Source organism: Talpa europaea, assembly GCF_964194135.1.
Source record: "Talpa europaea genome assembly, chromosome: 11".
Classification (NCBI taxonomy): Eukaryota; Metazoa; Chordata; class Mammalia; order Eulipotyphla; family Talpidae; genus Talpa; species Talpa europaea.
Window position 1 is genome coordinate 100,064,104 of NC_140078.1, and position 115,201 is coordinate 100,179,304.

At 57.2% G+C, this 115,201-nt stretch overlaps 1 protein-coding gene across 8 annotated transcripts; it reads left to right on the forward strand.

Moving 5' to 3' along the window:
- Positions 1–21,165: 21,165 nt before the first annotated feature.
- Positions 21,166–109,306, forward strand: ATP2B2 (ATPase plasma membrane Ca2+ transporting 2; the record flags this gene model as incomplete). Of its 8 annotated transcripts, XM_084247929.1 has the most annotated exons (24): positions 21,166–21,364; positions 44,171–44,368; positions 46,193–46,450; positions 46,945–47,070; positions 56,627–56,752; positions 58,371–58,403; positions 59,477–59,536; positions 64,432–64,473; positions 65,223–65,381; positions 68,523–68,737; positions 72,829–73,071; positions 84,027–84,268; positions 85,130–85,364; positions 90,879–91,058; positions 91,238–91,325; positions 93,115–93,221; positions 93,642–93,833; positions 95,946–96,159; positions 97,374–97,585; positions 97,712–97,819; positions 99,296–99,478; positions 102,573–102,748; positions 106,334–106,388; positions 108,995–109,306. In XM_084247929.1, 24 exons carry the CDS (start codon positions 21,166–21,168, stop codon positions 109,304–109,306), a joined length of 3,963 nt encoding a protein of 1,320 aa, XP_084104055.1. The 8 variants fall into 8 exon arrangements, with proteins under 8 accessions (XP_084104055.1, XP_084104056.1, XP_084104057.1 ...); XM_084247930.1 differs by lacking the exons at positions 102,573–102,748; positions 106,334–106,388 and having other exon boundaries at positions 44,144–44,368; XM_084247931.1 differs by lacking the exons at positions 102,573–102,748; positions 106,334–106,388.
- Between the last annotated feature and the right edge of the window lie 5,895 nt (positions 109,307–115,201).

The following is a 115,201-nucleotide window of genomic DNA, read 5'->3' on the forward strand; positions in this document are numbered from 1 at the left end:
GGTTTGCCTTTGCATTTTGCTGAGAACAAAGCACCAGAGTTCCTCCTCCACCATGTTGGTTTGGAGGGGTCTTGGTTTCTTCTGAATCCCCAGCCATGGGCTGGTGGGAAGCCTTGTGATGAGAGGTGACTTTGCAGTGGCCTGGCCTTGCTGAGGGTCTCCCGGCACACCTTGGAAAGTGGTGTAGGTCTTAGGCTCAAACCTCATTCTCTAACCATCCCCAGGCAGCTTGGTGTCCAGGCTCCATGCCGTGGTGTTGTTTCTACACAACTTTCATCGGAAAGCAGAGAGCAGGCAGGGTCCTCCTAGACAGTGATTCTGTCAAAGGGATCAGGGGCTCTTTTGAGAAGCTGATCAAAACCCCAGAAAACCTCACTTTATGCAAAGGTTTACAAAGAATCTCAGCTGGTTCACTGACATCCCTTCTGCAACCCCCACCCCCATGGACCTCTGCAAAACACAGCATGATCTGGTACTCCCTGTAGTGAGTCAAGATCACCCCCAGTGCCTTCCTGCCTCACCCTAGTTATCTTCTGGTGGAGATGTGATTGTGCCCATTTTACAGATGGGAAAGCTGAGGCTCAGTGGATTGACCCACGCTCTCTTCCTGGTGCCAAAGGGTGCAACTGCCTATGAGCTGGGAATTCCCAGGCTTGCCTCGTCCAAGTGGGATGAGGGAGTACAGTCAGTGCTGGGGTGGGCAGCTTTTGTCTAAATCATCTTGGCAGAGGAGACCAGGTACCCTGACTCCCGCCTGTGCCCTTGACCCGAAGCATGGGCTCCTCACCAACTCTGTGCTCAGTGAACAGCAACTTGCTCCTCAAACCCCCGCCCCCTGCCTGGACAGAGAAGCTTCTGTGGGCGCCTGCTGGTGATGGCATAACACAGACAGAATAAAAGTGTGGGTGCAGGAGCTTTAAAATGACCCCCACCAGGCCCCGTCGCTTGCTCCCAGCGCCCCTGTCCGTCTCCTCCGTGGCAGCCTCTCCCGTGGCGAGCTGGACAGGAGGGGGCACCTGATCCCTCTTTTCCCTGCTTTTGTCCTTTCTGTCTTCACTTCCCTCTGCGTGACAAATGCTCAGCGAGGCTCCTTCATTCTCTTCCCTCTGTTAACCTCCCCTCCTCGGTCGCGTCTGTCCTGAGCGGTGTCCAGGCTCACGCTGGAGAGGTGATGCCCTCATTCTGGGCTCACCCAGCTCCAGTGGGACTTGGCAGTCTGGCAGCTGACATGGGATGGGCGCCAGGTGTGAGAGTTCACCGTGGGTCAGGGGCGGGGAGGGGGGCGCTGGGCCCAGCACACTGCTGGCCCAGGGCTCCCCACCACCATGGCAAGGAGCTCCCACGAGAACTGCAATATGTGGTGTGTCCAGAAAGCTGTAGAAAGAGGCAGGGGTTGTCACATCTGCCCAGGAGGTTAGAGGAAGCGTCACAGGCCTCTGCTCCTTTAGGAAGTAAGAGCTAGAAGTAGCCTTTGCCCACAGGAAGTCAATCCAGGCAGGGAGAAGCGCCCGGAAGAAGCCCAGAGGTGTGGGATCTCCCAAGGTGTTCATCACAATGGGTAGGAAGGATCTGGAGCACCTGGGACAGGAGAAGTAGGCAGAACCTGCGTGTCAAGCTAGGTCTGTTGAACCTTGTTCTGAGGGCGCTAGGGAGCCACTGAGGACTTTGCAACAGGAAAGTGATATAATCAGGTCCTCCTGCCCGGTGTGTGTCTCCTCCACTCGACCTCTAAATACTGGGGCTCACCTCGGAGCCGCTCCCTTCTCTCACTTCGCCCGGGATGAGCTCACCCGGTCCCCTGGCTTTAAATACCCGTCTCTATTTAAGCTGCTGATTCCCATATTTATATCTTCAGCCGGAGCCTCTCTTCTGCGCTCCCAATTCGTTATCCAACTGGCCAGTTGGCATCTCTACTTGGATGTCTCACTAGCATCTCAAAGTTAACAAGTCCAAAAGAGGATTCTAGATCATGCCCACCCCCCAACCCGTTCCTTCCAGGACTTTCTATCCCAGCAACTGGCACCACCAGCCATCCACCCTCTTGCTGAAGGCAGAGCCTTTCTCAGCCAGGCTCCTCCTCCTCCCTCTCCCCAGCTCACCCTCCTGCCCACGGCTCTTCAACGCCACTGCCACCCCGTCCCCACCCGCCTGCATGACACAGGCACCGCCTCATGCCCCTGCTGTCCGGCTCATCCCGACAGCCCGTCTCCAGTGGATGGCGGATCTGTAAGACAACTTTGTATAAATCTGCCACCTAAAACTGTTCAGAGGCATCTAGAATAAAATCCAAATTCCTCACCATGGTTTCAAGGCCTTGCAGAAGGAGACGCTCATCTTCCTCCTTCACAAGCCTTTGCTCCGCTGTCCCCTCTGGATTATGGAAAACCCTCCGGGCCCCTTCCCACCTGCAGCCTGTGCCCGTAAGCTTCCCTCTGTCCGGAACAACCTGGCCCAGCTCTGTGCGCTGGAGAAAGCAGGTCCCCTGCAAGTTGGTACAAAGCCTTCAACTTGTCAGAGCACCTTTTACCATGTCTTCCCCTGCAGGAGCAAGGGCAATGTGCCTGGCACACAGTAGGTGCACACTGAATAACTGGTGCATGGACACAGCAGCGAACAGCATAAGGGGGCCCTCGAAACAGGAGAGAGGGGAGAGAGATGGTGGAAGGACAATGGAAGGGCCACTGGAGGGAAAGACGAGCACCAGGTGAGATGTTTAGATTCATCTCGGAAGCACTGGGGAGCCGCCTGGGGAGCCGCCGCCGGTTCTGGAGCAAAGCAGGGAAGCAGAAGTGGTGGCTCCAGCAGGGGCGCCTGTCCACCTGCGAGCGGGTCTGAAATCAGACTGCTGGGATCAGACCATGGCTCAACCACTTGCCACCCACGGATCACGGGCAAAACACTTAGCCCCTCTGAGCCTCAGTTTCCTCTTTGTGGCTCGGGCCTGCCGTGATGCCGCGGGGGCGGCGGAGACGTTGGGTGAGACGGTGCATGCCCAGCGAGGGGCCTCGGGCTGCTCGGTGGCCATGAGGGACACTGCCTGATAAGTCCGTGTGTCACACATGACACTTGGCGCCAGGGAGCCAGTCCCCCCCTGGGGGGCATGGAAAGTCCTGGAGGCCCATGCCAGGCCTGCGAGCAGGGAGCCGCGTCTGGGAGGGTCAGGGAAGGCCTCGCAGGAGCAGTGACATTGGATTTCAGGGAGACGGTTTCCTTGAGAGAATATTTTGAGTCAGCAGCCACTGGCCCATGAACAGGGAGGAGGGGGTGTGTTCTGGCTGTTCAGCTCCCAAAATAACCCGGATCTGAGGGCGGACAGCCCCGCAAGCCTCGGAGCGGCTGCCATGCCTTCCCTGGCCGGGTTCCGGCGACCTTGGCGCAGTCCTTGCCCTGCCCTGCGCCTCCAGGTGGCAAGAGCGCTGCAGGAGGGATGCCCTACGAGAGCGCCGGCCCCGGCCCAGCGCTGGGCGGTCAGTGTGGGCACCAGGGTGGCCCAGGCCTCGCCAATCCACCCTCGTGCCCCTGAGCTGCCCCGAGACCGTATCCGAACCAGGCTTCTGGGTCAGCAGCATGACGGACGGCTCCGGCGCCCCAGCTGCCCGGAGCCTGCCCTTGTCCGGGCTCCTCCTCTGGTCTCTGTGTCTGACCCTGGCCCTCTGCTCCTCTGGCTCTTTGCTGCGCTCTCCCTCCCCCCACCCCCTCTGTTCCCCTCCTTGCTCCCCTCTGCCCATCCCTCCTCCCTCTCCCTCTGGGTCTCACTCTATCTCCTTTGAAGTCTGCCTGTTTCTCCCTCCTCCCTTCCCTCCCACCCCAGCCTCTCAAGTTCCTTTCTGCCTCACGGCTTCTCTTTCTCCCCTTTCTCCTTCCCCGAACCCCTGCCTCAGCAGGCACGCGGGTGCACACACACACACACACACACACTCACACTCACACTCACACTCTAGGCATGGGCTCCACCTCCTTCGGCCTCCCACACTGGCCTAGCCTGGCCTAGAACAGGGATGAGGCAGGGTAGGCCAGAGGGGCAGATGTTGAGGTCAGCGGAGGCTGTTGGGGGGTGTTCCCTTCCCCCCCTTCCTCCCCCCTCCCTCAGAGCTGGGCCCCCGGAGGAGGCGCCCCAGCTGCTCCCTCCCCCTGCAGCTCCTGGGCTTCCCAACTCAGGCTGCGGGTGGGGCCTTTGGGTCCATCCAGCAGTGTTATTGTGCAGCTGTGCCCAGCCCGGCCCACAGAGCGGCCGCCATCCCAGGCCCCGGGGCCCGTCCTCAGCCATCCCTCTGCGGCAAGGCCTGCCCCTCCCCTGTGCCACCAGTGTGTCCCAGGTCAGTAGCCACTGTGCTGTCACCATGGCAACCTGCATGTCAGTCCAGCCCAGGCTCAGGTTGCGGGAGGTGGGGATGTGGGTGACTGAGAGACCCAGTGGCCTGAAATCAAAGGTCAGCGCTCTATGCGATGGCCTGCGGCGCTCTTGGAGACTGGGGAGTAGGGTCCTGTCCTCCAGAAATCTCACCTGCCGGGGGCCAGTGGAGACAAGGCCCCAACATCAGGAGGCCTGGCAGAGGGACGCAGCTCCCACTGTCCAGGCCTGGGCAGTGACCTCAGAACAGTGGGCCAGGCCCACGCCTGGAAGCCAGAGAGATGTGGGCTCACATCCTGCACCCCACCTTCTGCCTCGGGCTCCTGGGCCCCCACTTTCTCTCTGAGCTCACACCCTTCAGGGGGAGGCAGACGGAGCCTCCACTCCTCCCCACTGGGGTGGTTGAGCGACCGAGGACGATCACCTGCAGGCAGGAGAGTCTCTCAGCTGGACTCTTGTTCACCCTGGGGGCAGTGCAGGGTCGGAGTGCAGACTTCAGAGACACAGGAACCTGGGCCCGTCTGACCTCTGTCACTTGCCAAGGAAGCTCTCGAGTAGGTTGCACAATCTCTCCCCCTCTATAAAATGGGCATGGAAATAACCACACCTCACTGTGTCGTGGTGAGGATGAGCTGGGCCGGGGTCAGGAAGCACTGGCACAGCGTGGGCACAGGGCTGGTGCCCTGCGGTGGCAGCTGCTCCTGCGTGGCCACTCCAGTGCCCAGCAGAGGTGCCCCTTCTTCATCACTAACTCACCAGTCACCTCAGACACCCTCTTCCCTCAACCTCAGCCTCCCCATCTGACCACAGACTTGTGGGGTCCTGCCCAGGCCAGAGATGTGTGCATACCAGGCAGCCCCTGGGGGGCTGGGCCCCCCATCATCATGTACCGACACCCTCACCAGTCCCCGCCTTGGCTCCGAAATCTGAGCTGTGTGGTCGCCTAGCAACCCAGGCGTGAGCCCGGGAGGCTTGGGTGTCAGGGTGTCCTGCCGCAGCCCCTCCCCGAAGGCCGTGGCTGAGTGGCCAGGGGCAAGAGGACTGAGTCTGGGACCCTGGTCCTCACCAGCCCGGGAGGGGCCTCCACAGCTTTCACCTCCCACACCCGGCCACAGCTCAGCCCACTTTCCCAGCACGAAGGGGCCACTGGCCTGGGATATTTCTGTAGTTGGGACGCCTGGTCGGGCACACGGGGAGAGAAATTGGAGCCCTTTGCGCTGCTAACTGATATGGGGGCTGTCACTGTCACCCTCTTCCTGGGTGACAGGCTTGCCCGCAGGCTTGGGCTCTGCCCAGCACTGCTCCCCACAGGCCCACCACCACCTCCTGGAGCTCCCGGGCTGCTTCGCCGGCCTGCAAGTCGCAATTCCCACCAGCCCGGTAACTAGCTGCCCTCCTGCGCCCTCTCTGCCCGTGTCAGTCACTCACCCAGCGAGCGTCTTACTGAGTGTCCTTCCCAGCCCTGTCGCGTTCTGCCTGAATGACCTCGGCCAGTTACTTGACCTCTCTTTGCCTCACTTCTCTTGTCTGCAAAGTGGGGATAACAAGATCACCTGCCTTCTGTGTTGTGATGGGTCAGCTGGACCATGGTGGATCCAGTGAGATGACGTCTAGAAAGTGCTGAGCGCCGAGCTCGGGGTGTAGAAGAGGCCGCTAAGTGTTAGCTGGTCACGGCTGGTTTTATTAAAGTGTTATGCTGTGCAGGCGTGTGCCCGGCGGGAGGGGGCAAGGCAGGGGTTTTGAGCACCCGATCATGCCAGGCTTCTCTCTGTCCTCGTTGCCCCCTTCTGCATTGCATCTCCCCGTGTCGCAGACCCACAGCAAAAGTTTACCCTGAAAAGAAACGACTGTTTCCCCTGAAATCCTCTGCTGCCCAGGACTGCAAGCTGAGACATCAGCATTAAATATCCTGTAAGATTCCGAGTCTTCCTTAGACTCTGTTACGGCTGCGTTGTCCACAGAGTGACCGAAAGGGACAGAAATCTCTCCATTTTCCCTCTGTCCTATGTCTGGGGTGGGGGTGGGGCAGGCTGGACTGGGCCAGCAGCCAGAGGGGAGTGGCGGGCGGGGACTGGGCACATGCAGGGACCCACGAGTCGCATGTCCTTGCATCTTGCACCCCAGGTGCCTTCTCGCCTGCCCTCGCCCCAGCACCGCGTCCAGGCGGCCTGTGTCAAGCACATAGCTCGTCCTCTTGGAACCTCAGGCCCCTCCTCTTTAAAGACTGTGCCCAGCTCCCTCTGCCCCGGGCCGCAGGCGAGACACAGGAGGTCTGCCGAAGACCCCCTTCTGGCAACAGTCCTTGTTAAGAGGTGGCCGCTGTCTGCTGTCCGGGAGTGGCTGGGTTGGTGGCCTCGCTCCTGCTGGGCAGCCACCAGCCCTCTGGCCCCGGGGCTGGTTCTCACAGCAGGTGATGCGGCCAGGCTCCCGGCTCCAGGATTTCACCCTTGACTTCTTCCCAACACAGGAAGGGGCTGCCATCTGCTTCCCGCCCCTCACACCCTGCCTGCCAGGTCGGTCAAAGCCCCCACCTCGCACCTGTCAGCAGCAGAGGGGAGGAGAGTCCCCCTGGGAGCTTCCTTAGTGGATGCTAAGGCTGGTGACAGCCTGGGGGCCCCTCGTGGCCCCGAGCCTACTTGGACACTGGGTGCTGTTCCTCCACCCTAGGGAGGGGAAGCAGGGAAGCCCTGGCTTTCTTCGTCCCCCACCCCCATTAAAAAAACCCCACTTCACTCCACTGGTGTCCCCCACAGCAGCTCCCTTTGTGCCAGCTCCGTCTGGGGCTAGGTTGCTTGCCAAGGCCAGGAACATAGCCTTGGGATGCAGACCTGATGTGACCTTTACCAGTTCCCCCCCTTCTGAACCTCAGTTTCCTCACGTGCAAAATGAAGAAAGTGGGGGCTGTGCCAGGTATGAGTGAGATGCAGCCTGGGGAAGCTGGACGCTGCAGTCTCTGGGGGACTCAGAGACCAGGCCCCTGAGTCTTTCTAGCCTGGAAATAACCAGTGGTTCTTTGAGAACTGGAGGCCGAAGATTCCATTTTGTTGTTGCCATCACGCAGTCCAGGATGAAGCTGATACGAAGCTCCCTAAGAGCCCCCATCATCTGATAGCACGGTTTGGGGGTTCGGCGATGGAAGGCTGTCCCATAGAGGGCCCTAGAGACAGTAAGAAGTCACCTGCTGCAGGTTGGCCTCCTGTTGGGGAGCCTTCACAGGTGCTCCCTCTCACGCCAAACCCTCCTCCCAAGCTGGGAAACAGAGTTTCAAGGTAGATACTCTTTGCCCCAACCCCTGACTTCCTCACACCTCCACACAGCCACACATGTGCTCCCCCTGCCCTGACATGCAGACTTGTGTGTACACGTGTGCCTGCTTGCACAGCCATGCACGCGTCCTGCCCTGGCACACGCACATGTCTGCACACACGTGGGTGTGAACTTCCAGTGGAGCAGAGGGGTCAGCATATTCTCAGGGAGTTAGAAAACAATCAAACTGTTCAGCAAGAAGAAAGTTTCAGCTCAGCCTAGAAAACATTGTAACCACCAGCGTGGACATAGATTACTGAGCAAGGAGGGGGTGAGCCCCCCGTCAAGGGAGGCATGAAAGCAGAAGCAGGTTGTACACAGGCACTGGGAAGGGGCATGGGCATCTGAAGTCCCTGCTGGTGTCTGGATTCAAGTGAACTTGGGGAGTCAGAGCCTCCCCTGGCCTTTGGCAAATGCTGTGCCCATTTGGTGGTTTCTGCTCTGGGGAAGCACTTGCTGGGGTCCCCTCGCAATTCGGCACAGGCTGCGGTCAGGGGCCAGCTCGGTGCAGTCCTGATGTCATCCGCATCAACCACAAGAGATGCAGACCCCGAGCCCACAGACCTGGCACCCATTCATGCCAGGCCTGAACTTGGAGCCGGAGAGAGGGGTGGCAGTGTGGCTCTGCAATCCCTGGTAACAAGGTGTCATGAGAGCTCTGATGAGGCCTTGCAAAGCTGGGGGTCTTCAGGACCCAGAGGGAGGGAGGCAGGGGCCTGGAGGAATATCCCTTAACTTGGAATTGTGTACGACTGGCACCCACATTCTACCTGAAACCCCAAACCTGAACTCCCCAGGATTAAGCCGCACTGAAAGGAGGCCCAAGAGGCTGTGTGGCATGAGTCCTGGAACTGGGACATCAGTCCCTCATCCCCATGGACCCCTGTCCCCCTCATCTTCAGGGAAACACACCCCACACAACCAGCCGGGACCCTGGAGAGAAAGGAAGAGCAGAAGTAACTGGAGAAGAGCAGGAGAAAGGAGATGGGGGTACTGAGGCCATGCCTCATGGGAAAGAGGGGAGCAGACGGAGCCCTAACCCCCCGCTGCTGCAGCACCTCACCAGCAGCCCAGGAAGGGGGAAGGGGAGAGGAGCCGCAGACTGTGAAAGCAGAAGGGAGCAGAACGTTTGGGGCTATTTGGGGGCGCATTGGATATGGATATCTTCAGGGTCCAAGGATTGGGGTCTCCTGGGGCCTTGGACGCCCTTTGGGTTCTGAGCCCCTTAACTTCCTGGGAGGACTTGAACCTCTTTGAGAAGCTTCAGGTGTCAGACCACAGAGCTGAGACAGGCTGGATCGTAGCAGGAAATGGAGTGGGGGTATCTTCAGGGGGTCATCGAGGCCCCCCAGAATTAGAGACAGGACTGGAACTCAGGTGCCAAAGGGTCAAGACAGCTCAGCTCCCTGGAGCGCCAGAATTGAGGGGTAGTTCAGAAGGGTGAGCGCTCTGGGGGCCTTCGGCCAGCACCTGCCTGTGACCCCGCTTCTACCTCTGGGCCTCGATGGCCATGTCTAGAGATCACCGTCACCCAGATGGGGTGTGTCTCCCCGCCTGGCTAGGGGCCGAGCCCTGTGCCTGCTCAGATGCCCCTTGTCCTCCCAGCCGCCCTGCGAGGGGGTGGGGATCTCCTCGGAGACCTGCAAAGAGCTGAAAAGGAGGTGCAGGGACTGAGCCAGGGCGCTGCCCTCATGGCCCCTGGGCGTTCAGTGGCAGGCAAGTGAGGGGTCTGAACCCCAGACGTGGGGGTCCTGACCCTACTAAGTTTGAGTCCGATGAAAAGTGCTTTAAGACTCTCTCCAGGGAAGAAGCTTCCGGTTGTGGGAGGAGATTCCCAAGGGGAGATGGTGCTCGGGGTGCAGACCACACGCGGGGAGTGGGGAGGGCATGCCGGGGAGGGATCCTGGCCCTGGCCCAGGGTGGAAGCGGGGCTCCTGGGGACACAAAGCAGGGGGGAGAGAGGAGCAGGCGGTACACCCCCCGTGCGGCCTTGCTTGCTTCATTCGGGGCCTCGGCGCAGGCTGTGGCTCTGCACAGCTCCGGCAAGGCTGGGGTCCCCTCGGCCCGCGTCCCCCGGGAGGCTGCATTCGCATCTGTCCCTGTGCAGATGGCTGGTGAGCGGAGCTAGCAGCCCCCACCCCCACCCACACCCCCTTCTGTCGCCGGGACTCGGCTGCCGGGGAGCGTGGTGCGGCATTATTTTTAGAAGTGGCACCATCTGTTCAAGGTGCCGGGCGTTTTCTGCTCGTCTCCGCAGTGGCCGGGGCAGCCGTGCCAAGTCGGGGGGAGAGCCGCAGGGCCGGCCGGCCGGGGCGGTCACTGAGCCGCATGCCGGCCTGCTGGACGGGGAGCCAGGGAGGTTCTGCAGGCGCACAGGGCTCTGGGATCTGGGGTCCGAGACTGCCCGTCGGGTGCCTCTCTGGCGTGGCCAGCACGGAGGACCAGCGGGGCGGGGGGCCTCCCCTGCTCCCAGCTCCCCGCCTGTCCCTGCTCCGAGCCTGGACTTTCCTCCTGACTGATTCTGAGTGTCCTGCCCTGACCTCCAGCTTTGAGTGGAGAGTGGAGAAGAGGCAGGCGGATGAGAGATGCTTCTGGCCAGACCACAAGCGTTTGTGGAAGCTGACACAGGGGGAGCAGGAGGTCCAGGATTGACCTGTGCGGTCCAGAGGTGCTGGGATATCTTCCCACTGGACCCCAGCTTCAGCGTATCCAGTGCCTGACCCACTGACGTGTGGGCTTCTGAGCGGCCGCGGGGGGAGTTAGGCTGGTGATTGCAGGCAGGGCCTCTGACAGCAGATTGCCTGGATCCAGATCCGACAGTTCTGTGACCCTGGGCCGCCTCCTTACCCTGGCCAAGGCGCCACCTGTTCCTCTGTGAAACGGGCCGCCAGGAGCAGCCAACGCAGCCCTCGTCGGGTTCAGGTGCAGATTTACTGTTCTGATGCCTGCGAGGCTGCAGCGCGCCTTTAGCATCAGCTCTTCCTGCCATCTGGCCGACCAGCACAGGCTGCACCCTGAGATTCTTGGCCCCCAGTGTCCTTCCAAACTCAGTTGGGGGGCCAGCAGGGACAGAGGCCTGTCCTGTGAGGGGGCTCAGAAGGTTCCCCTTTCAGGGCATCCACAGCCTCAGGGGAGACCTGAACTGGCGGAACCCACCCGAGACTGAAGGTGGGGGTTGAAGCTCGAGGAATGCGGCGCTCACCGTGGGCTGGCAGTGGGGAGAAGGTTGACATTCGGAGCAGGGGAATTAAAGAGAACTTGGCATCGGGGCTGGGCCTTGGAGAGGGAGGTATTGGTTAATGGAAAAGTGGGTGTAGACAATCTCAGATAGAGGGAACAGCGCATGCAAGGGAGGCAAGGCAGGAGCGTGCGTTAGTGTTTCAGAAAATGCAAGGAGTTCGCTTGCTCCTGGAGCCCGGGGAGGCTGGCCCGACGGGGGTCAGGCAGAATCCTGGACGCCTTGGGCACGAGTGTCTTTTTAAAGGAAGGCACTGGGGAGCTGGCTGGGGTTCGTCACCTAGAGGGGGGCATGCTCAAATCTGAGAGGCAGCGTGACGTGGTGGTTTCAGTAAGACGGGTGGCACTTCTCTCGGCTCCTTCACTGTATCCTCTTGGCCCTGGTGTTATTTCGCCCGCTGAGCTGGGTTTCCTCACCTGTAAAATAGGTATGATAACGCTGGCCCGCGGGGCTGCTGTCGGATAAGGTGTACTCAGAGCCGAACATACCCTGACACATGGAAGCCGCTAGACTGGGAGTTGGAGTCACCCTCAGCATCTCTGGGGACAGTGAGGAAGGGGTGGTGAGGGCCAGTGGAGACTAGGAACAGAAGAGTCTGAGCTAAGGTCAGGAAGCTGGTCAGGAGCCTGCTTCTCAGGTCTGGGCAGCTGATGGCCATGAAGGAGAAAACAGTCTAGGATGACCCTGTATTCCTACTCTGGGGGCAGGGAGGGTGCCTTAGATGCCGTAGGGGGCACAGGGGTCATGGAAAGATGCGGAAATTTGGGGCTGTTTAAGAGCCTGAAGGGCCTTCAGAGGGGATATCTGGAAGTCACAAGGAAGGTTAGCTCAAGACCTTGCAAGCAAGAGCTGGGTGCAATAGTCATTTTGGAAACCACCATATCAGAATGAAAGTTGATGCTGGGTGGGTGGCACTGCCCAGAGGAAAGGCAAGGCATTGAGAAGATCAAGGGCAGGATCATAGGCAAAGTATACCATTGACCCAAACAGAGAAGCCATGAAGACACCAGGGCAGATATGATCAGAGAGGCCATCGGAGAGTGGAACAAAGAGTGGGGGGCCATGAACTGTGTGCCGGAGCTGGAAGACCGTAAAGGCCCGGGAGTCAGCCAGTAGCAGTTAATCCCAGAAGCAAACGAGGGCCTGGCCTAGCAGGAAGAGCACAGACAGGGAACTGGAGGTGACTTTAAACCAGAGGCTGGGCCACCATGGCAGGACAGGATTCTAAAACCCAGATCCAGGGGAGCACTGGTTACAGAAGGGGTAACGCCAAAAGAGGGCGTGCCCCGAAACTCTGGGACCCTGGTCCCACTTGTTTAAAATTCCCAGCCCCCACCACCAGAGACCTCTCTGCAGGTTAGGGGCTGGGGTCTCATTTCAGCCGGCCCCAGTGGGGCCAACATGGTGGCCATCCGGGAACGGCACTTGGGCAGCCCTGCTCCAGGGTCCCCACACTGAAGCCAGAGCAGCTTTGCCAGGAGAAGAATGGGAGCACGGAGGCAGGCAGTTCCTGCTCACAGCTCCTCCCCTGGCCTTCTGGCCTTTTGATTTACCCCCTCAAGTCTGAAACCATGGTGGTGCTTGACACTGCCTCTGGCGTCCCCCAGGCCAATAACCTGGGCTAGGAGGAAGGAAGGCAGCAGGTCATAAACACCAAACCAGGGGCAGTTCTGTGTGAGCCGAGCAGACTGGCCAAAGTGTTGAGAAAGAGTCTAAATAAAAGACACCGCCCTCCCCAGCCCCCACACACACACACACGAGTTCCTGCCAGGGCCTGCACTATTCCGACTCCCTTCCACTTTTGAATCCAGCAGTCCTGCTCTTCTGCTTCCCCCTCCTCATATAGTTCTACTACCTGCCTTCTGCATTCTCAGACCACAAAGAATGACTGTCCCTCAAGCCTCAGATTCCTGCTTCTCTGGTCTGGGGCCCAAAGACCCACTCAGTTATTCAAAAGAAATCTCCCAACTTACACTCATTCCCTGGCACCTTGGTGAATGAATCTCCCTCCCCCACTCCATGGAGGAAGGAATTTAATAAACTCATTCAGACAGAGATGCCGCCATTTAAGGCGGGGGGTGGGGGGTGTGAGTCCCAACAGGACCCAAAGAAAAAGGAACCACGCATGATGAAAAAGAATGGATGGCCGATATGGGCTTTCTGGCATCCGTGACAGGCGGTGCTGATGGGCCGAGGTGGGTCCTCTGTCTGCACACAAGTGTGACCCAGTGTGACCTTTTCCTTGGTGTCACCTTGTTGGCTCAGGCCTGCTCACTAGGCATCCCATTGCCTGAGAACCCAACTTGGAGCATCAGCACCAGGATCTGAGGTCAGCTCCCCATGCCTGCTCACACCGCCAGTGGAAAAGGTGGTGTTTTCTGCACCCCCTCCACTCCCAGCTCCTCAGGAAGTTCCTAGCCCAGAACTCCACTCATCAGCACTGCTGTCCTGGAAAGCTCCTGGGGAGCTGATGACCCTCTGCTCTCCATCAGCACCGGCGTGTGTGGACAGCTCCTCGGCGTGTATCAGCACCGATGTGTGTGGACAGCTCCTCAGCACATTGTCCTTCAAACCCACGCCACACCCTCAGTCAGCACCGAGGCCTTGGGGACAGCTCCCAGAGGAGCGTTTCCTTTGCTCTCCCCGGGGGCTGTCAGCACCAGGACCACGTGGACAGCGCTCCCTCCCAGCCTCTGCTGGTTAGCCTGCGGGAGAGGGGCCTGTGGTTATCAGGTTGCTTGACCTCAGCCATCCAATCCCTCCCCTGCACCGACCTTCATCCACCTGTCAGCACTTCATCCCCAAGAGACAGCTCCCTGGGCCCCAGCTTGCGGTGGTCAGAGGTGAAGCCTGGGAATTCACCACCCAGACAATAACGTGTTGTGTGTGACCAGGGCAGAACCCTGTGCCTCCCTATACAAACCTGAGAAAAGGTCTAGAGAGAGGGATGTGTGGGGGGAGAGGGAGGGAGAGCTGGCTCTGCCACTCCCAACCAAAGACCTCATGCCAGTCCCTGAACTCTGCTTTCTCCTTTGTGAAATAGGGGTGCTGGCGGCACCTGTGTGGTAGGATTGCTGTGCAGGGTTAAATGAGATAGCAAACATGAGGATGGTGCTTAGCACATTTGCTGTCCTTACTTTGGGCTTCTGCTTGCAATCTGTGGGAAAAGAGCAGGGAGCGGGAGAGAAGGAGCCCACCCCGATGGCATGAGGGGGGCATTGTCACTATTACCTGAGGCCAGTTGGGATCTACTCTCTAATATTGGAGAAGAACAGGGGTCCATGATGGGAGCTGATGCTGGTAGGCAGAGGGCTGGATCTACCCTCCCTCGAGCCAGGCAGGAGGGTGAGAAGCTACATGAGAAGCCCTGGGTCTCTAACAGCCCACCCCCTGGCCCTGCTTCTGCCATCTGTGCCTTCAAAGCTGATGCTTGACTGTTTCTGCAAGATTTTTTTTTTTTTTTTAGATTTTCCTTTTCTGGTTAACAGGATAGGAGTTTTCTAAAAATAGCACTAAACTTGCTTCTGAGGTATTCATTTTCAATTCTCTTCCTCTCCCCTCATTCTTTCTTCTTGACTGTGAGAATTCAAAGCTGAGATTGTCATCGTCAGCTTTGATGCACACGTGCACACACACACCCGCAGAGCCCACACACTCAGAGCAGGTGTGGGCACAGTGCTCCCAGCTAGCTCACACGCACAGACACTCATGCACATGTACTCTAGCGGACCTGCCTGGCAAATCGTGTCCTTCGGGGTCACCCACACCTGCTAACATATCACAAAGACACACACCCACAGTCACTTACCTGCCCCCCAACACTGGCTTTTTCTCATTCCTCCTGGCTCAGGTGTAACCCCAAACTGTGATGTCTGGCCACATGACACACCTACACTGATCTGGGCCTCCTGCGGGGGTGGGGGGTAGGGGTGGCACTTGCACCCTGCCCCTGACTACTGGCTGCGTTCACCCTGAGTTTCTCCGGGTCAGCACCAAGGAGGAGGCCCCCTTCGAGGACAAAGAGACCTTCAGAAAGGCCAGAATTTGCATTCTGGAAGAAAGAAAAATATCCCATCCCTTCAGGAAAAGTTGGTTGGGCCCCGAGCAGAGAGGAGAGAAGCTATACGCTGTATTCAACAAGCTGGGACCCTCCCAGCCTTCCCTGTGGTGCCAGGACCTGTGCATATAGAGCCCTTTGGGTTAAAGAAAGCCATGTGGGGATAGTGTGGTTGAGCAGGCAAGTCAGGCAGGGAGTGAGCAGAACCAGCATCCTAAGAACAGGCACCCCTGGACAAGTTCTTCCCCTAGGTCAGGAACCAGGCCCAGCTCTCTCTGTTAGTCCTCAAAAAACCCCGGAGATGGCTATACAGTTGGCACCGTATGGGAGGAGGAGACTGAGGCGCAGGGAGGGAGGGGCTGAGGGCCCAGCCACGAAACTACACGTGACAGCACCAGGTTTCCCAGCGGGGTCTCCTAGTGGGCCTGGTCCCCACACCTGCCATTGGTGCAGAGGAATAGGTATCTTTAAAAATACATGTTAAGGTGGCATTTAAATTCAGCACATCTTAAAACAGAAGGATTCAGCATCTGAAAGTTATTTTTAGCACATTATTCATTTGCAATTGTCCCAGCCACCATCCTTCAGTTAGGATTTGAAAAGCTGTTGGTTTGGGGTTTGGGTGTGTGTGTGTGTGTGTTTTAATCCTTCCTTCGAAAGATAGATTCCTTCTATGTTAAATCAACTCCAAAAAAAATCCCAAAGCACATGGCCCCTTCCTCTGCCGACGTCCCTCCAGGCAAGGACTTTTTATTAAGGTGCCCCTAACCTATTCTTGAGTCAGTGAAATGTAACAATACAGTCATTTAAATGCTAATAAGATGAAACCAAAATGCACAAATTCAATATTGCCAGAATGTTCTCCTGGATTCTGAAGGACCTGACTCCTCAGAGCCTGAAGGGACCCCGAGAACACTAGTCCAAGCTCTTCACCTACCATGTGGGGAAACTGAGGCCCAAGGAGGACAGGGACTTGGCCAGACCACACTTGAAAAACGGGGATGTGGCCTCACTTGGCCATGCCACCCCTGGTGAGGGGCTCGTCTCTGGACCTGGGACTGACCCTGTGTCCTGCCAGGACCTGCATCTCCCTTTGCTCCAGCTGCGATGCAGACACCAAAGCCTGGAGCCCGAAGCCCCAGAAAGTCACTGCCTGCGTGGCTCTGGGGGCTTAAAGTCCATGGTCACAGTGCTGGCTCGCAGAGTTTCTTCTTGTGTGCACTTGCGTGGCCAAGATCAGCTCTCCGTGTCTCTTTTGATGAGAACACGAACCCCATGCATGCGGGCTTCTCCCTCACGACCTCCCAAAGACCTGCCTCCGTGTACATTGGGCATCTGGGCTCCAACATAGAGCGGAAGGAGCACACGTTCCAAATGTGTCCATTACCTAGAAAGGGGTAACCTGGCTGCAAATGAGGTTCACCACACCCACGAATGAGCGGGAGGTAGGAGAGGTGAGAGAGGGGCATCTGCTTCCAGCCAGAGGCCTCCCTGGGAGCCCACACATAGGGCTTTCAGCGGGTCCTCATGGCAGCCTGCGAGCCTGATGAGGCTGCTTTGCACATGAGGCCCAGAAAGATCAGGTGACTTCTCCAAGGTCACGTGGCTCCTTTAATCCCATCCGGTCAGAGAGTGGTGGCTCACATGTTCAGGCAAGGATGTCAGCGTCCCAGAGGCTGTAGCGGAGGGGTTGGCTTCAGCCCCACACCGTACCTCCTTCTGATGAAGAGAAACCGAGGAGTTGGGCAGGGGTGCATCTCAAAGATAAAAGTGTGACCACTGGTGCGGATAGCTCTCATGACCCCAGCAGAGAGATGGAGCCAGGTGGGGTGGGAATCACAGCCCATCTTACAGGTCAGAGAACCTCCCAGGAAGATGGCCCGAGGGCTTCCAGGGGTTGTTCCTTCACCAAGCATCTACTGAGCGCATTCTTGATGCCAGGCACCCTACTGGGTACCAAACAGGCATGGCTGCTGCCCACGCAGAGCTCTCAGCTCCTGGGGAAGGGAGAGAGCTAAGCAGGCCCAAGCAGTGAAGTGCAACATGCAGGTTGACATGGAAAGTTCCAGGAGTCAGAGCAGTTAGAGTCCTGGGTGGTGAGGAAAGCTTCCAGGGAAAGGATGCTGAAGCCGAGTGGGACAGGCCACTGTTAGGGAGCAAAGGCCCTGTTAGCAGGTGCCCTGCTGCAGCTGTGAGGCAGCTTTGGGGGATCCAGCCACCTGATGGCTCCTGTATGCACCGCCCGCTACAGACTGTCTGCTGTGCGGGCATTTGTGTGGCATTCATTTTACAAGCGCTTCTGCAGTCGGCAAACCCCACAATCAGATCGAGTCCCACAGTGAGCTCTGCAACTTCGAAGGAAAGGCCAAGATGCCCAGATCAGGGGTGAAGTCAGGCACATGTGTGAGATGAACCATGGGGGGCAAGCGAGGGGGACTGGAGTGAGCTGCGTGAGAACAAGTAGCTGCAGTGCAGACCTCAAAGCAGCCTAAGATCAGTCACCCACGGGGCAAAGTTCTGATTTTGTAATGGATTTTGTGATCCCAGAGTCTCACCCTCCACACCTGCTTGCACGGTCCCCTCCTGCACCCTCTACCACGTCCCCCTGATATTTACTGGCACATGGTCATATATGTCCGTTTCTTTCATGTCCATCTTTTGGCTTAAATCCTGCTTGCCCTGAAGCAGGGGGAATCTCCTACTCACAGTTGAGAGGGCGAAATCTTCCCGGATGCCCTGGGCCAGCTTGGATTTTCCCGCTCTGAGCACCCACCACACCTGTCCAGGCCCGTCACGTTACAGAAGCTGTTTATTTATCTAGCTGCCTCTCTTCTCCCATGTCTGTCCCTGGAAGGCAAGAGCCATGTCTGGGTTTTTCAGTGCCTGGCACGCAATAGGTGTCCGAAATACAATCATACCAGCACTGATGGGCAGAGGATGAGTAGATGGAGAGGTGGGTGGGCGCTTAAGATCGTTATTTGTCGTCCACAGCCGTCGTTAAAATCGCCAGCAGCCCATTAATTCATGCCCGCTGTTGTCGTCACAAATATAATTACTGCGAACAATTACCAGGGCTGGCGCTGTCAGAGATATAATTATCGGTGCCTGTGAGCCACCCGCAGGTAGCAGGGGGGCGGAAAGAAAATAGCACCTTGGGTTTCCAAAGTCCCTTGCGGTTTGCTAAGCACTTTCATTCACTCACGACACTTCATTTAAGCGTCGTAAGAACCCCATGAGGGAGTTCGCTGCGGAGGAAGCAAAGGGCCCTGATTGAGACTCGAGAGTTCAAATCCCAGCTCTGCCACGCGCCAGCTGGATGGCCCTGGGGGTTCCTGTGCCTTTCTGGGCCTCCGTTTCCTCGTATTTTCTATGAAGATAGTGAGAGTCCCCAGCTTGCACAGCGGTCGTGTGGAGTGGAAGGGATCACCACCATTACGTGAAATCGTAACACCGATGTGGTGCTCTCCCTTCCTTCCCGCCTCTTTTTGAAGATCATGAAACTAATTTTAATTAAGATGATGAAACTTATTTTAATTTTCCTCCCATTCAGCTGGGAGGTGGAGGTCTTGGGCTGAGAAACGGGCCTCTCGTGCCCCTGCTGTTAACGCTACAGCATCTGTCCGCAGGCGTCCTGGGGCCCTGCCTCACCTACTCCTCCCAGGGGCTCATCGCCGGGGTCAAAGGGCATGGGTGCTGGAGGGGGTGCAAGCTGGGACAGTCGGGGGCATGTGCATTCCTGCAGGACTGGGGTGCGGGAGCTTTTGTGCCCTCTGCCCTTCATTTCCGGGGAGTCCCCCATTACTTTTAGAGCATTTTTATGATCCTGGCTTTCTTTGGTGTCTTGGGACTGTGCTTGGGCGTTGCGTTCATTTTAGCTTCTACCCCATAAGACCTGTTGCTCCCAGTGTGAAAATAAGCTTCCCTCTGGCAGCCCTCCTGGAAGGAGGTTTCTCCTGAGACTCCAGCACCTCTGCCCCATGGCTCGGAAGCCCCAGGCGCCAGACAGAGGCACACTAGATCTGAATATGGTTTATCATTCAACCCCAGTACGTCGGGAGGTAGCAGGGAGCAAGGGACGATGATAGTCAACTTACAGATGAGGAAACCAAGCCTCAGAAGGGGCAAGGGACTGGCCCTGGACCCCACAGCAGGATTCTGGATACTCATATTTGAACCCGGATGTCTCTGATCCCACATACTCTGTTTCTAACCGTCATCGCCAGACACCGTCCACCCACCAGCCTCAGCTTGCGAGAAAGGAGGGAGCGCCCCCTAGGGGAAGGGGAGAGAGCACCAGCTGGGGGTCAGGCGACCGGGCCCCCCTCATCAGGCCGTTCTGCTCTTGCTGTCTGGCCCGGAACACTTTTCTTACCCCCTCTGAGCTTCCGCTTCCCCATTGGAAAATGAAATTATAAAATATCTCCAGCTTTAAAATTCTGTGTCAGGGCCTCCCCTGGTGGCGCAGCGGTTGAGCGCTGGGCTGCGAAGCTGCCCACAGCCTCTGCATCACCAGTTCAATCCCCGGTCACCAGCAAGGGTCCCACATGGCGCGCAGACCCCTCCTGCTGCCTGCTGCTCCCCTCAGCAGTGTGCTTCGGTCCTTCTGCCTGCTCCGCTCTACCCTCTGGCTCTGGTGAATCCTCTCGCCCTCCCGCGCTTCTGACTGTACCCAGTGCTTGTATACATAAATAAATCAATCTTTTAAAAAATAAATAAATACAATAAAATTCTGTGCCAGAGGAAAGTCTCGTCGAGGGGAGAGAGGACGAGCGGAGGGAGTTGGAGCTGGGTGGGCGCCTCCATCTCTCTCACCTTCTTCCCACCGCGCCCCCGTGCTGCCCCGGCCTAGGACGGCCAGCTGGCCACGCGCTGGGTGGGGCTGCTCCCCGCGCCAGGCCCAGCTGAGCTCAGCAGGGGCCTTTGTCACCCAACGCTTGCCGGGGCCTGGGCCACTGGTGTTGGGTGTCCGGGCGGATTGGGTTCTCTGCTGGCAGCCTTGCAGCCAAGCACTCCGGGGAGGGTGGCCGGGCGACAGGAGTGCCTGCGCTCCCCTCTCCTCCCGGGCTCCCCAGAGGGACACGGCGGTGCTCCGGGTTCTGGATGGTGGGGTCCCCCAGGTGAGCGCTCCATGGGCCTGAGCTCAGATGAGGCGCTGGGCTGTGGGTTACGTTTTATGAATATGCATGAGCGGTGGCTCTGCCCAGGCTGAGGGTCTTGACTGACGGTGGGGGTCGCAGTCGCGGCCACGAGCTGCTTCCTCCCCTCCCCATGCCCATGAGACCCCGCGAGGAGAGAACAGGGTGTGTCTGCAGCTGTGGGAGCGAGAGTGGGGGGTCTGTGCTGGGGCCTGGGCACTCCATGCCCAGGTGGTGCGGGCGCAGCCGTGTGAGCACACGAGAAGACAGTGAGAGGCCTGTGTGTGCGGGCCTGTGGGCACAGGTGTATCTGAGAGGAGGTGTGGCTGCGTGTGACCACATGCAAGGCGGCAGGGTGCCTGCCAGCGTGTGTGAAGTGGGGCCTGCGTCTGTGTGGGTGTGGGGGCGGCCTAAAAGCCGGTGGGCCGGGTGTTTCGGGGCCTCGCGGGTGTGTCTGAGGGTGTGTCTGAGGGTGTGTGCACACCAGCGTGTGTTGTGGAGTCAGCGTGTTCCATGCACAGTGGCCAGCTAGGGGCTGTGCTGTACGGGGAGGGTGCGCCAGGCCGTCTTGGGGCGCAAGGGGGATGCTGTCCCACCAGGCGGGCGCTGGCGCTTTCGGAGTTACCGCATGTGCTGGAGTGTCTGGGGTGGGCAAGAAAACACCCGTGTCAGGGCATGTGGGTGCTGTTTGGGTGACCGGCTGGGACTTCCTTAGTGTGTGGCTTCCAGGGTCTGACCTTGTCACCACCCTTTCCTTGCCCCGCAGGAACCACCACCCCGACCATGTAGATGCCAGCTCTGGGGAGCAGCATGGGCCCCACTGAATGGAGACTCCTGGGTCTGCAGCCCTGAGCCCCTCCAGCCCCTGGACCTCGCCCCGTGCCCGGGGACACCCCTTCGAGCTTGCTGCTGCTGTCGCCAGCCTGCCACGACCTCCCCCTCCCCCTAGGACCCGGCGTCGGCCTCCAGGAGCCCCAGCCACGCTGTGAGGCTGTGCCACCGCCCCCGGAGCCATCACCCGGCAGCTTCTCATCCAGCATTGCCCCTCGGGCCGCGCAGAGCGGGGACTGTGGCAGACATGGGTGACATGACCAACAGCGACTTTTACTCCAAAAACCAAAGAAACGAGTCGAGCCATGGGGGTGAGTTCGGGTGCACGATGGAGGAGCTGCGCTCCCTCATGGAGCTGCGGGGCACCGAGGCTGTGGTCAAGATCAAGGAGACCTACGGGGACACTGAAGCCATCTGCCGGCGCCTCAAAACCTCCCCAGTGGAAGGTAGGTGGGGAGATGAGAACCTGGGGCCGGGGGGCCGTCTGGGTTGACTCTGGGGCAACCAGTGCATGGACTGACATGCCGGGATGGCCAGTGTGGTGCTTTCTAGAGGGTCAGCCTTCTAGGCTAGGCCAGGGAAGAGGCCTCTGTTCCTCCCTTCCCTCGTGGGTTGGGGGCTGATTGAAGCCACTTGCAGAGAGAATCACAGGGACAGAGCTGGGCCAAGGCTGTGCTCTGGAAACCAGCTATGAAAAATCTACCCAAGCGGGCAGCTCTCCACCACCAAGGTGGGCTCATCATCCCACGGTACAGATGCCCAGTCTCTGAGGCAGGCCAGAGAGGGCTAGTGGGCCGGAAGAGAACCACACCCGGCTGGCCTGCAGCCAGATACAGGCTTCCCACCCCGTCCGCAGTGATTGGACTCCAGGGTCCAGTCACCCAGCCTGCCCTCCCTTCCCCGGGCCCAGGAGCCCCGGGCGCCCCTGCCTCTGTGCTGGCACATGAACCCCACATGGGCCCATGCAGCTGATTCCCACTTCCCAGCTCTGCCCCTGGGCTGCACCGTGTCTGTCTGTCTGTCTATCCGTCCCACACCTAGAGTCTGCTGGGGAGCCCCTGGGGCGTGAGGCGGCCTGGGCAGCAGGAAGGGAGGCCGACACAGGACATGCAGACGCTGCTGCGTGTCTTGCCCTGGGGCCACCTTGTAACCACCCCGATGCGGAGACATGGGATCTCTGTGAAGAGGTTGCCAGCCACCTGGGGGTTCCTTTGGAAGACCCCAAGCCAGGTCATCCACCCCGAGACAGAGAGGAGAAAAGCCAGCCCATATAGCTTCCTGGCCCAGTGACTTGCCCCAGCCATGAGGGAGAAAACCCCAAAGGTGAGGGCGTGAGCTTCCATCCCGTGCTCCCCATCCTGCAGCTCTGGGCAAGGGGACTACTCTGAGCCCCAGTTCCTACCTCTGGAGACCGAGTCCCACGTGTAACCTCACAGAGTCTATGGAGGCCTGAGCATACAGTCGGCGCTCAATAAGGGCAGCCATTATTATTCTAAGGAGGATGGATGGACACCCTTCCTCCAGGTGGGGCCCAAGGCCTGGGAGGCCGCAGCAGCTGAACTCTTATCCCATGTAACACACAAGAAATGGGGGCCCCACGCACCCCCCAGATCCAATCCCAGAGCCCAGGCGCCCCGGCCCTCGCCTGTGTGCATCTCCTGCGGAGGCTGCTGTGGACCCAGCTGCTCGGCAGGGACCACCCATTTGTCTTGGGGGCGCTGCACCCACACTGCATGCGCCCAGGCTCTGGGTGTCTGTCCCTCTTCCACTGGGGTCTCCTCTGCCCGGTCAGGGGAGAAACTCACTTTCCAGGTGCTGCTTTCTCTGGTGCTGAGTCCAGGCAGGTGTTCAGAAACACCTTTTTTTTTTTTTTAAGATTTATTTTTTATACAAGAACCGGGGTACAGGCCAGATGCACGGGCGGGTGAAAGGAATCACCAGAGACGGTGAGGAACAGAACAGGCAGACTGACGAAATCCACTGCTGAGGGGAGCAGCGGGCGAGACAGGAGAGGTCTGCTGTGCCATGGGGGATTCTCCCCGGCTGGCCGGGATCGAACCCGCGCTGCAGAGGCTGAAGACAGCTTCACAGTGTGGCGCTCAACCCGCTGCACCACCAGGGAGGCCACAGAAACACCTTTTCGTTCTCAGCGTGGGTTGGTCTGGTCTGTGCAGGGAGGCAGAGTCTAGAGGAAGGACCCTTTCTTCACTGTGTGAGTCCAACTCGGAGCCTGAGATGGCCTGAGGGGTGCTGGGGGCTCCTGGGCCCCACCCTCGTGGTCCACATGGCCCACCTCACCGGCCTGCAAGGAAGCAGGCCTTCGGAGTGCGACCAGGAGAGCCTCTTGGGTCAGAGCTTGCTAAGTATCTCTGGGTCCCAGACCCTGTGAAGGTCTCAGTGGAAGCTGTGGCCTCCCTCCCCACAAACAGCGGCAAAGGGCAGGTAACAGATGTTGCTCATGTTTTCCAGGGGACTCCCAGAGTCCCTGGATGCAGGGCTGTGGACCTCCGTTAAGAAGTGCGCCCTCCACTCCGCCTGACCTGGGAGCCGAGGCTCTGAGCTGCAGCGCCGCGTGGTACAGGCAGCGGCTCGGGGCGGCCCCTGCACACTGCCAGAGGAAGGGAATCCTGTCCTGCTTTCTACATCCGGCGCGCAGCTGGTGCCTGGGACAGAGGAGGGTGAGAACTGCCCGATGAAACCCTGAGACGTGGCTGCTGTGTCCTCAGCCCATGGGGAGAATCGCTGAGCAGCCAGAACAGCAGATAATTGAGACTCCAGGGTTCCAAGGAGAGGTGAGGCGGGTGGAAGGGAAGGTCAGGGAAGGTTGCCTGAAAGAGGACGTATCTGAACTTAGCAATGGAGAAAAGAGAGCTTGGCACATGGCAACTTTTCTCAGATACTCCATGGAGTACCGGTGCGCTGCAGGAGTGAGGCGTGCCGTGGAAACTAAGGGAGACTCGGTTTACTCATCTCTCAAATGGAAAGAACCTTCACAGCTCTGCCTCTTGCTCTGCACCTGTCAGCTGTGCGCGCTGCGGGCCTTTTGTCTGAGCTCTCCTGGCTTTGGTTTCCTAATTTTTCATGAGGATCGAGTGAGACTGTTCCTGAGGAAGTGCCCGGGGGAGGGGCAGGGCCCCCAGGAAAGGAGCATCTATTGGGGTGCAGGCGAGCCACAGGTCCCAGACCTGGGGGAGCTAGCTTCTAACCCCAGTTCTGCCATCCACCAGCCGTGCCACCCTGGGCAAGCTGCTCAGCCTGCTGCGGTGTCCTCGTGTGTGAAGTAGGATAATAGCACCACTAGCCCCGAGGTGGGGGTCAGGGCACCGGGAGGTGGAACAGCACCTGGCTCATTGTTAGGGTCCAGCCCGAAACTGACCTCCATCTCCCCATCTGCATCTGGGTCGTGGACCGGGAATAAGATCAGCCCAAGGGCCCAGCACGTCCATGCCCGTGAATGTCAGCTCCTCTTGCTCTCAATTTGATTATCACCGCACCGGAAGCAGCAGTCGGGCCCCGGAAAGGGTGGAAGCTGACCTCCAGAAGGCTGGCACGTCCGTCCATAGTGCAGGGCTCCTTACCGGGCTGTTCTGCATCCTCATCACATGCCCCAGGAAGAGGTGCTGTTAGCCCATGTCACAGGCGGGGGCCTGAGGCTCGGGGCCAGCTTCAGTGTCCACACGGAGAAGGCAGCACAGCTCCGTCAGACACTGTGCGGGCGGTGCCCACAGCCGGGCCCTGGAAGGTTTCCCACAGCCGCTCCCCATCGGTGGGAGCCCGCGGCCTTCAGCCCCGCCCCCGCCTTGGAGCCCAGGGCTGGGGCTGTGTGGGCTCCAGACAGCACTCGGGCTGGCCAGCGACACCCGCCTCCCCGCCCCGGTCTGCTGACGTGAGCGGGAGCTGCCCCTGAGTCACACTACAGGAAGGCGCTCCAGGCCACGCATAAATTAGCCTTCCCAGCCACATTCAGCTAATTTTAGGCAAAAAGATCTCAGCAAGGGATAGAGAGGGTTTGTAGCCAGAGACATCAGGCCCCTACCCTGACGTCCTGCCCCAGGCACCACCTGCTGCTGAGGGCTGTGATGGCTCCTCTGTGCGGACAGCCTGGGGGTGCCCCGGACTCCTAAGAGGCCAGGGCAGGCCCTGCCCCCCATCTGAACAGCTTTCCTTTCCTCTTTCCCGTGGTCCTGGTCGGTGGCTCGCCGCCTCCTGCCCTCCTCTGCTCTCGTCCCACGCCACCCCCCAGCTGGACAGAAGCGCCCCCAAATACCCGGGTTCAAGTCCTGACTCCTCCAGGGACACTGGGAGAATTGAGGGGTAACCTCGCTGAGCCTCTGTGGCCTCACCCGTGAAATGGGGGGTACAGAACTGACGTCACGGAGTGGCGTGAGCACTAAATCAGATGATGCGCAGGAAGGTAACACACGGCATGTGGCAGATCCTCGACACCCACAAAGCGGTGTTCCCAGCCACTGTTCTAGCCAAATACTTCTTTGGAGAAACAACACACAGGACCCCAGCCTTTGAAAGGAGCAGGCAATAAAGTCAGAGTGAATGTCCTGTCAGGGGGCTGCCCTCTGCCAGGGCGAGGTGACTGAGAGAAGAGAGGCGCTGGGCTGACCCGTGGGGCCCTGGGGACAGAAACTGTCGCATCCGCTGTGTCCCCGGGCCGGTGCACTGCCAGGAGCTCTAAAACCACTGGCAGAAAGGAGGGGAGGGAGCAAGAAGAGCTGGGGTGACCTGAGCGCCTTGCAGTTGGGGTGGAAGGCTGCAGCCTGGGGCCAGGACACAGGATACCCCGCGTCACCCCTGGAGCAAGTGGCTTCAGTTCTGCAAGCCTAAGTGGCACCACCGGAGCTACTGGGCGCCCCCGGTCCTCATCCTGCACTCCCCGACACCCGCACCCCAGGCTCCGGGGGCAGCTCGGCAGTCCTGCTGGGCACCCCCTGATGTATGTTCCATGCTGGTTGCCAGAGAGGGACAAAGAAGCCAGACGGGGCAGCACAGGGTGGGGTGGGAACCGGATACTTCGGAGTGTTGTGAAACGGAACCTCCGGTTAATTTTGCATGAACCCTACTCCTGCCGCCCAAGCAGAGCGGCGAGAGGGGCTGTGGGAGATGGGGGGGGGGGGCAGCCTGCAGACGTGGCGCTGTGTCGTGTGCATGTGATGTTGAACCAGAACGCCCCCCGGGCCTGGAGGGCCCCATCACCCACAGAGCGCCCCCACCTGGGCCCAGGGTGGGTGTGAAGGCAGAAAGGGTTGCGGGGAGGGTCTTCTGTTTGTCACTGTGACTTGTGCTTTGTTGCCTCAAGGATCTCTGGGACCCTGAGGGGTCAGTAGGGAAACTGAGGTAGCCGCAGGCTTAGCAGTGTCTGAGACAGAATGAAGCTGTGTCGGCTCAGACCCAGGGCCAGTGGGAACTTGCTGCCCGGCCAGAGGTGAGCAACACCTGTGTCAGGTCTTTATGTGAAGTGGCCGTGCTTCATTTTAAGACCCACACCCGTCAGGTGTGAGGCTGAGAGAAGACAAGTGCATCCAAGTGTTCTGGAGGCCAGGGAAGCGCCGCGGCCATCTCGATACGTGCGGGGCAGAGGGGGCGGCGAGGGCTGGGCGGTGTCCCGGCCTGGCCTCTGCCCCTGAGCAGGTTCCTGACCTTGGCAGGACACCTAGACGCATGACCTCGTGCATCCGATCCGCAAAATGGGGGCTGTGCTCTTGCTCTCTGTGTGGGCCCAGAGAGCTCTGGCGTTTTCCACGGAAGAGTCATCAGTATCTGGCGTTCACTGTTTCTAGCCACTGGGAGTCTGTGGACAGAAACCCATCTCAAGCTTAGGAAAAAGGGATTTTCTCACACGTGCAGCTGACATGTCCAGGACTGGGCTGGCCTCAGGCCTGAGCCCAGGGCCTCCAGTGCTGCAGGGGGCTCTGTCTGTCCCTCTCCTGACCTTTCTCCTCTGCTGTCTCTGCTTGGGCTTCGTCCTCAGGCAAGCCCTCACCACAGGGCTATGGGCTAGCACCCTCCTGTTCCTGCCCCCGCCCCCAGGCGCCAAAGGTACCTCTTTCTTTCCTGAACTCTCCCTGCAGCTGGGGCTGGGCCAGGCTGATTGGTCAGTGCCCTCAGACCAGATAGAGATTGGGGGGAGAGGGGGTGCACTTGCTTGTGGTCCTCCTGCACGGAAGGCCCCCTGGGTGCTGGGAGGCCGGGAGGAAGAGCAGGCTTGCCCCTGCCCTGGGGAGTGTTTGTCTGACAGGGGGGGAAAGCGCAACACTGAGAAGGCCGCTGAGGCGTGAGGCAGGCTGGGGAGCACTAGCTGTGGCGTGACCACCCCCAGCGCTGTGGACAGTCACACGGGCCGCTGGGTATAAGCAACACCCGTCGGGGGCAGTAGGCCGAGTGTCCCAGCCACAAAGAGGCCAGCTGGGTGTCGTGGGGCATGTCCTAGCTCTGCTGCCTGCACAACTGTGGGGGGAACCTTGGATCAGTCGCTAGACCCCCCCATGCCTTGGTGTCCCCACCTGTGCCAGGGGGTAATAGCAGCGCCTCTTCCATAAGGTTCTCTGAGGATCAAAGGAATTTGTCAAATGGAGAAAATCGCTTAGTGCCTGGCCCGTGTCAGCCTCAGCTGTCACTGCTGTCATCATCCCCGTCCTCGGCATCATCCCCACGCCAGGTACTCTACGTGTGACTTTAAGGGACTAGTTGCGTTTAAATTAGGGGAGAAGAGAAAGGCATCTGACCCGGGCAGATCAGCGGGTTGGAGCAGCACGAGTCTATGGGTAAAAAAACATGTTGGCCCATATTCGATTTGCACCTCCCCACCCACCCACCAGCAGGGAAACAAATCCTTTCGAAGCTCGGCTTTCTGTGAAGCCTGCTGAATCTCGCGTGGATGTCAGAGCACCACCCGCGTGGCTTCTGAGTCATCAATAAAGTGAACCCACTGTTGATTGAGACAAGCCGCCCATGCTCTCGGTCGGGGCCACGGGGCCTGTGCCTTGCCAGCACTTCTGGAGGCCAGGGGCGGGGTGGGGGGGGGCGGCCAGGAGATGCAGAACAGAAAGGCCTGAGCGGCCGCTGGCCCACAACAGCTGTGTGCATCCCAGCAGGCGAGGACTCCGGTTCCCACGAGTGACATGTGTGGGCTGGCAGCTTTGTACAGTCAGGCGCCCAGAGGGGGCTGGAGACTATGAAGGGGGGACATTTATAGGTGGGGGTCACTCTAGGCCGACCCGCTATGCAAAAACGCCTGTCCCGCAGCTGCCCAGTGGCTGGCTTACTGTGTGCAGACTTAAGGCCGAGCCTTCCCGACGGACGATGTCCCATGATCACAGCCGCCCCGAATGGGAAGTAGAGGCTGGAGAGAAAGAGGGACCTGATTCTTACTAAGAAGCGCCCCGGCTTTTCAGAGCACGCATGCAGTGAACACTAGTGCCGACGGTGCGCTCAGGAAAGAGAAGGTGTGAGAACGGACCCCGAGTCCCAGCGCCAGCACTGAGGCCCTGGAGTCAGTCATTCCCTGCCTCCGGGTCTCAGTTTCCCCATCGTAAAAGGCCCAATAATACCCACCTCCCAGAGCCGGCGGCCCAGGCGGCCAGTGACTGTCCCGCTGCCCCTGCTTCTGTCATGCCGGCCGGAGAGGTAGACTGATGCATGCATTTGTTGAACACATATGTACTGTGCACCTACTGTGTGCCGGCCTGGGCCATGATGCTCTTCTGGGGAGACACCGGTGCCCCTCGGGAGGTGTTTGTGTGAGGTGCTGCACCTGGCACAGTGAGGAGGCTGAGATGAGGCCCTTCCCAGACATACCCTCTTGGCCCAAGGAGCCTGGGTGAGGGATGGGGTGTCAAGAAGGAGGTAACTCTGGGGCACAGAGGCAGACAGGAACCAGTGAAAAAGCAGGGAGCTGGGGGCAGGGCTTCAGTCCAGCCAGAGGGGTGGAAGAAGGACCCCCTTCCTGCCCCTCTTCCCCCTCAGCTCCCAGAGGTGTGAAGCTGGGTTGCACCCAGGCCTGAAGATGCTCCCCACCAGCAGTCAAGCAGGCTCTGGCATATGCGGTGAGCTTCCAGCAGCCCGGGCCTCTCTGAGGCTTCAGGGCATCGCCCGGGCTCACCCTCACAAACCCCTGAAACAGGAAGAGTTCACAGGCCCAGCTTACAGGCGAGGACACGGAAACTCGAGGCGGCACCTCAGCTGGCCTCTCGGGCTGGACCCCACCTGTGTCACAGACACCCTGGACTGGAAGGCGCAGGAGGGGACTGGGCTGACTTTGGTCCTCTGTGGCTTTTGGAGGCCCTCTCCAAGCCCCCCAGCCATGAAGAGGGTCTGGCCACCGTGAGGTCCCTGGAGGCTCAGACAATTCCATCGGCAGACTCTGCGCCAGCACCCCTTAGCGGCGCAAGCATCACACTGGCCAAAGGGTGGGCACTCACAGCCAGACCCCAAAGCCCTCTGACCTCACATCCTCAGGGTGTGGCCCAGGTCCCCCAGCCCTCCCCCTCCAGAGCCCTTGGTCCTGCACCCCATACCCCAGCCTGACAGTCCTTCTAACAGCTGTGGAGCCCGAACCACAGGGACTTCTGGACGCCCACGGGTGGTCTCTGGAGCAGCGTGCTCGCTCCTGGAAGCCCCGGGCCCGGGTCGCAGTTTCTGATTACTTCCCTCCCTGAACCTCAGCGCCTCTTCCGTCAGGCGGGCCGAGGGCTGAGAGATGTTGCTCAGTAGCCGCAGACTGAGTGTTCGGGCAACCTCAACCTGCTAGCCAGCCAGGGCCCCCCAAAGGCGGAGTTCAGCTGGAGAGCTGACGCGGCCTCTCCTGCAGGCCCGCCTGTCACACGAGAGGGCCCGACCGGGCAGGTGAGTTATTTATACAGGTTCCCCTCACCCCACAACGATTATCTTACTCCTGGCGCAATCCAGGCCTCTGCTGTGGTTTCAGTTATTTATAGTCAGTGGAAATTAGCGGCCCAGCCGAAGGTTCCCGAGTACCCACCTGCCAGCGTCAGCGCCACCCCCATGGGAGACCCCTGGAAATTTCCATGATCCCAGCAAAAGATCCCAGGGACCATTGCTGAGCAGAGAAGACCCTTCTCTTCCTGTGGGATAACTTTGGACAAGATGTCACGGAGCTGAAAGGCAGAAGTAGCCCTTCCAGTTAGAGGGTCTGGGAGGGCTGCATGGAGGAGGGGGTATTAGAGCAAGGGCTAAAGGCTTTGCATTGGGGAAGAAAAACATGTGGACAAAGGGCACAAAGGCCAAGAAGAAGGGTGTATAAAGGGAGGAGCTGGACATTCTGCTGGGGCTTGGGGAGGAAGCAACTTCCAAGAGCTTTACTTGCATCATTGCCTCATTCAATCCTCCAAACAATCCTACGTGGGGACAGAGGCACAGAGAAGTTAAATCACTGGCCCACAGCCACACAGCTCATGAGTGGGCATCTGGGGTTCAAGCTCAGGCAGGGACTCCAGATCCCTCCCTAGGAACCACTGTGAAGAGCCCTGAATATTGAGCCTAAAAATTTGGGCTTAAATGAAGAGGCAGTAGGGAGCTCTGAAGGTTCTCGAGCAGAGTGTGGTTGAAATAACTGGTCTGGCAGGTGACATCCAGGTGACGAAGGTGCTGATGGAGCCGTCCTGTCTCTGCCAACAGCCCCAAACCTGGATGGGGGTCCACCAGAGGGGGCAGAGATCTGGACCTGTGTTGTTCGCTGCTGCGTTCCAGCACCTACAGCTTGTCTGTCTCTGCGACCAGATTTCCTCTCTGTGAAGACACCGGTCACGTGGGGTGAGGGCCCACCCTGGCCACCTCATCTTCCCTCAACAGTGACTCACGTCTGCAATGGCTCCCAACCCAAATAGGGTCACATTCTGAGCCACTGGGGCTGAGACGTGTGGATTGGCAGGGATGTAATTCAACCAGAATGTTTTCACTTGAGACAATCATTTCTGTGCTCGAGCCACAATTTCTGTCCTACAAAGTGGGGGCCTAAGTGGGGGTAGACAAGGACTGTGGGTAGGGCAGGCGGGCTGGGTCCTGTGAGGACAAGGAGGTCTCCAGGAGTCTAGCACACAGCGGGGCGTAGGAAGTAGGACTGCACCTGGAAAGTGCCCCTAACCTAGGTCTATGCCACTTACTAGCTGTGCGCGCAAGCAAATGACTCTACCTCTCAGAAGCTGTTCTCTCACCTGTGAAGCAGCACTTACTCCTGGGCCTTGCGAGGAATGAATGAGCTTGTTGAAGCAGGAAGGCACAGCATGCCTGGGGCAGGCAGCCACTGGGACTGGAGACCGCCGTTATTATCATTACTATCATCATCAACATCAACATGTTATAAGCTTGTGACACTGAGGCCCAGAGAGGACAAGATCTTTCCCAAGCACACACAAACATCTGGCACAAAATCAAATAAATACTTGCGACTCCCAGCCACAGTCCCAGCTTTTTAAACCTTGTCCCTGTGTGATTTTTAAGAAAAAGTAATTCCTGAGTGCCCAACATCTGGAGAGCAATTAAACCCCTTTCTACTTTTCCATGTGCCGAATGGTGGTTGCAGAGACTAGGAAGCCTTGTGCATGAGGTCTGTGTAAGAATGGGGTGTGAGAACAGCAGGGCTTAGCATTGCACGTCGCAACAACTCTGGGGAAACAGACCAGAGGAAAGTGGCTGGAAAGGAAACATCCAGAGATGCATGCCGGGGTTGTGGGGGGAGATGGGGCAAAGGTTTTTCTCTCGGTCTCTTTCTGCATTGGTGGGATGTGCTTCTCACAGGCTATTGCCGGCAGCTATCTTGATGCTCTGTGGGCAGAATGGGAGGGGTTTCCCTATGTGAGAGCAAAATCTAGAAAAAATTGTCACAAAGATCAATGGCAGGACTGATAGAACAGATGTCCCTTGGGGAATTTGTGGTGGGGACATCGGCTTTGTTTGGGGTAGTGGTAGCCTCAGGATTCCAGGCAGTGCTTTGCTGGTAAGTGTTGGACACCCAGCTTGGTGTTGGGAGGGGTCCTTGTTTGTTGTGTGTGCCAATACCCGTAGTGTAAATACTCCCACTGTCACCAATGTGATGGCAAGAAACAGAGCTGGGAAGGGCTGCCCAGGAGCACACCATTTTATAGGGTTTCTACCATGCAGATACAATGGTCTGTCCAAGCGAGAGCATAAGTTATACGGGGCCTCCCTGGTGGCGCAGGCGGTTGAGCGCTGCACTGTGAAGCTGTCCACAGACTCTGCAGCGCGGGTTCAATCCCAGCCGGCTGGCGAGAATCCCACATGGTAAAGCAGACCCCTCCTGACTCGCCTGCTGATCCCCTCAGCGGTTTATTTCGGGTAACTGTTCTGTTCCCCGCTCTGTCTCTGGTGAATCCTCTCACCCTCCCGCGCATCTGGCCTGTACCCTACTTCTTGTGTAAAAATAAATAAATCTTTAAAAAAAAAAAAAGCATAAGTTATAGTGAAATGTAGAAAAATAATTAGGAATCAGTGCATGTGGCCTGTCTGCTGCCTTTTAAAATATAATTTATATGAACTATAAGTTTAGATCATTTAATTCCAACAATGACCATATTTAACAATCAGCTTGCAAAAATACCTGAAAATTTAATAGTCAGCTCTCACAAAGCTGGTCCCGGCACAGCACAGGATCCAAGCCCAGAGAGAGACCTGGCATGGCCATGTGCCTATCCTGAGGCCAGGAAAGGGGGCCATCCTGATTGGAAGCCCCCAAGACTCCCACCAGTGGGGGAGACCTCATCTCCCCAAAGGAAAAAAGAATGTGACTTGAGAACCAAACCCAACACCTGCTTTTATTTTTCTTTTTGATCATTTGATCTTGTGTACTTTTTTCTCCCATGATATCATTTTTATTTCTTTTGTGAAAAATCATCATTGCTTGAAGTCTCTAAAAAGAATTCAGGGTTAAATCCTGAGAATAGTGGACCAAAGGACCCAGCCAAGGGAGACACAGGGGTGCAGAGCAACTGCCCCCACCCCATCCCACCCTGAGCCAGCCCCCCACCTCCTCCAGGAAGGGAAGTAAGGGGACTGAACCTCCTGCTGTACTGCCTGAGAACTGCGCCCCCACAGATTCTACTAAGAGGACACAGACACCCCAACAGAAGGGTTTTCTAGGGCAGACTCTTCTCAACACAAGAGGGCGAGTGAGGATCCTTAGAGGTCTAGGGTGGCCCCAGTATGAGGCAATTACCCCTGAAAGTTTAACCAAAATTGTAAGCACAGTGGGCGTCCGGGGTCTGTAGAGTCCATGATTTACTGGGAGCCTCAGTGCCCCTCCAGGAAGGTGCTAGGTCTCTTGTGGCCACATATACCTGGCCGAAGGCCACAGATGGCCAAGGTGAAGAACAAGACATAAAGCTCCTCTGGTTACCCCTGGGAGTCATTTGGTGGCTGGCAGAAGGTTTGGCCTAGGACAGGCCAGGAGGTAGGAGTTAAAAGGAACAAGGGAAGGAGCCGTCCTGTCCTCCTGCCACAGCCACATCAGTGACCACCTCATACCAAGGTGCCACTATCAGCCCCTTTTACAGATGAGGAAACTGAGGCACAGAAGGGTTGACTTGCCCAAGTGACTTATCTGTCAAGAAAAACCTGGGCCCAAATGAGGCCACATCTCCTACTCTTAACTGCCTATCAAAGGGATGATGGAGTGTCCCCAGGAGTCCATGCTCCCCCACAGAGCAGCCCTGTGACCCTGACCCAAAGGCCTGGGAGTTTTCAGTTGCTCCAAAATACATGAGCGCTCAGGCCCAAGTATGAGAGCTCGGGGCCAGGGCAAGGGGTAGGCGGACACCTGATCTGCCACCTGATCGGCCAAGAACTTGATCCTGATTTCCGGGTCTCACTCGTCTTCCTCCTCTGGCCAGCGACGTTCTCAAGCACCCCCGGGCCAGGCCTCACAGCTGTAAAAGATGAGCCTGGAATCCCAGCCAAGGGGCTGGAGGCCGCCAGCCCTGCAGCCTCTTGGCCCGGCCTGAACATGAGTGTTAACCCAGGGGCCAGCGTTAGGCGTCTGCTCACTCGTGTGTGACCGCAGGTGAATCGTTTTCCCTCCCTGAGCTTCAGTTTCTTCATCTGAAGAGTGAGTTTAGATTATGCCTCCCTACAGGGCTATCAGGAAAATTAAATGAACACAACATATGTCTAAGCTCTTCCCTTTTCCATTCTCTCCTCCCTAAGCTGTTCTCCACACAGTGGCCCATGTGAACAGAAATCGGAGTCAAAGCCCAATGACTTCTGCTGTTCTCCTCACGGTGGCCTGCAGGTCTGGCATGATCCAGCCGGCACCCTATTCAGGAGCCTCAAAGACAGGCTGCCAGGCCCTCAAGTGATCACAGTCCCCAGTCTACAAACCCAAAGCTTTCGTTAAAACTACAGAGCCCGCCCCTCCTTTAGTCCCCTTCAGGATTCAGAGTAAATGAAAATCAACAATAATGTAATGATAATGTTGCAACGTGAGAGATGCTGCCCTGTACTAACTACTAATGTATGAATTTTGACACACTCTGGCTGAGGATTCCTGCATCATTTATTAATTCATGCATCTTTACAAAAGCATTTATTGAAGACCTACTTGGTGCCATTTGCTGTCATAGGTGCTAGGGGTACAACAGTGAACAGAGCCTCACAGAACTTACAGAAACAAATAAATGAAGAAGAAATATTAGATGGATAAGAGTTTTGAGGGTGACAAGGAAGGGGGTAACATCAAGGAGGACTTCCCTGTGGTGGTGACATTTACTGAGCCTCAGCTGATATACCAGACGCCTTAGAATTACTTTCCAAGTAACTGAGGGTGAGTTGTGGTGGGGTCCCAGTTCTTTGGGGTTTTCAGCTTCCCTATGTCTATTCCCTGGGTTTTGCCAGACCCTCTAACCTTTGTGCTTAGACCCTGGCTTCCCAGGAGATGAGAATTTCTGGTTTCCCATATTAGCAAAAGAAACTGAGGTTTCTTCTGCCAGGGTCCCACAGTGAGTGAGTTGTGGAGTTGGGACTTGTCTTAGGACAACCTGTGCTCCGCCCCCACCTCTTCCTGGCCAGGGTGTGTTTGGAGAAGTCAAGTGTCAGAAAAAGAGCTGCCCCCCCCCCACTTCTGTTAGAACCTGGAGCTGTCAGCTGACAAAGAACCAAGAAACCACTGGTGTTCAGTGAGAACAGTGTCACAGTACTGGAGGAAAAGGCAGATGGGACCAAACCTGGGCAGGCCCGTTGCGAAGCAAACCCAGAACTCCCTGCAGAGGGAGACTGTCAAGCACCAAAAGTAGCTTTGTAAATTATCACATTGACTCAGCTCCTAAAGGCCAAAGGGGCTCGCTTCCACTGCGAGCGCAGGTGCAACACACCTGGTGGAGGCAGGCACGGCCCAGCCTTGGGGTTTACGCTTCCTGAGGGCAGAGGCAGCTTCGTTGCCTCTGAGACCCCAGCCCCGGGCGGCGATTTTAAGCAAATGAAAACATGAGTGCTGGTGGTGTGTGCGTGTGTGCAGTGCTGAGGGCCCCCAGGCACTACCACCACCACCCCTACTGCCACCCACAGCCCAGGTCAGCTTGGGGACAAGGAGACTTCAGAGGCATTGACGAAAGCCACCAGCAGCTTCTCCCCTCTCCTTGTACACACCCTGGTTGCTTCTGCCTTGCCTCCGTCTCCCCCATGCAAAGGTGTATCCCTTCCACCCCCACCTAGAGGTTGAGTCTTGGGAAGGGCCTGCACAGTAGGGCTGGGATCTGACAATGAGGATGCCTCAAGGACGCCCGCGCTGGAGCCTGGCTGCCAGCATCCTCTTGAAGTCCTAGGAGACCCAATTACTCAGACGGGAGAGAGTGAGCACCAGAGTTGGGAATGATCCGTGTGTGGCTGTGGAAGTTAATGTGAGGCCAGGCTGCAAAGCTGTCCCTCTGATGTTCTGGCGACAGGCTCCCAGGATGGGTAGCTATTTGATCTGGAACTTCAGGCTTTTCTGTCACCCCCACACACACACCCAAAGGCTTCCCTAAATTGTCCTAACAATTACCATCTCGGGGAGCCAGCCGTGCCTCAGGCCTTGCCGCAGAAATGATGAACATGCAGCCACAGTGTGGGGGGAGCTGTCGCTGGGGCCGGAGTGGGTGCCAACTCTAAGGTTTAACTCTGAGCTCTGGAGGAAAGAGGCATCTCGTTCCAATATCGTCCCATTTTACAGATGAGAAAACTGAGGCATAGTGCACCCGAGGTCACAGGGGTGACCTCCCAGGCCAGTCCAGTCTGCTTGGCCTGACCGCCTGTGCTTTCAGTGGACTCCAGATGCCCCCAGACCTAGATGTTGCTCCTTTGCTCTGTTTCCTGTATTGAAATTTTAGACATTCTTGGGAAGTGTCCTCTGTCCTGAAATTTTGTCCCTGAAAATGCCAGGGATAATGGTTTCCTGTTAAGGGTGTTTTTCAATTAGTGGGTGTTTTTATCTTTCGCTATAAACATCTGAAAAAGAATCGTCTTCAGTAGACACTTGACTTCTGGGTCAAGCAGTTTATCTACTGGAATAGATGAGCATGTCGCCCATCCCCCTTTGCAGAGACGCTGAAAGTGAAAGGAAGGGAAAAAAGGTTGATGATCACCTACTAAGCGCCAGGCACAGGGACGGCTCTTTCCTCTGTGAGTCAAGAGGTGGAGCTAACAGGAGGGGGACCCCTGAGGAGCCATTGCAGGAATAGTCAGGTGAGAGATGGGGGAAGCCCAAATTCAGGTGTTGACCTCAGGAATGAAGAAGGCCAAACCCACAAAATCCCAGAGAGACTGGTCAGTATTGTGTGAAAGAGGAATAGATTTGAAGGAAATGCTGAGGTTGGCCTCAGATTTCCTGAGTTGGAGACATAGACAAAACAACCAAGTGAGGCTTCCTTTGGGCCCCATAGAATTTTGGCCCAGGGATAGAGAGAGCGAGAAGACAGAGTAAGAGACACAGCCTGTGTCTGCAAGGCAAGTCCCTACTTCCTGAACCCACATCTGTGGCAGACATCACTAATCAATCCCCATGGTCAGAATCCTCCAGGTAGCCCCAACTAATCAATCACAGTTGACTTGCAAGAAAGAGCTTGTTTGTTGCCCTGTCCTAAGGGCAGTAGGCAGTGTCTTCTGCTGGATCACTCACCGAAAGCCAGAATAACAGAGGAAAGGGGGCAATGAAGAAGTGGAGAGGGGAGCAGTAAGGCCTTGAAGCTAAGGTAAAGGTGTCAGTCCCTGAAGTGCAGGTCAGAACCTTGAACTTTGTCTTGGTAAACTTCTTTTTTTTTTTTTTTTTTTCAAGAAAGACTACAGGCTTCAGAGGTTCAAGTCTTAAATACTTTATTTATGAGTTTTTAAAAAACCCTTTTTCTAAGCAAAATCATGCAGCTATTGTTATTCATTCCAGTTAGTGAAAAACCATTCATCCTATGAATAATAATATTCCAAGGATACAGTTTCATAACTTTCTTAATAACCTGTTTACAGCTAATTTCAGTGTTATTTGGTGAAGACCTGAAGGAGTGTGCTTTTCTCCTTCTGTGGAATATTCGGTCTCCTAATTATCGAGGCCACACTTGTTTGTTGAGCACCTATTATGTGCTGGGCTCTGATCCATGTAACAGGACGGTCTTGACCAGCCTTATCATGGAGCTCACGATCTGGCAAAATAGGGCAGGAGCTGGCCTGAGATCCAGCTATGGTTTCACTGCAGGCAGGGCCTGGCTGGCTTTCTTATTCCCTAGAATGGAAGCTTTACGACCAGAGAAAGAAAGAGAACAGCCAGAGTCCCTTTCCAGTTATCAAAACGGCGTCACAGCCTGCCTTCCAGCATCTCTGCTGTCAGCCCTGCAGGAGGAGGCATGTCTGGTGAGCAGAGTACCTGGTCACTTGTCACCAAGGGGCTGATGCCCTCGGGCATCACTGGACCCAACTGCTAGCACCAAGTACAAACATCTTCTCCAGTCTGAGGAAGCAGAACTTCAGAAACAATCGCCAGAGGAAGCCCTCACTCTCCCGACACAGCAGATTTCTAAATCACACTCAGAGAGCCTGTGGCTGCATCGAAACTTTAAGGATTTTGCCACAAATTGGTGGATGGACATGGGCTGACAGTCGCCGCTGCAGCTGGACTCTGGGTCTGACCTCACAGCAGTCCTCACGGCAACTTGAGCAGCCAGAGCCTTGGCCACTCCAGCCTCTTGACTAGCCCTGGGCTGCTGTGCACAGCGCCACCCCGGGCCCCAGCGAGAAAGGAGGAGCTGGCTTCCTGCTGAATGGGGACCCAGCACCCTACAAATGCAATGCAAGGGATGCACCCTTCTCTTCTGCTTGGGCAGCACCAGATGAAGACGCCGCCAGATTACGGGAGAGGCACACGGTGTTGAAAAGACAAAAGAATACCCCAGCGTGTGTGGCCAAGCGGCAGCATGGCTGACAGCTGCATGGGGCAGAGTCATGGGTGTCCCCAAGAAAACTTCGTGCACGCCAGTGTCATAGCAACAGGAGCCTGGGGTCTGAAACCTCCACACCCCGATTCTCCTCCTGACTGTGCCACTGACAGGCTCCTGAGCTCAAGCAAGTCACTTCACCTCCCTGAGCCCCAGTTTCTTCTTCTGCAGAGTGTAGACACAGATACTGGTCTTACATAGTTGAAGTCTTCTATCTGGTGAATTTAGGGAATATTGCTCAAATGCCAAGCACTGCATGCCCTGGGTTGCCACATATAACCCTCTCAGGATCTGTAGGATCACCCCATTTTATAACCCAAAAGGCCCAGAGAAGGCAAGTGACTTGCCTCAGGTCATACAGCTGGAAAGTAATACAGCTGGATGCTGTGACCACACGGTTCAAAATCCAGTGGATCAAGATTAAGTGCATCTCCCACATGCTCCCAAGACTTTGAGAGACTGTGTTCCATGATAAGGCCTCCGAGTGGGTGTAGAAAATCCAGGGTGTGTGGGAACAGACATGATTGCTTGCCAGTGTCTATCAGTCCTTGATGGAGTGCTGGGGTGGGTGGGTGTGTGCCTATTGGGGGGCAGCAGGGAGTCATTACAGTTTATTAAATGAAACAATCAATCAGCGAAGCCCAACACTGAAGTCGTTCAGCACAGCTCAAGCCAGCTTCTCCGGGTTCTCTTCTAGCTCTGCCACTTCCTACTGATGTCAAAGAGGACCCCAACTGTGCCTCCCACAGGAACCCCTTTAGGGGTTAAATTAATGCATACTGGTAGAAGTTGGTGATGTTAGGATTGAACATTATAGCACCGGCCCCAAATGCTGTCACATGTCCCCTGCCCCCCAGCCTCCTGTTCACAAGACAGCTCACGGTGAATGTGTACTACCAGCCAGCCACAACCAAGGTGCAAGATGAAACGACACAGGCCCTGCCTTTCAGAAGCTCTGTTAAGTGTTTGAAAGAGTGGGTTCGAATGCCTTGTACTATTGATAACTGGTTGTGGGAGGAGGCCATGGACAGGAGCCATCTAGCAGAGGGGCCTGGTCAGAGGTGGTTCCCCAAGAAGGCAACATGAACTGGCCCAGAAGGATGAGAACCAGAGGGTGTCAAGGCACAGGAAGGCAGAGAGAAAAGCCATGTCTCCATGAGAGTTCTGCCCCAAAGGGCCTCATCAGCAGGGTACCCTGGTGTTCCATGTGTAGCGCTAAGTTAGATGCAGAGATCCAGGCAGTAGATCAGCACATGCAAAGGCCCTGAGGCAGGCAAGCACTTGTGTTGAAGCTATGGGAAAAAGGCTGGTATTGCTGGAACATGGGGTAGTGAGGAGGGGGGTGAGACTCCAAAAGAAAGCAGGAGCCACATCATATAGGTCCTTCCAAATCTGGGCAAGTAGTGTAAATTGTCTTTGTGTGCAGTGGAAACACTGGAGCATTTTAAGCAAAAGATAGTAACATAGTGCACTTTACACTTTTAAAACATCCCCTGGCTGATGGGTAAGAAATAGGGAGGGCAGGTTCAGCAAGGATTGTGGCCTAGACTAGAGTGGTGGTGAAGGAGAGTGGTCGGATCCCAGAGAAGCGTTTCTTTGGTGTAGGAGGTTTGCTGGGAGGTGGGGTGGGAGGGGTGGGCAGGAGGGGATGCTGAGGAGCAGTGAAGGAAGGACTAGAAGGAAAAGAGGATGGGGGTTGTGCACGAGCACCTACTGTGTGTCTGCAGTGTCACACTTGCTACCCCAAATGTGGCTCTGGGTACCACTGTCCATGCAACAGAGGGGGTGCAGTGTCTCAACAGCACATAGGTAGGACGTAACGATGCCAAGACTTTTAAGCCGGGAATATTTGTTGCAAGTCCACTCCATTCACAGGTTACATGAAAACAGAGCTTTATTTTCTTACAACACTACCTTTGTAAGGATATGTTGATTTCCCCTTCCTTTGATATATTGATTTCCCCCTTTCAACTTTGAATTATTCAAACAAAACATGAATACATTTCTCCTAGTTAAAAACTAAAATATTTCAAAGTCAGCATTCCCTTGATCACTGTAACCAATCATAGCACTCTCTCCCCTCCCAGAGGGTCTACCTTCGTGAGTTTGGAGTGCATCCTTACAGACCTTTCGCTACACGCTGACATATACGTATGTGCCCATAGAAAATATAAACTATTGTTTGGTTGAGTTTTCTGTTTTATATAAATGCAACCAAACCATACAGACTGCTCTGTAACTTGCTCTTTTCACTCAACAGTTTGTCTTGGAGAGCCTTCTATCTTCATACATATAAATGGACTTCTCTCTCTCTCTCTCTCTCTCTCTCTCTCTCTCTCTCTCTCTCTCTCTCTCTCTCTTTGTAGCTGCTGCATAATAGTTTATGGACTGCAAGTACCACAGTTTACTTAGCCCACTCGCTTTCCAAAGACAGAAATGCATTTTTCTATAAATGTAGCTTTTGAAGGGCTTATGGATATTTTTTCTTTCAAAATATGAGACTTTTATTTATGTTAATGGAGGAACCCACACTGCAGTGACAACACAAATATTTAGCAACACCCAGCCTGGTGACTAAGTTTTTCCCATTTTCCTTCAGGTGCTTGGCATCCCTGGGAGCTAACTCTTGTCCATTGCCAAGTCTCTGTTTATAGCTAAAGGCTGTCTTGAGAGCAACCAGGCAATGGTGGAACCTTTGGCTTGGATTTCAGTGCCAAGTCCTGAAGCAGGCAGCTCCAGGTGTGGAAAGAATACAGCTATGGAGCCTCAAAGATCTGGATTCAATTCTCAGCTTTAGCTGTATGACCCTGGGCATGTCACATTACTTCTCTGAACCTCAGTTTGTCCATGCATAAAATGGCTCTTATAATCCCCATCTTTGAGAACAACCAGGAGTGATGATCACACAAGAGCACACCTGTGCACATTTAGCCCCCTCTGTCTGTAGCCCCAGAGAAGTGGGGGGATGGAGCGGGATCTAGTCCTAGCCGAAGGGGTCACTCAAGGTCACAGAACAAGAAGACAGGAATATGCTGCTGCTTTCTGGTGATGCGGTGGGGATGGCATTGGGCTCAAAGGGAGGAGAGGAATTTCCTACAGACTCGGCTTCGCCTGTATGTCAGACAAGGCCCATACTTGCCCCTCCTTTCCCCTTCACCCCAGCGGGCAGAGCAGACGGTCCCTGTCCCAATTTGTGGACCAGAAAATTGAGGCTTAGAGACGGGCACCGCTGGCCTGAAATCTCAGTAAGTGACCAAATTAACACTGGAGCTCAGCTTCCCGGGCTTCCAGAAGCCATCCCTGGAGGCTTGCAGCTCTGCAGAGCGCCCCCTTCTGGAGGCCCCTGTCTGCTCTCCATTTTTCCAAGGAGATGAGATAAAGGCTTCTCAGAGGTTTCCTCAGGACAAACTAAATCAAATCTCTTAAATGAAGTTGAAATGGCCACAGATTTTGTGTGTGCAGCAAGTGTGCCGCTCACTGAGGGTTTGGACAAGACGAGTGTGCGCTCCCCTGGTCAGAGGGCCTGGGCCAGGCCTCGGAGTCCAGCCTCTGCCCTGCGGCAAGGTCAGCCTGTGCCAGGCCATTCATTCCCGTCCCGGGCCGCGGTTTGCCACCTGTTGGGTGGAGAGAGGAGGCTGGCAGCGGCAGATTTAACAAAGAAAAGTACAAGCCACCCAGTAAATTTGAATTTCAGATTCACAACAAATAATCACTTTTATATTAGAATGTCCTAACTATTACATCATCTATAACTTAACCAAAAAAAAAAAAAATTTATCTGAAATTCAGATTGAACCGGAGGTCCTGTATTTTCTGGGGCAGCCCTATCGAGGGCCCCCAACACCACTGGAACACTCCCCCCAAGTCTTTGGCACAGATAAGTGATATTTACACAGCTTGGAGATGAGACCCTAGTCCCCACCTTTCAACCAGATCCCCATCTACAGTCCCAGATAGAAATCCTGGAGCCACGAACTGGGAGGTGGTATGGGCCTAGGAATTCTGCGGTTGAGATGGAGTGGGACAAGGAACTCAGCTGCCTTGGAGAGAAGACAACTGGTGGGTTTCATTCAGAGGAGGAATCTGTGTGCACAGGTGGGTTCAGGTGGCTCGCGGGACGGCGGCTGGGGTGCTCACTAGCAGGTGGCCCGTGCCACACCATGTCCACGTGTGTGCACACCAACCAGTGGACACCACGGTTACAGGGAACTAACCAGCATGCGGCCACGCACATCCCCACAGGCAGTCGGTGCGGCATCCACACTGCGAGTAGCATCTTCGAGGGCCAGTGAGTGGCCAGACACCAGGTCTGTGCGTGAGCACAAGAACAAGGAACCTCCATGTCGTCACCTGTACTCCCCAAAGACCCTGGATCCCCACAAAACCCCACCTGGGGCCTTGACACATCAGGACCCGCACCCCACCCGCCAGCCGCCGATATCGTGAGGTGCTGCAAACTGCAGTCCGGGACACGTGGAGCAATAGAGAGTCTGTTCTGAGCTTGCATGAATCCAGACAGACCCACCCTGGCTGCCCTCACCTGGCACCACTCTTACCGCACAGGTGCTATCCAGCCAGTGTTGTTACATGGCTTGTATAGGTGGCAGGTGGCCGCCCAGGTGTGCAGGGCCTCTGGGTGGCCTCAGCACCCACATCCCAGGTCTGGTCCCAGCGGGGCAGGGGGCAGTGGGGTGCTCCGGAGGGCCTACTGTGTGCTGGGATGAGCAGCCTCCCTCTAGGAGAGGCTGAACCTCTTCTGGAAGAGAGTGGCTGCAAGGGGCAGGTGGCTGCTGGCGTTGGCCTAGGGCAGGCGAGGCAGGCAGTGGATATATCCATGAGTGAAGGACCCTGGTGACAAGCACTGGCATGGAAGGGCAGAACAGATTGTTCTTACTGAGTAAACCCAGGAGGGCTTTCAGGAGGGCGTAGTCAAGTTCCAGCTGGGCCAGGCTGTCCCCACCCACTGTGTGACTTGGAGCCCAGCTCCAGGCAGGTGTATTGGGCCTGTGGGTGAGGCTGAGGCAGGGGCTCCCTGCTGTCCTGCCTCCTCCCCTGGGGGTCTCATGAATCAGAGCCTGCCTCCCCATACCCAGAGGCGGGCTGGCCACACACTCACCCAGGCGCCACCCCAGAGTGTGTGACTGTGTGGGCCCATGGGCATACAATCCTACCCTCTCTCACTGCCCCTGGCCCCCTCTGAGCCAGGCCTGACCACCCCCCGCACCCGGAACTTGTCCTGCTGGCCCACTGGCAGCCAGCTCCTTGGGCGACCTCCATGTGGGCACTGCTCTGGCACATAGTAGGTGCTCCAGGTGCCCTTGCAGACACTCACCACCACCCACGTGGGTCAGTGCCATGGCCATCCCCTGGCAGAGGGAACCTGAGCTCGGAGCCCACACAGGATTCAAATCCAGGCAGAGGCTCCAGATCTGAGAGGAGGGTGGGTGAGTGGAGCTGCAGAACAGGGGTGGGTGTGCAGCGGGTGAGGGTGCGTTCACCGTGGACTGGGTGCTGAAGCCCGAGGGGACGGTCCTCTCCCAGTCCTGGGGCCAGCTCCCATGTCAAGGCGCTGCTAACCAAGAGCCTTGACTTAGTTACAGCAGCACAGACCATTTTCCCAAATACAGTCACAAGCACAGGTTCCAGGGACAGGACGTGGCCATCCCTTGGAGTCCACTGTTCACGTCGCTGCACTGTCTCTGGCCTTCCGGAGGGGAGCGTTGGTTGCTGGGCTTCGGCCTTCGCCCCGCGGCCGCCCCGCCGCCACCGGGGAAGCGCCCAGGCCCGCAGGCCAACCGCTGTGCTCTCCATCCCCAGGTTTGCCGGGCACCGCTCCAGACCTGGAAAAGAGAAAGCAGATTTTTGGTCAAAACTTTATACCTCCAAAGAAGCCAAAAACCTTCCTGCAGCTGGTGTGGGAGGCGCTGCAGGACGTGACGCTGATCATCCTGGAAATTGCGGCCATCATCTCCCTCGGGCTCTCCTTCTACCACCCGCCCGGCGAGAGCAACGAAGGTAAGACGGGGCCTGGGGCCTGCCGCCCGCACTGCAGCCACGCGGGCCGCGGAGGGTGCCCGGGACAGGAAGCCGAGGCTCCGAGCTCACCCTCAGCCCGTGAGCCGCTGAGCCGGACCCAGGCGCAGAGCCCCCAGCCCGGTTCTCCCACGTGTGACATTCAGGGCGGAGCCAACATTTAGTGAGCACTTACTGAGCGCCAACAGCGTGTGCAGCTCCGAGCTGAGGACGCTTCCTCCTCACCGCCCAGTCGGGAAGGGGCCGGACTGTGCCCATTTTGAAGACCAGCAGAGAAGGCGTCAACTGGCTCCAGGGCACTGAGTGGTTCGGGACCTGCTGCCTCGTGGCTGGGTCCCGCCTGGCACTCAGGCGTCTTCAGACACCCCACCCCGCGCCAGGACCAAGAAGTCCAAACCCCCATCCCAAAGGCCTGGGAACAAGGTCCGTTTCACCTCCTTCCCAAGTGGGGGGTCCATCCCTCTCCTCTCTCCCCCTCGCCCCCCCAGCTCACTCTACCACCTGACCCACACCCCTACGTTCTGGCCACCCAAAGACTTGGTGACCACCTGACAGCGCTCAGAGGGAGGTAGAAGCCGGGGGCTTGGACTGGCAGAGAGAAGGCCGGTCACTTGGGGCCCAGGGGCTCCGTGCTGTCCAGTCAGTGAAGGCAGCAGCCAGGTGGAGTCGGGACGGGGTACCATCCCCACTCCGCGCGTGCCCCGGGCTTCCGGAAGCCGCCCAAGAAGAGCTGCTCGTGGAGAAAGAGAGGACCAGTGGCTAACGTGTACCCCTCCCCACCCCATAAGCCAGGCCGGTACTAGGGCTCATGACGTCCCACTTCTCAGCTGTCTACACTGACACTTACCCGGGTCGTGCGGCAGAGCAGGGCTTTGAAGCAAAATATTTTCAGTTACAGAGCCCAGAGGTTTCCACTGCCCCGGGCTGTCTCTGTTGTCCCAGATGCCCCTGTGTGTCCTAAATGATGGGGGCAGGGTGTGGGGGGCATTCATGAAGGACAGAACAGGGAAGAACAACCTTCCCCTATGAGGTAGGGGCAAGGGAATAACGAGAGTTCCGCGAAGAGACGCAGCGGGTCTCCGTGTCTCAATCTCTCCCTGAATTCCGAAAGAATGCGCTTCCATGTACCGGGTCTCTGTGGCAGGCTTCACCTGTGTTTCCCAGTCCTTGAGCTTCCTGCGGGTGTCATGCTCGGTGGTAGAAGGAACCCTAGTTCCCGTCCTCCTGTTGCACATGGCTCTGCCATCCAGCGGGCTCCCTGTGCGGCACGGAACTGTATACACTGACGAGCACCGGAGGCTGGACCGGAAGCTGTGGCTCTGATGGGCGCTTACTGTGTGCTCATGGCACAGGGTGCTCCACCTAAAGGCTCTCCTGGTCGTGCCAGCACCTAGGAGGGAGCACCTGTCATTTCCCCATTTCACAGATGGGGAGACTGAGGCACGGTATTAGGCCGCTAATTCACAGGCACATAGCAGTTAAGGCGCACAGCTGGGATTCGAGCCCCAGGCCGGTCCATGTCAGTTGTCATTAGCATCGTTGCTATCACCATCACCGCAAAGGCTGGTGCCATTGAACAGGTTAAAAATGCTAGAAAAGTCTGAACTTCCCAAAGAAGTCAAGTGAAACGCCCCCGTGAAGATAGGGTGGGTCGTAGCCTGCGCGGAGCAGGTGGTCCCACGGAAGGTGTAGAACACGTGTGTGATCAGCAGCATTTTGCCCTTGGCAGAGCCGGGAGGTAAATCCAGGCCCCGGGGGTCCCTTCTGCCTGGCTGACCCTCCGCTTCTTCCTTCCGTTCCCTGCAGGGTGTGCAACAGCCCAGGGCGGGGCCGAGGACGAGGGGGAGGCGGAGGCGGGCTGGATCGAGGGGGCCGCCATCCTGCTGTCCGTCATCTGCGTGGTCCTGGTCACGGCCTTCAATGACTGGAGCAAGGAGAAGCAGTTCCGGGGCCTGCAGAGCCGCATCGAGCAGGAGCAGAAGTTCACCGTGGTCCGGGCCAACCAGGTGGTCCAAATCCCCGTGGCCGAGATCGTGGTCGGGGACATCGCCCAGATCAAATACGGTGAGTGTGCCGCCACGGAGCCAGGTGTCCGAGCCAGGGTGTGGGCACAAGTGGGCGGGGCAGGCAGGCCCAGAGAGCTGCCCAGGGAAGAAGGAGGGCCCCTGGGGCTGATCCTAAGCCAGGACGTCTTCTGAGATTCTCTGGGAGGTGGAAGCTACTTCCCGGAGGAGGGAGGATTCAGAATTATTTAAATTAGAAATGGCCACCACTCTCTAGATTCTACCCCAGAAGAAACTGTTGCGAAAACTTGGGGAACTACAGTGCTTTGTAAATCCTGCTGAAGCTAGGACTGCTGGGCCCAGCCTCAGCCTGTAGCCTTCCCCTGGCCCCACAGGTGAGCGGCCGACACACCTGTGATGGGCGCCATCTTGGCCCCTGGAGCTCCAGGCAGCCAGTCCCCAGTGGCGAGCTTTCCCTTGTCCATACCTTTCGGGAGTGTTCCCGCCCCTCCAGCTCCCTGAGAACCCGCTGACTGCAGCCCTTCCTCCCACCAGGCGACCTCCTCCCTGCCGATGGCCTCTTCATCCAGGGCAATGACCTCAAGATTGATGAAAGCTCACTGACGGGAGAATCTGACCAGGTGCGCAAGTCCGTGGACAAGGACCCCATGCTGCTGTCAGGTGAGCTGCGGCCCAGGGTGGGCTCCCTCCCCCTTGCCGGGGCCAGCCCCACGTGGTTGGGGCTCCCGGGTCCCCTTCATGAGGCCACCAGGTCTTTTCGACGTTGCTCTTGGCTCCAGATTTCCCGCCAGTTCAGCACCAAATGAGAACCCGCTCCCTCTCCCCGACAATTGTGCATTGAGGCTCCTCCGTGCTCAGCACTGCTCCAGGCGGGAGATGGTGCAGTGAATAAAATCGACAGAGTCCCTGCCCTCGGGGAACTTACCACCTAGTGGCTTGGTTTTGAAGAGTCATTTAAACCCCTTCTCACCAGGGATAGCAATCAGTCAGGAGACAATCATTTTGGATACCTACTGTGTGCTGGGCACTGGCTGGGTGCTGGGGTTACAGCAGTGAATAAGACAGATGACTTTTCATCCTTGAGCAGCTTGCAATGTGCCTAGGAGAGACGGGCAATGTAAAAATTCCAGAAGGTCACAAGGGTGTGATGGGAAGAAAGCAGGGCAGTGGAAGGCACATGGCTGGGCAGGTTGGGGAGGCCACATGTGAGCTGAGAGGAGAATGATGAGGAGGAGCTGGCCAAGAGCAGGGACAGCAAGGGCAAAGGTCCAGAGGCAGGATGGTGCTGGAACATCACGAGCAAGATGGAGACGTGGAGGGGCCAGATGGCAGGTCTCGTGGGCCATGGTCATGGAAACTTTCTGGGCTCATGGAAAGCCTAGAATGCCCTCTTGGAACTAGGACCACATGAGAGCTTCTGGGTTTACCCAGGTGACCTCAAGGCCATTGTCCTTGAGAGCAGTAGCCAGCCGGGTGATCTGGATCTAGGGAAATTTAAGGGAGGCGCTGGACCTGAGTGGATAGGAGCAGAAGCTTCCAGACAATTTGGAGAAGGAGGAGGTAGGATAGTTGACTGGAAGGAGGCTGGGGAAAGAAACATTCAGAATCACCGATTCAAAGCATCACAGCCCAGCCAGGGAGGCGGCACAGGTAGAGGGAGACCCTGGAAAAGACCGGGAAGGGGCAGTGACAGGTGGCAGGTCACCCACCTGCACAGTTGAGCCAACTGCCTTGTTCTCAAAGTGGACACCTGCTGGAAGCGCAGCACATGGAGTCAACCCCGGTCCCTGGATGTCAGGAGTCAGCAGCCATGGTATCCAGTGATGTCCCTGGGGCAAAATGGAGACCCCCTGTGCCAAGGCGAGGAGATCTGGGCTGGCATGCGCTGGTTCTCAGGCCACTGGCAACCTGGCAGAGGGCTTTCATGGCCTCCTTGGTGCTCCAGCCTGAGGACAGATGTGCTCATTGATTCACGGAGATCACAGGGCGGCAATGAGAAAGCAAGAGTTGAGACCCACCAAGAAGGCCAGGGTCAGGATAAGCTGGACTGAGCAAAGCGACCATCAGGAAGGCGACTGCACAGGAGCAGAGGAGGGCCAGTGGCTTAGCCCAGGCTCCTGGGGAAAGGATAGCAAAGAAGAGGCATCATCTACCCAGTAGAATGCCGTCGGACTGGAAAGAACAATTCTGCAATAGAGCCGTTCCAGACAAGAGTCTGCCTAGAAGGCAGTGAGCTCCCCTGTCGCTGAGTGTGTAAGCACAGCCTGAACAGGCTCTGGGTGGGTCCTGTAGAGTTGGCGCAGCTCTGAATGGACATGGCATCATTGCTCCTCCCAGCCACGAGTCACCTGTTCTCCCACCCCCATCTTTACCCTGTGCCTCTGCTACCGGCCCACTTCTATTTCTTGGCCCCTTATCTCTGCTGAGACTGTTCCCAGATGATTGTCACCCTTCCTTGTTGCTCATTTAATTCCTGCCTGTCTGCTCAGATCCCACCTCCTCCAGGAAGCCCTTGATAACCCTTGTACCAAGACTCACGCTTGAGCCTGTGACATCCACATCATGCTATTAAGGCACAGCCTCTTTTTTTTTTTTTAAGATTTATTTATTTATTTATACAAGCACTGGGTACAGTCAGAGCACGGGAGGGTGAGAGAATTCACCAGAGCCAGAGCGGGGAGCAGAGCAGGCAGATTGACGAAGTATTCTGCTGAGGGGAGCAGCGGGCAGCAGGAGAGGTCTGCGCTCCATGTGGGACCCTCGCCCAGTGGCTGGGATCGAACCAGTGCTGCAGAGGCTGGGGGCAGCTTCGCAACCCAGCGCTCAACCTCTGCGCCACCAGGGAGGCCCAAGGCACAGCCTCTTAATGCCAACTGGGTTTTGCACTGTGCAAGCTGTCTCAAGTACCATAAAGCAAAATCCATCCAGGGTCCTGTCACGTAGCAGATGGAATGACCTTCTGTCCTTGGCCATGTGCAGCAACCATAAACCCTGCATCTGTCCTCTTACCCAGGCAGGTACAGGTGGCTGGGAGGTACAGACCAGCTCCATCCCTGGGCCCACAAAGCTTAGGGCTCAGGCACTGTCTGCCTGTTGTAGAAAGAGCAGTGAGCGGGACTGAGCAGAACTTGGGTTCTGGAATGTACTTGCTCTATGGCCTCGGGTACATCCCTTCACTTCTCTGAGTCTCGGTTTACCGAGGCCAATGCAGGTACCCTGGAATGTGATGTGGGTGAAGCTCCCACCGAGCAGGGTGCTGGCAGAGTGCTGCTCACGGGGGATTGTTCCCTTCCCTATTCCTTGAACTGAGGATGAAAGGAGATTGAGTTCAAATCCTGACTGACACTCATTGGCTGGAGACTTTGTTGAAAGACAGATTAACCCCAGCTCATGGGCTTGTGTTGATGTGTCTGTTTACCTTCCTTCATCCCATCTCTGGGCTGCCCCTTCCTCTCCACCATCCAGTCCCTCTCCACCTTAGGTCTGCACCAGCCTGCCTCTTCCAGGCAGGTTTCCTTGATTGCTCTCTTTCCCAGTGCTCTGAACTCAGATACCTGTCATTTAATGACCAGACACATGGACATTGTCCCCACCCTGGGAGGCCTTGCTGGGCCTTCCATAGATGACCTAGCTGAGGGCACCCGCAGGTCTCCATGGGGGCTCAGAACCCCCATGGGATCTGGCCCACCAGTTCAACTAGAAGAGAGCAAAGGACACCCCTATTCTGGGTTTGGTGGCCCAGCTGCACCAGCCTGTGACCTCTCTGATCCTCTACACCTGTGTCCACCAGTGGAGGAGCAGAGGGGACCCCGCCCCCTGCCCACCCTGCATGCACCCACAGATGTGACTGTCCTTTGCAAGTGGTGCAGGTGTGAGGTGCTGGGTGGTTGAACCGGCACAGCATGTGGAGGCAGAGCCAGGCCCGGCCCCCCGCCCACTCCCGCTGCGTTCTCTGCCCCTCAGAACCTCAGTTCCCCACCGATAGACGGGGTCAGGCCAGTCTTCAGAAGACAATGCTGTAGCCATTGCTCAGGGAACAAAGGGATCCGAAAGCCTGGACCTCATCCCCCAGGATGACAGCTGGCCATAGAATAACACCTGAGTTCCCGCCCGGCCAGGGCCAGGGCAGAGACGCCCTGGAGTCGCCAGCAACTGCATCGCCAGCAACAGCAGGCAGGCGCCAGCCAGCATGGCCACCGCGCTCACTCCGCGGGAGACCCAGGAACCCAGACTTTCACGCCCACTTTCCTGATGGACAACTGGCCAGGAATTGCAGTTTGTCCAGTGCCCGTATGGCAGGTGGCAGGCGGGTGAGGCCTGAGGGCACACTCTGACCAGCCTGTGCTTTTCTAACTTTGTGTTTTAAGATCGTTGCAAACTTTCAGGGAAGTTGTGTGACTGGTGTGCGAGGAAGAGCGGGGGCCTTCCCCGAGTTCCGCTGTCCTCGCCCGTCAGCCCTCGGAGGTCAGGGCACCCGGCAGTGAGGCAGTCACCTAACACCCTGCAGGCTCGCGTTCCAGCCCCTGTCCCCACAGCGGCCTCCAGGTGGGAACCAGGGCAGGACAGGGCCTCAGGCAGATGTCTCGCCTCCTCAGCCCCCTTGACAGAAACGGCTCCTCCCACCCCGTGACCTCCACACTTCCCACGTCCACACCCTCCCATCCATGGGCCCCGTTCATGACCCCCGTCCACACTCCCCCTGTCCATGCAGGCCCATTTTGTGTCTCCTATGGTGCGAGTCCCGGGGGAGCAGCCAGCCCTCTCAGGAGAGAGTGCCCAGCTTTGTCCCTGCAGCATCTCAGGAGATCCCAGATCCCTGGAGAACCCTGATTTTGTCCCAGTTGGCAGCTGGGGAAACTGAGGCCCAGAACAGGAGCCTATGGCCCCACAGAAGGCAGGGGCCGGGAAAGGCCCGGCCCTCCTGCCCCGGGCACCAACTCACCTGGAGGACCCTGTGACCTGTCACCCGGCAGCCAGGCCTGTTGCAGCACCTTGTGGGGCCGTCCCCACAACAGACGCCATCGAGATGGGGCAGGGGCGGGGAGGCCAGGCGGGGTGTTCTCATGAGCAATGCATCCCACGCTCGTGGGTGCCTCTCAGCCTCCTCCGTGCCCCCCTCCACCTGGAGCAAAAGTGTTCATGGCATGAGGTTGTACAGGACATCAGCAAACCCTCTTGGGCCTGCTGCCCACCCCACTGAGCAGAAGGCCAGGCACAGAGAGCCAGACCTGCCTCCACTGCCGCCGCCTCCGGGGAGCCTAGGACAACACCGTGACTGCAGGAAGGCCCGGTCCGCCTCTCGGCCCGTGCTCTCTCCATTACACTACCCTGCCTCTTCTCCATGAGAGGCAGCGGGGTGTAGTGGATAGAGCACGGGTTCAAGCCCCGACTCTACCACACACAGCTATGGGACCCTGAGCCGCCACTCAGCCTCTGTGAGCCAGAGAGGCCCAGGGCTCAGGATGGCACCTCCCAGGACTGCTGTGAGGGGCAGGTCTGTGTCTGTGGGCAACGACAGCCTAGTAGTCTGCGAGGGGCATTGTTCTGCCGTTAACTGTGCTGCGGGCAACTGTGACAGAAGCTGCGTCTGGGCTGGGAATCAGGCTCCGCTGGTGCTGGCACAGCTGCGATCCCCTTCTCACCTCAACTCCCCGCTCCCCACCCAGGGAGGCGCCTGGGAGGCAGAAACCAGAAGAGCCGGGAAGGGTTGGAGGCTCTGGCTGTCCCTGTGCGCTGTGCAGTCCCAGCTGTTGCCCTCTCTGGGTGCAGAAGCCTTGTTTTACAAAGCTAGGTCCCTCCAACTCAGCCACCCGGGCTCAGCATACAGGGGTGGGAGAGGCCAAGCCACCCACTAACAGGAGCTCTGTGCTGTCTGGGCCTGAGCGCCTTTCTCTCACACATGGGAGCAGCTGGATCGTGGACATGGCCCTTCTGCCCCCATCTTGCTCCTCGGGGCTGCCCCAAACAGCTGTGCCTCTTCCTGGTGAGGCAGGACCCACGGAGCTCCCCCAGCTCTGCCCCCTTGGGCTGAAAGCCAAGAAAACACCCTCTGTGTGCCCTCCTACCTGAGATTGGGGGTGTGGCCATGAACCCCCAGAGCGAATGTGACAGTTGGGTGGAAAAGCCACTCAGATGACATTTAGCACACAGCAGGTGCTCCATGGGTATTAGTTGTCCTCCTCCTTCCCCCCAAAAAAGCCCTGCAGTGGCTCCTAGTGAACATCAAGCAAAGACCCAGCTCTGCAGCCCCCCACCTACAAGTGCCGCTCTGGACCTGAGCTCTGGCCCATAGGCCCCGGCTGGTCTGTGGTCTTGCCCCATCCCAGCCCCATTGGCCTGCCGGCCCCTCGTGTCTCCATTGTCTGCTGCGGCTGATCTGTGTGCCTGTCTGGCCCCTTCAACCCACCTGGACCGCGAGCTCCTGGAATGCAGGGACCACAGGGACCCCCTCGGCCCCAGAGCCAGGCACAGGGCTATCACCCCACTGCCTGTGTCCGTGCATGAAGGAGCTTGGCCTGGGCAGGGGGAGCCTGTTTGCTCAGTCTCTGCGCAGACCCCCGCTGGCCCCTCCAAACACCCCTCTCCCTGAGAAGCATCCCCCAGGGCTCACCCCTGTCCCCCCCGAGGCGACAACCTAAGCCAGTGTCCCCACTTTGCAGAGGACAGAACCGCAGTCCAGAGAGGAGAGGACTGGCCTCAGCCACACAGCCAGTCAGAGGCAGATGCCAGGACTTCCCAGGCCTCTCCCCTGCCCCCCCATGCCGTGTGTTCTGAGGGGCTCCGTGGGAGATGGAAAGGGCAGGGCTGCAGAGTGACGCCAGGGGACCGTGGACTGCGAGGGCCCCCACCCAAGGTCCCTACCTCTGCCCTTCCCCAGAGACTGCAGCTTTGCTTTGCGAGATTACCCAGGCTGCCTTGCCCAGCTGTGGTCCCACCTGTGCATCTGCAACCTGGGGTGAGCAGTGCCCTCTGCGGGGTCTGGGGCTGGGGGCAACAGCCTAGGGGCGGCCTGGCACTTCCAGTTTCCCTCTACAAGAGGAACCACCTGGCTCTGAGGCTCCGATGGGGGAGAGGATGGCCTGGCCAGGTGCGGGAGGAGGCCTGGCCATTCGGCCCTTGGCCAAGCGCAGGAAGTCTTCTTGGGCGTGTGATGATAAGTGTGGGGCGTTGCCAACAGGGACAATACAAAAAGGAGGTAAAAAGACAGTCAAGAAGGTGCTGGAGGTCCAGCCACAGACCAGGCTATGCTGTGGGAGGAGACCCACACCCAGACCCACGCTCAAGGGGTTCAAGTCGAGTGGGGGAGCCGGGTCTGGAAGAATCCCAAGGAAGCCATAGGGCAATCAGAGGGGGGAGGTGAGGTCCCCTTGTGGTGGCCAGGGAGGCCACTGCAAGCTGGATATTGGCCCTGATCCTTGAGGAGGAGGTTCTAGACAAGAGGTGGGAGGGCAGGCAGCAGAGCTGGGGCTGGGGACGACCGCCGGGTGCTGCGCGTGCTCCCAGGGCAGAGGCCGCGGGCAGGAAGCGGCGGTCAAGCTGCCAGGCTTCAGGGAGGGTGGCCGAGCTGGGGGACAGCAGTCAGAGGCATGGAGAGAGGGTGGTCGGGGGCATGTGATGCCCCAACTCCCCGCCTAACTGTGGGGCCGGGAGGGCCACCCTGCGGCTGAGGGCGGCTGGACAGGGGTGACGGTGCCTCCCCCACATCCCCTGCTCCTTCCTCTCTGCCTCCTGGAGCAGAGCCGCCAGCTCCCCGCTGTGATGGGAGTGATTAGATTAGGAGGTGATTTGGGGGTTTGATTATCTTGGGTGGAAATTGGCCCCCTGTGTCTTTTTCCAATCTGCCCGGGCCTGGGGAGGCAGAACGGAGGAGAAACCAACGCCTTCATTTTCCCACGAACTTGTTCACGAATGTGTTTGAGACCTGGTGTGAGGGCCTGATATCCTGTGGGGGCGTGACGAATGACACAGAGAGTCCCCCTTCCCCAGCTGGTGCCCAGGGCCAGCCACGTCTCCCTGAGCCTCAGTTTCCTCATACAGACCGAGGACCTCTGTGAGGACCAAGGTGACGCTGGCACATAATGGACACTGGAAAGAGTCAGTATCTGTGTCTCAGGCACCTTAAGAACCTGAGATCCTGGAGACCAAGAGGCTAGAACACAATACACATATGTGCACACTTACCCTTGTGCACACACGTACGTGCATACAAGTGTGTGCATTTATATGTGTGCATTTTCTTGATGTACACGTGTGCATGCATGGCTGGCACATGCCAGCACACATACATGCACACGCGTATGCCCCCACATATGTACATGCACGTTCTAACTTGTACCCATGTGTGCATCTTCACAAGCACATGCATCTACATGTGTGCACACATGTGCACACAGATAATCTCCAGGTCTCGCTCAGGTGGAGCGAGAGGGAAGGGGTGGTTGAAACCTCTGCACAGTAACAGCAGCTCCCTTGCTGAGGGAAAGAGCTTTGAATCCTGACTCAGAACTTCTGGACTCTTTAGACACAACTCTGAAGAGTTTGTTGCCCTACACTTCCAGTCCAAAGCATCCTGGCAACCAAGGAGCAGGTCGTGAGAGACAGGGAGCCTGGAAAACAGGGAGATGTGGCCATCAGATTTGAGGGGAAAAACCCTAAAAGCAGAACTGAGTCCAACCGTGTCATTGGGGTTGCCGTGGCTGTGGGGCACCTCAGCTCTGCTGGTAAAAGTTGTGCCTCTACTCTGTGGCATAAGGATGGCCTGAGCCGCTGCCTGGGCCTGGGTCCTATTCCAGCTGCCTTGCAGAATTTTACCCAAAGTGGTAACAGTCAGAAAAAAACTGGGCATGGAGGGTGCAGATTGCAAGTATCTAGACTCCTACTAAGTGGAGAAACAGCTGGCAGGAGTGAAGGAGTGAGGGACTGCCCATGGGTGCCCTGAGCTTCCAGGGGTGACTCTGCATGTGGCGGAGTCGTGTGCGTGGACTTGTGCCCTATCCATCCTTCTGTGAAAGCTCCTTTCCCTTGGCATAACGTCCTCAGGGCACAACCATGTTGTAACAGGGGTCGGGATTTCCTTCTTTTAAAGGCTAAATAGTGTTCCCTTGTGCACAGAGCCGGCACTTGCAGTGGGCTTGCCTTAACATTCTGTCCTCATCTGCTGAAAAATCCCCAAGTGGTCTTGAGCAGTCACTCTCTGAGCCTGCACAGGACAGGGGCCTGCCTTACAGTAGCAACAGGACCGTCTTTTCAAACAAAAGCTGACCTAGAAGCCTCAAGGATGAATGGAAGTGGAAGCACTCTTACCAGACACCTCCCTCACACCCCCTCCTTGGGGACCCCACCTGCAATTGAAAGAATCCTAGGGCCCTTTGGAACCTGGTTTGAGAAAATTAAAATTGTAGGGAAGAGGCTCTTGAACTGCATTGCACCATGGAGCCATGGTGTCTGCAAGCGCTACCCCTACGCAGAACAAATCCTTGAAATGCATAAAATGAAACACATGGGACCACAAAGGGGCCAATTATTTTTAAATAGTTAAAGCAATAAAAACACAAATGTATGGTATGCAATCTACACACTTCTTTGTTAGCCCAGTCAATAACAGGTCAGCGGTCAAATAAAAAACTGTTTTAACTACAAAAGACAGATATGCCCAAGTGATTTTGACAACCGCTGTAAAGTGAAATGAAAACCATGACTTTTGTGATGCATGTAATGGCATCGTGGGCCCTGCTAATGTGCCTGGGGTTTGTTGCCTATGTTCACAGTGGGGAGAAATGCTACATTTCAGTTCAACATTTGTGAAAATAAGGAAAATAAAGAGCATATCCCAGAGCTCTGAATTCTTTCCCCAGATCTGTGGAAAGGGGTGGACCCCATTAAGCATTGTGTCTAGGGCTCAGTTGGCATTTCTTTGCTGCTTGCAGAATTAAGCAGAATGAGGTTGGGTTCCAGATATTGTCAATAAGGAGGCGACAGCATGGCCTGTGCCTAGCCTGTAAGGGTTGGGAGGGAATGGGGAGAGGAAGACAGAAAGGAAAGGAGTCTTCAGGAGAGGGTTCCACCACACATCTATAGTCTGAACCTCAACTCAAGGCAGTGCCCAGGACCTCAGCAGGCAGATTTCCAGGAGCTGAATGGAGCTGAGTTCCTGCCTTTCCTTTGGGGAGAGAGCCTGGGCATGCAATGGTGACTTGGCTTTCATCCCCTCCCACAGGGACCCATGTGATGGAGGGCTCAGGACGGATGGTGGTTACTGCTGTGGGGGTGAACTCTCAGACTGGCATCATATTTACCTTGCTGGGGGCAGGCGGTGAGGAAGAAGAGAAGAAAGACAAGAAAGGTAAGCCAAGCCCCCTCACCAGCCAAGAGAGGAGCTCTTAAGGCCACATTTTTTTTGTTTGTTTATTCATTCACTCAACAAAATAGTAATTGAGTGCCTTTTATGTCCACACCCTGTGCCAACAGTCACCTCCTATGTCCATGAGATCTGGCTTGGGCCAGGAGGGCTCTGTCTGTTACATCTACAGGGTCTTGTCCCAGTCTCTGTCTTGTTCAGTCATGTTGTGGGGGCCCCTCCTTCCCCCCACTCCTATCCAGGTCCAGACCAAGAGTCTGGAACACTTTGTTGAGCCTCTGACCTCAAGCATGACCTGATCTTATCATCATGCCAAAATCAAGTAGAAACCCCCACTCAGGCCTATTCCTGCCACTTTTCTCAATGCCACGGAGCACAGCTATAAATCCATCCAGCATGGGCTCACCCCCACATGAACAGAGGTGACTCTGGGGAAGGTGGTCCATGTGTGGTTCCAAGTCAGCTACTGTGAGTGCCCTCTCCCATCCCTCACCTGGATTCTGGCACCTCCTCCCCCTTAGAAACAAGTATCCTTCTTCCCTGGGCTCCCCTCAGAGCAGCAAGCTGGCAGCCCAGGACATCAGTGCCTCATGGAGCAGAGAGAAGGAGGCCCAGAAGATACAAGAAGTCCAAATCCCATCATCAACCCCCAGTGCAAAGGCCCATGCCTGTGGCCCCAGCATAGCTGGCTCCCTGCCCAACACCCACGCTCAGTCTTGGGGACAGCCCCTCCTCCCATCTTCAGTCTTTTGTCTTATCTCCTTCCCCAAGAACAGAGAAAGGTCCCACAACCAGATGTCCTTAAGGGAAGGATGATGAGCCAGCAGGCCGCTGTCCAGAGTTTTAGGGGTACCTGCTGTCTCCAACTCTCAGGTGCCATGCAGGCACAGAACTGGGCCGCAGCTGAAGGTCATTTGTTCCCAAGGGTAAACCCATTTTCTAACAGGATCCCCTAAAAGTATGGCTGCCCCACCAGCAGGAACAGTGGCACTGAACTGTCATCTGGGGGATTCAGAGACGAGAGGAGGCAAAGGGAGAACTAAGGTTAGCTGAGGGCATAGTCCTGACCAAGAATCCCAGAGCATGCCAGGGCAGTGCCCACACAATAACATGGAAACTGTGACCAGCTGGGCCCCAGGCTGTGGGCAGTTGGACAAATGCAGGAAGTTGGACAAATGCGGGCAGTTGGGCAGGATTTGGTGCCTTTGCTCAGTTCCTTGTTCCCAGTGGGGCCTGGATGAGGGACAGAAACACCAAGAAGCTCCCATGGACCAGACCCGTGGTTTTGCAAATGCCAGTAGAAAGACAGGCCTTGGACTGCACCCTGGCCAGACCAAGGGGTCCTTGCAGAGGGAAGGGGGAAATGCAGAGGTGACATGGTAGGGAAGATGGGGCATGGCCTGTGCACAGCGCAGCTAGGGCTGGGCCCTCAGCCCTCCTCCTGATCACTTCCACCAGGGACATCACTTAGAGTTCGCCAACCATGGGTCCCTGTTCCAGGATGATGCATGCATGTGGTCTGTGTGTGTGTGTGCACTCGGGTGTGCAGATGAGGTCACGCATGCTTCTCCTTCATTAACATGTCTCAAAAATCATCACACAGGTGTGAAGAAGGGGGATGGCCTTCAGCTACCAGGTACAGTAAGACACCCTTCAGGGTAGATGGGGCTTTTAGGAACAGGAGCACACCTTGCCCGTGGGTCCCTCCTCTAGCCCACCAGTACACAGCTGGAGAGGCCACCTGACTGCCCCACACACCCTCTGCTGTGCCCCCATGATGCCAGCCTCACGGGACCCAGCAGCACCCCATTCTGCTGTTTTGCCCTTCCAGTGCTCGCCCTACTGGTCAATTTCAGATAGCATCCTCTCCACTCGGCCCTCGGCCCCCCATCCCCCTGTATCCCAGATGCAGTTCTTCACTTACCACCGTATGGCCCCATGGCCCCTGCTCCCACCCACACCCAACAGAGCCCATCCCGGTTCCCCTGCCCGCACGACTCATCCACCTTACCCACAGTGTCTGCCCTCTGCTTCTTCCAGAACCCACTTCCCCACCCCAAGAAAGAACAAGAGGGAATTTTCATCTCATATCGTTAGTTTCTAGATTAAAAATTCACGAGTACCTTCCCGGTCCTTTGCACCAAATGTGACATGCCCAATGTCACCTTTTTGGTGGTGGGACATCTCAGTGAGGGCTACCGAGCTGATCTTTAGGGAGCTGGTTAGCAAGAAAGTGGGGTTAGGCAGTGAGTGACCCGATCAGGGGCAGGAATCCAAGTCAACACCAGGGTCAGTTGCTGTGCTGGAACGCAGCGATCGTGGTCCTGGCAGATGCCCACGTGGGGCCGGTGCCCATGCTGCCAGGTTGTTGAATATTTTGAGTCAGCTCCTGGCCACAGGCCCCTCTGGCCCTGATGGGTTGCTGGCTGGACCCGCCTCCTTGGTTGGGTCAGCAGGGCACCCTGGACAGTGCCACCCCCACCCCCACCACGATGATCATCCTCCATGTTCAACCTCAACGCCCCTCCATGGCTGTCTCCCACGATGCCCGTGGCCTTGCTCCCACCCCCATGGAGCTTCGTCATTTCCAACAGAGGTTTTCGTTTAAGACTTGAGTCCCATTCCCCCCGCAAGCTGGTTCCCACCCCGTTGTCAATGCTGTTTTCTCCATTGTGACACACTGCATTTTCCATCCCTCCCACCCCGCAGCGGCCGACGGTGCGGCAGGTTCAAACGCTGCAGATAGTGCAAATGCCAGCCTAGTGAATGGTACGTCTCCGATGGCGAGCTCTCGGTCTCGGGTGGATGGGCCTCTCTCCCCTACCCCACATCTGGGCTGGCCTGTCCCTGACTTGGCCCGCACAGACCTCCGACGTGCATGGGCAGCTCAGGGACAGCCGTCCTCCACCAAGGGCCAGGAGCTTAGAGAGGGGCCGGGACTGGGAAACCTGCTCCCAGCCTGCTTGTGGCTGCCAAACTGACCTCCAGAGGAGTCCAGAAAAGGGACGAGACCTTGGCTTCAGATTTGAAGAAGCAGCATCCCGTCCTGTGTGGCCCTCCCCTAAGCACGCTCCTGGCCCCAGCTTTGGGAGGAAGGCCTGGGGCCTAGACCTGGGCTGAAGCTGGCATCTGGGTCCCCAGAAAAAGCTCCAGGCCTTGACTCTGAAATGCCCTGGAGACGGGGCATCCAGGCCGGGGCTCATCTCCTCGGCCCCACCCTGTGGCATGGGGCCACTGGTAGACGTGTCTTCTTTTTCACGGAGCAAACGGCAAGGGGTTCGCTTGGGCTCAGGGCTCATTCTGTCCCCGGATGTGGACTGGTGTTTCTTGCTGTTGCGTTTGTTCTGAGTCTCTGCATTCTTACCGGCCCCCTCGGGAGTGGAGTGGGGCAGGGGCTGCCCCTGTACCCAGAGGCTGCATCCTGACCTCATCCTGGGCAAGAAGGAACGCCATTCACATGCCTCCTCGCTTTCCCATTCCTGATTTCTATGCTCTCCCACCTTCAGAGCCATCTGTTCACTCAGACACCTCCCAGCCCAGATTAGAAGGCATAATAGTCGCCCTCGCTGCTCCTGGGCTGCTGAGAGCCACCAGGCTCGGGCCTGGGAGTCCAAAGGGAGTCCAAGGGCTGTGGGTTTCTCATCTGTCCTATGGCTTCCTCCTCCCCACTCCTGGAAAACCCAAAGGCCTGTCCCCCTCATCCTTCCATCCCCTGCCCCAGGCCTCTGGCTGAGCCACCTGGGCTCAGAGCGATGGGGTGGGAGCCCCGGCAGATGTCCGGTCTGGGCAGGCGGCGTCTGCAAGCTCAGCCCTGCCCACCAAGAAGGGCTAATTCGGGGGTGGGTCTATTTCAGGCACAGGAGGAGAAAGGGGGACAGCTTGGGGTGTGGGAGGTGTTGTGCTTCGGAGGGGGTCATGCGTCACGCTGAGGGATGTGGGGACAGCGGATGTGGGCACTCCCAGGGCTGGGAGGAGGGAGCCTGAGGAGGGTCCTGCGACCCAGGGCGCGCTGTGCTCAGTGAGCTCGTAGATCGAATCCAGGGAAGCCCCAGGGGAGAGGGAGCTGTCACTTCCAAACTATAGTAGAAAACGCCAAGTATCCCCAGAAAAATGCAGGAAAAATGGAGAACTTGCCTTTTTCACCTCCTATGGGCCAGGTACTTTGCAAGCATCCTGTACTCACCGTCTCACTTAATCCTCATAACTACCCTGTGATGTAGACTTTATAGTCCCCACATTAAAGATGTGGAAACTGAGGCCCAGGGAGATCAGACACTAGTCCAAGGTCACAGAGCTCGAAAACAGCAGAGCTGGGGTTCTACCTCAGCCCTGGGTGATCCGCAGTAGGTGGGCCTCCTCCCGACCCAGGGTTTGCTGGCGTTTCTTCTCTGAGTTCCACGAGGATATTCACAGGTCTCCCCCAAGAAAAGACCCATCACATAGAATCAGTTTCTTCCTCGGTGCAGGACTTGTCAGAGGCTTGAATAGGCCATGGAGGCTTAGAGAGCCACGCAAGGCTTCCCAGCGGGATTGGGCTGCAGGACCATCCTGGGTCAATCTTGTGGGGTGGTGGACCCCAATACACTCCAGTACGTTAGTACCAGACTCGAGGCTACTCCAGATCTCATTGAAGGACAAGAGCCTGGGCACCTCCGGGGAACTTCTTAGCCCTGCAGAATTTTGGTCCCCACCCCAGACCCGCACCCCACACTCTCACTGTGGTACATGTGAGAAATGCATTAACAGGCAGTCTCATGCCATGCGAGCCACGTGGAGTGTGATCACAGACGGCACAGCCCACCCAGCCATGCGGGGCCCACCTCCACGCAACGCCCCAGAGTGGTGCGGGCAGTCCCGAGAGGGCCCTGCGCTAACACAAGGTCTCAAGGCCCCTGGGGTCTTTAAAGGCCAAGAGACTCCAAGCTGGACCTTGGTGAGTGAGAGAACTGTTCCTTTCCCTTCCTTCCTCTCAGTCAAGTGCGGAGGACTTGGATCTGAGAAACACTGGACAGCAGGATGCTCTGGCTCCACCCCCAGACCCCCCCAACCAAGAAGCGGGCCAGCAGGCACAGAGCGTTGTCCTCGGAGGCATGCAGTCGCCTCCTTTATTAATGTGTTCTCATTGGAGACACCCCTATAGTTGCACATAGTAAATCGTCCCCCTTAGCTTGGACAGGGCCAAGGCCTGCACACGCCCTTCACCAGCACGCCTGGGTTGTCCTGGTCCACTTCCTGGGGAGGAATTGGAGGCGCGGGTTGGAGAGGTGACTTCTCCCCCACACCCCTCACTACCCAGAGCTTGTTTATCAGATCCCCTCACCAGGAACCCTCCACATCCCTGCTTTTCACACCTACGTCCCTCTGACGCACGAGGAAAACTCCCGTTTGGTAGACTGAGTCCAGCATCTGGTGTGGAGAGGGGCCTCGCCGCAGTCCCCATCTGTTCAGCCCTCCACCCCCAGCTCCCTGGAAATACCCTGCAGGTCCCAGGTGGGGGCCGAGCTGGCCAGGAGAGCCCCTGTTTGGCTGAGCAGAGCCCCAAATAAGTCCCTTGTTTCTGAGAAACCAGGCCATCTGCACCAAAGCACCCCCAGAACACCGCTCCCTCCCTCAAACATATGCATCGGTGATTATTTTTCTGGCCACGTGGTCACTATGGAAATAAAGGGGAATTGCTGGCTTGGCTAATGGGTGAGGCTGGTGACTGCATCTGATAATATGCAGTGTGAATGAAGGCCTGGTGCCTTCTAAACCCACCTGCCCAGGAGCAATCCTCCGGCTCTCTTTAGCCCAGTTAGTAAAACTACTTTAAGAAATAATCAACGGGCAGTCCATCCCTGCTTGCTCTGAAAAGCCTTTTTCTATTTCATTTTTCAACCCAGCAGAGAGAAATTTACCATCAAGCAGGGGAGGGATTCTCTGTAAATCCAAAAAGGGTCTCTGGCCTCTGCTGTGAAAGGGGGGATTGGGGGGCCGGGGAACCCCCTCCCTTTGCGTGGCCCATGAAGCAGGTCTGGCGGTGTTGATGGAACTAACTGCAACGTGCAGGGCTCTCTCGGGGCGCTCGGTGAGTGAGGGCCGCCGCTGAGCCTCTGGGGCCTCAGTTTCCTCATCTGTAACATGAGAGTGATGGAAACTGCTCCACTCCCCTCTGCAGGGTGCGGGAAGCTGATCAGGGGTGACACTTGCAAAAGTCCTTCCTGCTGCAGAAGGCTGGCAGGCGCATGGCTATTACTAAGGCAGCCTCTAGGCCCCGGGGTGGGTGCCACCTGCCCATTTCACAGAGGTGGAGGCTGAGTCTGCAGCAAGGCGGTGTTGAAACAGGGGCTTCGGGAGCCAGTCCCACCAGGGCCAGCTCTGTTCCCCTCCCTGGGCTCAGGAGCTGGGTGGCTGTATTTTCAATGTCTGCCTTGGTGCCAGCCCTCCATTCACATCTGAGGCCCAAGCAGGCCGTCTCCCTCTCTGAGCCTCAGTTTCTCCTCTGTCAGTGGGATACAGAGCACTGCACAGGGCTGTGGTGAAAACTAGATGAAACTGGGGGACATATATGAACCCTACATGACATGGGTTCTCCCAGAACATGTGCTGTGAGAATCGCCTTTGCAGCAAACATCCCAGCTTGACCAACCTTCTCAGACCCCTCTGAGGTGGTAAGGCCCTGGGCAGAGCTCCAGGCAAGCTCAGGTGCAGGAGGGCTCCCCCTCCAGCAGACCTAGTGGGCTAAGGCAGGTGTCTCAGCCACCAGGTAGCACCTCTAGTCCCTCCCTCACTGCAAACCCAACCCACAAGCCTCCGACCCACACTGGGAGGGTCTCCCAGGCAGCCCTGGTGACAGGGTGGAGGACCCCAGCTCAGCTCTTTCCCCTTACTAGGCAGCATCAGACCACCTATGTGAGGTTGGGGAGGGGCCCCCAGAGGCCCAACTTTCCCTGTCTACTGTGGCCTGAGCCAGTCGCCCTCATAATAAAGAGGGTGGGAGGCTCAGCTCCTACCCCCTGGAAACCAGGGCACTCCCACCAAGGTCCCTGGACACATTGGGGGCCCTCAGAGCCCACCACTGGGGAGCCCCTGCCCACCCTCTGCATGGGCCAATCTCAGCGGGGTTAGGCAGGGGGTGTCTGTGGTGTGACGTCACTCCTTCAGAAGGAAAAGGAGACAGTAGGATCATTTCCTGGAACCAGACACTTAGAACATGTTACCCAAATTCCTCCCTGTTCCTGAAAACTTCTGTGTTTTCTCTCTCTCTCTCTCTCTCTCTCTCTCTCTCTCTCTCTCTCTCTCTCTCTCTCTCTGTCTTCCTTGCCTCCAATCAACCCACAAAAGGCACCAACCAAATTAATCTCTGGGGACCTAAGACCTAAGACCAGCCCCCTGCTTCCTGCCGGCCACTCTGGCCCCTTGGACAGGCTGTCGTTCAAGCTGTAAAGTGCTCAGGGCCCAAGTCATCCCACAGGAGTGCTCCCTCCAGGCCTGAGACCAGGCCGGCCCTGCAGCTGCCGCAGTGGCCAGCTCACCCTGGCAGGGCCCCACGTCCCCACACGGAGGGAAGGAGTGGGCTTGGCCTCCCTCCGTCTGTGACGTGAATGTCCGTGGCCCTGTGCGTCTCCGTGATGACGACTGTGTTGTCTGTTCTCTGTTGTCTGTTCAAATTCTTTGTCATGTAGGTAAGATGCAGGATGGCAATGTGGACGCCAGCCAGAGCAAAGGTAACCCTTTTGTATTAACCGGGTCTGTGGTCCCTGCGGCCCCTCCCCCACGCACCTGCCCCTGGGGGGCTGATGTCTTTGGGGGTTGTAGCTGTGGCCCACGTGATGCCAGAGCAAATGGAGGCGTCACTTGGTAAGAACAGGGGACCCCGCAGCCTTTGAGCTAAGCCACCTGTTGAGCTGGAGAGTTGAAGCTGATTCTCCAAGATCCTTCCGGTCTATGCCTGGGCCCCAGGCCTACCAGTCAGTGTCACACGGAAGGAGGAGAGGCTTGGCACCCATGGTGGGGACATGCTCTGCTACCTTTGAAGCCTCCCCTTTTGTTCCTCTTGACTTGTGACTCCTTAATAGCCCAACAACCCGCTGAATGAGCCCGGAGCCTGTGTGCCTTGTCTGGGTGTGGGGACAGCCCAAGGCCTTCAAGGTAGGCCCTGCGACCTGCAGGCCAGAGCAGACCCCTGCTCACGCGTGCCAGGAATCCAGAGTGGGCCTGTGCCCCACCCTACTGTGTCTGGCACCCAGGCCCAGGGCGGCAAGTGCTCCTGGGACCCTGGTCTCTGGCTAGAAGAGGCAACCCCCCACTCAGGACCTCCATGCTGACCATGCAGGGCCCAACCGGGGAGCACGTGTCTCCCCACACTCCCCTGGGCTTCAGGGCGTTGCCCCTATGCCCGCCCTGCAGACTGACCTGCGTGTGTGCGTGTCTGTGTGTCTGTCTGTGTCTGTTGTGCACGCTCTGCCCCTTGCAGCCAAACAGCAGGACGGGGCGGCAGCCATGGAGATGCAGCCCCTCAAGAGTGCCGAGGGCGGCGACAGCGACGACAAGAAGAAAGCCAACATGCACAAGAAGGAGAAGTCGGTGCTGCAGGGCAAGCTCACCAAGCTGGCGGTGCAGATCGGCAAGGCGGGTGAGTGCAGTGCAGGCGATGGTGGGGGGAGCCAGGCACACAGTGCAAGACCAGGGAGCACCCCGCCCTGAGCAGGCCCCAGCTGCCCCCCTGCAAAGCGGGATCTTGCACAGGAGGGTCCCTGAGACCCGCCCTTCTCTACTACAGCACCCGGGCTGGGGGCATACACAGTCAGTGCTCAGCACGTTGTGAGGTAGAAGGCCCAGTGCGCGACCTGGGCTCCAGACAGACACCGCTGGGGGAGTGGGAACTCCGCGGGCAGCTCCTCCTGGCTCTGAGCCTTGGCCCCCGGCCCCCACCGCACAGGTGGCTGAGGACAAAATCCATGGCATGTCTGGGAGCTCGGCCCTCGGAGCTGCGCCGGCTGGAGAGGGCAGATGCTGTGGGGTCTGCCCTGCCTGAGGACGGTGGGAGCCACGGCAGAGGTTTGAGCAGGGGCCCTCAAGGATGCCTTTCGCTTCCGTGTTGACCGCCTCGGCTCCGGTGCGGAAAAAAGGCTGACGAGGTTGAGGGCAATACCAGGAGCCCAGGGAGAAGCCCCTTGTCTGAGCCCCAGCTCGACACGCGGTGTCCCCAGGAGCCGTGAGCTGCAGGTGGTGGCTGGTGATGGCCCCGCTGGCCCAGGAAGTCGGCAGCCGCCCCTCCTGCCTGCCGTGGCCTCAGGCTCCCCTCGGGGTGAGGACGCAGCCAACGCTGTGGCCTCCCCACCTGGCTGCTCGCAGCTCTGTGGCTGTCTCCCGGCTCTAATTATAGGAAGCACAGCCTGGAGAAGGGAGGCAAATTACAAGCTTGGCCATCTATATTTAAACTCGGGGGCCTGCTGACAGCTCCCGGCTGCCGGGAGCTTGGCTTCCCGCCCCGGCGGCTGTCAGGCGGGGCAGCAAGCAGCTCTCGGGCCCCACAGCTGGAGGTGGGAGAGGGGGAGCCGTGGATCCGGGGATTTCCTCCATCCTCTCCGCGGAGCAGACTCCACAGAAGCCCGGGGCCAGGGGAAGAATGAGGAGAACAGCCCATGGGCTTGGAAGGCCTCACTCACCTCGCAAGCCCTTGACCCTGCCAGGAACAGAGTTCACAGCAAACGCTCCTGGGTTCACCTCCCACTTCTGTTTTGCTCATGGCCTGAATTCCCGGGAAGGGAACCTGAGATGGGTGGGCTGGGGAGTTAACAGAGGGGTGCACTCAGGTGAAACAGGAAAAGGCTGGGGAGAGAACCAGACAGCTGAGGTTTCCAGAAAATTCCCAGTCCCACTGTCCCGTGGGGGAGCTGTGCAGGGCCTGTCCTGCCCTCCAGTAAGGGGGTGGGCTTTTGGGACCCCCACATCAACCATTGGGTGTTGGCCATCATGTTGGGGTGTACTCCCAGACACTTCCAACAGGGGGACCCCAGTTGCCCCAGCACCAGCTTCCTCTGGCAGAAGCTGCAGGTGCAAGGTCTTGGTAGGCACCTGTGCAACACCTACAGCAGGTAAGAGGACCTCAGGGAAGCCAGGCAGTTCCCCCCTTACTTGCTAACTCTACAGGGCCTCCCTGCCTTTGGCCTCGAGCAAGTCACGTCCCCTTGCCGAACCTCAGTTTCTTCACCCAAAAAAGTGTCTCCTGCCTTTTCCTCAGGCTGGACCACTCTTCCCGCAGGTCACTAGCTGGCTGCTGCCTGTCGTCCTTCCACTGTTTGCTCAAATATCACCTCCTCCAGGAAGTCTTCCCTGGCCACCCATACTAAACCACTCCCCACTAACCCTGTCACTTCTTGCATTTTTTATTTGTTTGTTCTTGGCTTTATGAGATATAATCGATATACCCAAAATGGCATACGTTTTGTGTGTGCCATTACCCACACAAACCTGGACCCATGCCCACACCCATGGTACCTGCTCCACAACCGAGGCGCTGAGCACCCCCACCAGCTCCAAAAGTGCCCTTGTGTTCTTTCACGGTTTTCTGGTTTTTGATTTTGGGTCGAGGACACTTAACAGATCTGTCATCTCCATCCATCTGAAGCGCACAGCACCGTGTTAGCCACGGGCACTGTGCAGAGCTCCAGAACACAGTCATCCCACCCAGCTGATACTCCATACCCACTGAAAAACAACCCCTCTTGCCTGCTCCCCTCGGCCCTTCTGTTCTCTGCCGCTGTGAGTCTGGCTGCTTAGATGCCTCAGCTTTCCCATGTCTGACTTGTCTCACCTTAGTATAATGAACTCCAGGTTCATCTAAGTTGCTGCAAATGGCAAGACTTCCTTTTTAGGGCCTTCCCAGTGGTGCAGCAGGTTTAGCACTGCGCTGTGAAGCTGTCCACAGCCTCTGCAGCGTGGGTTTGATTCCCAGCCGGCCAGGGAGAAACCCACATGGCAAGCAGACCTCTCCTGTCTCACCTGCTGCTCCCCTCAGCAGTGTCTTCGGTCCTTCTGTCTGTTCTGCTCCCCACTCTGTCTCTGGTTAATCCTCTCACCCTCCTGCCCCTCTGACCTGTACCCCAGCTCTTGTATAAGTAAATAAAAAAAAAGACTTCCTTTTTATGGCTGAGTAATATTCCACCAGGCGTATCTACCACATTTTCTTCATCTATCCATCGATGGACCTTTGTGTGGTCTTCTTATCAGCATGGCTCATCTTCCCTCACATGGCCCTAGAGAATCTTGTCACCGAGCTGTCTGAATCTGGATGCTCTTGGTCATTTGTCTGTTCTTTGTCTGCCCCCCTCATCATCTCAGCTTCCCCTTTCTTACTGTGGCCCTGGTTCCTGGAGTTAGAACCACTGCATGGCTGCACACGGCAGTGCCCAAATGGTGTGTGTCCAATGAATGAGTAAATGATACATGGTTATCATGGGAGAACTCTGTGCCAGCCATGCTGACTGCCTCACCTGGCCCTCAGCGCATACGAACACCTATTTGTGTCGGGCACCATCCTGGACCTGCCCGAACTCCACCCTCACAAAACCACATGGAGTCAACACGCATCCCCCTTGTCCGAGGGGAAAGCTGAGGCTCCGTGAGGATCAAGGACTTGCCCCCAGACTCCGAGCAAGGGAGTCAGGCTTCGAGTGGGGTCTGCTTGACCCCAGAGGCCCAGGGGCCGAGTCCACACCTGGCTCCTGGCCCAGGAGCCCCCCTAAGCACGCCTCCCGCCCACCCTTTGCAGGCCTGGTGATGTCAGCCATCACGGTGATCATCCTGGTGCTCTACTTCACCGTGGACACCTTCGTGGTCAACAAGAAGCCGTGGCTGCCCGAGTGCACGCCCGTGTACGTGCAGTACTTCGTCAAGTTCTTCATCATCGGCGTGACGGTGCTGGTGGTCGCCGTGCCCGAGGGCCTCCCTCTGGCCGTCACCATCTCGCTGGCCTACTCGGTGAAGGTGAGGAGGGGGGCGCAGGGCTGGCCGGCTGGTGCTCTTGATAGTGGCCGCCCCCGGTGGGGACTAAGGGGTGGTCATCGGGGTAGTGCTGGGATGCCAAGAAGATCGCAGGGGAAGGGAGTGGACACATGGGGGTTCAGAGTCAGAGACATGCAGAAACCCCAAACTCACACACTTTCAAGGAGCACAGGTGCTGCCGCCTCTGTGCAGCCCAGCCTGGGTCGCCTGGCAGACACGGGCCCAGTGCTGCAGACCTTTGCTTCTTCTCAAAAGAAGTCAGAGATCTTAACATCTGCTCTCCTGACTGTTAAACACTGACACTCACCCCAGCCTCGAAACTGAAGTGCAGCCGTGCTCACGCAGGCCAAGCCCATCCTGCCCCCGGCTGTGGGCACACGTCTGGCCCCACAGCCCCACGGTGGCCTCGAACTTATGCATGTGCTTGGCTGAGCTCAGGAGGTGCTCCTAAAGTTTGGAAGAGGTAACTCTAAACAAAAAGGGTGCAGGATTTTATGGAAGTCACCTCTTCTGAAGAGACTGCAAAGCAATTCAGTGAGGGGCTGGGTGTTGGGGGTCTCCTGAGGGCAGAGCTCCAGCCCCCCTGCACCCAGGCCTGGGGCCATATGCAGAGCCCAACGCAGGGCTGGGCCGGCTGGCGTCTCCATGGGACAACGCTCATCTGACCCTCTTGGGGACGCTACAGGCCTGGTCTCCCCACAGGTGCTCACACCCTGGGCTCGTTCCTTGTCCCAGGCCCCATGGCGACCCCGCCTCCTCAGAGGGCAGGGCCCACACTCCCGGTTCCCAGAGCCCAGTGCCAGAGTGTCTCTGCAAAGGCAGACGTCTAGGCACTTTACGGACCAGGCGGCTCTGAGGCCTCAGCAGAGTTGCCGGAGGGCACCGGGAGCGTCACTTTCCAGGCTGGAATTTGGGCTGGGCTCTCTGATGTAATTTCAGACAGAAAAGAGATCCCCGGGTGGGTGCCAGAAAGTGGCAGCTCTGTGTAAAGGATATGGCCCTTATCGGCTCCTTGTTTTAGGGTTCTCGAAGAAACTCCATCCCACAAAGCAAAGCCCTAACAGGTCGCAACACGATGCTCAGGGCTCGGGGCTGAGACGGTGGTTCTTGGAAGCCCCCACAGCTTCGGCACCCTCACAGCTGCCCAGCCGAGCCTGGGGCCTCCTGGAAGGTAGCCCTGAGCTGGTTTAAGGGAGCGACACACATTTCAGGCCCCAGGCCCTCTGCGGTTTGCACCTGACACCTGGCCCCTTCAGCCGTCTTAGGTGCTGCTACTCCTGCAGTCACTTGGCAGACTCAGCACAGCACCCAGACTCAGCTGAGCCAGCAAACTCTCCCCTCCCTGAGTTGGGACCTACCCCCAGCCCCGGGAGCCGCCAGCCACAGTGTGGAGATGCCACATGGGGGTTTTAAATCTAGTAGCCAAAAAAAAAGAAAAAGAAAAAGGTTAAATTAACTTTAATTATAGTTATTAAATTATTAATAGTAATATAACTATTAATTTATTGATTTTTATGTTAATTTAATAATATAATTTACTTAAACAGCTACTATGTACAAATTATTATGAAGCCACCATGGAATCCATGGTGAGATCGTTTACATTTTTTTTCAAATGTCCTCACACTCACCATATTCCTTGTGCTCACAGCACATTTCACGTCAGTCCGGCCATATTTCGACTTCAGTGCCACACGTGGCTCCCCTACCTGACCCAGACACTTGGACTCCAGCAGTGGACCCTCTTCACAGTACAGATGGGCAGGGGTCCCGATGGAATGATCTAGGCTGTGAGGGTTAAAAACTGGGTTCAAATTCCAGCTTTGATCCTGGTCGAGTCACTTTGCCTTGGTGTCCTCGATTGCCAGAATGGATTCCAGAATCCCCGCAGACTTCATGGGACTCTTATTACCTCAGTCAAGGAAATAAGTGCAGGAGGACTCCTTGCAAACCGAAATGTGTTACAGATTCAAATTGCTGGTGCTCGCTTATTCAACATACATTTATTATTCTGGCGAGCACGGGTTGCAGTAGGAGAAACTGCAATGGCGTGTAATCTTGTGGTAGTCATTTTGTCGCTAATACGGACAGCTATTAAAATTATTCTGATACACGGGCCTCCCAGGTGGCGCAGCGGTTGAGCGCTGGGTTGCGAAGCTGCCCGCGGCTGCAGCGCCGGTTCGATCCCCGGCTGCTCCCCGGCCACCAGAGGAGGGTCCCGCATGGCACGCAGACCTCTCCTGCCGCCCGCTGCTCCCCTCAGCAGTGTACTTCGGTCCTTCTGCCTGCTCTGCTCCCCGCTCTGGCTCTGGTGAATTCTCTCACCCTCCCGCGCTTCTGACTGTACCCAGTGCATGTATAAACAAAACAAACAAACAAAATAAATAAATAAATGAAAAAAAAAATGCCTCTATAAAAAAAAAAATTATTCTGATACACTTCTTTTTTGCCCTTGTTTTACGGAGTTATACTGAGAAGCAAGAGTAAAGGAAATCAATTTCCTAGGCACAGGCCACGTCTGATTCAGCTGATACCAATGTTTCACATCCCTCCTGGCCGGACAGGGTCTCGCTGTAAGGAGACCCTGCATTGAAAGTGGTGGTTCCTTGAGAATGACTTTATTTCCAATACTTGCTTGAGAGTCTGGAAGAAGTTAGGTTGGCGAGCTGGGAAGAGAGAAAAGGAGGTATATACAAGAAAGTAATAGGGATACTAGAGTCCATTCTTGCTATAACTTTTACAAGAAAGGATGTTGCTACAGAAGATGTAGCAGTTCTGGATGGTAGTTATGACTGATTTGTTATCCTTTTTTTTTTTTTTATTAAAAGAGGAATCCCTTCTCTTTTTTTTTTAAGATTGATTTATTTATGTATACAAGCACTGGGTACAGTCAGAAGCGCGGGAGGGTGAGAGAATTCACCAGAGCCAGAGCGGGGAGCAGAGCAGGCAGAAGGACCGAAGTACACTGCTGAGGGGAGCAGCGGGCGGCAGGAGAGGTCTGCGCGCCATGTGGGACCCTCCTCCGGTGGCCGGGGAGCAGCCGGGGATCGAACCGGCGCTGCAGAGGCTGCGGGCAGCTTCGCAACCCAGCGCTCAACCGCTGCGCCACCGGGGAGGCCCTGATTTGTTTTCTTTTTTAAAAAGAAAAGTTAATTCATTCATTTTTAATTTTCTGTGTATCCATACTTAGAGGAAGGGTGTCCTTTTTATTATACAAGTGACAATATGTCCGTTGCCAGTAAATAGAATCTACAGATATTTAAAGGATGTCAATTAAAAATCTGTAATTCTCCCACCCCAGTACAATGACGTTAATAGTTTTATGTTTTTTCAGACACCTCCCTATGTCTTTGAGCACATATATATTCTAAATGTATTTACTTTTGGTAAAATCAAAAACCAGTCACCAGTGAAAAATGCTACATTTGAGAAAATCCATAACCAAATAAGGAATGGTTCTTTATATTAGGCTTATAATTAGGTCAAGTATAGTGCTAGGTAAAATACTCAGGTTTATTAATAGGTTATATTTAATTTAATTAATTAGTTAAAATAAGGCTTGCTAAAAAATCAAGATGAGAAAGTTGTAACTACTCTCTCAGAAATAACATTTCTTCTTGCTGTTGTGATATACAATTCAATAGTTTTACTAAGTCCTCATAATAATAAATAATTTTTAATAAAAAGTAACTGGATTAGAAAAATAAAATAAGGCTTGCTAATAATAGGTCAAATAGGTTAGATCTTAAGAGAAAAATATTTGAAGTAATCAAAGGACACAGCCTTAATTTATCATCCTTTTCTCTGTTTTTTCATAAGAAAATAGATTGCTTCTGTAATCCAAATTAATAGAGAAAATTAATCAGCTCTTTTAAATGACTCCGTAAGAGAAGGAAGAGGCTGCACACGCAAGGGGCCCAGATATCAAAGGCTGCGGCGACCAGCACCCCGTGCTCGTGCGGGAAGCAAAGGGAGCAGGGTTCAGTTCTGCCTCATCCGCCACATTCTACTCCCAGACAGCCCCACCCAGGCCCCTCTCCTCACTGTCACCCTCTCTCCTGCCCTCTCCCCAGAAAATGATGAAGGACAATAACCTGGTCCGCCACCTGGACGCCTGTGAGACCATGGGCAATGCCACGGCCATCTGCTCGGACAAGACGGGCACGCTGACCACCAACCGCATGACAGTGGTGCAGGCCTACGTCGGCGACACCCACTACAAGGAGATCCCCGACCCCAGCTCCATCAACGCCAAGACCATGGAGCTACTGGTCAACGCCATCGCCATCAACAGCGCCTACACCACCAAGATTCTGGTAAGCGGCGCGGCCTCTGCCGTGGGGAGCAGTGGCCCCGGGGTGACGCCAGAGCCCTGTGAGTAAATATATCCTACTGATATATTTTGGGGTGATCAGAAAATAAGCACCTTAGCATCTTGCTTCCTTTTCACTGCTATCATGTTAGTATGACAAAAAAAAAATATTTTTTTATTCCAAGCTGCTCCTAAACTTATTGATCCAAAACAAAACTGTGCATTTAGCTCACAACTCGGCAAGTCAGCAGTTCCACCTGGGCTCAGCTGGATGGTTCTTCTGTTCTGGGTGGGGCTCCCCCATGCATCTTTGTATCTTCGCATCTTCGGTGGATCAGGATGACCTAGTGTGGCCTCTTCTCAGTGGCTCATCCCTGCTCTTTGTAGCCCTGCCTTCTCCAGCAGACTAGTCTGGGTTTGTTATTCACATCGTCACTTTGCCACATTCTGTTGGCCAAAGTGAGTGTCCTCCCAGATTCAGGGAGGGGGGATCTCAACTCTATCTCGTGAGGGGAGGAACTGCAGTCACAATGCAAAGGGCAAGGATTCGGAGAGGGGACTACTAACCACCAATGATGTGCTCTTAGTAATCATAGTGGTACTAGTAGGTCTTTAAAAATAATTTTTTAAAGATTTATATATTTATGCATACAAGAGCTGGGGCACAGGCCAGATATGCAGGTGGTGAGAGGCTTCACCAGAGACAGAGTGGGGAACAGAACAGGCAGACTGACTGAAATACACTGCTGAGGGGAGCAGAGGGCGAATCAGGAGAGGTCTGCCGCGCCATGTGGGTAGCTCCCTGGCCGGCCGGGGATCAAACTCGTGCTACAGAGGCTGCAGATTGCTTCATAGTGCGGTGCTTAACCCCTTGCGCCACCAGGGAGGCCCTAAAATTTTTTTTAATTATAATAATTTTTACTCCTCCAATGTGCACATACACCCACCCTCCACCAAGCCACCCCTGCCAGTGCCCTATCTACTCCCTCCCCCACCTTCTTTTCCCTCCCCCCACACCTTCTGGTAGCCAGTAAATTTTTTCACTCAGGTCCAAGATTTGCTGAATTTTTCCAGTGTATGCTTTTTATTATTTTTGTTCATAGGTCAGTGAAACTCCCCAACATCTGTCTCTCACTTTCGGGCTTGCGTCACTCAGCATCGTCACCACAAAGTCCATCCATTTCATCCCCAAAGGCACGATCTCACCTTTTTCAGTAGCTAGTAGTATTCCACTGCGTGCACACGCCACAGTTTCTTGCTCTGTCCGCCTGTCAGGGGACGCTTGGGCTGTTTCCCCTCCTGGGTGACTGGGCAGCAGGGCTGTGATGCGGGAGGATGTACGTCTTTTCATGCTAGAGTTTTCCTCTTTGGGGGTAAAAGCCCGGCAGAGGCGTCGCTGGATCCTGTGGGGTTTGCATTTTTATTCTCCTCCGATATCTCCATGTGTTTCCCAAGAAGGCGGCACCAGCCTGCATCCCGGCCACTGATGGCCGAGTCTCCCTTTTCCCCACCTCCTCCCAGCACAAGCTGTTTCCATTCTTCTTGCTCCAGGCCGCTCTCCAGGGGTGAGGCGGAACCTCATTGTGGTTTTTGCATTTCCCTTATAATCAGTGACGCGGAGCAGTTTCCCTGTGTCCGTGGGCCGCCTGAGTGTCTTCCTTAGAAAAATGTCTGCTGAGGTCTTTAGCCCATTTTTTTTTATTGGGTTGTCTGGTTTTTGTTGTTGGATTGTGTAAGTACTTCCAACATTGGGGTCTTAGCCCCTTGTCAGGCGTGTGGCATTACTAGTTTCAGTAGGGACAGCTCCCAGACTGCTGTCTGGGCGCAGCTACATGGCGCCGCAACCCCTACTTGCTTAGAAGCACAGGTTGCCCTTTCGTAATTAACCAGCGCCCGGCTGGTTGTCCATCCTGGGGGCAATTGGCGCTCCAGGCTCGGTGCAGGGCTCAGCGGCAGCTTGAGCACCTGGGTGAGCCAGTGTGCCCACCTTCCTTCCAGCTGTGCCCGAGCCCTGCCCTCGGCCTCGCCCGTGGAGCCAGCGCCAACCTTCAGGATCTGTTGCTTGTGGGAGCTGCCTGCACCTTCATGGGAACAGAGGAGAGCATGAGTCAGCAGTGAGGGCCCTGGGCTGCTGGGGGGGGAGGCAACTTCTGCCTCCAGACTCTGGGGCTGCACGACCGCACACGGCGCCCGGGGCTGCGAGCGCGACAACAGGGAAAAGTGGGTCGGAGGAGCGTGCAGAAGGGAGAGCACCCTGGGGTGATGGCAGAACCGAGGATGTTTCTGTCTTCTCCGCCCTTCCCCCGCCCCAATTTGGGTATCAAGGGAGATCGGCCTCCCTAAAATAGCCCAGCTGCTCTTAATGATCTCAGCCTGCAGAGGTGGCGGAGCAGAGCGCGAACGGGTGATTCCCACCGCAGGCTTCAGGCTCCGGGGGCGGCCGCGTGGGCAGAGCCCCGCGAGGTGGGCTTGGGTGGAGACGTGTGTTATGCAATTACAGTCAAAAGGAGCTCTGGGCTCTGCCAGGAGGCCTCCGGGAACCGCTCCGCCGTGGTAAGTCTCAATCGGGCAGCGTTTCACAGCACCAGTGGCAAAGCGGAAATCTCATGTTCAGATGCTGGTTGCCGAGGCGCTACCCAGGTAGTAGTAGGGCGGCATCCGTCGGCCCACCTGGGGAGAAGGTGTAGCTGCTGAGCCTGGAGAGCGCTCGGGCCTGGAATCTGGGCTCCTTGGTTTACAGTCAGGCCAAGTCACTAAGCTCTGGGGCACCAAGCGTTCCCGGTGTGCCCCTGTCTGTGTCTTAAACCGGCACCCCAGGGCCCCCCTGCTTCTCTTTCTGGGTCTCTCCTGGAAGGGCCGTCGCCACAGGGCTGTCCTTGCTGGGCACGAAGAGACAGCAGAGCCCATTGTGACTGGCAGTGGTTCAAGCGGGCACTCTGGAGCCAGACAGCCAGGCTCAACTCCTCACTAGCTGTGTGAATGTGAACAAGGTACTTAACCGCTCTGTGCCTTGTTTCCTGGGGGAAATGATCGGATTGTTGCAGGGATACAGTGAGTTCGTGGAAACTGCTTAGCACAATGCAGGATGTGTATTTGGCACTCAGTGTGATTAGTGTTGTCCTGCTACTCAGCATTAAATCAGCCACTGAGAGGGGTGCTATGTGTAGCCATGCAGAGGCATCGGGGCTGGAGAGGGGAAGGTCTTGCCCAAAGTCATAGCCAACTAGTGGCAGAGCCCGCGGAGCGCTTTCCTGCAGCCAGCTGCTGAGCAGGGCATCAGAACCAGGCCTCGGCCCTGAAAGCTACCCTGCAGCACCCTGAGTCCCTAGGGCCCGGGGAAGAAGGCCCGGCATCCAGAGGGTCTGTCCACAGCGGGGACCTGCCCTGTGGCGCCATGGAGCCCTTGGGGTCTGCACTTCCTAGGCCCAGAGGAGTGGCAGGGGCGCTGTGGAGGCAGGAATGAGACAGTGCAGGTTTTCTCAGATCCAGCAGACCGGGTCAAGGAGGAGTCAGAGTCCTCAGTGGTTTTTTGCAGGTCTTTTATTGGGGTTTACCAGGTACACAGCAGGCAGGGGTGCTGGGGGGCCCGGAGGCTGGCAGGCCTCCCAGCCCCCAGCAAGTCTTCACTCTATCTGGGCTCTCCGGCCTTCTCTGCTTCTCTCTCGACTTTTGTTCCTCGGCTTCTTGGCTTCTGCTGCTTCTCTTTTGGCTTCTGCTGGCATCCCCATGATGGCCCTCTTAAAAGCCCAGTCTCAGCCCAGGTGAATCCCATCTACCTAGGCCCACACCCTACTCTAGGTGCCCGCCATCAGGCATGCATTCAGGACCGCAAGGATCCATCATCCATCCTGATGGTGGGAGGGCAGAAAAGCCTGACATTTTTCCTTACCCTACAGGTGCTCTGTCCACAGCAGTTCAGCCACCCTACAAGCCAGACCGCGGGATACCCTAACCTCTGCAGGAGGGGACAGGTCAGGGAAGGCAATGGGTGATGGGAGAGAAGGCTGGGAGGGCTCAGGGGAGCAGGGTGGGAGCATATAAGCCCTTACAGGCTTTCTGCTCGCTGTGTACAGAAGCACCCAGGTAGGGATGGATGGGCAGGAGGGGGTTAGAGCAACCAGAGGGAGCCTAGCCTCAAGGCCTGCCCCAGCCCTTGGGAGGCTGGCAGATGCTTTCACATTCCACTCTGATTTCTAATCATTAGGAACTAAATTCACCCTCTGAGGGACTCTACGTGAATCATCTCTTAGTCAGAATTTGCTTCCGTGCCTCAGAAATCCTGGCTTCCACACACCCTGCGCTCTGACCCTTTGACCATAGGGACGGTTGCCAGCTCCTCCCTGCGCCCTGTGGCTCTCACTCCATGGCCTGGCCACAGCTCAGCGCAGGGGGTGCCTACCTCGCACCTCCAGGCGCTGGGCTTTCTTGGGGAACTCTCTCCCTTTCTGCCCACATTTATTCTGCACCCAAACCCCTCCGCCCAAGCAGACTTTAGTTTTATGTCTCACGAGACCTCTTTCAAAGGGAGTTGACACTACCGTTGGCACGTGAGTCATTAACTGGGCACGGCCCTGCCGAGCTGACCTGGTGGGAGTCTGCGGCATCTTTCTGTAGCATAAACCACAGTGAGAAAAGTGGAGCCCCTGAAGAGCTTCTGGGGAGGGAGCGAGAAGGATGGCCCAGTCGGATCATTTTCCTGAATTAATAAGCCAGTCACCACCTAGCTGGAAACCCCAGGTCCACAGTATGCCTCATTCCCAAACTGAGGTGCCCAGCTAGTCAGGCACCCCCAAAGGCAGGAAGGATCTGCTTGCTTTTATTTCCATACATCGTAGAACTGGCAGGTACAGGGAGGAGCTGAGGAGAAGTGAGGAGGTGGGGAGCAGGACAAGCCTTGAGCTCAGATCTCCTGGTCCCAAATTCCGGACTCAATCTAATATTCGAACAAGCCTCACCGTCCCCCTGAGCAAACCCCACCCTGAGACTGGGCTGTGATCATGATGGGAGGCGTGGAAGGCTCTGGAATCTGCAGGGCATTAGGATGAGGCTGTGGGAAAGGGGTGTCCTTCTGACATGTGAAATGGCAGGGACTTCATGCTGAGTTCAGTATGTCTTGGTTGTTGGAAACACCATCTCTGGGAGAAGAACTTAAAGCAAATAACCCCAGGTAGGGAATTCAGATTGTTTAACAAAGCATATCACTGTTATCCCTGCCTCACACCCATGCACTCTGCATACCCACACACATGCACAGCTCACAGTACATAGCTCACACCATAATCACACACCATACCCAAAAATACACACCGCTCATATATCCCACACATTGCATCCACACCACACACACTATAATTGCACACAACACACACACAAGAACACACACCACACTTGCACACCACACGCATGGTCTCTCTCTCTCTCTCACACACACACACACACACAATGTATTGGTTGGCTTGGGGAGATCCCCTGGAAGTTAACCTGCCAGGAAAGTGTCTCCCCAAGGGGTTCAGCCCCTTCCAGCCTATCAGCCGACCTTCTGCCTTTGCAGACCTGACATGATGTGCAGATGGCTCTGCCACCTCTCGCGCCTCAGGAGCCCCGAGGCCAAGCTCTCAGGGAGGCAGGGTCTAGATGACCCTTCTGAAGCTCAAAACACTGACAAAATTCCATCTCCTCTGGCCTGTTGTTGACAGCTGACCACACACGCACACATGCACACGCACACACAGAGTATGTTTATTCATTGGTTTCCTCACCGTGGGAGGCAGAAATGAGCAAGACAGACCCCATGGACTCAACGCATCACCTTAACAGTGGTCTCCAGTGCTAGTGAAGATGCAGGGCTGCAGGGTAGAAGCTGTGGCTTGGTCCCCGAACATGTATGGCCTCTAATTGGAGTGATAACAACCCACTTCCCAGAGAGGCTGAGGGCCCAGTGAGCTGACCCACCTGAGGAGCCAACTGGGGTGGTGAACAGAGGCCCCAGAAAGTGGTCCCTGCTGCTGCCCTCACAGCCACTGTTGTTCATCCACAATGGGGAGGCTTCACGGCCAAGACCGCTCCAAGGGCCGAGAATAAGTGGGCTAGGCTGCCAGAGATAGCCAGGCAGCAGGAAATGGTTTCCTAACACGCTTTTAAAAACACCATCACATGGCAGTTGCTGCAGTAATTTACCACGCTCTGGTTGTCACATTGTTTGGAGGCATTTCTTGGGTTTTTTTTTTAAATTGTGATAAAATACACTACAGAGAGGTACCATCCTGACTGTTGTTTAGAGCAGTTTGGTGGCATAAAGCACATGCACACTGTTGTCAAACCATCACCATTACCATCCCAGAATTTTGCACCTTCCCAACTGCTACTCTGTCCACATTAAACACCAATCCTCATTACCCTCCCCCAGGCCTGACACCCCCATTCTACTTTCTGTTTTTATAAATTTGACTATTTTGTGTGCATCATATTAATGGAATCACACACTGTCCCTTTGTGTCTGGTTTTTTTCATATATCGAATGAACCTCAAGTGTCATCCACATTTTAGCATCAGGATATCCTTCCTTTTTCAAGGCTGAATAATATTCCATTGTATGCATATCTCGCATTTTATTTATTCAATAATCCATTGACAGACATTTGAGTTGCTTCCATCTTTTGGCAATTGTGAAAAATGCTGCTGTGAACACAGGACACAAATATCTTTTCAAGTCCTGCTATCAATTTGGGGGGGCATATACCCAGAAAAGGAATTGCTAGATCACATGATAGATCTGTATTTTATTTTTTGAGAAACTGTCACACTGTTTCCCACCATGGCTGCACCACTTTACATTCCCACCAGCAGTGTAGAGGGTTCCAATTTCTCCACCTCCTCCCCAACACTTGCTATTTTGGGTTTTGTTTTTTATAATAGCCAGCCTAATGGGTGTGAAGTGGTGCATGCTAGCTTAGTCTTTTTAAATCTCATATTTGCAGATGTTATTTATAAGTTGCACCTCTTCAAGCCAGCGTTCCTTAGCTCTGGGCACACCCCAGCATCTCAAAACAAGAGCACGAATTGTCCTCTCTCAGTGCACCTGTGGCTGCACCCGGCACTCTCAAAGGGCTGACCACCCACACCGGGAAATGGGCTGAATGCAGCTCAGCATGGGGCATCAGGGGGCTGAGGGGTGGCCCCAGCCCTGCCCCTCCACGGGTCTGAGACCAGAGGCCAGTCCTTCCCTCCTGGGCCTATTTCCCGTCCATCAAAACCAGAATAATATCAGTGCCTTGACTCCTGACAAATTGGAGCCCTGGAGCTAAAAGGCTCTTGCTCTGGCTATAGCAATAGCAAAATCTCTGGGTTTGTCAAGATTGAAAAAGCCCAAAGAAAAAAGGGGCGGGCCCCTGCTTCTTAGTAATGCACGTAGGCGATTTCAGAGTCAAGTTCATGGGAACAAATTGAATTACGGAGGAGGCAGCTCTGCCACTTGCAGCCATGGATTGTCTGAAATCCTTTTAGAGGAAAATTAAAATATTTCACCGAGGGTAATAAAATGCCGGGTGTTTTGCAGGCATAACTGCTCAGCTCTCTTAGGCAAATAAGTAATTAGGCGCTTTTATTTAAGTCCTCCATGTCGTCATTTTCTTTCATTAGTGAAGGGGGGAAAAACTGTTGTGGAAAATACATAAAATTCTGGAAATCACCAGAAGGTTAATTATAAAATTGTAAAAAATAATATAATAAAAAGTAAATAAATGGGTAGATTCTGCAAGCACAATAAAGCAGCATACTGTGGAGACAAAGAGAAGTACTTAGAATTTATTCTCCCAAATGTCCCAAAGGGGAAGAATTGCAAAGATTCCTTTGCTTCCAGATAAAATGCCCCCAGGGACCTTGGGAGTGGGGGTCCTGACAAGCCCCAGATACTACACACGTGGCCAGGCCTGGCAAGGGAGGCTGAGGGTATTTCGAGCCTAATTCCCCACCAGTGGACCCCAGAACCACATGCTGAGGGACTGTGTGTGAGTCTGCTTTGCTCCCCCCTCCCTCACCATGATCCACTTGAAGGAAAGGGTTGATTCTTCTCCCAGCTGGAGATCAACTGCTCCCTCTTACAGATGGGGAAACCGAGGGCTTAGCCTCTTGGCTCTGCCCTTCCCCTGGCCACCTAAGCCTCAGGACTACGGAGTTATGGATGCCCATGATCCTGGGGCTCGGGCTGGCTCCTGGAGGAGCAGACCAGGAGCATGTCCAGTGGCTGTCCAGTCCCCTGCAGAACCAACTCATGCAGAACCTCTTGGAGTGTCCCCCCCTTCTTGGTCCTGCTGCTCTTTGGAGATATGTGCAAACCCGGCCTGAGACCCAGAAGAGCCACTCAGAGGGTGACATTCATGTTCATGGGTGTTTATCCCTCATCAGCACCCCTCTAGGGTTTGGGTTTATCTGTGGTGGCTTTTACCCCTCCCAAAGCCACCCCCACCTGAGTCACATACCAGCTTTACCAAGTGGTACTGGTGTGCCTGTGTCTGCGGCATGCGTGGGAGGCATGTTTATTTGCAAATAGGAACTTCCACAGCTCTGGCCAATCACCGCACAGCGTTCATATGAATGCATCTTGTGCTCACCTGTTAATCTGTGCCTCCCCCACCAGAAGGGTCTACACTGAGCTATCCAGCAAACAGTAAGTGCCAACTGTGTGCCGGGGCCCAAGAACCCAGAGCAGGCCAGAACCCTTGAAACAATTTTCAAAGACAAAGAGATAATTGAGCAGGTCCTGAAAGCTATATAAAAGCTATGAAAAAGAAGGCGTTTTCCTGGCAGGGAAAGGGAGGGAGCAGGAGGGTGAAGGCAGAGACAAGAAACAGCTCGTGTTGAGCAGTGCTGGAGGAGGCGCGAGGTGCCAGCGAGATGGTCAGGACTGCACCAACCAGGGCTTGTGGTTCATGCAGCCCAGCGTCTGGCAGAGGGCCAGCCCTTAGCAGGTGATGGAGGGCTTGAATGAGCAGAGAGAGGGAGGGGGAGTTGCAGGGGAATGCAAAAATGCACTGTGGCTTGTTCATAGAACAGAGTCTATAGAGCAGTTTATTTATTTTTTTAAGATTTATTTATTCATTTATACAAGCACTGGGTACAGTCAGAAGCGCGGGAGGGTGAGAGAATTCACCAAGGCCAGAGCAGGGAGCAGAGCAGGCAGAAGGACCGAAGCACACTGCTGAGGGGAGCAGTGGGCATGGCAGGAGAGGTCTACGCGCCATGCGGGACCATCCTCCGGTGGCCGGGGAGCAGCCGGGGATCGAACCGGCGCTGCAGAGGCTGCGGGCAGCTTCGCAACCCAGAGCTCAACCGCTGCGCCACCGGGGAGGCCCTCTTTAGAGCAGTTTAAAAGGAACAAATCAGTGTTATAAACACAGATAATTCCCACAACGTTAATGTTTTATGAGTAAAGCAAGTTATAGAATTCATAGTCTTCTCACATGAGGTCGTCAACAGGCAAGCCATTACAGCACTACATTCAGACACACCAACTTAGGTTAAACTCCATGAAATGGCCCATGTTTGACCACATTGACATGCAAAAAAGAGTAGTTCCATTTGGTTCAGCTCAAATTGAGATCCCAAGGGACGTTCCATCCACGCCATGGAATACTACTCAGCTATGTAAAAGGAATCAGCTCTTGACACGTGCAGCAACTTGCCTGGACCTCAAGGGAGTTGGATGGAGTTGAAAGAATCCCATCTCCAAAAGTTGCTTACTGTATGGTCCCATTGAGAAGGCGTGCAGAGTTAAGGAGATGGGGAGCAGGTAAGTGGTTGCCAGGAACAGGGAGGGGCAGGGAGGTAACTGCAGCTCTTAAAGGGACCTTAGTCATGAAGTGTTGTGCTTTTTGGTTGTGGTCACGAGAATTCACGTTCAAAGCCATTGCATAGAACTCAACACACACACACACACATGCACACACACAGGGGAGACATGTAAAACCTGTGATATCTGAAGGTGGCGGGTTTGACTTAACACTGTTATGCCGCAGTCATACAAGACGTGAGCATGAAGCAGGTGGGAGGGAGAGCACACCACATCTCTCTGTGACATTTCTTACTGGCTGTGAATCTAGAACTACCTCAAAAGGAAAGTGAACACACAAAAGAAAACAAAAACCCAGCAATTCTAACCCAGCTTGATCTCTATATGTATTTTATTTCTAAGTTTTGGAGAAGACTTATACTACTAATGTGTACTTCATTCCATGTATACAGATAGAGAGATTAAAGATAGGAGACACCAAAATGGGGGTGGGGGAGTTAAGACACACAGAGGAGAATGGTTAATGACAAATTAAAGGCAGAAGTTTTTTCTGGGCCAAGGGGTGGTTTATGCAAATAGAGAGGGATGCCCAGGGAGGTTCAATTTTATCTGTCAGGTTTTCCTTCTTAAAAAAAAAACTCTGGAACAAATCTGGCACAATGCTAACTTCCACCAAGCTGGGTGGTTGGTGCACAGCTGTTTCTTTCATTATTCTCCATTGCGTTTTTTTAATTATTTTAATTTTTTTAAGATTTATTTATTCATGCATACAAGAGCTGGGGTACAGGCCAGAGATGCAGGGGGTGGGAAATGATTCACCAGAGACAGAGCGGGGAGCAGAACAGGCAGACTGATGAAACACACTGCTGAGGGGCGCAGCGGGGAGACAGGAGAGGTCTGTTGCGCCATGTGGGTAGCTCCCTTGCCGGGGATCGAACTCATGCTGCAGAGGCTGCATAGTGCTGTACTTAACCCCTGCGCCAGCAGGGAGGCTCTCCATTGTGTTTTTATATTTGAAATGATTTAAAGTTTTAAAAGCTGGTCTTGCTTACCCCCTTTTGTCCGGGGCCAGGATTGGGTCTGGGAGGAAGAGGCCTGAGGGTGGCACCAGCCCTGCCCACCCCCAGACGGCCCGGAGCAGCCGCTGTGAGCCTGCCCTGCTCTCTCCACAGCCCCCCGAGAAGGAGGGAGCCCTGCCCCGGCAGGTGGGTAACAAGACCGAGTGCGGCCTGCTGGGCTTTGTGCTGGACTTGAAGCAGGACTACGAGCCTGTGCGCACCCAGATGCCCGAGGAGAAGCTGTACAAGGTGTACACCTTCAACTCCGTGCGCAAGTCCATGAGCACCGTCATCAAGCTGCCGGACGAGAGCTTCCGCATGTACAGCAAGGGCGCCTCCGAGATCGTGCTCAAGAAGTAAGCAAGGGGCCCCAGGCCAGGAGGGTGCGGGTCCCGCCTGCGGCAGGGCCTGGGAGTGCCTGGGCTGTCGGTACGGGTTGCGGGGGGGGGGGGGGGGGGTGTCCTGAGGGCATTCCACAGCAAGATGTGGGGCCTCTGCCCGGTGCTTCTTCTCCTAAAAATGTCTGCTCAGTCCTCTCTCTCCTCCTCCCTCGGTCACTGGATCCCTGAAAGTTCTGCCCATTATCATGCTTAGATCTCTCTTACTGCACGTCCCTTGGCAGAGCTGGTTCATTGTTGCTGCTGTTCTCTGGCTCCAGGTGCCGAAAGAAGCCTAGAGAACTGAGCAAACCCCTTGCCCTCTCTAGGCCTCAGTTTCCCCACCAGTGCCTTGAGGGGACTGGTCGACTCCAGGCATTCTCAACCCTGGTAACACAATGAAATCACTCTGGGGTGCCTTTAAAGCACCTGCGGGAGTCCTTGACTCACCCCAGACTAACTGAATTGGAAGCTCGGATGGGGCTGGCACATGGGGGTATAGTCGGGGCTCCCCAAGCCAGTCCAATGTGCAAGTAGAGTCAGGAACCGTCAGCTTAGGTTCTTTGCCCTTTGAAAACCATCTTAGCCATGGATCTGTTTCTTCAGATGAAATCTTGGGAATCTAAAACAGATGAAATAGCTCTGCCCTTCTGCGTGATTTCTCCTTGGCTTGCCCTGGTTTCTGCCCTCTCTGGGGCCCGGCCAGCCCTTCAGCATTATGAAAATGGCCTGAATGGGCCCTGGGTAGCCAGTCATGGCCAGCCAAGCATCGCCGGGCAGGGGAGGGCGGCTCCAACCAGTCAGGCTGCACCTGACCTAGTTCCCCCCCATCGTCCCCAGGTGCTGCAAAATCCTCAATGGGGCAGGTGAGCCCCGGGTCTTCCGGCCCCGCGACCGTGACGAGATGGTGAAGAAGGTGATCGAGCCCATGGCCTGCGACGGGCTGCGGACCATCTGCGTGGCGTATAGAGACTTCCCCAGCAGCCCCGAGCCCGACTGGGACAACGAGAATGACATCCTCAGTGACCTCACCTGTATCTGTGTGGTGGGCATCGAGGACCCTGTGCGGCCCGAGGTAGGCCCCGGGGCCAGCAGGCTGGGAGCAGGGCAAGGTGGGCCCAGCCTACAGGGACCTGATGCCAGTCACCCCCGTTTCTCTGAGCCTCGGGCTCCCCGCAATGCCTGCAGGTCTTCTCTTTACCCAGTCCAGATTCATGAGGTCAGCGCAGGCCACACTCCCTGAGGTCAAGCGGGTGGCAGGTGATGCTTGCCTTGGGGACCACCTGGAGCCCTCCGCCCAGCCCCTCCAGGCTTCCTGCCCTCACTGCCACCCCAGGCACAGGTGTGGATGCTGCCCTGCCTTAAGAGCCTCCTGCTCCATGGGAGCCAGGATGGCCTGTAACAAACCCACAGCCTAGATTCTAGGGTCCCTGCAGAGGAGTCGCCAAGGTAAGGCTACACCTGACCTAGTTCCCCCCCATCGACCCCAGGTGCTGCAAAATCCTCAGTGGGGCAGGTGAGCCCCGGTGACTGAGCTCAGGAAAGCTCCTTTGGTATCCTCGTTGGCATTTAGTGCTCTGCAGCCCAGGTGTAGTTCAGCAAACCTGCCTTGTGACTTTACGCTGACCATGGCTGACAGCCTGCCTTTATCAGGTCTCCTGGGGAAGCAGCTAGAAAGTTCACTGGAAGGCAGATAACTATGAGAAGGGAAGGGGTGATGGCACGCCCCCAATACTTGAGGGAGGTGACGCACAAGTGCACCTCATGGGGCGCTCAGCTCACAATAGGTCTTCAGAGAGACCTACCAAGGAGAAGGCCGAGAATCTGGTGCTGGGGATTTGTAGGGTCAGGAGAAGTGAGACCTGTCTGGCCTGATGGCTGCCAAGCCAGAGGGAGGCTGTGGGAAGAGAGAGCCGTCTGGCCTCTCCGAGCACCTCTGTGGGCAGGCAGAATGGGTGAACTCAGGACAGGAGGCAAAGAACACCAGGGGCCGGTCCACACCCCTGCCAGGACACAGCTGCTGGACCCAGACCTGATTTCCGGTCAGGCCTGGCCAGGTCCAGATTGGCCCTGGCTGTGGCTTTCAGTCACCGTGCCCCTTGGGCTCACTGCTCCACGAGGGTAACTTGTGTTGCCCACTTGTCCTGAAGTCATTTTCTGGGAGCTGCTGGCCCATCCCTGCTCCTAGCGGCACCTCCAGTTGAAGCCATTCCTGGCCCTGTTGTGGTGAGATCCTGCATCTCAAAGACCAAGTGAACCTGGAAGGTCACAGTCATGTGCTTTCATGTTAGGCAGCAAGGAAAGAGGTCAAGAGTGTGAGGCCAGCGTCAGACAGACCTGGGACCCTGACCCCAGCATCCCTGGCTGTGTGACCTTCAGCCACTTACATAACCTCTCTGAGCCTCTGCTTCCTCCTCTGTCGGCTGGGGATCATAAATGTATCTTCAGACACCCACATCAGACCTCACACAAGCGAGCCCCGGCAGAGTGCCCAGCACAAGGTGGGTGACCCACAAATGTGGGTCCTCTACCCAGTAGATCTGTTACTCTGAATCGAGTAATAGCCCCTAACGCAAACCCGGCTGCAGAGAGCTCTGAGGTTGTTCATGGAATGGATGAGCGAGAACAGGAGTGGATGAGAAGTTGAACCCTGGTCTTCCAGCCCATGCCCGGGGCCCTTCACTCACGTGTGTGCACGCACACACACGCCCCTCCTCGCATGCCTCCTGTCTCCCATTCTGAGCCTGAAACAGGGCAGCAATTAATACCCCTTGTGCCCACGTGTGTTTTCCTGCAGGCTGTGTCCCTGACTGGGCAGACAGGCCGTGCCCTAGCCTCCGGGGGGAACCCTAATACCAGATGCCAAGGGGTTCAGGCTTCCAAGGGACAGGTTACCTCGTGTCCCTGCACCTCCATGCCTAGAACCATCTGACCCTGAGCCCCTTCCAGCCCCGACCCCCTGACCTCCTGGCTCATCCGCCGGCCTCGGAATCTCCCTGAGGTGGGGTAGAAAATAGCATCCGAAACACACACGTCTGCATCCGCACGTGGATGAAAACACGGGGGCCTTTCCTGGGGACAGGGCCACTGCGAGTGATGGGGGAGTCAGCCAGGCAGTTCTGCCAGTGCCCAGAGCAGCGGGCAGAGGTCTCAGGGAGGCAGGTGAGGAGAGGGACAGCGGCTGCCCGTGGGGCTGGGAGCACTTCTGGCCTGGAGGGGCCTGCCATGGAGATACGACCCCGCTCCAACAAGCCACCAACAAGCCACCTCCCGCCTGGTGTCCGTCTCGAGCCTGTGAAATGGAGGGTGGCCCAGCCGCCCCTCCAGTCCTTCCCAGCCTGGCCGCGCTGAGCCAGCTGCCCAGAGGCTGACCCTCATGCCTCCCTTCCCCCCTTACAGTCAGCGCATCCCCGTGTGACCTTGTCTCCCCTTCATTCGCCCGCCCGCCGCCCCATCTAGGTGGAGAAGCTGAGGGCGGTTTTGGACAGCAGGGACTTCTGATGCACATGGGTACCAGCGGACACTGGTTCGAAACCTGCCCTCCCCCTCGCTCCCTCACTGAAGGCCTTAGGAGTAGCGCTTCCCTGGCCTCGGCTTCCCCAGCTAACAAGGAGAGAGCAACGCTCACCTGTGACTGAGCCTCGCCCAGGGAGGGGGGAACACAGAGACCAGCAGATAGGGTGTTTGCCTGAGGCCAGGTGATTTATGCACCTGAAGCCAAATCCAGAAGGTGGAGGTCACAGATCTAGTGAAGCAGCCCCCCACCCCATCCCTGTTCTCGCCTGGGTCAGCTGCCGTCACAAGTTTCATGGGTGAACTTCAGGGAGCGACTATCCCTGCATGAGCGTATTTTAGTCAAGCTCTCCCAAGTGACAGCCTGTGCCCAGACCACCTCTTGGGCCCAACAAGGTTGTCCAGGTTCATTTGCAGTTGGCCGGGAAGACTCTGCCTCCCGCTGTGGCCCTGTGTGTCAAGGTGTTATAGAAGCACCGATTCTTTTCCCACTTGGCACGAATAATTGTGCAGACACTGGGTGCGGAGCAAAGCGCAGGTCTATTCTGCGGCCAAAGAATGGAGACGGTGCGCTCAGGCTCACAGATCTTTCTCCTCCAGGGTCGGGGGAGCAGCATTTTGTTGGCAAGGAAAGGAGAGGGGCCAGGGGAGAGGCTTGCCCAACCAAGTAGGGCCGTGGCGGCCGCGGCAGGCCAGGCGGGACCCAGAGGGCACCAGCAGGTGTGGATTCTGCTGTGCTAATGCGGGTGTGATGAGGGGCGAGGGTGGTGGGGAGGGCTGGGGTCGACATTCCACAGGGGTGTCTGTGCTGTGCCTCAGTTGCCCTGAGCCAGCGGAGGGGACTGCCTGTAGGATGATGTCGCTGGGTAGGGAAGATCGCCCGGGGGTGCTTTGGGGGGTGACCAAGGGAGCGTCTGCGTGAGGTTTCCTCCTCCAGGAAGCAAAGGCAGAGCAGGCCAGCACGGCACCAGCCTCAGGCGCCGCGGGCGCTTCTCCCCGCCTGCGGGAGCGGCTGTTAGCAGCGCTGGGGTCTGAGATCTGCCGGGTTATCCGGGGGTGTTTGGTGCCTTTGGGGGCACAGACAACGGCTGTCACCAGAAACAACAGATGTTTAAGCCCGTATTTAATGAAAACAGGAAGCGCCATTTCCTGGCTTTTTTCCTCAGCGGAAAAATATTGAGGATAATTTTAGCGAAAGAAGGAGTTTTTTGGTTGGTTTTTTTTAATCTCAGCTCTTTCCACTATGTGGAAAGCATTTCTCAACCAGATCGGCGCCTCTGAGGCTTTAGCCTTAACCATCGTGGGCGTCGGGGCCCGGACCGGCTAGGTGTTCAGTGACCCCTTGTGGAATAAGTGAGCGTGCAAGCCCCGAGTTCCGAGGGCAGCTGAGGGGGCGCCCCAGGGCGGGGGCACCCAGAATGGCTTCATGGCAGAGAGCATCTCACGTGAGAGGTGGGAAGGGCTTTAAAGCGATGGAGCAAGGAGGTGGCCCAGGCACAGGCACGAAGGTGGGAAGGTGGCCTGGCGTCGGGGACTCGCAACTGTGCAGCGGGATGCATGAGAGAAGAGCCTGAAAGGGCTTGTGAGCTGATTGCGGGGGTTGGGGGGGTAGGGGGAAGGGGTCAACATGGCTCCTGATCCATTCACCCAAGTATAAAGTCACGCACCCAGGGTGAGGCCTCAAGGGATGCCTCCTGGGGCTGCTTCACAAAATAGCCTGGACAGTCAGAGCCACATACTGTCTCATGGCCCCAGAGGCTGCAAATTCAAGGTCAAAGTGTCAGCAGGGTGTGTTCCTCCTGAGGCTGTGAGGGACCACCTGGCAGGCCTCCCCGAGTTCTGGTGGTTGGCTGGAGAGCTTCTGCGTTCCTTGGCTTAGAAAAAATGTGTTTTTATAGCATCCCCTCCACGTGGGTGTGTGCGTCCAAATTTCCCTCTGTATAAGGGCACCCTGGCTGAGGGTCCCCTCTAAGGACCTCATTTTAACTTGATCACTACTATAAAGATGCCATGTCCAAGTGAGTGACAGTCTTAGGCGCTGGGGGACTGGACTTCAACATTTGGGGGGGGGGTGTGCAGTTCAGCCCATTGCTTTCTTCAAATTCTCTCTGCAGAGGCTGGCAGGGCAGGGGTGCAGGAGTGAGCTCCCCAGTGCTAAGATGTGCAAGTGGAGATTGGGGGGCAGTCCAGGCCCGAGAGTCTCAAGTGCCTTGGTCTTTTGGTACAGTTGGGGTTTGTGTCCTTGACATCCTCTCCTGCTCAAAGATGCTTTGCAGCAAATGGCAAATACCACTTTATTAATCTTACCACTTGTCACTGCCCACGGTTAGGAGTCACTTGTTCATTGATCTGTGCTGTGTGTATAGGGCAGCAGTAGCTCCAGGCCAGATTTCAGGTCCTAATCACTGGGCCGCAGGGCCTTACAGGGTTCTGATTGACTGGGTTTGCCTGGTCTGATCAGCCCAGATGTCAGTCTGTCATCACAGAGAGGGAGCAGGCAGTCCCCACTCTCTCAGGGAAATGTCACATTTTACATGAAACATGATCACTTGTGTTTATTCTAAGCCACCGTCACATTCTCTAAATAAAATGTCCCCCAGTGCAGTGCAGTACAGTAACAGATGTCTCTGAGTTTACAGGAAACGTGTGTGTGGATAAAGCAAGTCCTGTGCCATAGCTGTGTGTTCCACACTGTGACCCCCGGCTGATCTGAGGGGGTGTTTATGGGGAGTCTTTTCAAAATGTTTATCCAGGTCAGGGTAACCAGTGGTTTTGTCCCAGGACAAAATGGGCTGTGATGGTAGATAGGTGGTGGCTGCCTGGGACTCAGCTGAGTAGAACCCTGAGACCATGTTGGGTTTAATCAAGGATGCTAGGATGGATTAGCAATGTCTGCCACTGGCACAGGAAGGGAGGAAGTAGCTCGTCTGCCTTACAGTCCATCATCAGTATCTCACATTCATCTAGCCCCTTACAGTGTGGCTGCCTGTGAGCAGGTCTTGTTCAGAACCCATGGGGGCAGGGAGGGCCTGCCGGAGGTGATACCCGTCCCCACGGCCCCTGCCCTCTTGCCCAGGTCCCAGAAGCCATTCGCAAGTGCCAGAGGGCAGGCATCACGGTCCGCATGGTCACTGGTGACAACATCAACACAGCCAGGGCCATCGCCATCAAGTGTGGCATCATCCACCCTGGGGAGGACTTCCTGTGCCTTGAAGGCAAGGAGTTCAACCGGAGGATCCGCAACGAGAAAGGAGAGGTACGTGTGGGTCCTCAGTGGGATGAGCCTGGGAAGCACAGGGGCTGCTGATCCTACAGAAACTAGTTAGTGCACCAATGAGAGCCCAATGACTCTGGGCAAGCACCCTCCCTTCTCTGAGCCTCAGTTTCCCCCAAGCACTCACACCACCAACCGTCCCCTCTGCCATTCCTTTCCAGATTGAGCAGGAGCGAATCGACAAGATCTGGCCAAAGCTTCGGGTGCTGGCCCGCTCCTCCCCAACAGACAAACACACCCTCGTCAAAGGTAAGATGTGGGAAACATGGAAGTTCTGAAACTAGAATTTCTTCCTCTCCTGGTGACTGAAGCTTCTTTGCAGGATGAAAGGGAGCATTTGCCTAAGGCTTCCCACGCCTGGGGACACCCCTGTCTCATCCTTTTGCACTTGCAAGTCCTCCCCAGGGCCCCAGTGAGACAAGGAGGTTGTGAATCTTCCCTATGGACTCCACCTCCTACAAAAAGCAATAGATCTGCCCATCTAGGGTCCAGAACTCAGGGCCTGAGGGCCAACTGGGACGCACTGGTGCGTCTATTTATTTGGGTGGTTCTTGCCATTTTTGTACCTTGAATTAAATGACCGTATGCACCCCTGCACTCTCCTGTGACAGTCTCCACTCTTACTGTCTGTCACTCAGCCCATCGCACAATGGGTTGACTAGTGTTCTCAGTCTGGCCCCAAAGCTTGTGAATTTGAGATCCTCGGTCTGCAGGGTCTCTGAGGCCCCCAACTGAGGTCGATAACCAGGCCCCCGGGGATGGCTATCCTGGGAAGAGCAAGCTGAGAGAAGAGCCCAAAGCCAGCAGCCTTCTTCCCCGAGTCCCTCCACCTGCTCAGCCTGGCTAGGTGGCCAGGGACTGGGCCCTTTCACAATCACACAGTCCTGGGTCCAAACCCCGGCTCTGCCACTGACCTGCTCTGTAGTCTTAGGCAGGTCTCTGGGACTCAATTTCACCATCTGTAAAATGGCCAAGGGGGTAGGTTTCAGGCATCTGGATTCCTCTCTCAAAACACTACCCAAGACCCCAGTGGAGGCAGATCAGGCCTGGCCCAGGAACATGGAACCCCAGAACTGCACCCAAGCAGAAGGCCCCCACCCATTCCCATGTCTCATTCAGTCACGCCTTTGCCCATTGGCCATTCTCTTGACCGATGTTTATCGAGGAGCCCTGCCCCAGGCTTGGCAGACGGGGTCCTCCCCCTTTGGGCTTCATGGTCCAGTGTCGACCCAGTGGATTAACTAGTGGTTCCCCACACAGAGCGAGGAGGCACACTGGAGGGAGAGGAGGGAGAGCGGTTGGGGCCTCTGCTGGCCCCTCACTCAGGCTGGGCCCCTGCGTCGACAACAGGATGAGCGGCCAGGAGGGTCGATGTCGCAGGCAGCCAGTGAGCTGCATTGTGAAACCCAAGGCGAAGGTTTCTGGCACCTTCAAGAAGTGGAAGGAAGTTCATTGAGTGGCTGAGACCGCAGAGAGATGGGGCTCGGCAGGAGGTGCCGCTGGCATCAGATCAGTGAGCTCCTGAGTGCCAGGCCAGTGGCTGGTTAAGGGAAACCGAGTCAGGAAGCTCACTCCCTGCTTTGTGGAGAGCGGCCTGGGGCACAGGACCCCCCCCACATTGTCCAGCCATGAGAGGTGACCTCATGGGGTGGGGACCATCCAGATGGACTGGAAGTGGGGAGTCTGAGGATGATGTGGGTGGAGAACGGGCTGGGCCTGGGGCTGTTTGGATGGGAATGGCACAGCCCAGCCTCCTCAGCTGTGACTGGACCCCCCCAGGGGGGAACAGATGGTGGGAACCCGGCAAATCCTTGGAGCCCCTGAAGGCAGGCAGAGGGGGTTCTGGTTAGTGTGGCTGCAGAGCAGAGGCCGCCAGCGTGAGCAGGTCCCAGCCCGCAGAGAGTCTGGACGCGAGGGCCCCGGGCTGTGGGGAGCCTGGAGCAGGGCGGCCCCGGGAGTGGCAGCAGGGCAGGGCCCCAGGAGGTGTGCCCAGCCGGGTCCGGGGGGCCCCCGCCCGCTGAGCACCCGGCGCCCACAGGCATCATCGACAGCACGCACACGGAGCAGCGGCAGGTGGTGGCGGTGACCGGGGATGGCACCAACGACGGGCCTGCGCTCAAGAAGGCCGACGTGGGCTTCGCCATGGTAGGGGCAGCGCTGGGCCTGGAGCTCCTGCTGGGGTGGGGCTTAGGGGAGCGTGGCCATGCGGGACCCCCATTTCACACTTGCCCGCCCACTGTCCACCATATGCCTGACACTCTAGACGGTCAGTCTGCCCCCCGAAGGGCTCGAGGGGGCTCCGCCTAAGGGTGGGGTGGGGGAGGAGAGGGGTGAGGAGGGAGAGCCAGGGAGGGGCTTCCTGGACGCTTAGCCTCAGGGTCTTCAAGGAGCAGTTGTGTGTGTGTGTGTGTGTGTGTGCGTGTGCACATGCATGCTGTTATTCCTGTGCACACTCAAGTGTGTGTCCTGGCTGTGCTGGCAGTTGGGGGAGTGTCTGGGGGGTTGTGTAGGACTGAGCCCCTGGCCTGTTGCCCCCCCACCCAGACTCTGTCCCTGTCCCCTCAGGGCATCGCTGGCACAGACGTGGCCAAAGAGGCCTCAGACATCATCCTGACGGACGACAATTTCAGCAGCATCGTCAAGGCTGTGATGTGGGGCCGCAACGTCTACGACAGCATCTCCAAGTTCCTGCAGTTCCAGCTGACGGTCAACGTGGTGGCCGTGATCGTGGCCTTCACCGGCGCCTGCATCACACAGGTGGGTCTTCTACGGGCAGGTGGGGCAGAGACCCGTGTGGGCATCCCCAGCTGTCCCGTGGGCTGACTGCTGAGGGCCAGGGCCTGTACCAGAGACCTGGATGCAGGCGCCAGTCCGGGCTCCAGGGAAGGAGGCTCAGGGTGGCGGGTGTGCGCAGGGGCACCTGGCGATGGGACCTGGCAGGCCTCACCCCACTGTGCGTGGCCCAGCACAGGAGAAGCCACACTCAAGGGGAGGCACCTGAAGGGCCAGACGGTGACAAAAAGACCCATTCGCCTGGGTCCTGTGGCCAGGCGGGGGCAGCAAGAGGGTACCTGGGCTTGAGTCCCTGGGAGAGCGGGCATCTGTCTGCCACCACCTCTGGGTCATGACCCTCTCTGTGTCCTGAGCCCTGAGGAGCCAACAGGCAGGCACAGCATCTGCAGGGCCCAGCCCTTCCCGGCAGGTTCTGTGAGATCCCCATTATTCAGAGGGGAATCTGAGGCCTGGGGCCTCCTGACTCGCCCTGCTCCCTGCCCCCACCCTGGGGCTGACAGTCCCTTGCCTGGAGGGAGAGGGTGGGATGCCGAGGTCTGGTCCCTCCCAGCAACCCCTTGGCAGACAAGTTCCTGCCCAGACATCCCCCCGAGGCCTGGAGGACAGCATTGCCCCGAAGAGAGAGGGGCCTGGGATGCTGCACCTGCTACCCCTGCCCCAAAAGTCAGCCTCTGGGGCGGGACTGGAGGGGATGGGCCCTTCTCTTCCGGCCTGTGGATGAGAAGCCCCCTCTAGTGGTGGCCTGGGGGACACTCGGGGCAGCTGCAACTCCTACAAGACTCAGAGTCCTCTGGGAGCTGGATGGAGAAACTGAAGCTCCCAGAGGGCTCCCGACCAGCCGGGGCCCCAGGACTGAGTTGGCGGCAGGCTGTGTAGGCTTTGGCGGGGTGATGGGGGGCCCTGCCCTTGAAGCATATGTAGTCAGAGAAGACTGATGGGCAGATAGAAGCTGGGGCATGAGCAGCACAGCTGAGCCGAGCAGAGGTGGGGGAGCTGCCAGAGGGACAGTGGTACATGTCCAGCAGGTGAGGGAGGGCAGAGGGGCCTTGAGGCCACACGGGGGGAGGGCGGAGCAGGCTGAACGACTCAGTTCAGGCTACTGGGCTTAGAGGGTAGGTGGGCTCCCTGGAGGAGGTGTCCCGGGGGCCATCAGTGGTGGATGAGACTAAAGCCACAGGAAGTCAGGGACAGAGAGGGAGAGGCACAGAGAGGCCAGGTACAGAGAGACAGCAGCAAGGAGAGGAGCCCCAGGGGGCACTGGTGGAAAAGGCAGGGGAGGCGGAGCCCGGGGCGATGGAGCAGGAGCAGGTGGGGAGAACTGGGAGGGTGGGGCTGGGGCGCAGCAAGAGGCAGTGACAAGGAAGACGCCAGTGACCTTGGAGGGGCCAAAGTCTGAGCACAAGGACAAGGCAGGCCGGGAAGGAAGGAGGGCGCGGGTAGCCTCAGTGGCTGCAGGCCGTGTAGACCCGTGACAGGGCTGTGCCCAGAGCGGTGTGAACCGTGGTCCCCGCCCCAGCCAGAGCGTGGAAAGGCCGCCCCAGAGTGTGGACGGCGGGACCCCATAAGGGGTGAGAGCGCCGAGTCTAGCTGCCTCTGCCGCTCCTTCCTTGCCCAAATTTCTACCAGGAAAACATGTCCTTGGAACCAGACAGTAATTGTTTAAGGTAAAATGGGGTGAGAAAGAAATTGGGTGGTGGCGAACAGGGGGCAGGGGCACAGGTGTTCTTGTGGGACGGGGAGACTCGAGCTGTAGATAGTTGAGGGGAGAGGCCGCAGGACGGGGCAGCGGGGGCGGAGGAGAGGCCTCGGCCTCAGCCTCAGCCTCAGCCCGGAGGAGCACGCTCTCCACGGGGCAGGAGGGCGGAGGCAAGATGGCGGGGATGTGGCTAAGTTCACCGGAGGGAGCTGGTGACTGTCGGGCGGGGGAGACAGGACTGGGGTGGACAGACCCAGCCGCCCACTGCTCAGGAGCCCAGGGCTGAGTGGTCTGGAGGCTCCCACAGGCGCTGCTGAGGGATCAGCCCAGTGCGGGGGGCGGCACCCCGTGACAGCCCCCTCCACGGCTGCTGTTCCCAGGACTCCCCTCTGAAGGCCGTGCAGATGCTCTGGGTGAACCTCATCATGGACACCTTCGCCTCGCTGGCGCTGGCCACCGAGCCGCCCACTGAGACCCTGCTCCTGAGGAAGCCGTACGGCCGCAACAAGCCCCTCATCTCCCGCACCATGATGAAGAACATCCTGGGCCACGCCGTCTACCAGCTCACCCTCATCTTCACGCTGCTCTTCGTGGGTGAGTCGCTCTCGCCAGCTCTCCCGGCCACGAGGGCCCAGACGCACGTGCCGAGTCCCCATCCGCCCCCCTGTCCGCCAGGGGCTGCTAGAGGCCCAGGAGGCAGTTAGTGGTTCGGGGCCACACAGCCAGTCTTGAGCAGAGCTGGCCACCCCAGAGCCAGGGTGACGGCAGCACTGGACGGAGGGCCGGAGGGCCGGGCCAAGGCCCTGGGGTGCTGCCTGTGCCCCCCACTTGAACAGGGACACACAGACGGTCTGGGGAGCAGCTGGGCGAAGAGCCAGACCTGGCTGGGCCAAGATGGGCCGGGTTTCCACCCATGCTTCAGAGAGAACCCGAGGAAGCCGCCTCTGGGTGGTGGGTGAGCAAGCAGGTTGGAGAGGGGGAGGGCCACATCACACAGGGGGTCTGGCCAGCCCGACCCCCACCCCGCGGGCTCCTGGGGGCCTCCTGCAACTGGGCTTTCACCACTGAAGGTGCTTGCTCCCCATGTGCAGACAAGATGGGCGCCGCAAAAGGCCGCCCTCCACCCTAAATTTGGAAGGCGGTGTGTGGGCAGCTCTGTTGTAAAGTTGTAATGATGCCACGGAGAGACCACGCGAGCGCCAGCTGGGAGAGGAGCTAGGGGTGGGGGGTTGTGGGGAGCAGGGGTCCCACTCGCCACCATGTCCTGGAGGTCTTGGACTCGGCTACACCCTCGAACTCGGAGACCCCCACAAGCCCGCCAGCACCCGCTTGCTCAGCTTCGCCAAAGGCTGCAGGTCCACAGCAGGCCGTGTCCACACAGTAGCCAGGGCCGCTCGTCCCCCTCGCCGGGAAGAGCAGGCGTGAGAGGGGGCCTCTCGGGCGGGCGGAGCCAGCCCCACCCCTCAGGAGCTGATGTCTCATAACAGTCCGTGAGCGTCCAGCACTTCCGGGGGCGCCCCAAACCAGGGCCTCCACCGGGTATTTCTGGTTTGGGCCCAGCCGCCCAGGCCACAGTTTCTAGCCGGGTCCCAGCTGCGTCACCTGTCTCGGACCCCCGTGGGCAGAGTGGCGGAAGGCGCCCAAGCTCTCCCCAAAGAGAGAGGGCTGCCGCCCTCCATCCACAGCACAGACCCACGCTGCCCCCCGGTGTCCAGAGTGGGTGGCCAGTGGGTGACCCTGTGCAGAAGCGCACAGCAGGGGGCTGTGCCCGCCCCCGCCTCAGCCCTGCCCGCCTCTCGGCTTGGCAGGCGAGAAGATGTTCCAGATCGACAGCGGGCGGAACGCGCCCCTGCACTCGCCGCCCTCCGAGCACTACACCATCATCTTCAACACCTTCGTCATGATGCAGCTCTTCAACGAGATCAATGCCCGCAAGATCCACGGCGAGCGCAACGTGTTCGACGGCATCTTCCGGAACCCCATCTTCTGCACCATCGTGCTGGGCACCTTCGCCATCCAGGTAGTGGGGCGCCCACCCCCACCGGGGCCACCCGCCATGCCCCCTGCGATCGCCGTGCACCCAGACCCGCCGGCCCTGATGTCCTGTCTCTCCCTCCCTCCCTCTCTCCCTTCCTCTGGCCTCCAGATAGTGATTGTGCAGTTTGGGGGGAAGCCCTTCAGCTGCTCTCCGCTGCAGCTGGACCAGTGGATGTGGTGCATATTCATCGGGCTGGGAGAGCTCGTCTGGGGCCAGGTAAGTCCAGGGGGCTGCAGGACAAGCCACCCCACGAGGGAAGGGAAAGAGCACTGGATGGGGAGCCCTGGAGCCCAGGAACGGGCCGGCTCTGCCTTGGTGGGATCCGGGCAAGACCCTCCCCGCCCCTGGGCGTCTGAACAACGGGGCATCAGAACCCCAGTGCTGCCCATCTGGGTCCCCTCACTATGCTTTTCCCTCTCCGTCCATGTACCACTGGTCGAAATGCATTTAAGACACTTTAGTATTGCTAAGGCGACTAGAAAATCGATACCACTTGTCAGGAGTAGAAGGTAACGGAAGCTCGCCTTAAGAACGATGCTGTGCTGTTCCGCCAGCGCGTCCCCTGAGGGGGCGGTTAGGGAGCAGCAGGACACTCACAGGGACCCTGCGGGGCTCCCAGAGGTCGGGATCCCTGCCGGTCACAGGCTCTCTGCTGCTGTGTCCATGGCCACTGGAGATCTCCTCCACTTTGGGGGCCCCTGGGCCGATGCTCTGTGGGCCCTGCCACCCCGTTCCCAGGGCATGCGGCTCCACGTCCCTTCCCTACATGTGCCCGAGTCCGGGCACTCGGGGCTCGCAGCTCAAAGGCTGCACCGGACCAGACATGCTGCCTGCGCGGAGCCCAGGGCCCAGCCTGGCCCAAGAGGCTTTGTTCTCAAGGTGCCCGGCGTCCAGGCAGGGCCCAACTGCCAGAGGCACTGATGGTGCCTTCAAGCACTTCCGGGTGAGAGCGGGAAGTCATGGCAGAAATTAGCTACGAGATAAAGTCCCACTCACCCAAAGGTGTCTTCTTTCAACGTGGGGCTGCACTGGAGTCGTTAAACTAGCCACCTCGCTCCCTGGACACCCTCGAGCCCAGGCCGCTGAACCCCTCTGGACTCACGTCAGGGAGCTGTCAGCGTCTGGGGGAGCTGACCCCCGTCCTAAGGGCAATGCCAGTGGGCAGTGCTGACCTTCAACTCCCAGGGGACCGTCAGGCTGAATGTCCAGTTCCCACAGGAGAGTGAAGCAGCCTCTGACCTCCCCTTCCCCAAAGGGCCTGCCTGTCAGGCTTCAACCCTGACCCGAGCCTCAGGCTTGGGGACCACAGGACCCCGTGGCCTCAGGAGGAAAGAGTCCAGGAGGCCCGAGGGCCAGCTCATGTGCACAAACATGGACGCACCGTCTTGCTTAGCCCTGACTCTGGGGTGGCCCCAGCCGCACAAATGGGCCAGCAGAGCTCCCGGGGTAAACAACTCGCCCAGGGTCATGTACCAATAAGGTCAGGGGCGTTGAGACTCACACGTCTGCCTGCTCTCCAGATGAATGAGTGAATTCAAGACCAAATTAAGACATTTTAGAAGAGTGAGTTGAGGAACAGGTAAAGCGAGTTCAGGAGGGAGCTAAAGGCAACCAGGAGTGGGGAGCAGAGGTGGTGGGCGTTGAGGCAGCCAGGCAGGGAGGAGGCTGCCCTGACGGCTGGGTCCCCTGCAGGTCATCGCCACCATCCCGACCAGCAGGCTCAAGTTCCTCAAGGAGGCGGGCAGGCTCACGCAGAAGGAGGAGATCCCGGAGGAGGAACTCAACGAGGACGTGGAGGAGATCGACCACGCCGAGCGGGAGCTGCGGCGAGGCCAGATCCTGTGGTTCCGAGGCCTGAATCGGATCCAGACCCAGGTACGGGCGGCTCCTGGGGCTGGGCCCACGCCTGGCTGGGCGGTGGGGGTGGAGCTGTGTTTGCCCTGTGCTCCCTGGGGCCTCTGAGGCTGGGGCCACCCTCACCAGCTTCTTTGCACCCACGTCCCTCACACACACATTCTCGTGGCTGCTGCAGACACTGTGGCCTCCTGGGGACTGGTCCACCCCACTCCCACCCCACGTGGGCCTCCAGGAACTTGGCTGCAGAGGCAGGGGAGGGGGTGACTCTGGGGGCTGAGGAGGTGAGGGTCAGGAGGGCTGAGCTGGTCTGTGAAGGCCAGGACAGCTGCTTTGGGCTGGTCAGTCCAGATTTTCTGGGGCCAGCTGGTCAGCCTGTGGGGTCCGGGTGTGTCCATGGGGCATGCCCAACCTCTTCTTTCACAGGGGGCACAGACACCCCTCCAGTCTCCACACAGGGGTAAGAAGGCTCTGGGGACCAAAGCTGGGTTCTCCCACACGCTCACACACACACACCATGGACACACATACACACAGACATGCAAGGATACGCGCATGTGCACCAAGGACATGCTCACATACATGTGTGCACCAAGGACACACTCACCTACATGTGCACACCAAGGATACGCTCCCAAACGTGTGCATCGAGGGCATATATGTGCGTACCAAGGACATGCTCACATGTATGTGCATGCCAGGGGCATGTGTGTGCACAGTAAGGACATGCTCACTTGCATGCACATACCAAGGACACACTCACATATATGTGTACACCGAGGGCATACCTGTGCATGCCAAGGACATGCTTGTATACATGTGTGCCGCGGGCCAGCGCAGCGGTAGACTAGCAAGGCCGACTCAGGGGTGAGAAACTGTGCAGGGTGGTCAAGGATTCGGCGCATAAATGACAGACAGACACACTTCAGGAGTGAAAATCTGACTGTAATGTGCTCAAATTATCATGCATTTTTATACTTTTTCAAGCAGCATTGGATTACATAAAATCTATTTTTTTAGCAAAAATTACTATTGACGCAAAAGATGTATTGTCTTATTCTTTCATAAGAGATGTGAGCAGTGTTGCATATCAAGGTATAAAATACAATGTTTTAGTTAATGATTACAAGTTGCTAGGCACATGTAGTCAATCAGGACATACGAACATCATTGTTCTCTAAAACCAGTTCTGCTAGTTCTAACTTAAGTGCTTTAATGTTTTTAGATGACTTATTTCTGTATGTTTGAAATCTAAACATTCTAGTAAACCCTTTTTTGATTATCTTTACTATGTAATGAATATAAATCTCATAACGTTTTTGATTTCATGATTCTAACCTAAAAGTCTGCTTCATTTCACCTTTTTTGTTGTTGATTGTTTAGTTTAATTTCTGTAAATGACATAAGTCCGTTAATGCTATTTGAGAGTGTATATTTAACTACATTCCTTTTATGACCATCTTTAGAGGTGGTTGCCAGAAACAACTCTAAGTGAGGTCTTGACTGGTCGAGGAAGTTTTTCCAGCCATATTCTGTAATTGTATTCTTTATGATTAACCAAAGAATTGTTATGTCTAAATTTATCAATCTATATCATTATGGAACTACAAGATTTAAAACTATTCAAATAGGCTCTAACTCATGGCCTGAGAAGTAAACAGAAAACAGCTCAGTTACAGCACCATCACCAGATGCCTTCCTGAGAGGCCGGAGATTGACAGACAATGGATTACTTATTTCACTGGACAGGAGAAATAATTCTATCGTGAGCAGCAATCTTCTCAAAGTCCGGCATTTTTATCCACAATAATCTTCTCGGGGTTCAGGGCGTTCCTCCCCTGCCCCACGTGCTCGGTGCCTTGGCCGTGCCGAACATCAAGGGCCAGATTGGTTTCACTTGAGTTCTGCCGCGGGAGGGGGTCCCGCACATGTGCACACCGAGGACACACTCACATATATGTGCACACTGGTGTCGTACATGTGCGTGTCAAGGACATACTTGCATGTGTGTGTGCACCAAGCGCATACATGTGCACATCAAGGACATGTTTGCATTCAAGTGAACACCAAGGACATGCTCACACTCAGATGCATGCACACCGAGGACACTCATACGTGTACAGGGACACACACTGGCATGACAAGGACACACATGCGGAAGCCTGCCCAGCCACCAGCAGGCTTCCTCCCCGACAAGCCACGGCCCTCACATGCCCTCGCCCCGGGCCAGCTGTGTCACAGCTTAGGAGCAGAGGTCTCTCGCCCACGCTGTCGCTCTGGGCGTGGTGCGGAGCCCCCCCATGCCTGCAGGCCTCGCCTCCACCTCCACCCAGACAAACGCTCCCCTGGGCTGCTTCCCACCCAGGCCACAGAGCAGGGTCCTGGACATTATCCCATAGGCCCTCGACCCCCAAGACGGTGCTATGCCGCCAGATTTAGGGGTGACTGAAATTCCAGACACAGCCATTTCTGAGAGCTGGGGGGAGGTTGGGTTCCAGGCCCTGAGCCCCGCTTCCTAAGGGTCTGGGCAGCTGTCCGAGCACACTGCCCAGGTGCCATCGCCAACCAGCCCACAGCCTCCTGGGGCCTCCAGGCTGCAGGAGGACACGGAGCTGTAGCTTCCTGAGCAGGCATGGGCACCTGGCCAGTGGGCTCTGCTGGGGCTAACACGGGCGGGGTGCTTTGCCACCTGCAGATAACTGCCAGGTAGGTGGCACGGGCCCCACCGAGGGACCGGAAACCTCACTCAGGTGACATGGCAAAGGTCACCGAGCTCGTAAGTGGCAGAGGGACTTGGGCCCAGGGCTGACCACCCCTAAGCCCCGACCAACCCCTGGCCCCAGAGCCCGCACACCCCTGCCGCCATGTTCACTCAGCCCTGACCAGCCACTGTCCCCAAGACGCTAGCACAGCCTGGCTGGGCCCTGTGTCCCCCACACAGCGGCCGGAGCCGAGCAGACCGCTTGCAGAGCCTTGGAGTGTGTCTGGAACCTTCTGTCTCGGTGTAAGTGGCGTGTCATGTCGCGTGGCAGCGGCTGTTCTCGTGGCACCTGTCAGTCGTGTGGCTGTTGTGGCGTTTTTCTCGCAACTTGTCTCGTTCTCTCCTCCGTTGCAGATTGAAGTAGTCAATACTTTCAAGAGCGGGGCCTCCTTTCAGGGGGCCCTGAGGAGACAGTCCTCCGTCACCAGCCAGAGCCAGGACGTAGCCAATCTCTCTAGCCCTAGTCGCGTGTCGTTGTCCAATGCTCTTTCCTCTCCGACCAGCCTTCCTCCTGCTGCAGCTGGGCGTGAGTGTGCATCCTCCCCGCCTCGGGGCCACCAACACCCCGCCGGGCGGGCAGCGGGCAGGGGCCGGGCACCGAGGACACGGGGGGCAGCGGCCGCCTTAGGCCCGGGGGCTGAGGGGCCACGGCCATTGAGGAGGGCCCCAGGCGGTCAGCAGGTCAGAGCCAGTTGTGGGGCGGCGGTCACTTGGCGGGCAGGGTCGGCTGGGGTCAGGGTCAGGGGACTAGCCCAGTCGTCGGGGCTGTGAGGGGCGAAAGCAGTCAGTCCAGGCCCCTCAAAGCATCACCGCTGGTCAGGCAGGCCTCAGCGACCCAGCGCCCAGTCTGCACGGGTCATGGCGGGGGCCGGAGAGGGCCGGCAGCCGGGGGCAGAGCCTCCCAGTGGGTCATACGGGGTCAGGAAAAACCTGGCCCACACGGGCAGGGGTCAGAGTTGGCCAGGGGATCGCAGTCTCGCAGCAAAGGTCAGGCAAAGGGTTCCTGAGAGTCGGGAAAGGCCCTCGGGGGTCGCCGTCTGTCACCATGGGGTCCAACCAAAAGGAAGTCACCGTAGGTCAGAGGTCATCGTTAGTCAGGGGATCCTGGCCACCAAGGAGGTCTGGAGGCCCCACCCCCAGTGGTCCCGAAGCCCTGCCTCCTCCCCTTGCCCAGGCCTGCCCGCAGAGGGCTGAGCCCTGCCTGGCAGGACGGGGCTCCTGACCCATTGAGCTTGACCTCAGGGAGAAGGCGGGGTGGGGGGCCAAGCCTCACATCTTGGTTGGGTGCCAGCAGCCCTGAGGGCTCTGGTCTGACCTTTGCTTCCTGTTCCCCCTTATCTGCAGGAGAGGCTGCCCCTCTGCCCCTGCATCTCCCTCGAACCCCCTGCCCCCCGCCCCCCCGCCATCCCCAGCTCCTCACCTCTGACCTGCTCTCTCATCTCTGGCCTTGACACCATCTTTTTCAACCCTCCATAGCTTCAGGCCTTGGAGGGAAAAACAAGCCTCTGTGGGCCGCCTGCCTCCCTGCCTTGTCTCCAGTCCACCCCTTGCAGCTGGCACGCACCCCTAGTCCTGATCCCTGATGCCCATGCGGGGTCCACCCATCCGGTCCTCGGGCTTCTTGGATGAGGAACAGACTCCAGACTCATCTCTTGACATCTTATAAGGGGCCTCTCCCCGCTCTAAACACAGCGCACCCCCGGCACGGGACCCCTGCCCACCAACAGGAGGCGACCTGGACACGGGGGGGGGGGGGGCAGTGCCACCTGAGCTTTCCGACCTCAGAGAGCCCGTTGATGGCATGTTGGTGTCCATGACCTGTCCCACTCAGGGCCGTTGAGTGGACGCGGCCCACCGGGCGCGCAGGATGTCAGGTGGGAGGTAGACGGGGAGCCTCGAGCTCACGCATTATTCAGAGAGTGGCGGGGCGGCCACTCGGGCCCAGGTGAAGTGGACACAGCCCTGAGCAGAGGGTGTCTCGGGCGCAATTCCCCGAGGCACGGCCGCCCATCCCGTCCCCCTTCGCACCCTCACCTTGGGGGGCCTCGCCCAGCTGCCCGCCTGCTCCTGCACCAGCTGGGTTCTGGCGTGGCCCAGGGCCACCACCTGCCCAGAGCTGTGCCCAGCGTGCCACCTCCTGCTGACGCCGCGTCCCTTTGGCAGGGCTGGGAGCAGAAGTCTGGTTTCTGGGGACACGCTCGGCTCTTTGCCACCCCGCCCTGCCTGTTTCTCAGAGCGCGGCACTACCCCGACTCCTGGGGGTCCCTGGGCACCCGCCCTGCCCGCAAGCCTCTCTCCTTGGTCTCCCCTCATCTCAGCTCTCACTTCTAAAGCAAGTGCCCGGTCGTCCGACCCTGGCGATTTCACCCTCACAGCCCCTTCTGCGAGTCTCACACCATCCACGGGACGGCCCTGAGACAGCCCCTCTGACCACGGCCTCCCGGCAGTGCCCATCTGCCCGTCGCTCACTCCCTGGCCACCTCCTTCCTGGCCAGATGAACCCCTTCATTCCTTTAGCCAGTGGGGACCCCAGCTTTGGAGCACCATGGAAAGGGAGCCTGTTTGCCTTGCCCCTGACCCCTCATTCTCTCAGAGGACCCGAGCGCCATCTTGCCTCTCCCAGGGAGGAGGCCTCCCCAGACCCTGCCTCTCCTACCTCGGGAAGAGTCCAGCCTGGACTCTGGGTCCCTCCCCACCCGCCTCCTGCCCCAGGGCACCGCTTCCAACCACGGCCTCTGTGGTCTTGGCACACTGTGAGCAGCAGTCACAATGCAGACTCCGCATAAGCACCCCCCCCAGCCCAGGCCGTCCAGTCTCTGGCCTCAGGGCTGGGAGGGCACTCTAGATACCAGCAGGGGCCCTCCGAAGCCAGAAAGCAGGTGGCCAGGAAGAGAAGGGGCCCCCAATGGAGAGACAAAGAGGGGGGCTACCTCCCACCTTCTCTGAGCAGGGTTTTCTTCCTGGGGATGTCCCAGTGGAGGGTGGCCATGGGGGTGCGAGCCAAAGCTCCCTGGGGGTGTGTGCCCCGAAGCACCAGGCGCTTCTCCTGGGTGAGCTTGATAACTTGCTGGCCACAGGGTCTGGGACAAGGCAGTGTGTGCTGGGGGACAGCTTCCGACTCACGACACTGGGGTGAGGAGCCCCGTCACACCTCCCTCCCCGGCACCACCGTGCGGCGGGTGCCCAGGCAGAGGCAGGCAGTGGCCTGAAGTCCAGAATGTTCATGAGGGAACTCTGGTCCACTCTCATGCTTTTCTCTTTTGACTTACCCAAAAATGGGGTCCCCCCATAAATGTAATGGCACAGCCCTCACGCCTTACACTTGAGCCTCCCCCTCACATCTGCCTCACAACTGAAACAGGAGGGAGGATCCGTCAGTACATCCCCTTGAGTGAGAAAGACACAGAGGCCCAGAGACAGGAACCGGCTTGGCCAGGGTCTCACAGCAAGAGGCCGGACTCCAAAGTCCTTTACTTTTGGCACCACCCACACCACTTCCCTGACAGCCCAGAGGCCGGGAGCCAGAGGCAGAACATCCGTCCCCACACCAGAGCACACACCCGCGACCTCACACCCTCCAGGCTCTGCAAGGCCAAGGAAGCCGCTTCTCTGCTTGAGTTTCCACCCGCCTGGCAGGGGCTGGGGAGAGGGCCACCTTCCGGCTGGCAGTCAAGGACGGGCTCTCTGATCCAAGGTCAAGTGCACAACCCTCCTTACTCCCCTCGACTCCTAGCCCACCTGAGGCCACCTCTGTGTTCTCCTTCTTACCCCCAGCCCTAGCTCCTAGCCCACCTGAGGCCACCTCTGCGTCAGCACATCTGCAGCGGGCTCCGTGTTCCCCCCTGAGGGTCCTGTTCCTTCACACCAGACATCCGGGAGCCTCAGACTCCCATGCGCAGTCTGGGTGCCGTCCCTGCGAGACAGGCCTCCCTGCTGGCCGGGCTGCAGCCCGCAGGGGCAGGCGCGAGAGAGGAGGCGAGGACAGCAGGCTGGGCTTCCCGTCAGGGTGCTGGTAGCTCACGTAGTGCGACCTGGGTTGGCAAGAGAATGGCGTGCTTCTGGGGGGGCCCCAGACCTCTCCGCTGTCTGAATATTCCATGTGTTTGTTTCCCTAGAGGGCTAGAGAACCCTGGACACAGAGTTCAGCAAGAGAGAGTGAAATTAAAAGAGGTTGTGAGTCTTTAACCTTGAGCCTGAAATGAATGTGAATCAATCCCAGACTCTTGGCTTCCCTGAAGCCGGGTAAACATTCGAGTATGTTGAAGCCCCCCCAGCCCGGGGCCTGACGTTCCCTCAGAACCCAACCCCCCCCAACCCCCCCCCCACCCCGCTCGCTCTGTGCTGATGAAATCACAGCGCCTGGCACCCCCAGACGGGTCCCTTCCTCTCGCCCCGGCCCTGCCCAGACGTGGCCGACGCCCCCCAGGGCAGCAGGGAGGCAGGCGGAAGAGCTTTTTTTCTTCCCGTATTTTTTTCCATTTCAGCCGCGGAGAGAACCGAAGTGGAGACTTGAGATGGCCGTGGCGGGGTGTCCCGAGAAGTCTGTCCCCGCAGTCTCGTCCCGAGCAGCGCATCCTTTCTGTTGTCTCCATGCCAGGGGGGCAGGGGCCTCATCTCATTGTGTGTTGTCCCCTCTGCGCTGTCAGCCACAGACAGGGCCCCCCCGCCCCGCCCCCAGGCGCTCTGGCTGCGAACACGCCGGCCCCGCGGGGCAGCGGCCACGGTCATCGCTCCCGTTTTACAGAGCAGGAAACTGAGGCCACAGCACGTGTTTCCTGTCTCCACTTCATCGCGGGCACCATCGCCCAGTTCGCATGAGATCAGGACATGGAATAGCCTCTGCCGAGCCACGGCGAGGGAATCTAGCAGAAAAACCCCGCGAGCCGCTGGCGGCTGTGCGGGCCCTGGCGCTCCCACGCTCCTGGCCGGCTCCGGCGTGGCCTGTGGCCTCTTATTTAAAGTACAGCTCCAACGGGCAGGTTCCCCGGAGGCCCGGCCCGCCACACCCAAGGGGAAGGGACGGAGCTGCCTCTGAGAACACCAGGAGGGTCAGGCCCGGCCGCAGTGGTTGAGGGCAAGGGAGAGACTTGATAACGAGCCCACACTGTGGGCTCTGAGGCCAGGAAGGATTACGGCAGTTGGGTCCTCCTGTGCGTGCCCTAAATTCTAAAGCAGAGATGGGCCATGTGCGTAGGAGACTCCCGCTGCACTCAGGACGGCCCTGAGCCGCACCCCCAAAAGCCATCAGCCACAGTCATGTGAAGAGTCGCCTCCATTTACAAGGCTTTGCCCACCTTCATCCCACCAACAAGCTGCCCTGGCTTTAGCCGGGAGTGACCCCAATCGTGGGCCACGAGGGACTCCCACGAGCTCCCTGTCCAGTCTCCTGTCCCCGCAGGACTGGTGCGGGTGCAGCTGCTCCCCAGCAGGGAAGGCTGCCTGCCTCCCCCAACCCCACCCCACCCACCGGCTCTGCCCTCAGTGAGGTCCAGGAAGAGAGGAGGCCCCACCCATCGGCCCCCTGAGACGGGAGGCAAGCTCCCCTCCTGGGGGCCCCAGAAGGGACATCCGTCTTCAGAGCGGGGCCTGCGCCTCTCCCCAGGAGGACAGCGATGCCGCCAGGCTCGCCCTCCGTCAAGGCCCCGGCACGGCAGGGCCAGGACGCGGACTCGGGTCCCCTGCCCCCCAGCCCAGTGCTCTCTCCACCAGCCCCGCAGCCCCAGCGTCCAGCCTCCTCCCACCCTCAGGGGAGGGATCGTGGCCGTGACCGCGACGCAGAAAAGGAACGAACGTGCCTTTGTGGTTCCTTTCCGCTCCCCGAGGACCACCCAGGGCTGGGGCTGGCCACGGCATTCTGGCCGCGTTTTTTGGTTTTGTGTTTTCAAAGCACAAATAAAGAAACCAGATGCCCCCAGAAATAAGGGACCCCAAAGCCAACTCCAATGACTGGCCAGGGCTTTGAGTCGATACTCGAGTGTTTACCCCCCAAATGCATGAAGGAAAGAAACGCTGAGTACAAACAACCTCCGTTCACATTGTCCAGGCTTCCGAGCGTGGCCGTGTGTCTGTCTGCGTGTGCTGTGTGCCCCCCCCCGTGGCATGCGCCCCTCCCCGAGCGCCCTGTCCGCTGGCTCCTTCCCGCTTCCTGGCTGCCTCCGCTCTGCACCCAGAAAGCCCTGAGTTGGCTTTGGTTTGCTTCGCTCCCCCCGGCTTGGTGTTCCCGTGGTCCGTGTGGCCCTCGTGTGTCTCCCTCCCGCCCGCCCCCGCCGTCTCTCCTTCTGTTGCGTGTGTCCGTGCCCGTCACCTGTTCCACGTCGTGTGGTTCCTTAACTGCGTGTGGTTTTCTCTAAGCCTCGCTGTCCTCTCGGAGCAGCCCCGCGCCCTCCCACTGCTGCCCGCCCCGCGCCCCGCATGGATCCTCCGCTCTCCAGTTAACAAGGCTCGGTCTCTCGCTAGGTCGGGGTGCCCGCCGGAGTGGGCTGTGCTCCCCGGGCCCCTGTCTCCCATCGTCTCGCCGACGGGGCTCGGCGACCCCTCCTGTCCTGACACTGTAGCTCTGACCCGAACCACAGTCCCCCCCACACCTCGTGGACGCCCAGAACCCGGGTCCGCTCCTCCGCGCTCCCTCCTCCTGTCCACTCCTAACCCCAGCGACTGTGGATCCAGTCACCTGCTGTGCCCGTCTCCTGTCCCCTCCGCCCCTCCTCGAGCCCCCAGAGCCTGGCTGGGACCCCGCGCGCAGGGCACGGCCGCTCACCCCCGTGTTCCCCTTGCAGATCCGCGTGGTGAAGGCGTTCCGCAGCTCTCTCTACGAAGGTCTCGAAAAGCCTGAGTCTCGAACCTCCATCCATAACTTCATGGCTCATCCCGAATTCCGGATCGAAGATTCGCAGCCCCACATCCCCCTCATCGACGACACCGACCTGGAAGAGGATGCCGCGCTCAAGCAGAACTCCAGCCCGCCGTCCTCGCTGAACAAGAACAACAGCGCCATCGACAGCGGCATCAACCTGACGACGGACACAAGCAAATCAGCTACCTCTTCAAGCCCAGGGAGCCCCATCCACAGCCTGGAGACGTCGCTTTAGCTGAGGACCCGCCGCCACCGCCTCCCGGGCACCCACCCATCCAGGCACCGACTCCCCCAAACAGCAACGAGCAACAACAGGAAACCAAATACTGGCGAGAAAACCAACGTTTCCACCCAACAGACCCTTTTTCTGGCTGCGATGCTGTTTGAACTCTTTTTCACTCTGAGGCGAGGGGAGGCATCTCCTCTGGGGGCTTAAGGGAGTGAGCGATTTTCCCAAAACCAGCCCCTCCTGGCTCCCGCCGCCGTGGCCCGGCCGTGGCCCGGCCACGCGCCCGCCCAGCCGCACCCCTGCATGAATGTACTGTACACTCCCGCCCCGCCCCTGGTTTGGTTTGGGGGGAGGGCGCTGGGGGGGGGGGGCTCTTTCGTTCGTTTGTTTTCTTAGGCGGGAACTGCAGACAGACTCTTTTCTGAGACTATTTATCCAATCCACTGGTCTGTGAGTTTCTGAGATGCTTGCAGCATGGGCTCAGTTGTCTAGGTTCATTCACCGACTTTTTACACTCGCAGAAGCTTCACTCGCCTCGTAGATTTGCACCAATGGAACGGAAGAACTTCACAGACACTCACAAGGTTATATCCATTTCGATGTATCTATATCCACGTATACTTCTCGAGGCTGTATACGTCCATATAGATAGGTAGAGATATATATATATATATATGAATATATATACATGGATATATATATAAAGTTTCTTTGCCGGCATGTTGCCTTGTTTCCGCTTAAATTGCTCTATTTTAACTTATTTATGTCCTAAAGAAGAATGTAATTTGTTTACAAACCTGTAGATAGCGTCTCTGGCTATTTGTACGGTGGAAGGACGCTGGCGGCCGGGATGCTCTACAACCCGCTCGGCCCGGCGGATCCTTCCCGGGATGGCACCCTTGATGTCCGACCACAGCCATGCTCTGATTTTTGCCTGCTGTTTCCGTTCGACGGCCTCACTACCGCGGGAGGCTCAGGCAGGAGCCAGAGGCCGCCCGGCAGCCACCCCGAGGCGCGACACCCCGCTCCGCTCCGTAGACGCAGGGAGAGGAAGAGAGAAGGCCCCCGGGTTTGCAGCGCCGACGCCGCCCGTCCTGGCCCGGGAGGGCGGCCCGCCAAGCATCGGTGGGAGACTTTTCTCTCAATGAAGCTCGCTGGGGTTTACTGAGAGCATGTCAGAGGGGCCCTCGGGCCCTGTCGGTACAGAGACTGAGGTGGTGTTGCAATATTGCAGATGCTGTTGTGTTGACTTTTTTTTTTTTTCCTAGTTAGTAATTTAGAGGTTTATTTCCTTACACATGGCAGCGTTTCGGGCTGTTGGCATACGGGATGAGGGTCCTCGCGGCTTGCTGCTTTTATTTTTCTTTTGGAAGAAGACTAGCCTTTTTCTCTGCACTATTTAGATCCGAACGAACCTTATGATGTGTACATCGAGATGTATTCAGTGTGATTTTTAAACCAAATTGTCTTCCTGTAGTCGCAATATATATACTGTAGCCTTTTAACAGCCGGTCTCGCTTTCCCAGACAGAAAGCCATTCAGAAACCCTACAGTATCACAGCTGAGAAAAGGTGGTTATTTTTCCCCCCAAGACAATAACAGCACTAGTAATCCCACTTAATAAGAGCTTATTTAATTGTATGTCGGCCTCTTAACTGCTAAGCACTTTGTGGGTATCAGCTTTTTTCATAAAAGAACTTTTGTATTTAATACAAAGTTTGCTTTGAGACTTTTCAGCATACGATCTTTTTCCATAAACTTGTACAGTGCAAAAGACATTTTGAATACCATGATCGATGGTGTCCCATGCTTCGAGAAAAAAACCAAACACTCTCCGCCTCGCTTGCGAAATCCATTCCTCATCCCGACCCTCCCACCGCGGCCCCGAGCAGCCGGGCCCTTCCCTTCTCCAGGCCCAGAGAATCCTCCATCAACAAGATGACAGCCACTCGGGAAAAGAGCCATAGTCCGCTGGCAGGAGGACCTTGACCGCGTGGGGGCCCCGGCCGGCCCAGCCCGCTGGAGCCCCTTCCCCGGGAGAGAGCGCCGCCTGAGTGTCCCGAAGAGAACTCTCTGGATGCAGCCAGCAGAGGAAGCCGGTGCCCCAAGGGGTGGCCGGCCCTGGCGAGGCTTCCTGGCGCGGACCCAAGCCCCGGAGCCTGCAGCGCTCTCCGCAGGGGAGGGAGCCGCGCCTCACACGCGTGGCCCGTGGGGTTTTGTACTTTCCTTTCTCGCGATTCTCCACGCCCCCCTCTTTGTTCCAGTCTCGTGTCTGCGACCTCATTCCACGACCCCGGAAAGCCACGCTTGCGAGGCCAAGCCCGGGCAGGTGGGGCCCGCGGGCCAGGAGGGGAACCCGGGAGCCCGGGCAGGGAGGCCGTGCGCAGAGCCCGGCGGGGAACCAGCCCGCGGCCCTGGGGGCTTTCCTTGTTGGGAATGATGGCTGCTCACACTCGCACGCGCGCACACACCCCTCACTCACACTCGTGCACACACCCACACTCACGGGAAACGATGGGTTTGTCAACACTCACTGTAGTACATAAAGCTTGCACTCTGCGTCCTATATCTAGCAGCATGGGGTACGTTTGGCAGTTCACCCCAATAGGGGGTAAATAATTTATGACCATTCATCTGTTTTTATGAATTTTTTTATCTAGACAATAATTGTAAATAAAGAACTCACCGTCTCTGTTCATTTACTACTATGCAATGGTAATGCTTCTGATTGCTGACTCTTCCTGCTGCCGCAGTGTGGTTCTGAAATGTCTGTGGTTTATAAACAAAAAAAAGGCACAAGGCGACATCACACGGAACGCCGTCAACATGTCCTCTGTCGTGTGCACCTTCCGGCTCGGGACCGCACCGCCGCCTGGCTCCGTCCTGACCCCGGCACAGGGCTCCGGGGAGCAGGTTCAGCGCTGAGGCCTAAGCTCGCCGGCGCGTCCCCCCCCCCAACAGCTGAGGGAAGACCAGGGGCCCATTCAGTGACCCCAGGGGCTGCGGGTCACCCACCTTGGAGGTGGGCAGGGAGGAAATGGAAGACTTTCCTTCCTGCGACTGGGGCAGGGTCTTCCCTCACGCAGCAGCGGCCTCCGCGGCTCCCACCGGCCCCACGCCCGCCTGCGGGCCCGTCCCGTGGGGAGCAGAGGCAGAGGGCTGAGGGCTGCCGAGGAGGCCGCCTGCTTCTGGCGCCAGCCCAGTGGCCATGGCTGCTCGGGGCAGGGGCCGGGACCTGGCTCCCGCGGGGTACCCCAGTGGCCTCACAGCCATTCTTCCCACCGTGTTGAAACACGCCGTCCCCACACAGGAGACGCTGCAGAATCTATTTCTGGAATTCCTCCTCTGCCCCCTTTTCTGGCTGTCTGACCTGGCACCAGCCACCCAGTTTTAATTACTGTCACTTTATATCCCGTTTTACTGTGTGGTGGGGCAAGTGCCCTTCACTTTTTGCCCCCTTTTTTTACAAAATTTCCTGGGCTGTGCCTCCTCGTCTATGTGTCCCCTATTCCTGCAAAATAACGTTAAAATTGTGCCCCGCCCTCCCCCCCACCCAATACCGGCCTGTGGTTCTGGGAGCAGCCCCCAGAGGGTCCTGGGAGGGAGTCCCCGCCCCATGTTCCTAAGCCAGGGAGTGGTCGGGAAGGCTGCTGAGCCCCCGTCCATCTCTTTGAACCTAAACTCACCCTCCCTGGTTGTGCTCAGTGGACCCCCCATCGGTCCCAGTCCAGATGAGAAAAAAGGGTCCCCCCCAGACCTGGAACTACCAGAATGCAGGGCCCCACTGTCTAGACGTCTAATCCTCCCCCTGGAGAAATGTTTATTCCTGCCCCCCTTTACTAAACTGCTTTTTTGGGGGGTGGGGGGCCACCTCTGGTTCTCGACTCCGCGTTTTCAGCAGTGGAGTGACAGGCTCTCTGGGGGTCTCCCACCCTGGGGGCCCCACACACCTTGCTCTGCTCACAGCAGGCTGTCCCCCGTGGGCGCTCTCTGGTGGGCGAGATCCCGCATGACGAGATGGGGGAGGGTGCATTTCGAGAGGGCTTTGGGGTCTTCCCAAATCGAGGCCTAAATTAGACTGAAGCAGAAACCCCCACATCTTTCCCAAGTTGCAGAGCTCTCCTGATGTCGATGGAGAGAGCCTGCCCGCCCGGGTGTGGGGGGGACCCCCAGGCCCTGGGCATCAGCCATCACCCCCTCCACCCGAGACAAGGTATTGAGGCTGCTTTGGGACGGCCCCTCTCAGCCCCGAGTCTGTTCTGTGATGCCTGTGGTGCTCGCCCTCCGGACCTTGCTCTCGGGGTCACCACACTTTGCTAACTCTCGTGTGCACTTATTTCTAACAGAGTAGCGAGGACATGGTGCCGCCTCCAGCTTCCACAAGCTGCCTGGGCTCTGGGGGGCTCGGGGACCACCGGGGCTGGGAAGTGACTGTGCTCTTATTGTACACTCTTTATTTCTCTGTATCTCTGGCTTGTGCTCTTTGTAATTAATGGGATTTGTCTGCCTTTTCGACACTATACTGAGCAATAACAATAAATGCACACGTGGAAACGCAGGCACGGTGCACATCCCAGGGCCTTTTTCTGCAGGACAGCTGGGTCCCGCCCGCTGTGGATTTGAGCCGGGGAAACTGCATCCCCGGGAGGGAAGGGGCTGTGCCCGAGGGTGCACAGCGTAAGTGGGCGGGCTCCCTCCCTTCACCAACTCCACCAAGTCAGCCCTTCTGACCAGCCACCATTTGCGGGAGACAAGTCTCATCTGCCAGGTTCGCTCGCCTCTCGTGAGCAGCGGCTGCTCATCCCAGAGAACAACTTTGGAGGAAGGGGCCTCAAGGCTGGGGGCGGGGGGAGCTCGGAGATTCAGGGCAGGGGGTCTGGACGGTAGGGACACAGATAGGACACAGCTAAGCATGACCTGGCCGGGTGTGGGCTTAACCAGAGGAGGTGAGAGGAGCTGCCGGCGAGGCTGGAGGCGGCCTGCTCTACCGGTGGGGGGACGGCACAGGGGAGTCTTTGGACTTCACAAAACTCTGCTGAGAAAAGCAGAGAAAAGGAATGGGCCAAGACCAAGAGACGGTCCCCCAGATGTGTCCAAAGGTTGAGGGTCACAGGTACGTGTGCACGTGAGTACACACTCACTCACACACACATGCTACTCCCACTCTTCTCACACAGATCTGATCCCGAGATCAAGCGCCACGGGTCCATCCAATTTCTAAACACCGCTTCACATCCACGGTCCACTTACAGCTCAACATCAATCTTCAGAGTCAGTATCATTTTATTTTTTTAAAGATTTATTTATGCATACAAAAGCTGGGGTGCAGCCAGAGGAGCGGGAGTGGGGGGGGGTGAGCAGATTCACCAGACTCAGAGTGGGGAGCAGAACAGGCAGAGCTACTGAAATACACTGCTGAGGGGAGTAGTAGGCGAGACAAGAGAGGTCTGATGTGCCACGTGGGCAGCTCCCTGGCGAGGGATCGAACTTGTGCTGCAGAGGCTGCCAATAGCTTCATAGTGCTGAGACTTAACCCCTTGTGCCACCAGGGAGGCCCAGTCAGTATCATTTTAATTCCCACGTAACAGAAGAAGAGATAGTAGCCAGAGAAGGGAAGTGTGAGCCCAGCTTGTAAGCAGGAGACACAGTAACGACACCCGGCAGTCGCCATGCCAGCATCAGCCCTAAGACCTCTACACTGCAGTGCCCTTCAGCCCCACCGGCTAGCACCCGAAGGAGCATGAGGGTTGCCCTGCTTGTCCTCCACGCCCGTCTCTCCCATTTCAATGGGGAATTCCTTTAGCAACCACGCCCAGCGCATGTTTCTGTGTTATATCTAACACACCAATTCCACTCGAGGAAAGTGAGGCTCAGGGAGAAGCGATGTAACCGAATGACCCA